General features: G+C 36.7%; 4 protein-coding genes and 1 long non-coding RNA gene across 8 annotated transcripts; 3 read left to right on the top strand and 2 right to left on the bottom strand.

Annotated features, from left to right (window-relative positions):
• The first annotated feature begins 31427 nt into the window (after nucleotides 1–31427).
• LOC127087859 (protein OXIDATIVE STRESS 3 LIKE 1) lies at nucleotides 31428–33110 on the top strand. 2 transcript variants are annotated; one of them, XM_051028782.1, is made up of 3 exons: nucleotides 31428–31843; nucleotides 32114–32582; nucleotides 32988–33110. In XM_051028782.1, exons 1-2 carry the CDS (start codon nucleotides 31614–31616, stop codon nucleotides 32559–32561), a joined length of 678 nt encoding a protein of 225 aa, XP_050884739.1. In that variant the 5' UTR covers nucleotides 31428–31613; the 3' UTR covers nucleotides 32562–32582; nucleotides 32988–33110. The 2 variants fall into 2 exon arrangements, with proteins under 2 accessions (XP_050884739.1, XP_050884738.1); XM_051028781.1 differs by lacking the exon at nucleotides 32988–33110 and having other exon boundaries at nucleotides 31431–31843; nucleotides 32114–32641.
• Nucleotides 33111–33221: 111 nt separating this feature from the next.
• On the bottom strand, nucleotides 33222–69049 carry LOC127087858 (myosin-15). Of its 2 annotated transcripts, none has more exons than XM_051028779.1 (38): nucleotides 68725–69049; nucleotides 68477–68626; nucleotides 67693–67838; nucleotides 67420–67576; nucleotides 67265–67323; nucleotides 66309–66465; nucleotides 65999–66148; nucleotides 65760–65896; nucleotides 59241–59387; nucleotides 59040–59141; nucleotides 57537–57594; nucleotides 57306–57407; nucleotides 56216–56253; nucleotides 56003–56129; nucleotides 55746–55919; nucleotides 55491–55622; nucleotides 54970–55079; nucleotides 52516–52576; nucleotides 52219–52396; nucleotides 51709–51914; nucleotides 50939–51058; nucleotides 50749–50847; nucleotides 49821–50042; nucleotides 49166–49305; nucleotides 48863–48974; nucleotides 48292–48339; nucleotides 48113–48202; nucleotides 45155–45325; nucleotides 44811–44963; nucleotides 38291–38467; nucleotides 37617–37754; nucleotides 36024–36094; nucleotides 35788–35887; nucleotides 35575–35631; nucleotides 35430–35486; nucleotides 34363–34443; nucleotides 34200–34282; nucleotides 33222–33767 (listed from the first exon to the last, which is right to left on the bottom strand). In XM_051028779.1, exons 1-38 carry the CDS (start codon nucleotides 68842–68844, stop codon nucleotides 33647–33649), a joined length of 4551 nt encoding a protein of 1516 aa, XP_050884736.1. In that variant the 5' UTR covers nucleotides 68845–69049; the 3' UTR covers nucleotides 33222–33646. The 2 variants fall into 2 exon arrangements, with proteins under 2 accessions (XP_050884736.1, XP_050884737.1); XM_051028780.1 differs by having other exon boundaries at nucleotides 34200–34278; nucleotides 34359–34443.
• LOC127087860 (uncharacterized) lies at nucleotides 43129–44347 on the top strand. The gene is made up of 2 exons (XR_007790065.1): nucleotides 43129–43242; nucleotides 43388–44347. It is a non-coding gene; the product is annotated as an uncharacterized LOC127087860 (long non-coding RNA).
• A 5609-nt stretch (nucleotides 69050–74658) lies between the features above and the next one.
• Nucleotides 74659–84945, bottom strand: LOC127087861 (copper-transporting ATPase PAA2, chloroplastic). 2 transcript variants are annotated; one of them, XM_051028783.1, is made up of 17 exons: nucleotides 84233–84943; nucleotides 84068–84145; nucleotides 83528–83625; nucleotides 83373–83426; nucleotides 83084–83170; nucleotides 82095–82259; nucleotides 81702–81812; nucleotides 81491–81559; nucleotides 80562–80671; nucleotides 79057–79162; nucleotides 78812–78878; nucleotides 78225–78304; nucleotides 77048–77499; nucleotides 76137–76311; nucleotides 75740–75871; nucleotides 75159–75309; nucleotides 74659–74972 (listed from the first exon to the last, which is right to left on the bottom strand). In XM_051028783.1, exons 1-17 carry the CDS (start codon nucleotides 84855–84857, stop codon nucleotides 74878–74880), a joined length of 2655 nt encoding a protein of 884 aa, XP_050884740.1. In that variant the 5' UTR covers nucleotides 84858–84943; the 3' UTR covers nucleotides 74659–74877. The 2 variants fall into 2 exon arrangements, 1 of the variants encoding a protein (XP_050884740.1); XR_007790066.1 differs by lacking the exon at nucleotides 74659–74972 and having other exon boundaries at nucleotides 75158–75309; nucleotides 75740–75867; nucleotides 84233–84945.
• A 51183-nt stretch (nucleotides 84946–136128) lies between these two features.
• Nucleotides 136129–139961, top strand: LOC127078947 (uncharacterized). The gene is made up of 3 exons (XM_051019357.1): nucleotides 136129–136474; nucleotides 138670–138935; nucleotides 139437–139961. The coding sequence occupies exons 1-3, from the start codon at nucleotides 136129–136131 to the stop codon at nucleotides 139959–139961; spliced, it is 1137 nt and encodes a 378-aa protein (XP_050875314.1).
• The last annotated feature ends 4218 nt before the right edge of the window (nucleotides 139962–144179 follow it).

A 144179-nucleotide genomic window follows, 5' to 3' on the forward strand; every position in this document is an offset into this window, starting at 1 on the left:
TGGACGAACGACGTTACTACGCAATCTACCGGATGCTCGACCTTTGGAGACTTACTCGCCTGTAGTAGAAGAAGTAAACGTGTTGCTTTGGGTTTTAGGGTTTGGGATGCTCGAGGGCAAACAGGCAGTCCTTGACGAAGGAACCGCGCTACATGTGGGGATATGAATACAAAACACAAAACATGTATCTCAAAGTAAAATGCCACCAAGGGGCTCAAGCATTGCCTCCTATCGAGGTCTTCCAGCTAAGAAAGCGATAAAGTATGAGAAAGGGAAAAAATTACCACACGGATAAAGATCCGAAGCTATAGCAGTTAAAGGGGCAAGAAACCCTGAAATGTCTCAAGCTGGACCGTCAAAGGAAATCAGTCAACACGAATAATCAGAATAAAACTCCAGGGGGTATCCCACAAATAAAGTGGGAAACCACGTGAGTGTCTCTGCGAAAGCCATGTGAGCCCTCACAAAACTCGACAAAGGGTTAGAGCAGCAGGATGAAATCAAGAGAAAACCATGCCATGGAAACACAAGACAGGTTAGAATAAACAAAATAGGGTAACCCAGAGTTGCCCCTAAATCAAAATGTAACCACATGAATAATTCCATCAAAATTCACAAAAGGCTCACAAAAAAGGTATCAAATTCACCCATAATACCTCATACATTTAGAGCATTCAAATTAAAGGCATAAAGATGATGGATATAGGGCAAACCTGATTGGAGAGCTTGATTGAAATTGAGTTGCACCCGTGAGGTTTACAAGTTGAGTTCCCTTTAGGGTTTGGAGGCTGCTCTGAACTCTGTTAGTTCTTTTCTCGCTATCTTTTTCCTCGGGGTTTTGTTCCAAGGAAACCTCAGAGTATTTTTGCTTCTCTCCCTTTTTCTCAAGTGAATCTCCCAGTGTAACTCCAAGTGTCACTCTTCTACTGAAACTTCTGTATTTATAGACTGATTTTCATGGGTAATGGGCTCAAATGAGGGAGACCCAAGTCCAAAATAATTTGTTATATTTTATTTATTTATTTTATTTATTTATTTAATTAATTAATTAATTAAATATTTCTTTTTCTTTTTTCTTTTTTTTTCGTTTTTTTTTTCGTTTTTTTTTTTTTTTTCAGGAAAAATGAAGGATAAATTTTGGGGTATTACAGCTGCCCCTATTCAATCAACTGGAGACCCGGAAAGAAGATGACAGCTGCTTTCGTGCTTTCGAGGTATCAAGGGATTGAATACAATAAAAGCCCCAAAATTTGCACTGAAGTGAAGTGAAGTAACAATGTCTGTCAGAATCGGCAAAGAGGTGGTCTTGAAAGAAGAATCCGTCTGGTACGGTGAGAGTCAGTCTGAATATCGAAAAAGAATGTTAAACTAGATACCAAAATAAATGGTAACACAGAAATAACCATGGCCTGAATGCCGCTCAGCAGTCTGAATACTGGAAAGGATTTCGATCTGAACATCGGAAAATTGGCCTGAATGCCACAAGTCGCATCGACCTGAACGTCGGAAACTTCTTCGATCTGAACATCGGAAAGACTTGGCTTGAATGCCACAAGTCGCATCGACCTGAACGTCGGAAACTTCTTCGATCTGAACATCGAAAAGACTTTGCCTGAATGCCACTTCGATCTGAATATCGGAAAATTGGCCTAAATGCCACAAGCTGCATCGACCTGAACGTCGGAAGCTTCTTCGATCTGAACATCGGAACACTGGCCTGAATGCCACTTCGGTCTGGATACCGGAAAACTGGCCTGAATGCCACTTCGGTCTGGATACCGGAAAACTGGCATGAATGCCACTTCGGTCTGGATACCAGAAAACTGGCTTGAATGCCACTTCGGTCTGGATATCGGAAAACTGACCTGAATGCCACAAGTTGCATCGACCTGAACGTCGGAAACTTCTTCGATCTGAATATCGGAAAATTGGCCTGAATGCCACTTCGGTCTGGATACCGGAAAACTGGCCTGAATGCCATAAGTTGCATCGACCTGAACGTCGGAAACTTCTTCGATCTGAACATCGGAAAACTTCATGTCTGTCAGCATTGGCAGAAATAGGGAATGATAATAGAGGCGGCGCATGGGCCAATGACATTTGCTGGGGATAACAAAGGTAAGTCATGAACAATCTTCAGTCTGAGTACTGGAAACAACTTCTAGCTTATCACTTGGGATACCGAGAATGTTTTATGCTTACATGCGTATGTTTGAATTTTTCAATGGCGTAATGCTCCATGAAAATGGAAATGCTACGCGATTTGGAAGGATGCAATGCAATATGATTCTACCTGCAGGGATGCGAAATGCTGGGTAGAATGCCAAGCCGAGGCAAGGGGATCTGCTGGGGAAATGATTACCATCCTCTGGGCTCTGGCCAGGCTGCTGGAGATACACACCACAATGAACTCTGTGGGGAGATGACTAGCCATGCGGTGTTCTGGCCATACCGAGACTCTGATCGGGGAAAGAATGGCATTGGAAGCCTGCTGCTGAGGAAAGCTACAATGGTTCTGGCAACCACGGTTTACGAGAGATGACTCAGCAGGGGGAGGAAACACTGATACGGTACAGAGGTTCTGCTTCAAGGAAAGAAACCATGGATCTGGCATTGGGATTATCGATCTGGCATCGAACTCTAAGGAGCAGCCACTTCTGCTGGGAAGATACAGTCTGGCACTGTCAACTCCGCTGGGGATATATAGTCTGGCACTGTCAACTCTACTGGGGAGTGTATATCCTGAAACAAACGCTTGGGGAAGTACAGTGGTGAGAACCTGCTGGGGATTGAAGAATCCAACACTCTGATCAGCTCTGCAGGGATAAGACACCAGATCCGTCTGTTGGCGACTTCACTGGGGAAGATATTCATGATCGTCCGCAGGGGATTTTAATGGAATGCCCCGAGGGTATCTGTTCTGATCGGGGAAAGAATGGCATTGGAAGCCTGCTGCTGAGGAAAGCTACAATGGTTCTGGCAACCACGGTTTGCGAGAGATGACTCAGCAGGGGGAGGAAACACTGATACGGTACCGAGGTTCTGCTTCAAGGAAAGAAACCATGGATCTGGCATTGGGATTATCGATCTGGCATCGAACTCTAAGGAGCAGCCACTTCTACTGGGAAGATACAGTCTGGCACTGTCAACTCCGCTGGGGATATATAGTCTGGCACTGTCAACTCTACTGGGGAGTGTATGTCCTGAAACAAACGCTTGGGGAAGTACAGTGGTGAGAACCTGCTGGGGATTGAAGAATCCAACACTCTGATCAGCTCTGCAGGGATAAGACACCAGATTCATCTGTTGGCGACTTCATTGGGGAAGATATTCACGATCGTCCGCAGGGGATTTTAATGGAATGCCCCGAGGGTATCTGTTCTGATCGGGGAAAGAATGGCATTGGAAGCCTGCTGCTGAGGAAAGCTACAATGGTTCTGGCAACCACGGTTTGCGAGAGATGACTCAGCAGGGGGAGGAAACACTGATACGGTACCGAGGTTCTACTTCAAGGAAAGAAACCATGGATCTGGCATTGGGATTATCGATATGGCATCGAACTCTAAGGAGCAGCCACTTCTGCTGGGAAGATACAGTCTGGCACTGTCAACTCCGCTGGGGATATATAGTCTGGCACTGTCAACTCTACTGGGGAGTGTATGTCCTGAAACAAACGCTTGGGGAAGTACAGTGGTGAGAACCTGCTGGGGATTGAAGAATCCAACACTCTGATCAGCTCTGCAGGGATAAGACACCAGATCCGTCTGTTGGCGACTTCACTGGGGAAGATATTCACGATCGTCCGCAGGGGATTTTAATGGAATGCCCCGAGGGTATCTGTTCTGAATAGACGATCCAAAGCACTTAAAATTTACAGCAATTTTAAATATTTATTAAGCATGTACCTGTAAAGCCCTTATGCGTCATGATGCAATGTTTATCAAAAATTCGGACGTCATTTTTGCAAACAAAACAGTAAAATGAAAATGAAAACAGAGATATACTGAATAACATGATTTTATTGATTGAATGGCCTTTGAATAGGCATTTACATTAAGAAGCAATCCCTGGAAAGAGGTAATCGCACAATAGATAAAAACAGAAATTAATCTAATGGCAATGTGAAATGGATTTCCATTGGGTTTCAATTCTGCTATGACTTGCCCGTCTTCAAGATCCTCCAGATGATCAGCTTTCTGAAAGAGTGATTGGACTATTTCCTATCCTTCAAAAATTTCCAGTCATTGGCACGAGATGAGATTCAGAACTACTCAGAACGCAGTCATTCGCTTAATCCCTAACTTTTGCCTGGATCGCCCTTTTCGGGTTTTCAATCCACCGGGATTCCCATTTTTGCCTAAGTTGCCTTTTCAGGTTTTCAACTTACCGGGTGTACAATCTTTTTTTATTTTTGTCCCTAATTTTTGCCCGAACCTTTTCATTTTCTTGGTTCGCCGGGATGCCCATTTTTTGCCTGGACTATTCTTTTTACTGTCCAGCGGGTCTATTTTATGCGAAGTATTTTTTAACTGCGTCTGAGTTCACAGGGGAAGTGAAGTTTTCACCATCCATAGTTGCAAGCATTAAAGCCCCACCATCAAAAACCTTGGTGACAATATACGATCCATCATAGTTAGGAGTCCACTTGCCCCTGTGATCTGTCTGAGGAGGAAGGATCCTTTTCAACACTAAATCTCCGACTTGGAAACAACGAGGACGCACCTTCTGATCAAAAGCTCTCTTCATCCGACTCTGATACAACTGCCCATGACAAATGGCTGCCATTCGCTTCTCTTCGATAAGACTCAACTCATTGAACCTTGTCCGAATCCATTCAGCTTCATCTAACTTGACATCCAACAGGACTCTTAGAGAAGGAATCTCCACTTCAACAGGTAGGACTGCTTCCATACCATACACCAGGGAGTAAGGGGTTGCCTCGATCGATGTACGTACTGAAGTACGGTACCCATGCAAGGCGAAGGGTAGCATCTCATGCCAATCTCTGTACGTGACGACCATCTTCTGCACAATCTTCTTTATGTTCTTATTTGCCGCCTCAACAGCGCCGTTCATCTTAGGGCGGTAAGGGGAAGAATTGTGATGCTGAATGTTGAAGTTCTGACACAACTCCTTCATCATTTTGTTGTTGAGATTAGAACCATTATCAGTAATGATTCTTTCGGGAATCCCAAAGCGACAAATGATTTCTTTCTTGATGAAACGGGCAACCACATGTCTGGTGACATTCGCGAACGACGCTGCCTCGACCCACTTGGTGAAATAGTCGATGGCAACAAGGATGAAGCGATGCCCATTGGAAGCAGTCGGCTCAATCTTTCCAATCATGTCAATGCCCCACATGGCAAACGGCCACGGCGAAGACATCACATTCAGAGGATTCGGCGGTACATGCACCTTATCAGCATAAATCTAGCATTTATGACACTTCCGAGCATACTTGAAACAATCTGATTCCATGGTCATCCAATAATAACCCGCTCTCAACAATTTCTTAGCCATTGCATGTCCACCGGCATGAGTACCGAAGGAACCTTCATGAACTTCCTGCATTAACATGTCCGCCTCGTGTCTGTCCACACATCTGAGCAAAACCATGTCGAAGTTCCTCTTATACAACACATCGTCTTTGTTCAAGAAGAAACTGCCTGTCAATCTTCTCAAAGTCTTTCTGTCATTGTTGGATGCCCCTGCAGGGTACTCTTGATTCTTCAGAAAGCACTTGATATCGTGATACCAGGGCTTGTCATCGACTACCAGTTCAGCAGCAAACACATACGCGGCCCTGTCAAGGCGCATCACATCGATCCTGGGAGCATGGTTCCAACGAATTACCTTGATCATGGAGGATAGAGTAGCAAGTGCGTCTGCCATCTGGTTCTCATCACGAGGTATATGATACAATTTTACCGTTGTGAAGAAAGTCAAAAGTCTTCTCGTGTAATCTCTGTAGGGGACCAGAGTGGGCTGGAGAGTATTCCAATCACCATTCACTTGATTAATCACCAGAGCTGAATCTCCGAAGATGTCCAGAGTCTTGATTCTCAGATCAATGGCTTGCTCAATGCCCAAGATACAGGCCTCGTACTCAGCTTCATTATTTGTGCACTCAAAAGTCAAACGAGCGGTGAAAGGCATGTGGGCACCCTTCGGAGTAGTAATGACAGCGCCAATTCCACTACCTCTAGCATTAACAGCCCCATCAAACAACAAAGTCCACTTTTCTTTTGGATCAGGTCCCTCCTCAACAACTGGCTCTTCACAGTCTTTCATCTTGAGGAACATGATGTCTTCATCAGGGAATTCAAACTTCATTGGCTCATAATCATCAATCGGTTGCTCGGCAAGGTAGTCTGACAGAATACTCCCTTTGATGGCCTTCTGGGATGTATACTGGATATCATACTCTGTTAAAATCATCTGCCAACGGGCAACACGTCCGGTGAGAGCCGGCTTCTCGAATATGTATTTCACTGGATCCATCTTAGAAATCAACAAGGTAGTATGGTTCAACATATACTGTCTCAGTCGGCGAGCATCCCAGGCCAAAGCACAACAAGTTTTCTCAAGCTGCGAATATTTGATTTCACAGTCGGTAAACTTTTTGCTAAGGTAGTATATGGCATGCTCTTTTCGACCAGACTCGTCATGCTGTCCCAATACACACCCCATCGAGTTCTCAGTCACTGATAGGTACATTATCAGAGGTCTCCCAGGAACTGGAGGTATAAGGATCGGAGGTTTCTGTAGATACTCTTTTATCTTCTCGAAAGCCCTTTGACAATCTTCATTCCACCTGATAGCCTGATCTTTCCTCAGCAATTTGAAAATTGGCTCACACGTGGTTGTTAGGTGAGAGATGAACCTTGCAATGTAGTTCAACCTCCCTAAGAAACTACGGACTTGCTTCTCTGTTCTTGGCTCTGGCATTTCCTGTATCGCTTTTACTTTGTCGGGATCCACCTCAATCCCTTTCCCGCTAACGATAAAACCCAGCAATTTTCCCGATCTCACCCCGAAAGTGCACTTGTTCGGGTTAAGTCTCAGTTTGAATTTCCTCAAACGCTCAAACAGTTTCTGTAAATTCAACAAATGTTCTTCTTCTGTCTGAGATTTGGCAATCATATCGTCCACATAAACCTCGATTTCATGATGAATCATATCATGGAACAGAGTCACCATTGCTCGCTGATATGTTGCTCCGGCATTTTTCAGACCAAACGACATCACCTTGTAGCAAAAGGTGCCCCATGGGGTTATGAAAGTTGTCTTTTCCATGTCTTCTGGTGCCATCTTGATTTGGTTATAGCCAGAAAAGCCATCCATGAAGGAGAATACCGAGAACTGAACTGTATTTTCCACCAAAACGTCGATGTGAGGTAATGGGAAATCATCTTTAGGGCTAGCTCTGTTCAGATCCCGGTAGTCGACACACATCCGTACCTTTCCATCCTTCTTAGGTACTGGGACGATGTTTGCAACCCATGGCGGATAATTGGTGACTGCTAGAAACCCTGCATCCAACTGCTTTTGTACTTCTTCCTTTATCTTGACAGCCATCTCTGGTCTTGTTCTTCTGAGCTTCTGCTTGACCGGAGGACAACCTTCTTTGAGAGGCAAGCGGTGTACTACGATGTCTGTGTCCAGCCCAGGCATGTCCTGATAAGACCAGGCGAAGATGTCAACGTATTCTTGCAGCAACTCAATCAGCCTTTTCTTCACATTGTCTTCTAAAGCAGCCCCTATCTTGATTTCTCTCTTGGCGTCCTCGGTGCCGAGATTAATCACTTCAACAGACTCTTGATGCGGTTGAATGACCCTTTCTTCCTGTTTTAATAACCTGGTAAGTTCTTCAGGGAGTTCACAGTCTTCATCACCCTCTTCTTCAGCTTGAAAGATTGGATTTTCAAAGTCGAAGCGAGCCATAGCAGAACCGTTATCAATAGGATCCGGTGTTGTGCATCTGCATGAGTGATGGTATGTGCTTATGAGTGTGAACAAGAAGTGAAAACTAAACAAAACATTGCCATTTTTTTATTTTGAAAAACTGCAAAAATAGAAAGACAGGGAACGAAATATTTGAATGCAAAAATACATCCTTTATTTATGATAAAAATGCAAGTGTCACATAGATGGGCCCTACAATGAGTCATTACGCCCTGGGCGGAACGTAAGACTTGGATATGCATGAATAAACAAAGAAAATTACTCTTCAAGAAGAGTGACTTGGATAATCTCCTCAGAAGACCAATTGTTGATGACTTCACCCGGGATCCTCGGACGCACCCAGTTGTCAATGTCACAATCACTATCCCCATCTTCATTGTTGACCGCAGAGACCTCACTGGGAATCACAAAATTAACATGAACAACATCTGCGAATTCATCAGTAGCATCTTCAAACCCTTCTTTCTCAACCCCTTCCGCAGACTCTTGGACAGACAGACCCTTAACCTGGAGGATACCTTTGTCGAGCAAGGCCTGAATACCCTGCTGTAGTTTCAAACAACCTCCACTCTGAGTGGCACAATCCAAACAACCCTTCCCACAACCGGGGAAGACATCGGCCTTCAGCAAGTATCCTTTGATATCCAACAATGGAGTCTTCAACTTCAACACATCCTTAATGGACTTGGCTTCTCCCTCTACCAAATTAACGTTCGCACCACCATGCTGGGGCATGGGATTGTTGACGACATTCGGAGCTGGTGTAAGGTCGATGTCATGGCCAGGTGCCCCAGAGTGGAAGCTACACCTAGCGTTGGCGTCGTAACCCACCGGAAGTCTACCAACAGGAGGAGCCAGAGTGCGCAATTGCACAAGTTGTAGTTGTTGAAGACTAGAAAGTAACTGGGCGTACGACATTGGAAGGGTGTCGAAACGCCGGTCCATCATCCTTTGCCTCTGTTGATAAGCGGGTCTGTTACCCGGTTGTTGCTGCTGTTGATACTGAGCTGGTTGACGTTGTGATTGTTGTTGTTGTAGTGGTGCTGCAGCTGGAATGGTCACCCCTGCGGCAGTACCTGTTATGCAAGACATGCTAATGAATATGCAAATGCAATGACATGTTTATCAATTCCAAAGGTATTCTACCCCCTTGATTCCAGTCTCACATTTGATAAACAGTGTAAGAAAAGACTAAGCCGTTGATGAGAACCAAGAAAATTCCAACTAGAATCAAGTGGAAGATATAAACCCCACAGAAATGGATAAACATGTGTGAATGATTATGAATGCAAAATGATGTGATGCAAAATGATGTGAATGCAGTGCAGTGGCATGGGAATCAGGATTGCTGTATCTGCTTGAACATCTGTCAGGTTGCGCTGTCTGGAGAGAAATTAAGAGCACACCAAACAAAGGTCATGGGATGGATCATGTTATCCTTAATATCAACCATCCATTTCGGCGGATTATGGTTTACACCTTATCAACACCCGAGTTTCATTGATATTAAGGATACCTGATCGGATCAACCATGAATCAAGGGTTTGTCGCAAGTCACGAGCATGGAGTTTAGGTTAAGAACCACCCAAAAGGAGTGTACTAAGGTTTAAACCTGCCAAACATGTTCTACAAAAGGTTCCCATAGTCATAATCCCATCTTTCGGATATTATCAGAGGAACGACTACTCGTATTCCAACAATATTCTCAAGAGAGACTCTTATGAGTGTAGTATCGCGTAACAATCATATCAAATCTTACATTTGAACGACTTTCGCACTACGTCCTACGAATAGGCCAAGATGGGTTAGGTAAACTAAGGTCCTTGGCTTCTTAGGTCTATATTGGAACAAGTAATGTCTAACCACAACTTACTTATGTGACATTATTGATCTCAACATGACCTCCACCAAGTGAATGGGCTTGCAAGTCAACTCGCTAAGGAATACTCCACACAAGTTGACAGGACTATGCCATTCTCCTATCTTAAGTACACTCGAGTTCGGGTATAGAACTCATCTCACAAAGATCACCAAGCAGCCATAGCCAACCAACAGATACAACAATGATATGTACACAATGCAATAAGGTAAAGCAGGTAAATAAATAACTGTACAAAAGCATGAACACCCAATAAACAAACAAACTACAAAAGCTAGGAGGGACTCGCTTAGGGAAGATGGACCAGCAAGAGGTCAACTTCTCATGGTCCCCAGCAGAGTCGCCAGCTGTCGCAACCTGAAAAATACAGTGTGCGAAAAAACAACCGGCGAAAGAAAATGACAGAAGAGTCGCCACCGTGCGTTATTTATCCCAAGGGAGGGAAAGGAAACGCTCGAAGTAAACCTGAAAAAAGGAAAGGACAAGACGGGGTCTCGCAACCAAATCTTGGGTTTGGGAGTCGGTTATGCGAAGGGAAGGTATTAGCACCCCTACGCATCCATAGTACTCTACGGGATCCACTTTTGTAGTTTTTGTCTAAAGGGTGTGGGTTTACCTAATGTGTTTATTTACTAAAAAGGTTAAGAGAAATGACTCGCGCGGATGTCGTATCCACTGCATACGTATCTCATCTGAATATGAGAATCAGAGTCTTCGTAGCTCGGCTGACCTATGGGTTAAGGGTTAGTGTGCTCGCTAAGACATCGCGTCTTATGCCTACGTATCTCATCCGGAATGAGAATCAGAGCAAGCCGTAGTTCGGCTAACTACGGGGTTATGGATTGGGTTTTGGACGAACGACGTTACTACGCAATCTACCGGATGCTCGACCTTTGGAGACTTACTCGCCTGTAGTAGAAGAAGTAAACGTGTTGCTTTGGGTTTTAGGGTTTGGGATGCTCGAGGGCAAACAGGCAGTCCTTGACGAAGGAACCGCGTTACATGTGGGGATATGAATACAAAACACAAAACATGTATCTCAAAGTAAAATGCCACCAAGGGGCTCAAGCATTGCCTCCTATCGAGGTCTTCCAGCTAAGAAAGCGATAAAGTATGAGAAAGGGAAAAAAATTACCACACGGATAAAGATCCGAAGCTATAGCAGTTAAAGGGGCAAGAAACCCTGAAATGTCTCCAGCTGGACCGTCAAAGGAAATCAGTCAACACGAATAATCAGAATAAAACTCCAGGGGGTATCCCACAAATAAAGTGGGAAACCACGCGAGTGTCTCTGCGAAAGCCATGTGAGCCCTCACAAAACTCGACAAAGGGTTAGAGCAGCAGGATGAAATCAAGAGAAAACCATGCCATGGAAACACAAGACAGGTTAGAATAAACAAAATAGGGTAACCCAGAGTTGCCCCTAAATCAAAATGTAACCACATGAATAATTCCATCAAAATTCACAAAAGGCTCACAAAAAAGGTATCAAATTCACCCATAATACCTCATACATTTAGAGCATTCAAATTAAAGGCATAAAGATGATGGATATAGGGCAAACCTGATTGGAGAGCTTGATTGAAATTGAGTTGCACCCGTGAGGTTTACAAGTTGAGTTCCCTTCAGGGTTTGGAGGCTGCTCTGAACTCTGTTAGTTCTTCTCTCGCTATCTTTTTCCTCGGGGTTTTGTTCCAAGGAAACCTCAGAGTATTTTTGCTTCTCTCCCTTTTTCTCAAGTGAATCTCCCAGTGTAACTCCAAGTGTCACTCCTCTACTGAAACTTCTGTATTTATAGACTGATTTTCGTGGGTAATGGGCTCAAATGAGGGAGACCCAAGTCCAAAATAATTTGTTATATTTTATTTATTTATTTTATTTATTTATTTATTTAATTAATTAATTAATTAATTAAATAAATTTTTTTCTTTTTTTTTTTTTTTTTTTTTTTTCAGAAAAAATGAAGGAAAAATTTTGGGGTATTACAAGGAGATGAACTCGATGGCAACTAGTCAAGTCTGAGATCTTGTCGAGTTATCAGATGGTGCAAAAGTCATTGGATGCAAATGGGTCTTTAAAGTAAATAAAGACTCACGAGGAAACATCGAGAGATATAAAACGAGACTTGTAGCAAAAGGGTTTACTCAAAAGGAAGGAATTGATTTCACAAATACATTTTCTCTTGTAATAAAGAAAGATTCTCTTCGTACAATTATGGCATTAGTAGCTCACTTTGATTTTGAGCTACATCAAATAGGTGTGAAAATAACATTCCTTAACAGAGATCTAGAGGGAGAGGTTTACATGAAACAACCTGAAGGATTCTCTTCTAGTTATGGTGGGCACTTAGTCTACAAGCATACTAAATCCATTTACAGTTTGAAACACACCTCCTACCAATGGTATCTAAAGTTCAATTATGGCATCACTTCATTCAAATTTGAAGATAACATCATGGATCAATGTATACCAGAAGGTTACTGGGAGTAAGACATGTTTCCATGTTTTAAATATGGATGATATTTTTCTAACAACTAATGATAATGGATTTCTATGTGAAGTGAAACAATTTCTTTTAAATAAATTTGATATGAAAGATTTGGGTGAGGCGTCTTATGTCATTGGCATTAAGATCCATAGGGAAAGAACACGAGGCATTTTAGGTTTGTCTCAAGAAACCTATATCAACAATGTTTTGGATAGATTTTGGATGAAAGATATTGTGAAAGGTGACAAATTCAGTCTGGATCAATGTCTAAAGAATAACCTTGAACGGGAACAAATGAAGAATATTTCATATGATTTTGTTGTAGGAAACCTTATGATCAAGTTTGTATCAAACCTAACATTTCACATGTTATTAAATTATTGAGTAGATATCAAAGTAATTCAGGCATTAACCACTGGAAAGTTGCAAAGAAGGTTATGAGATACCTTCAAGGAACAAAGGAATACATGCTTATGTTCAGACGGGTCGATGAATTGGAGGTGGTTGTGTACTCTTACACTGACTTTGCTGGATGCATAGACTCGAGAAAATCCACTTCAAGATATATTTTTATGCTAGCTAGTGGAGTTATGTCTTGGAGAAGCATCAAGTAGACAATCAATGTTGCTTCTACTATGGAGGTTGAGCTTGTATCGTGTTTTGTATCTAAATGTCATGGTGTTTGGTTGAAGGGTTTCATATCTAGGCTTAGATTTTTCGAATCTATCTCTAGGGCACTAAATTTGTACTGTGACAATTTAGTTATTGTCTTTATGACTAAGAATAACAAAACTGAAAGTCAAAGCAAAAACATCAAAGTAAAATTGAAGGAGAAGAGCGATCCAAAATGCAGCGGAATTTAAAAATTTCTCCTTTAGTGATCCTTAAGAATGGGCATGATCAGTGATAGAATTGTTACCTCTTGTGGCGATTGTAACCTTTGATGTAGATCTACGGAGCGATCACGAATGTTGAACGATGACAACGCCTCTACTCAGTTCACACGAACGGATTCCTTCAATTTCAGTGCTAGCTGCTATGAATGAAGGCTTTGAGTGAGTGAGTGAGAGAGAGAGAGAGAGAGAGAGAGAAACGAAATTGCAACTACACCAATGCTTCTGCACAAGGGTTCTATTTATAGAACCATTTGTATGGGCTGCAAGCTAAAAAACCCACTTAAGTGTATGTGACCCATATCTTATAATATGCCAAAATCACTTAAGTGCGTGGTACCTTACCATATTTCGTATTCTACTTAAGTACACCGTACCTTACGATGTTCTACAATTCATTTAAGTGCACTGTACCTTACGGTATTCCTTAGTTACTCTATCTCTCATCAATCCGTCCTTTTGTGCGTGACCCTGTAGGTTTTTGCGGCATTGGCAATTATATTAAATCCCGTATTTAACATAATAAACAATGAGCGGTATCTAGTAACACATCACTGCTACCCAAGACACGAAAATGTCATGTGATCTGACAAATCTTTTTGTGATAATACTTATGTGTATAATTACCCTTTTACCCTTATGTCTATATTGAACGCATAGACCGTGTCATCCTTGTCCAGTTCAATATTGGGCCCATAGACATTTATCCTGTTACGCAGGATGGGAAAATTCTATCTAGGTCACTCATGTCCCTCAGCATGCTTCGTGGAGTACCCATCAACTGTCTTTATGGTCATCCAGTTACGGACAATGTTTGATCAGCAATAAGGCACTCGACTCTACATCTAGGGTCCATAGTGGTTTCAGGTCGAAGGGTGGTATACACCATTATCACCATGATAATAACTTATGACACTTTGCATAACATTTTATATAGTATTCTCATAGCGGGTCAATCCAGTATAAATATTACTCTTAATATTCATACCTATGTTTAAGACTTGATAACTCCTTATCCATGATCCTTGAGATGTGATCATCGGTCTATATACATAATAGTCTTAATGCTTTAATGTTATCTCACTTCTCAATAAAGCTCGACTACAAATACTTTAAGAATAGTGTCCTTATGTTTAATGTGATCTCATGATTAAGTCACACTTGATACATTAAACGGACTAGCTATTCTAGGGACTTTATTAAATAAATATAATAAAGAAAAAGCATTTTATTATTAATAAATAATTCGATACAAGTACCAAAAGTATTAGCCTCTGGGCTTACACCAACAAAAATATCTTGTCATAAGAAAACGTCTTAAAGATGATAAAGTAGTCATCTAACACTTCAACACTGATTGATGATTGTCGATCCCTTGACTAAAGGCATGCCACTAAATAAATTTAAGGATCATATAGAAATCATGAGACTTGGTTCCATGATGTAACATTTTATTGTATGGCACATTACTTTTCAGAAACTCTTATTCAATTTGATGTTTTCTCGTATGGTTGTGCACATTCATTTAATTTGTTGAGAAATATTACTTGTGTGGACCTAGAATAAACATATGGTTTATTCACTACAGAATAAGTATTATTAGTAAAGAGTTTACTATATAGTAATACATGGAAGGTAATACCCACTTAGAGAGAATCTATTGCCATGATTCATATATTTTATTTATTTTATATTTAGTGCTTCGTTATATGGAACAAGTGGGAGAATGAATGAATATTTCATATTAATATTTTAATATCAATGAATGAAATAATATCTCCATTAATATGATCCATAAGAAACGATTTAGACCATACATAACGTATACACAATAATGGGATTGTGATAATTCTTGTGGATGGATATGGGGTTACAAATACAAACTTTTTCGGGGCCCTAAGCTTACCTCACACATTCATAAACCAATATCATCAAAGAGTGAGAAAATAGCTTATAAAAATCTTGAAACATGTTGTCGGAGTCGGAGTTCGAAACTCGTCAGAAATACAACAATGACTAGAGGTAATTTAATCACTTACGCTTCTGCTTAAGCATTTTCATATTGTTTAGAACATACTTAGTATATAAAAATAATTTTACACCTTTAACACTAGGGGTAGAATTCTTAGTTATCATAGGAGCACTCTTACATCACTCACGGTTGAAGATTTAATATGTGCACAAAATTTATTAAGAACTTTCCCTTTGACCGTGGATTGTGAAGAGGATTTTGAAGACTTAGAGAAGCTCCAACAAGGTATGTGTGTCTATATATATATATATATATATATATATTCAAATTTGTTTTGTTAATGATTCTATTTTATTCAATTGTTCGTTTTGTCAAAAGTTTGTTTATATATTTGATACATTTTTAGAAATGGTTTCGATCCTACAATTAAATAAGGGACTTTTTGATATTAAATTGAATTAATAGATGTGCTTAAAATGAAATGGTATGTTTTTAAATGTTTTTCATTCCTTTTAAATATTTTTGTTTTTTTAAGTATTAACCTCTTCAATTATGATATGTAAGGAGCTCTAATGGAAGATACTTATATATCATGATTTTAGTGGAAGAGTTTAGTGTTGTTGTGACTGAGATTCTAGTAGCAGGAGATGCTTTCTTGTTGTCTTGGGTGAATGTTTTGTGTTTTTATAGTCTAGTATAGGATTAAAGTGTTTATTAGTTGTGTCATGTGATGGATAGTCTAGTTCTGGTCTAAGTGATATTTTTGTGTTGCTACCATAGTGTTGTAATCCATGCACTAATGATATTGTTTGGAACTTCAGTTTGTAATTTGAAATACATATTGTTATTTTGTTATTTGAGTTCTTTTGTTATTTGGTGCTGAAATGGTGTTGTAACTTGTACTGATTGATATTGTTATTTGTTATTTGGTAATGTATAAATGACTAAACATAATGTTATGTTGTCCTCTATATGTGTATGTATCAATAAATAAATATCTTGTAAAAAATTGAACCAACTGAATCAACCAAATCGTGTTTGTTTGATTTGGTTTGGTTCGATTTTATTTCTAAAAATCAATCGAACTAAACTGTACTGCACATTTTTTCATGCGATTCGGATGACTTTTAGTGCTGAAATCACTCAAACTGCACCACAAACACCCCTAGCTATATGTAAGTTTCAGTGTATCGTCTTGAGGCAGTCCTTTACTTTTTGGTCAATTTAAGTACTTTCATTCCATCTAGAGACGATCACTTCCTTTTATGTTGATCTACATACTAGTTTTATATTTGAGGGCATACAAGGAAGAATAACGCACATGACCTAAATATTATCACGATTAAATTTGGACTAAATAAAATCTCATAAAATATTTGGCTTGGTTAAATAGGGCCTCAATTTTTTTATCATAATTAAACTACATTTAACGTACACGAGACCTCCAAAGTTATGAGACGACTCTCCTATATATGAGAAAAAGTTTACCATTTATTTAAATATGAAAAAAATAGGTCTATTATAAATTGATTTAAAATGTGCATAAATGTAAGTTTTTTTTGTTAGGTTTTGTAAATAAAAGTTAATGCAATTTCATAGTTTTTATTGTCTTTAAATGCGGAAATTAAATTTTGGTTTAAATTGAATAAGAATAATTTATTAATTAAATATATTTAATAAATTCGCTATTTCAAATGTACATCGCATGTGTATTTTTTTTTACAATGAGAAAAATGCACGTGTATTTTATTAGTACATTTACAAAAAATTAATATACCTTTAAAATATCATATCGTATATTCAAAAACTTACCGCACCAAAAATATCATAGTACATTTAAACTTAAATTAATAATAAGAACGACATTATTTATAGTCTAGTATATATTGTCATTTCAAGTAAGATAAATGCTAAAACATTTACTTTACCTCAAAAAATATTAAAATACAACATGGTCCATTTCTTTAACATAGAGAAAATATTTTACTTAAAATAAATTGATAGATAATCTTTAAACTATTAAAGTTACGTTGAGAAGGTTTGAGTTTACATCTAACCTCAGGATCAATTTTATTAAGAATAGTTTTATTAGAGTTAGTGTTGATCCCTCATTTTTTAAATTAGCTAATAAATTATTAATTTTTATCATTAGTTTATTTCTTTCATATGTCGAGGCTTTCCTGTGGGGGAGAGTTCCCATCTGCATGCCTATAAGGAATCTCTTATCTCTTTATTTTTTAGTTGTTTGCTCTATTAGAATTATAGATATGTTAGTTTTGGGTCAGAGTAATCATTCTCAATACATTGTTAAATGCAATAGATATATATTTTTCTTGTATTTTGTAAACATTTTTGTTAAACTTTGAAAGGGATTGTTAAGATTCATAGAAGGTTCATGTGAGAGGGTGAATGGTAAAGTTAAAACCTCTTGGATCAATTGGTCTGATATTTGGAAGCCTAGGCAATTGGGTGGCATTGGCATTCACAGTCTTTGTTTAGTAAACCTAGCTCTTCTTGGTAAGTGAAGATGGAGATTACTCGCAAGTGCTTCTAGGCTTTCGCGAGATATCTTAATTGTTAGATATGTGGATCTGGTTGTTTCTTCTCTTATAGGGATAGGTGATGACATTTTTTTATCATGTAATTTTATTAAGCATTTGTATGTGCTTTTGATGATTTTTTTATTTGATGTTTGAGTTCTATGAAGAAATAGGAAGAAATTGAATAAGTGAATAAACAAAGCAAAACGTGAAAAAAGTGAAGAATTATGAAGAAAAAAGTTATTTTCAGTATAATTTACATCATGATGTTTGTCCAGTAATTTGATCATATCTAGAGTTTCCTAACTCTGAATGAGACAAAACATTTTGAAAATGAAGGTTAACAAAGAGATCTAGCTACTGGAATAATCCCGACCACAATGGATTACAATATGGTCGCGATGACTTGCTTTTTTGGCCACATGTTTTCTCTTATTTATAAGAGAAAGAGAGGAGAAAAAGGGGTTACGAATTTTAGAGAGGAAATTGGACGGAAAGAAAAGTGTGGAGCTTAGAAAGTGGAGTTTTCAACCATTGAAGACCTCATTCTTCATTGATTCTCATGTATTGTTCATCTAAACTCATGGTAATTACTTGTATCACAATAAGTTATTATTTTACTCTTGATTAGGGTTTTTTAGACTAAGTTGATTTGATTTGTTGAAATATGTAGTTGAATTTGTACTATATTATTGATTTGATATTCTAGGTTTTATTCAGTTATTCTTGATTGTAATGTTTTTTTTGTGTTGACGAGTATATGAATTGAACTTATGATCATGGCGATTAGTCACTCTAATGTTGTAAACCTGAAATAGGATGATTACTCTAACTTATTAATTGATTTAGGAATAAATAATTATAAGTTTGTGATCAAAAAGTTAACAAGTATTCTCGCATGTTTATACTTTGAATTTGCCTAAGAAAATAGGTAGTTATCATTAATTGGAATAAGTTATACACCAAGGATTTAATTATAACGATAGTGTTAATTTATCATAATTCTAGAAAATCACTACGAGAAAATAGATGTGGTTACCAACAGGAATAATTGGTGGACTCGAAACTAAACCTAATCGCATTCTAATTCGCATATCTTCTATCAATTTTATTAGAGAAAATTAGTTTTTCAAAACAATCTTGAACACCCCCCCCCCCCCCCCCCCCCCCCCAACAGTTACATTTAAAAGCATAATAATAACCTTATTAAATTTGCACCATCTATATGGAGACGAGGGTATATTTTTATTACTTCGACATAATTAGTACACTTGCTAATTTGGCATCAAGTTTTTGGTGTCGTTGCTGGAGGTTGTTTAATAATTTCAATAAGGCAATTTTTGTGCTACTTTTAAAATTTTGTTGCAATTTTAATTTTCTTTTCTTTAGTTAATATTATTGCAATTTTTAGTTTTTGTTACTTTTACTTTTCTACTCTTATTCAGTTATGTTGGTACAATTCTTCTGAGCTATTGTCTATTTGTTTATGTGAGGTTAGAGTTCGATACTAATATCGTTAGATTCAGAGATCGAAAGAACGGCACGAGCAATTTGAAAATCAATAATAAAAGCACAACAAGCTAAAGAGGAACTGGAAGAAGAAATAGAAGAGATGGCTAACCCTATTACTTTTGATATCAAGAAATTATGCTTTCATGTTTAAGAGATAACTCGTTCAATAGTCAAGCTATCAGAGATCCTTAGGAGCATTTGATTAGATTTTATGAGACTTGTTTAATGTGCAAGTCGAGCAATGTGACTAAAGATCAGGGGAAATTATAGGTTATTTGGTTTCTCTCGAATAGATAGGCTGAGAAAATGACTGATTACAATGTTTACCAAACGATACAATTCGGACTTGGAAGGAATTAGAGGACAAGTTTCTATAAAGATTTTTCACAAACGATCAGTTTATAGAGGAAAAAAAATTAGAAATCTCAAATTTCAACCAAGGTGATTCTGAGTCATTGTTGGATGCATGGGAGAGATTCAAGTTATTGCTCTGAAGATGTTCAAATCACAATATGAGCATTATATAACAGATGTGACATTTCACAAGAGGTCTAAAAGCTCAAGTAAGAATGCTTTTGGATGCCTTATATGGTGGTACGTAAAGACTAAGAATGAAGACAAGGTGAAAGATTTGATCAAAGGTATATGTCATAATGAATATCACTCAACAAGTGATAGATGAGTCAAACCACAAGGTGTACTTGAAGTAGATTTGAAAACAGTAATATTATCCTAACTTGAGGTTATTTCGAAACTGTTAGGCGCACCCGCTATTTTTCTGGCCAATGTTAGTCAAGTTCAGGCACTACGGTGTGATTTTTATGGGCAGGGGCATGCTAATGGATGTTGTGTTCCAGAGGGATATACAAGAGAGGAATACTATGTTGGAAATTTTCAAAGAGATAACCCTTATTCCAATACTTATAATGCAGATTGAAATGTTCACTCGAACGTCAAGTGGAGTAACAACCAATGAAATCCTCAAGTTCCTTAAGCACCACAACAAATGAAATCATCACCACTTGAAGAAGCCTTGAATCCTTTTATGAAATCCACTAAATCAAGGTTTTAACAAATAGAGAAAAAATATCAGGAAACCAAGAGTAAGAACATTAAAGCTTCTATGAAAAACTCAAAAACTAAATTGGCCAACTATCTCGACACATAGCAGCGCAACCTAGCTCAATTGGGGGATTCATTGATAATACCGTTGACATACCGAATAATGAGAGTTATCATGTCATTGAGTTGAGAGACATAGTAGTTTCCACAGTAAGAGATCCTAGACTGAGAGAAAAACAAAGGGATAAAAAAGGTGAGAAAATATGTGAAGATACTAGAAGAGAATACATATTTGGTGAACTAATTGACAACAACTCGCCTTTGAGAAGAACCAAGGAGAAAATTATGCACGAAGTAAATCCCGAACTACCTTACTATATGAAACTACCTTATCCTATATTAAATAAAAAGGAATAGTATAAAAAGAAAGATGGTCAGTTGAAGAAGTCCATGGAGAATGTCATCAAGCATCAAGTCAATGTTCTTTGTGGTGAATCTGTAGAAAAAATGTCGGGTTGTTCAAAGTTCAAGAACCTATTAATCAGAATGAGGAAGCCAAATTATGATGAGAAGATAACTTTTACAAAAGAGTGCAGTGCAATTATCCAAAGGAAACTTCTCCTAAAGCTCAAATATCCAGGGTGATTTACAATTCCTTGTACAATTGATAAGTTAAAGATAAAGCGGGCACTTTGTGATTTAGGGGCAAGAATCAACTTGATTCCTCTTTACATGTTGAAGAAGCTTGATTATGGCGATGTTAAGTCAACTCAGATGACCCTCATATTGTCATATCAATCCATCGTTTATCCTTATGGTGTGCTTGAAGATGTATTGGTTAAAGTGCATGGCTTGTTATTCCCAAATGATTTTGTTATTCTCAACATGGAGGAAGATGCAAAAATACTTTTGATTCTTGAAAGACCTTTCTTAGAAACAGGTAGAGTTATGATTAATGTGAAGTTAAGTGAATTGATATTGAGATGTCATGATAAGAAGGTAATTTTTAATGTGTTTGAAGAGATGCATTATCATAATAAAAATACGCAATGTTATCGTATTAATGTAGTTGAAAAAGGAGATCCAAAACCTAAAAATTCCAATATCTGTGAAATGAAAGAGCTTCAACCACATCTGAAGCATGTTTTCGTGAAAAAAACAACTAATACCAACTGACCTAAATTGTAGCTCTTTATCTAGAAAATGTTTAGAAAGAATAAAGGAACATGTATATGGATCACACTTGATTTAAAGGGAAGAAATCTGATTAATTGCATGCATAAGATCAAGTTGGATTTCCAACTAATTGGATACACTTAGACAAGTTTGGAGGAATCACTTGATTAAAGGATCACACTGTCAAGCTAAGGACTATAAATAAGCACTGCATGGGAGGAAACCCACAATTTGGTGTTATTTAGCTTTATTTTATTTTGTTAGTTTTTTTGTTTATGATATCCCTTTTGTGAAGTACATGTGTTTTACTTAATGAATGAGTTTGTGGTTGTTGTTTCTTTCGGTTAATGTGTGTTACCTTGCCAATGAAAATTTGAAAAGCAACATGAAACAAGTCACCAGAAAAGAATGAAATAATAGAGTTGATCATTACGGAAGTTCCAAATGCAGATAGAAAGTGAATGAAGAAAAGAGATAGTCAATGGAATTGTAATCAATCTCGAGATACCTCAGCAAGTAAGGTTTGATTCAAATATTTCATTATTCACTTTTGTTTCTTATGAGAATATCCGTACAGTTGTTGTGTTCTAGAATTTTCTTTATTTATGATTTAGTCTATTGGCCTGATAAATTACACATTTGGGCACTTGTATGTGAAAATTTTGAGCATTTTCAAGTCGACCTATATGAAATGTTTATAACCGTTGTTAAACCCTTTGAGCCTGAGCTCTTTCTTTGATAACATAGCCTAATATGTATCCATTTGACTTGAAAGATTAAATATTTCCATCTTCTTTGGAGTTCGGTTAAAATTTTAATTTTCTTGTCTGATGCAAAATAATAAGTTGGGGGTTGCTCTTGGAAGTTAGCAACGTTTAAGTTTGGAGTTGGGGTACTAGAGAAAAATGGTCAATATAAAAAAATAGATATAGAAAATAAAGAAGTTAAAATGCACTCTTCAAAAATTGTATCCTCTATACTGATTGATCAGATAAAGATGTTTATGAAAGGAACATGGTAACATAAGGAAAACTAGGTATCTAACTCCAAAGGTTTAAATATATTATCCCAAAAATATCCTACCCTAACATAAGTTCCATTACAACCTTGAAAAACCTCAAAAATACGTATTTAGATAAACTTTGATTGACTTTCTTAAACATTTTACAAACTTATGGTAAAACGCTTTTGTATGTTGTGTGATTACCCAGTTCAATTCGAGTGAATAGGTGAAATGAGAAACAGATTGAGTACATGTGAATGTTGGAAGAACTTTTTGGATTTGTTTGGATTGAAGAAGGAAACATAAGTCATGATGAGAAACAAGAAAATGGTGATGCTCATTGGTAAGGGTAAGCATGCTTTTATGTTGAAATTTCCAGTTTAAATGTGAGTTCCTTGAGGACAAGTAACTGATTAAGTTTGAGATTGTGATGACACACTATTATCATGTAATCTTATTAAGCTTTTGCATATGTTTTTGATGATTTTTAATAGTTTATGTTTGAGTTTTATGGAGAAATTGGAAGAAAATGAAGAAGTGAAGAAACAAATTAAAATGTGGAAAAAGTGAAGAATTGTTAAAAAAAAGTCATTTTTAGCATAATTTGCATCATTACGTATGCCTGGTAATTTGATCATGTTTAGAGATTCGTAACTCGGAATAAAACAAAACTTTTTGAAAATGAAAGCTAACAAAGAGATCTAGCTACTGGAAAAATCGTGGTCACGATGTCTTGCATACTACTTATGCATATACATATTACCTCTGCCATTTGAACTTTTCACTTCTTTAAGGGGTTTGGGATGGTGTTTGACTTATATATATATTATCTCGGCTCTTTAAATTTTCCACTTCTTTAAGGGGTTTGGGGAGGATTATATGAGATCTTGCGATGGTTTGACATGCGGAGTTTTGGGATATTTGAAAATTTCATAATGACACTTTTTTTCAAGACTACCTTTAAAAGAGGAAGGCGTAGGAGATGAGAATATTTCTCTTGTCTAGAAATGATATTTTTAGTAGGTCGTCCATTTACTTATTTATTTATTTCTATCGTATTTGTTAATCATATTCTTTGTCTAAGTCAATAATGATTCGAGAGTTTTTATCCAAGATCTTTGAAGTTGTGTTCCTTATTTTCGTATTTTTGAAAGATATCATTCAGTTGATGATGATTCTCATAGTCTGAGTTCTTGTTTGATGCTCTATGTTGATGGTGTTGGTTGTTAGTTATTTTTGTCTTATTTTTCTTTTTTGGTTTATTAAGGATTTTTATGTCTTTATTTAACTTCTTAAGTTTCTTTCAGATTTTTGGTGTATTTTAGACCTCTATTTGGACTCCATATATATATATATATATATATATATATATATATATATATATATATATATATATATATATATATATATATATATTTGTCTTTTAAAAAGAATTGCATAACTTACCATTTGAGAAGTTTTTTTTTAATATCCAATTTTAAAAAAAATAATCCAAAAATACCCTATATTTCAAAAAAATTACATTTTTGACCATTTTTAGCCCTAATTTGGCCTTAGGCGCCATCCTAGTTGGCGCCTATCCTTAAATTTAGGGCAAGTCGCCACTAGGGGTGGCGCCTACCCTTGTTTTTTTTTTAATTAATTTTTTTTAAAAAAATCTTTTTAAAATTATTTTAAATGTATTAATTTATATTTATTATAAATTATATTAATTTATATTAATACATATATATAAATAATGTTATTTACAAGATATATATATATATATATATATATATATATATATATTAATTTTATATATATATATATATTAATTTAATTTATAAGTAATTAATATTATTTATAAATATTTGGAAAAAAAATTAATTTATATACATGTAAATAAATATTTATATACATGTAAATTAATATATATATATATATATATATATATATATATATATATATATATATATATATATGATACACAATATCTTTAAAGATAAAGATATAAAGATAATAAACACAATATATTTTTATTAAAATAATACACAAGACAAATATTATAAAGATATGATTAAAATGCAGTATTAATTTGGGATTTATCACACATTATGCTGTCTCTGGTACGATCCGCACGGGGGAGGTCTAACTACTCGCCTAAACGGCTCACGTGGTGGTGGTGCTTCCCTATTACCACCCCTAGTCCTAACGTGTCCCCTTGTCGTTTGCCGTTGTGGTTGGGTCGAAGTCCCTTCAATGCTGTAGGAAAGGCGGGTGCCTTCTGCGCCCTCAAAGCTTTGTCTCGGTGGGACGAACTGACTCCTGTTGGGTGCGCCCTCGAAATGTGGCCTTTGGTAGTTAAGGGTTGAATCGGGTTGGCTAAAGAACAATGTTTGTTGTGGTGTGTAGTAGTCTTGTTGGTAATCCTCTTGTATACCCGTGTCGGGACTAGGTGGAGGACTGGAAGAGCTCGGGACATCGTCGTGATGGAAGTGTTGGGATTGGTGGATATGGGGGGATTGATATTGTGGTAGGTGTTGGGATTGTTGATGGTGATGGGAATGTTGAGGTTGGTGTTGGTAATCTTCATGGTATTGGGGTTGAGTTTGTGGTATGTAGTGTTGATTTGGTTGGGGGGTGGACATGTGTTTTGGTGGTTGTTGTTGGTAATACGGTGGTGGTGGTTGTTGTTGGTAATAAGGTGGTGGTGGTTGTTGTTGGTAATATGGTGGTGGTGGTTGTTGTTGGTAATATTGTGGTGGTTGTTGTTGTTGGGAATATTGTGGTGGTTGTTATTGTTGGAAATATGGTTGTTGCATCCGGGGATCGTCCAAATAGAACGGGTCAGACATAAATCATTTCTGGATTTATATTTGCTCTATACCAATCCACATATTCCCTTGTCGGCTTCATTTCGTTGGGCGCCACCGGATATTGTAGAACATAATGGGCACGGTCTTTCCACATTTTACGGAACTCCTTTGCAAATTCCTTCCAATTTTGGGCATACCACTGGTGGCTGACTTTTTTAAGATGCCAAGGTTCCAAAGACATTGGGGGGCCTGGGATTTCTTGATGCATTCCGAATTGCAGTTTGACACGGTCACTTTGGTGCATCTCCACAGTGGTGAACCGCATTATAGCCGTTTTTGCTGTCCAAACAGCTGCATCTTCGGGGTTGGGTTGATGTTCCAATCCCAAATATGGCCTCCAAATAAACTGCAAAGAAAAAAGTAAATATGTTATTTATTGAGAATGCTTGATATTAATAAATCAGTTAGAAGATGAGTGATTTAGTGGTAATACATCTTGTGCTCGGAGACGATCCAAGAGTTGACGATAAAATATTATTTTATTTTTCAGGGTAAGACTGTAATCTAGTCCGGTTGTAATGAACCTAAACAAAAAAGATAAATAATATTATTTACAAATATTTATAGAATAAATATACAAAATGAAATAACATTATAAATTTACCTAGTTGCGTAGGGGAAGGAGTAGACGTTAGGATTTTCTGGGGCTAGCCTCGGCAATCTCCACCACCCCCATGTTTGGAGCAAAAAAGCACATCCAGAAAATGTACAGTGGTCATTTTGTGCATTTTTACACAAAGAGCTATATAGGAAAGCCAATACAGCAGAACCTCAACTATACGTGCTTATTCTATCAATGTCCTCGAGCAAACTCAAGTACATAAAGTTTATGCTATTTCCCGTGCCTTCGGGAAATAGCAAGTTCCCAAACAATAACATAATGTAAACCCTTGTTTTTATGATTTTTTCTTGTTCGGACGAATCCTCAGTCAAATTTATAGAGTCGTGGTAGAATTGGAGGCTCGATAGTTTAATACCCTGGCCCCTTGCTTTTGCAGATCCCTCACCCTCGACCAGATCTACGCCCAACATTTGAACACATAGTTCGTTGGGCTGTTGAACATTTCCAGTCACAAGCTTACCATCTATTCGAAGACCCAAAAGCATGTACACGTCCTCTAGTGTGACGGTACATTCACCGATTGGTAGGTGAAAAGTGTGTGTCTCTGGTCTCCAACGTTCACACAAAGCAAGAATAAATTTGACATCAATTGTGGCATTTACGACATGCATAACATGACCGAACCCCGCACGCTCTATGTAAGGTACGCACCATGGGTCTGGATAAGGCATAGGGTGTGAACGTTGACGAAATTTCTTGGGATCCTTTAAAAACAAACAATATAAACAATCATTAGATTGGACTTTTAAAAAATAAATTGTAAACATACGAAAGAGACAATGTTTAAGAAAAACTTACGAATGAGGCAATGTTTGCCCTAGTGCCTCTGTGTTCTTGGCCCATGGTAAAAAGAGACATGATTCCAATGTAGAACGAAGTTTGGTGGATGAGAAGTTTCGTCGGAGTTCTCTGAATAAAAGTGTTAGTGGTTGACGAAAACTTGCAAGAATGACCTTCTATTTATACCCATTTTCAAATAGTATGAATATTCAAATATTATTTTAGTAAAACAGTTTTAGAAAGTTTAAATTAGTTTTTAATTCAATTTAGTTAATCAGGTTGTTTAAAATAAATAATTAAGCTTAAATAAGATTGAATATTATTTTAAACACATAATGGAAAAAGGAGATAGTTTAGCTTTTGAATAACATTGTATTCTGCATATTCTATCAGTCTTTTCGCTATGGAGTTATTCACTTTCAATTTGCACATGAAGACGAAGCTAATGTTGGTGCAAGCAAAGCTAAAGCCGAGACAACATATTTGAAAAGGCATGCGTGGGAATCTTGTAGGCTAGGTGCAGGCTATATGCAGGCTAGGTGGATAGGTTAGCATGCATTGGAATAGAGTAGGTTGCACTTGTCTTGTCTAGGGGAAGGCTTGGTGGTAGTGTTGCATGCAAAGATGCGACACCTGTAAGGCATGCGCGGGAATCTTGCAGACTAGGTGGTGAAGGCATTTGATGGATAGGCATGCGTGAGGAAGGCTTGGTGGATGTGTGAGTATAAGTATTCACACAAATTTTCACAAAGGTATTCACAATATCTCCACATATATCTTCACAATATCTTCACATATATCTTCACAATATCTTCACATATTATGGCATCCTCATCACAATACAAAATCAAAGCTCACGTGAATGGTGAGACTTATGAATGTGATATGTTTGGCTTCCTATTTAGAAACACCGATTGCACTCGTTTTTGTCTAAATAGAGGAGTTGACTTCTCTTATCTGAAAAAAAAGATTGAGTCCAAACTTAGACAACCTGTGTCCCAAATTTTTTATCAACAACCTTTTTTTTCTGAAAATAACTCAGTCAGGTTTTATAAGTCATTGATTCAAAATGACATGGAGGCACAATACATGTTTCGTAACCATGAGTATTCTGGTTACGAATATATAGTGTTGTACATTGTGTTGGAACAATTTCAACCAACTCAGAATATTCAGTCACAGGTTATCGATCCTGTGGATGATGACGAACAAGATGTTGAACACCACGTTGAAGACGATGTGGTTGATGATGCAGAAGACGTGGTTGATGACTTGGTGAACCGTGATTTCGAAGACGAAGACCAAATACAAATACCTATAGCGCAACGCTACTCACCGCCTGCGCATTTCACAACTCTTAACTTGGGCGAGGATGAGCCCTCATCAGATATGTTCTACAACCCATATATGAGGTCTGATGAGGAGTTAAAGAAGGGTGACCAATTTCGGACCAAGGAAGAGTGTCTGTTAGCAATAAAAAACTGGCACTTGAAAAACTGTGTTGACTACGATGTTAACAAATCAAACCCGGAAAGATACGTTATTTTATGCAAAAATCCGGAGTGTGGGTATAGGTTGATGGCATCGTACAAGAAGAAACATAATGCGTGGGTGATAGGGTCCATTTCTCAAGCTCACACTTGCGTCGACACAAACATGGCACAGGATCATCGCAAACTTAGCCATAATATGATCTGCCATTCCATAATACCTCTTGTTGAGGCTGACCCGTCACTCAAGGTCAAAACTATTATCTCCCATTGTGTTGCTGTTTTCAAATATACACCGTCGTACAAAAAGGCTTGGTTAGCGAAAACCAAGGCAATTGAACTGGTATACGGTAATTGGGAGGAATCATACAAACAACTTCCGCGCTACCTGGCTGCACCAAATTTGTATTCACCTGGGACGGTTTCTATAATGGAGACCTTGCCGGCACAATCCCCTGACGGAACTCGTCTAGAAGGTAATGGAATATTCCATAGACTTTTCTGGGCATTTCGTCCCTGCATCATCGGTTTCACATTCTGCAAGCCGCTTATTCAGGTCGATGGAACTTGGTTGTATGGGAAATACAAAGGATCGTTACTGATGGCGGTCGCACAAGATGGAAATTCTTCCTTAAGAATCTCCGAACGCACGTGACTCCACAAGCTGGCATCTGTGTGATTTCTGACAGACACGCTTCTATAGACAGTGCATACAATAATCCAGCAAATGGTTGGCATGACCCCCCGTCTACGCATGTCTACTGCATCAGGCATATTGCTCAAAATTTTGTGCGGGAGTTCAAAGATAATTTCTTGAAGCAAAATTTGATAAACGCGGGGTATGCATTAAACCAACCTGGATTCCAATACTACCGCTGGGAAATAGTGTTGGCAAATTCTGATGCAGGGAGGTGGATCAATAATATTGACAGAGCAAAATGGACTAGGTCATACGACGATGTGGTGAGGTGGGGCCACATGACAACAAATCTTGTGGAATCAATGAACGGCGTCTTTAAGGGCATACGTAACCTCCCGGTAACCGCTTTGTTGAGTGCGACCTACTTTAGGATGGCTACGTTGTTTGTAACAAGAGGCAAGCGCTGACATGAAGAGTTATAGACGAGTCAAGTATATAGTGATGCCTGCATGAAGTTTATGAGGCAGGAATCTGCCAAAGCCAGCAGCCATCGGGTTACGGAATTCGACCGCCATGGCCACATTTTTAGTGTCAAGGAAACAATTGACCACAACCAGGGGCTTCCCAGACAAGAGTATTGGGTCCTAATACCAGACTGTTGGTGCGACTGTGGTCAATTTCAGGCATATCGTATGCCTTGTTCTCATGTCATTGCAGCGTGTTCACACAGCCACTTCGATGCATTGTCGCTAGTGTCTCCCATCTACAAAGTTGCAACATTGCTAAATGTATACGACAATCCCTTTCCGGTGGTAGCATTGGAGGCATATTGGCCAGAGTATGACGGGGAAATTGTTTGACACAACGAATCGATGCGGCGGAATAAAAGTGGTCGCCCAAACAACGGGCGCATTAGAACTGAAATGGACGTCGCAGAGAAAATGCAGAGGAAGTGTAGCATATGTCGACAACTGGGGCATAATAAGAACAAATGTCCATATCGTGGATCTAGTTCCACAACATAGTTTTCATATTCATAACTCTGTGTACCAACGCTATTTATCAATAAAGTTTACTTTTTATTCCAAATAGAAGATGACACTGGAACAACAAACACAAACATGTAACATCACAACAACAATTACTAAAACAAAAACAAATACTGGAACAAGAACAAGTACTAAAACAAGAACAAGTACTAGAACAATAACAAATACAAAAACAACATCACAAACAGCCATTAAAATCTAGGAAATTACAACAGTTAACACTATGTCGTCTGATCCATGCATCATTTGGATGCAATCAATGTCGCTTTCAACTTCAACCCACGAACATACCGTTTCTCCAGTTTCAGATAAGATACTTCTTCTAAGCCTTTGAATCCTTCTGATGACTTCACCGGGTTCGTAATCTCCCTCTAACCAAGACATCAAGGACACTTCTAGTTGGTCCAACGAACGGATGTTCCAAAATTTCATCTCCATTGGGGGTTTCACAGGCGAGAAAATAACATGCCCATCCCTTTTTAAGATTACTGGTTCAGGATCCGGGCGCCTTGATGATGTTCGCTGCCATGATGACGGTCTGGGGGATGCCATGAACTCAACTTGATAGAGAAAGTGATAGGAAATAGTGGTGAAGAAAATGCAAGGAAATAACACTTTATTTATAGGAAAAGATCTAGGTTGTACACCAATGTACTTAACCCTAATTACTGTCGCACTTGATTAATTAGTCTTAGGGGGAATTAGGGTTTGAATTAGGTCATAACTACCAAACTCTAATTATAACCGATCAATAAACCTAATTATAATTGATTAATTAACCCTAACATGATTAACCCTAATTCTCCCAAAAATTTATAAATAATATTAATTACTTATAAATTAAATTTATATATATATATATATATATATATATATATATATATATATATTAATATATATATATATCTTGTAAATAACATTATTTATATATATGTATTAATATAAATTAATATAATTTATAATAAATATAAATTAATACATTTAAAATAATTTAAAAAAGATTTAAAAATAATTAATTAATTAAAAAAAACAAGGGTAGGCGTCACCCCTAGTGACGACTTGCCCTAAATTTAAGGGTAGGCGCCAACTAAGGTGGCGCCTAAGGCCAAATTAGGGCTAAAAATGGCCAAAAATGTAATTTTTTTGAAATATAGGGTATTTTTGGAAAAAAAATTAAAAAATTGGATATTAAAAAAAAACTTCACCATTTGATCCAGTATTCCATATATTTAATTTAAAATCCAATATTCCAGTGATATATAAGGCAGGTTGGCACAACAAATTTCAATTTTGATGATGACATGATATCTTAATTAATCTACAAATTGTGGTTGAGAAGGATATAGGCTGTGAAGTGATACACGTTGAGCTTGGCTCTCACCGGTATCATTCAATTTCATTACATTGATTGATTGCATGGTCCCTCACCAACATTTGGTATATCCGAATCCCTTTATTTCCATTCCTTCAACACTCATATACAATAAGAAAACAAATACAATCTGTCACCAAAAAAAATACAAAATAAATAAGTATATACTAATTTTGTTAATATAACGTACAAATTTTGAATGATAAAGTATTATTAAGTCCACAATATTGTTTTGTCTCTCTGTCCATATCTTTCTTACTCTTTCTCTATAAAGCTAGTGTTTGGTTTCATTTTTTTTATGAGTTGGTCTCAATGGTGGTTCCATTCAGCCTTGTGGATAAAATGAGAACAGAAGACTGGTTGTTGGTAGAGCGTGAAGATGAGGATGACCAGTGTTCATCTTCAACGACTTCGTCCATTGGGAAGGACAGCGATGTTTCAAAATGCAGTGAGATAGACGATGAGAATGAGGTTCAGAGTGCATATAAATATGATGAACCATTCAACATGATGGACTCACTCCATCATCACCTTCCCATCAGGTTCTCTAACTAGCATCCTTGGTATTATGTATGTTTGGATAAGTCCTCATAAAAATTAGTGAAATATTATTTAGTTTAAGAATGAGTTTGAATTTAAGTATGTTTGTATGTTTTATACTCCGAAACTAATCTAACTTTATTTTGTGAAATCTTGTGATCATGCAACTTTTCATTAAATATAGCAGTAAATGAAACAGTGATCGCTACTATAATTTTCTTCAAATTATATAGTTGTGATTTTTGGAGATTTATCATGTTGTTGATTGATAGGAAGGGAATCTCAAAGTTCTACGATGGCAAGTCTAAGTCATTCATGTGTTTAGCAAATGATGTTTCTTCACCATCTGTTAAAGATATTGCAAAACCAGAAAATGCATACACAAGACGGCGTAGAAATCTAATGGCCTTCAATCATGTTTGGGAGAAGAATAGAAATTTCCTTTTGAGAAGTAACAATGGTGGAATTTTTAAGAGAACGTTAAGATTAAATCAAAGTGCTGTGGCTCATGAATTTGCAATGAACTGCAGTGGTAGTTGTTCCAGGGAGGAATCAACTTCAAGCTCATACCATAGATCTCCACCTCGTCGACGAAATCAACTGTCTAGTGCAAGTTCTAGTACAAACTCTTCTATTCACTCTCACTGGCTGATCTCCAATAGTGCTGCAATTGTAATGAATTCCTCCATGAGAAATGAGGCTGAGCATCTATCACGTTAAATTTTTTATCTTATGGAGCATGTAAGCACTAACTCAATAAACACTGATTCTTAATGTCATTGTAATTGTTCTTTTTTGTATTTGGTAAATTTCAGAACTTTAAGAAATTTAATAAAACATTCATGGAGGTTTGTAATGGACAACATCACAGACAAAAAATACGCAGAAATTTGTATTTAGTGAATCACCATATCAACCTTCACATAGCTGACTCCCTTTATAGGGCTCACTAGCTTCTAGATACAGTCAACATATATCTTGACATTTGAGTTGCTCAATTATTTTGAAGATAAAGTTTGTTAATACGCATCATACTTGATGTGAAATTGTACACTTTTGTTGAATTTTTATCCTAACCAGTCCTTAGGAAACTGCTAGTAATAGTGTATTGACCACTGATGTCATAATTAAATTTTGGACGAGCAGTGTGGATAATGGTAATGCCGAAGTCAACATCAGAGAAAAAAGTGTGGCTGGCAGTCCGCCATGTAATTGTGGGCAATAAATTGTGATGCACAATTAAAACAGAGACCATATCCAAAGTCATCAAAGGTTACCTACTTCCAAGTTATCAAACAAAAAGTTTACCACCAGCAAGGCACCGCTGAAGGTTTGAAAAGTTACAATAATATATTAAATTGAAAAAATTTGTAACTCAAATGAAAGAAACTCATTATATACATCCATGAATAATATGTTTAGTTTCTTTAGCCAAAGGCTGTCTGTTTGCAGTTGCATTCCTACAAATCATACAACTAAAAGGCCAATGATACATTTACCTAAGATTAGCTGCATAATAATAGAAGCAGCGAGTGAATCTCCTAGACTGAGTAATCTATTTTTGGATAATTACAAATTGCTGGTTAAACAATGTAATACAGGGGGGGGATAGAATCAACCCATGAGAACCATTTTTTCCATCTCCTTCCGTAATTAATATCATGATTAGCAAACGAAGTGATGAGAGTTGCAGAATATGAGGACAAGCTGTCTGGCGTGCAGGGAAACATTTCTGGCTGGATGAGGTGCCATATTTCATATTGTAAATCAATGAGGGAAACGATCTTGTAATTATAAATCCATTATTACTCATGCAAAACAAGAAACTGGGCACAAGGATATTCAGACAAGAATGCTGGGAGCTCAATATCATCAGTATTCACAGCAGGGATTGCAATATCTATGTCTTCAGCAGAAAAAGGAATACTGCACCAAACATTAATGTTTAAGACCAAGTCTAAGAGATGAAAGCAAATGTAAACTCAATATATTATATGTCCTAAGAGAAAATTTATGGTACATCCATAAAAAATCCTACATGTATGTCAGCAGCAAAACTCAAAAATCCATTGAAGAAAGACTTTGAACAGTTTAGAATAAGTTTCCAAATCTTCTGTTTATAATAGCCTCAAACCAAAAACATAATATTATTCATTAGTACCCTCCTGTCATCATCTCCAGAATAACTCTAACTCTTCCAAACAGAGTGAAGGATTCCACTTCCTACCTTCCCCTCTAAAGCTCTCCCCTTTCTTTCTCTCCTAACTTCCAACTTAAAATATGGCAATCAAAACACTAATAACTTGCTAAAACTAAAAGAAACTGAAAAGAGTCAGATGGGGGGGGGGGAAAGAGTACCTCATGTCGTCATCCATCAAGAAAGAATTTGAGGTCAAACTCTGATTGTCTTTGCTCACAATTTCCCTCATTTGACCAACTACCTGTCCATCATATACAGTTCAAAACTAGATGGAAACCATCATCATAATAGTATTTTAAATAAATTTATAACATCACTTGCCTCGTTGGATACACTCTGGGTTCCATACTTGTCATCCCAATACATAGTACTAATTCGATAGATTTGCCTCACAGTTAATGCCTGTTAAAGAATTGAGGTAGAAACATGTTAGAGGAAAAAGACAATATCTTAGACAATATAAGAGAAAATAAATAGGTTAAAAGATCACTATTGTGCCTAAGGACCAAAGATGCCACCCCCTCTCCCCAAATCTCAGTACAACAGTTCCTCCATTATTCTTTAGGCACAAGAACTACAAATGAAACTCCCTTAATTTAACAAATAAATGAAAAATATGTCTATCTAAATAGTGACATTAACATACAGGTTTTATACCACAAACTTTCCCCACAACTCGCAAAGAATTTTCCCAGTGACCATGTTATAAAGCCAAAAAAATAGTTCAATTTCTCGTGCATCTTCATGATGCGGTGGACATTAAAATTATTTGACATGGGAAAGATATTCAGTATAGATGTGTGATACAAATGATACTGCAACAGATTATATGATATATGAAGCACGGACACCTATAGGAGTAGGCGTGTCGCGGCGTCCAACACATATCGGTGTCCAACACTTGTATGACACCCGTACAACACGTGTCAGAAAAGTTAAAGTGTCGGAAAAGTCAGACAAGTGTCCACTAAAAAATGGTTTTTTTCTTTGTTTCGACACTCTTCAAATCAATGGTTGACACCCGAATGGCACTCATAACACATGTGTCAGACAATTCAGACAAGTCTTTCAAACAAAAATTTGTTTTTTTTCTTTGCTTCAAGACACTTATATACATATTTTGGACAAATCTCACACAAATTAAAAATTGTTAAATGTGTATTTAAGCGATGCTATTAATAAAGAATTAAAGACATTAATTTTGATTGGAATATTTTCAACTTTTTTAATCATAGATGGATAAATAAAGCTGAAATACTCTCTTATACATAGAGGTGTCGGTGTCCTATGTTTTGACATTATCGGTGTTGAAGTGTCCGTGTCGTGTCGTGTCCCGGTATCCGTGTCGGAGTCAGTGCTTCATAGTATATGATACAATGACAACATACCGGACAAAGATCCTGCCTAATTTCTTCCAAAGATTTCTTCCTCTTCTGATGTATTACCTGAATTATTCAAATAACCAAAAGCATAAATATGAGATAGTGATGCTAATTGAGATAATCAAAAGTACAACTAAAGTATTGTTTATACCAGAAACCCAACAGCCTGTCTTATATAATTCAGCTCATGCCAGGATGTTCCTGCATACTACATTTCAGAATTACCTGGTTAAACAACTAAAGTTTATTCTCACTTGGTCAGGTCAATTACATGGATCATGGCACACAACTTAATATTGCTAGAAACACAAATTAAAGCTTAAAATTAAAATCATGAATAATTGCATTAGCAAGCTTAGTTTACCTCTTCATTTGCATTAACTATCCATTTCTCCAGTTCTGCAAGACCAGACTTTACATATTCACCATTTGAGAAAGTACAACATTCACGGCGCAAAAGAAGACTGAAAGAGATAATTGGAAGATTAAAATTATACAGAAAATTTTACTACATAGAATCAACTGAATAAACCAACAGAAGATGTTAGAGACTTGAGGCCACAAAAACCTTGTCTAATAATTATGGGCTTTTACTTTTACCTGTTGAACAGCGTCATATTGATGAAGGAAAAGACCTGTGTAACTAGCTTGCGGATGAAGAAGGATGGTATCTGAGTATGCAGTTTCAGGTAAGAAAAGACGAGGAGAAAAAGAAATTAGTTTTTGCAATGGACTGTACAATTTTAGCCTACAGCTGGTTTACATTTTTCTTAAGAAAACAAAGCTTTGTTACCAAAACTTTCAATAAGTATCACTACAACAGAAAATACAGGAAACCATTGTATTATCATTGAGCCACCATCTTTTGATGTAAATATTGAGAAGTGGAGTTGAAGGATATCACAAAAGATGCGAACAGCCACTCCCAAAATATAATTTTTCCTAGAATACAAATTGTAAATAACCACTGTACGTCAATTACCCAATTTCAGACAACTTTCCTCGACATGATATCACATTGATTAGGATGAAGGGTATAATTTATTTTGTAATTTGGTGTTGAAATAAAGATGAGGTCAATATTAGAATTGACACCCTCCTTCCTCACTCCAGTTAATTGGAATTTACACCTTTACCCCCTAGGTGACCCCTTGAACAGCGGATGAGAATGGTTACAACCCAGACACGATATCTTTTTAACCCAGTCGCTATTACTTAGTTACTGGAAGCTGGCATCTTGCCTGAACTTGCGGTAGTGAAGCTTTAGCACTTTTTCAGCATCTAGCATGTTATCCAGAATTAGCAGGTTGGTCAACATTTGCAAATCCATTATGTATATATAGATGGTCCTTATGTGAGATATAACAATATATTAAAAGCTTCAGCTAGGATATAGAATAATGGCTAATTAGAGTAGTTAAAGTAGTGAAGAGATTTTATAGAAATTAGCTGGTTAGCCGGGGTTGTTATAGGGTTATTTGTATAAATAGGAGGATACAATGAAGAGTTGTTCATTATTGAATATTGAAACCATTGTGAATAGAGTAGTGAATCTATTGTGAAAAGGGAAACCCTTGGAGAAATTTATCTCCTATTTGTTTCTCTCTTTTATTCTTTCTTAATCTGTCAATAACATAGTTCTTTCCTTTGGACTAAATTCCTTGGTTCCTAAGTATAAACTATGGTTTCCTAATCTTTGAAAAAATGGAAAAAAAGTGAAAGCTGCCACTTATTGATCGACAGAAGAGAATGGGTACTGGTCCCTGCAAGAAGCTGAAATTTCAAGGCAAAGTGCAATCAATGATACACTTTTAGCATTTGATTGATGTAACTTTTGTGACTTAAAGGAGGTGTCAGTGAAATATCAGCTACTAGAGGCATAAGATTAGATGTGTTGCTTCTATTGGGTGTTAAAGTAGGTGGTTCTTTTCAGGGGTTTCCCTTAAATATGTTCACAGATTGGTCACTAATGTTTATTGTTTTTTCTACTTTGCTCTTGTTTTCTTTGCGTTTGGGAGGTTCCCTTGTTATCCAGACTCTTTGCAGCTACTTGTCTTAATTAATTTCTTCTTTTACATTGTAAAGGGCCGATCCCAGTCCAAGCACATTATACAAGGAAATTGACCACTAAAAAGGGATGAACACCGATAAAACAAAGTAACAATCAGGTTATTAAAACAATGAAGAACTTACATTATTCACACATAATTGGTTCAAGAGTGAATTCAAAAAATTGATGATGTTGTCCCATTGGCCGCCAGGTGGTTGCTGAGGAAGCCCCCCCGGAGATCTAGATGATTTTCCATTCTGTGCCCGTCCTGTTTTGGGTGCCTAACCAGGATCATAACAGAAGTTTCAATCTTTGTAAATTTCATTTAAAAACTGTGACCAAAGCTTAGACACCAACAAACTAAACAGGTGCAGCAGTTTAGCTAAAAAGGATCAATTGACAGTCATATTCTAAATTAAACAGTGTTTAGAAAAGGACGCTTAAGGTAAAATAACAGAGAATTTCTTCTTCCTTTGAGCTGGCAACTGGCAAGTTAGTTACAGATAGTGGAAGGACTTACATATGAGAGGAAGTATATGAGGTGTGTGAGAGGGAGTATATTCAGTATCATTTTGTACTAGAACCTACGGGTTGAGCAAAGGAAGAATTTCTTCTTCCTTTGAGGAGCTTAATTCCAGGATTATAGGGAATTTATTCTCTGTAATAGTTTATTTTTTCTCATTAATAATACTTTTCTCTTCTCTCTTAAATTGGGTTCCTAACAAATATTGGCACCTTGACACACATATTGTGACTTGGAAATTTAGTCACAAATTACATGAATTCACAAAAATTAGCCAGGAGTAAGAAAGCCCACCTGAAGACATAATGCCAGAAGTGGAGAAAGCTCCTTTTTCAAATTATCACGTATTAGGCCAAAAATCTTCTCTACACAAGCAGTTAGTTGTTGTTTAAAAAGCATAGCTGGATATCTTGCCTCCACATGTGATATACCATCATTATATCCAATTAACTTCAATGGAGACTTCATTGCCTGGAAATGGCATCAAACTAAATAAAAAAGAAGATAAAGAAAGCAGGGACCGGGAGACCCGGGTTATTACTACTGCAATAACATGTAAAATCTTCATAAATAATAACAAAATTACATTTTGTTACAGAAGCAGAGAACAGAAATTTAAAGATTTTTTCCCATCATTGAATTGTGCTTTTACTCTCTTTTTTAATCGTTGTTTCTATCTATGCCTTGATTGGTAATTTTGTTAAAAGGCTTCTTACTTAGTGTAATTATTGTTGTGAACATATGGACGTATTTGTAGTTATTAGGCATATATTTTGTAATTATGTGTAATCTTTTTATCAAGTCTGATGATATTTGTAAATATATAGTGTTAAGAATATTTGTATATAAAATAGTCTCACATCAACTATATCATGTAATTAGTTGTAATCTCTCAATATATAATAAAGTCTCCGTAGTGCTTTTCAAAACATACGGTTTATTCAAATGTCTTTTAGTCTCTTGTATTCCAACATGGTATCCAGAGCCTCCCGAGAGACAACCCTTCGCCGTACTTTACCCGGTTGACCCACTGTTCCGGTGAGAAATTTTTGACAAACCGTATCATAACTCTGGTTTGCCTTCCATACATTGTCGTGACTTATTCCGGCATCAGTATTCAAAATTCTCAAATCACCGCCGCACTGCTGCCACCATCCTCCGTCGTCGCTATTGTTCTCGGCGACCTTCCAACAAACTAACCCTTTCGGCAGAAACGTCTCCTCTGATCCAGCCGTTCCCCACTTTTCACTGGAAAAAACCTTTGCACGCGCCACCTCCGTCTTTGCACGTGGGCCTCACGTGCCGGCACTTGATCCGCACGTGACAACACGTCTGGCGGCCGATCCAGGCAATTTTTCCACCACCCCACTCTCCATAGTGCAACTGTTTCAGATCCAGTCTCAAATTTTATTTTCCAGTTGCGAAAAATTGTGATCCAGTTCAAACAGAGCTTTTTTCACCCGGTTCGCGTGATATTTTCTCTCTTCAGATACTCATGGCTACTCCTCATAATTTTACGCCAAATTACGATGATTGCCTCAGGTGGTATCAGAATTATCAAAACTTAGATTCTACTGCTTCGGTAGCACACACCGGTAATTCATCTGCTTGTCTCTCTCAATCATCTTCTCTTGAACCTTGGGTCCTTAATTCTGATATGTCTGATCATGTTACCGGTAATTAAAAAACATTTTCTTCCCTCTCTACATTTGGTTTCTTACCTACAATAACTTCTGTAAATGGTTCTCAAACACGATCTGAAGGGATTGGTACTCTTAAAATTCTACATTCTCTCTCTGATACTTTTGTCCTTTATGTACCTAATTGTCCATTTAATTTACTTTCAGTCAGTCGTTTAACTTGTTCTCTTGATTGTAGTGTCACCTTCACTAACAATAATGTTATCCTGCAGGATCGAAGTTCAGGTCAGACAATTGGCGTCGGATGTGAGTCTCAACGCCTTTATTACCTCTCAGTGTCATCTCAGACATGCTCAGTCAAAGATTCTTCACTCACTATCCATGCTCAGTTAGGTCATTCCAATCTTTCCAAACTACATAAGATGGTGCCAAATTTATCGAAGGTATCTAATTTACATTGTGAGTCGTGTCAATTAGGAAAGTATATATGGAGCAACCAACTTAGTTTGTTGCTCAAGGCGAGTCATCAAATATGGTGTGTAGGTTATACAGGTCTCTTTATGGTCTTAAGCAATCTCCGAGAGCTTGGTTCGGCAGATTCAGCACTGTAGTACAACAGTTTGGTATGGTCCGTAGTGAAGCCGACCATTATGTTTTTTATCGTCGCTTAGCCCAAGGGTGTATTTATCTTTTTCTGTATGTAGATGATATTGTCATAACTGATAGTGATCAACAGGGTATACTCCAGTTAAAACAACATCTCTCGAATCAATTTTAGACAAAAGATCTTGGTAAACTCCGATATTTCTTAGGTATTGAGGTAGCCAAATCTAAAGATGGTTTGATGATTTCTCAGCGGAAATATGCTATGGATATTTTGGAAGAAACAGGTTTGTTGAATGCTAAACTAGCTAATACTCCTATGGATCCAAGTGTCAAATTACTATCCAATCAGGGAGAACCTTTATCTGACTCAGGAAGATATGGGAGATGGGTTGGAAAGTTGAATTATCTCACAGTCACTCACCCAAACATTTCATTTACAATTAGTGTGGTAAGCCAGTTCTAAAATCCCCCTTGTCAGGAATACATGAATGATGTTATCTGGATTCTGGGATACATCAAATGTGCTCCAGGAAAAGGTCTAGTGTATGAAGATAAAGGACAACTCAGATAGTTGGATACTCTGATGCTAATTGGGCAGGGTCACTCATTGATAGACAATCCACCTCTGGATATTGTGTACTTGTTGGAGAAAATCTTATATCATGAAGAGTAAGAAACAAAACGTAGTTGCAAGATCAAGCGTCGAGGCAGAGTATAGGGTCATTGCAATGGTAACATGTGAATTTATTTGGTTAAAACAGTTGCTTAAGGAACTTCAAATTGAAGAAGCAAGACCAATAACACTTATTTGTGATAATCAAGTTGCATTGCACATTGCTTCAAATTCAGTCTTCCATGAAAGAATCAAACATATTGAGATAGACTGTCACTTTGTTAGAGAGAAGATCGAGCCAGATGACATCGTCACAAGCTTTGTCAACTCTAATGATCAATTGGCAGACGTGTTTACAAAGTCTATGCGAAGCCTCGTAACTAATTATATATGTAACAAGCTTGTTGCATTTGACTTATATGCTCAAGCATGAGGGAGAGTGTTGATATTTGTAAATATATAGTATTAAGAATATTTGTATATAGAATAGTCTCACATCGACTACATAATGTAATTAGTTGTAATCTCTATATATATAATAAAGTCTCTTTAGTGCTTTTCAAAACACACAATTTATTCAAATGTCTATTAGTCTCTTGTATTTCAACAAAATCCATTAATCAGGCTCGTTAACCATAGGATAGTTTACATGAGCATATTTGCATATGTTTACATAATTTATATATTTATTTTAAAAAAAAATTCTACACTTAAATAATAAAAAATTTAAAAGCAAGTCATTGCACCAAAACCTAAAAAATGAGTATAAACAATTAAATAATACAAAAGGTGTTGTTGTTCATATATTGTCTAAAATAATCTGTAAATAAAAATATAAAATTGAAAGAAAAATATATGATCTTTGTTAAGAATGTGTGGTATGACTTAACTCAACCCTACAAAATCGGTTGGTAGAGTGAGGATTGTCCCCACTTATAAATACATGTTCAAGTCATATAGCATCCGATGTGGGATTCTTAACACACTCTCACGCTCAGAACTAGACAATTGGAGCGTGGAAATAAATGATGGGTGGTCCGATAGCAGAAACCATAGTAGGTGGCCCATCCGATCTTAAACCAGACTCTGATACCATGTTAAGAATGTGGGGTACGGCCTAACTCAACATTACAAAACCGGTTGGTAGAGTGAAGATTACCCTCACTTATAAATACATGTTCAAGTCATATATCATCTGATGAAGGACTCTTAACGATCTTCTCCACTTAGTTCATCAACAAGCTTTTCTCTTGGCAGCAATAATAATGTGTAATTTGCGCAAGCTTGTTAATAGAGAAACCTTTGGCCAAAACCAATTTATTAATATAATTTCAAAATTCAGATGTGCCAAGAATGTTGTAATGAGATAATACAATAGTACAAACATATAATTTGAAGACTCACTAGCCCAAATTTATGCACAGAATCCATATCGTACGACCATATTAAGGGAATTAGCATATACAGTAATATTGTAGGAGCTCATTTTACAACGGAAAATGATTGTTAGGTTTGACTAGTGTCCGTGATCAGAGCTGTTTAGAAAAAATTAAGTGGAGTTCAGTTTGTTGTCCAGTGTCCCAGAGGTGATGTAGAATTTTATGTATATAGTAAATTGTAGCAAATTGTTATATTTTCTTTTTTTGTATAGTACTTAATTTTTATAACATACCATACTTAGGGAATTTAAATTTTCTAACTATTAGGGTTTATGTAGAAGTTTCTTATTTAAGGTTTTATTTGTGGGTGATAGATATCTTATATTTTCATCATGTAGAAGTTTCTTATTTAAGGTTTTACTATGAATGAAGGAAATGTGTTGCGATAGCATGTTATCTATTAAGCTCTTTGGTGTACTTGCACTGATCTAGTGGCAGGCCCATGTTGCAATGAGGGTGGGCCCTGACCTAATTGCCCCTCAGTTTTAAAAAATAGTACATGATACCTTGGTTTATTTTAAAGATATTTTGCCCCAATTTTAATATTGAACCTAATGAATGCCCCTGTTTTTGTATATTGTGAATTTTGCCATCCACTACTTCAGGAGCATGGCTCCACCATTTCCCGGATCAAAACTCCCCTCAACGATTTTGTCAGACTTTAAGTTTTGTAATTGATATTAAATTATTAGGAGAGTTAGTGGATAATTATTAGAATTATTATATTATTAATTAAGAGTATATAGATTTTGATATTAAATTATTAGGAGAGTTAGTGGATAATTATTAGAATTATTATATTATTAATTAAGAGTATATAGATTTAGAATAAATAGGGAAAGACATTGAGGGAGTTGATCATCTTTGAATTAGATAGAAAAAGGGATCACTTTGGTATTGGGAGGTGCAGACCCTCGAAGTTCTGCAGTACTATTCTGTAATACAAAGGTATTTTCCCTATTTTCTTTAGTATCAGTTGGTTTCTATCAACTGATATTAGAACAGTTCTGATCCAGAAAGATTCTACCATTGTGCTGGATATTTTGGCATAAATATGACTACAAATTTGATTTCAAGATTTGATGAAAGACAGGTTTATTGGTGGTTGATCTAGGCTGAGCAATATTTTGGGTCAAGAAGAATGAGTGAAGAGATGAAGTTTGAGTGGGTTGTTGCATTTGCATTGAGAGGAGATGCTCTTGATTGGTGGATTTGTTGGAAGGAGAGTCGTCCAAATACTTGTTGGTGGAATTTTGTAAAGGTCATTCTCAAGAAATTTCAACCAGAAGTTTGGGATTGGCTACTGGAGTCTGAAAACGAAACACATGAAATCCAAGGCAGCGATGAAATTCAAGAACCAATAGCATCTCCAACTGAAGAAAAGATTGGTGGTAAAGTTGAAGACTCACAAATCCAACAATACAGTGAAAAAAAAGTTTGTAAAGTGGATATCAAATCTGATTGTGGGCGACAAAGTGAAAAATACATATTCATTAATGACTGCCAGTGAAGCAGAGGTCCAGAGAAGTGACGGAGAGTCGGTTATTTCACCACAGGCAAAAGACTCACTATTATCGGTGTTTGCTACTATTCCTAAGATAAAGTCTAGAAACAAGAAACTTCCACCACCGGTGCCACTGTAGCCACAACAACTAGTCACGAAAAGACTGTCATTAGCAAGGAAATTTCCTATTCAACCTTTATTTTACAAATTATGGGTTCCGGGAGGATACATTTTTCCTACCATGTATTTCTTTCACCTTGAGGACAAGGTGAATCTTTAGGGGAGAGTATTGTTACACTCTTGAGTTTTGTAACTGATATTAAATTATTAAGAGAATTAGTGGATAATTATTAGAATTGTTATATTATTAATTAAGAGTGTTTAGGTTTAGAATAGAGGATGACATTGAGGGAATTGATCATCTTGGAATTGGATAGGAAAAGGGATCATTTTGGCATTGGGAGGTGCAAACCCTCGAAATTCTGCAGTACTATTCTGTAATACAAAGGTATTTCCCCCATTTTCTTTAATATATCAATTGGTTTCTATCAGATTCTTCTACCTTGCTCAAAGGATACTGTATCCAGTACCTTTTTCTGGAAAAAATTATTGAGTAAGATTTCTTTTCTCAAAACAATAATTCGCTCCTGAAAATTTACTAGCCAGAATATTGTACATTGTTTTCCATTGAAACTGAAATAAAACAGGAGAAAATAAACTCGAGTCAATTTGAAATTTTAAAGCTATCTATCTAATATTGTTTTCATGAAACAATACCAAAAAAAAAACTTGGCCTCAATTTTCTAGTCAAAATATCAAGATTTTTCTGTTCAACTTTCATACTAAGTAGTGTTTATCATTATTATCTAGGAAGTTACAACACTCAATTTAACAAGGACTATAATGCAAATGCTTAGACCGAGTCAATAAATATCACAGTTAAGCAACAAAAAAAAATCGTAATGTGTACGTTAAAAAAAATCCAACATCAATATCCAGGAGTATAACTTACATGCCCCATCCGGCTGGTCAAGCCAGATGATCCAGCATAACGTTGAGCAGTGGTAGCTAAGACACCATTTGAACGGACATTTCTCTGTAAAAGGCACACAAGTGCGGAGGTATTGGACAACCAATATGGCAAGACAGTGTCATCATCTCTAACCTGAAGCAGATACCAATAAAACAAATAAATCTCAAATTATAAGAGCATCCTAAAATCGAGATAGAGTACAGCACTATAAATGAACAATTGTTTCCTATGCCAAAACACTTACATAATCAAATTCTAAGTAGAAGAAAAAGAGCATAATAGAATAAAAAGGGTGGTGTGAAAAATACAAGCAAATCACTTACTTTTATGACTTCATTAATTCTATCAATTATGTAATCAAATATGGCTGTGCGCTCAGACTCAAATGCATGCCAATGAAGAAGACATTTGTATATAATACTAGCTGCCACAGGTTTACTCTTTTTGAAACCCAAATCCTCTTTGATACACCTAGTGAGGAATTCATAGTTATCCTGGAAAACATACAGTAACTGTTAGCCAATTGAGACTGACGAAAAATCATTTTGTATTATTAGATCATTAATAATGTGTACCATATCTAATTACCTATACAAGATACTAACCAAATCAATCCCTAAAGGCAATATATTAGAGTCAAATAAATAAATAAAGTACAAAAGAAAATAATAAATACATACAAATCTGTCAAATCCTGAATAATATTTGAAACACATCTCTTAACACACACCCTCAAGTTGAAGCATATACATTACAAGCAACCCAAGGAACCTATAAAGATTTTATAAAGATATCGGCAAGCTGATTCCTAGAACAAACATATATTTTGAGGATGTTAGAGAAAGTTTTTCTCTAAAGATGTGACAATCGAATTCTCTAAGTTTAATAGAAGATTTGATTGGATGAGATGTAAAAAGACTTGGTATTCACACACTTATTCCAAAGGATCAACATCACAAATGTTGTCATGGTTGTTAACATAAAGTTAAAATCTATGGATCATATCGGAGGCTTTTATACCCGTTGGCAATTAGTCCGATAGCGACTCTTTTTCCACATATGAATCATATTAGTGGTGTCGTCTTTTCCTATTGATGGTTATTGTGATGGTGACCTAGGTTGTTTATGTCTCGCACCAACCCAGTTCCCAAACGCACATGTCTCATCTTCATCCTAGATGCACTAGCTGTCAACAGGCTAAATGCTATGCATTTCTAACTGACATTTAATAATAAGGGAAGATGAAAGTGCTATTAATTATTAATTAGGATAATAAACTGCATAAATGTGTGTACCTTAGTTGCAGATTTATTAGTTGCAGATTTATTGGGCTGAGGGTCAGTGCTATTAATTAGGATAATAAGCTGGGTAAATGTATATATGGCAGTTGCAGATATATTGGATCCACACAAACAGTAGTTAAATTGTATTTATATGAGAACTCTCCCAAAAGAGAAGACAAACTTCCGTATCTAAACTTCTGAGTTTGACATGGTATCGGTCAGGTCACAATCCAAAATCTGGTTTGTGTTTTTTAATCATGTCTTTCACCCTTGTCCAAGTTTCTCGATCTTCATTTTTTTGTGGGGTTATTCACTTTTCAATCCAGATCTCCATCTTGTGTTTTCAATATTTTCGGATTCAATGTCAAAGAAAAACATAATGTTTTCATGGTTCGCCTTAATGGCAAAAACTATTCATCTTGGGAATTCCAATTCTGTTTTATATGTCAAAGGAAAAGATTTGTAGGGTTATGTTGAAGACAACTCCTGCCCCTAACAAAGACAAAGATAAGGTTAAACATGACAAATGGGAAGTCAAAGATGCTTAAAGCATGTCATTGATCATCAGTTATGTTGATCCCAATGTTGTTCAGAACCTTTGACCTTATAAGATTGCAGCAACAATGTGGTCTTGAAAAAAATTTATAGTAAGAACAATGCAGTTTGAAGATTCCAACTTGAACCCGACATAGCTAATTTTAAACAAGACAGCTTCTCCATATCTGATCTTTACTCTCAAATGAATCTTTGAGATGAATATATTGATATAGGTTATTGAAATCTGAGTATCGATGGCCTAAGTACAGTACAAGCAGTTCATGATACTACTAAACATTTCCTATGAAATTAAGATCAATTTTCTTGCAAGCTTGAGGGAGAATCTTACAATATAAGAAATATCTCATAATATAATATCTTTGATAATATTTGGTGTTCTTAGTTCATCTTCTAGGATCAATTTCTAATCTTAGAGTATCTTAGACTACCTCCTAAGATTAGATGTCATATTGCTTGTTTTTTTAAATTAATTAATAACCAAATAATACAATATTTACATGTATTATTATTTTTTGGCACACATCACATGACCTACCTATGAAACATGAGAAACACTGGAACACCTTGAATGTGGGACCCACAAACTTTAAGTGGTCCCGACAGAACCAGAAAGGTGAGTCTACCAGAACCTACGCCGACCACATCAGAGGTCTGGAGGGTGGCGCTGGACAGAAGCGGAAACATGTGTGATGGCAAGTGAGATAAGCGGTATACAGAGGCGCTTCAGGGACTAAACTACTCCTGAGAATCTGATAGTGGGATCGTAGTATTGCCAAACGCGGCTTTTGATGTTTCTCTGACGGCAATAACTTTAAATCTTTAACTATTTTGGGACTAGACGAAAGTGTGTTGGACATCCAACATCCAGACTGAAAAATAAACTACTGTTAGCCTTGATGGTGGTTGAACTCAAAGACAAAAGAACTATGATTTCAAACCTTGTCCAGAAAAACAAAAACTATTAATTTATTTCCAACCGATAGGGAACTCCACACTAGAACACGGGAGAGAAAAGAATCAAACCAAGCTCTGGATACCAACTTAGAATTGTGGTTGAGCCTAACACATCCTTATAAAACTGCCTTGTAAGTTGAAGATTGTCTCCACTTATAAACATATATTGAGACCATATTCTTTTCTACGTGATATTCTTTAACAGTTATTATCATGATTTATTTCCTGATTTCCCGGCTTATTTAAGATTGAGAGTCTTATGTCCTTGTAAAAGGGATTAGTGTTTAGCATGCTGTATCAAGTTAGTTATTATCAATAATATTCCAAGTCAATCAATTCTCTCACGTATTTATCTAAATCCTACAAGTTCAACACATAAAGATGAAAACTAAACAAACAAACAAAAATGGGCAGTAACCTAAACACAGCAGAATGTCAAAAACTAAAAGTGTGGGATTTAGAAAAAAAGTGAAACAAGAGTGATGCCTGGTGCCTTTCTGCTGTTAATTTAGATCGACGAGAATCTGACAAGCCACGTGAAAAGGAGGGCATAAGTTTCGTGGGTGTAGGTGATTCCTGCAACAAAATTATAGCAAATGAAAAATAGTTATAGTTACATTTAGTTACCATTTGCAACATAGGAAGCCAAGAAGAAAGCATCTTACATATACTGGGTTTTGCTCAGTGTTGAGGGCTATTGTCCTCGAGAATTTCTGCTTCAGAAATAAAAATAAATAAATTAAACATGTTTTGTAGTAATAAAACTAAATATGTTGCTATGCAATAACTTTGATGCTTTCAGCACACCAAAAGCTTATCAATATATATCAGCTATTTGGGAATAAGAGCACTAAGATACAAATTACTACCTCCGTTTATAATATTATAAGTAGTTTTGACATTTTCACACGTATTAAGAAATTATTGTTGTAAGAAAAAGAGAAATTAAAATATTTTACAAAAATGTCCTTTATTAATGGCATAGGAAAGATAAATTTAAAGAATTGATAAGAGAGGATAATAAATGTTAAAGGGTATATTAGAAAAAATAACATGAATGATTTATTGGTATTGATTAATATATTGGTATTGTAAAACGACTCATAATTTGGTACAAATTTTTTTCTCATAGCGACTTATACTTAAAAAAAAAGGAGGGAGTAATAAGGAATAATGCAAAATAAAGTTTTAATAAACATTTGTTGAAGAGAATGTCATATGCAAGAGGAAACTTACTTCTGATGATGACTTTGTAAAACTAGGACGATTACTCTTAGGAGATACAGTTAATGCTTTCTGACGAAGCACTTGATTTTCATTCTCCAAACTCAATAGCTTTTCTTCAAGACTGCATAAAAATACATGTGGAAAAATTGGCAATAACAAAAAAAAACAATAGCTATTTGAGACAATCAAAGCACATGAACCATAAAAATTTATAACAGTTCAAGAAGATGCAGTACAATCGAAAGAGACAAACATGGCTGGCACTGAGAAACTAAACCAATTTATAAAATAGAACTGAGCAAAAAAATGTACCTTTTCATATTTTGTGCGAGTTCAGAACTCTTTTGTTCAAACTCCCTCATTTTCTGAATGGTTTCATTATGGTCTTTTTGAGCATTCACAAGCTCATGCTCCAAAGCTGTGCTCTTTTTTTCCAAGGCATCCATAGAAGCCTATAAATATCAAACAAGAAATATAACACACCTTGATTTTAATAGAGGAAACAAGCAAACATGAACCTGACATAGGGAATGATAAACATCTAGAAACATAAATTTCTTCAAATGCAACACTAACAAGTTTCCAAGCATGTCATCTGTATGTTATAAATTATCTGTCGAATATTGTCTGGCCATGTAAACAGTTCATGCCATTTAGTCTCTCTACCAACAACCTCATATGCAACTTCTTTAGTATGTCTTATACACCCACAACCACACTTCATTGGTTTCAAATTATATAACATGATTCTGCATAAATATAATTTCATAAAATTTAAAGGATAAGTTCTTCTACACAAACAATCTCAAGATCGAGAATAAGTTTATAAAGTAGAACTCCAGATTTTAAACCACAAAGAACAAAAATCCCACCTTGTAATTTGCATGACAAAATTAGTTGAAATTTGTAAACCATCAAAATTAAACTAACTAGTAGAAACACAGCCATTCAGCATTACTCAAAGTACCTTCATCAGAGCATTTTCCTTTCGCACTTCATTCATTACAACTAGCTCTCTTTCTAAAGCATTTTTTTCCTTTTCTGATAATTGCAATTGATTTTGCAAAATTGCATTCTTATTCGACTCATTAATAGTTGCCAATTTAGCTCCATCTAATTCACAATTCAGAGCTTCCAATGTCTTCTGAAACTTGGAAATCTCAACTTGCTTAGCCTCTTCATTAGAAACCTGAAAACAATGCAGAATACATTATAACAAGTATGAGTCTTACCTGCATAAATCGAACTATTAAGTTTTTAACATAATAAAAAATAACTGATGGGCATGTTGTTGGCCATCTGTTGTAAAACTTGCACGGCAGAGAAATTAGATAGGAGAAAATTAAAAGTATAACCAATAACTACAGCAATATATGAAAATCATGCATGAGGACTATTATTTGTATGAGAAGTTGTATTTTAATTAGAGAGAAGGAACGCCAGAAATCCTCAGAACATAAAGAAAAAAAACTAGACAAATAGTAGTCCTGCAAAAATAGTCTGCGATAGATCTGTCTAATCTTTTTGTATATCGGAAATACTGATCTTCTGATATAGACCATGTATGACTAGCGAAGAGTATAACTCTAACTGAAAGAATTTGTATAGGTAAGAGATTCAACCTTGAAAATATGAGCATACCTTCCAAAAATAAACCACAACATCGCATTAGGACAATCTTCTAATTACGAGATTAAGATTGTCATATCAATATGTTTAGCATAAGCATTATTACATAACATGGGCACTCATACCAACAGTTTCTAATTTAAATCATTTGAATTCCTAAAAAAATAAAGTCATGGAATCAGCATGAGAGAAACTCAATAGAATGTGGGAGGCAACAACAAAATATAATGTGCCAAAACACTTTATATCTTTTTTCTAAGCAATACCCTTAATTTTTTTTCAAGATGCAAACGCCATGTGAGCTCTTCCAATTGTTTCTCAAGTTTAGTCTTGGCTAAACGCAAGGCACCAGCTTCACTAGCCTCCTGAAATAAGTTATTAAAAATGAAAATAAGTTGGAACAACTGTTGATGCATTTTCCCCTTTCAAAATAAGAGAAAGGTAAAAAGACCATACTTGTTTAAGTCTACGAAGCTGTTTTTTAGCTTGTTTACAGCGCCAAAGGCATTGTATTGCCACAATTGAAAATTGATGTTGTTTGAAAGCAGACCGAACCTTGCACATCCTCCAATACGCCTATATGTAAATGTTACATTTATGATAAAATAACATATCAGAATCCACCATACCAACCAAAAATGTGAAGTAATTGAAAGTGGGGTACAATTTATCATGCCCTATCAGAAAGTATGCGTGAGAAATGAAACTTTAAAAACGTAGACTTGAATGGCCTAACTCAACCCTACAAAATCGGTTGGTAGAGTGAGGATTATCCCCACTTATAAACACATGTTCAGGCCATATATATCCGATGTGGGACTTTTAACACACACCCTCGCTCACTGGACTGGACATCTGGAGCGTGAAAATAAATGGTGGATGGTCCGATTGCGGAAACCTCATTGTAGGTGGCTCACCGGATCTTTAAACCAAAGGCTCTGATATCATGTTAAGAAATGTGGTTTGGCCTAATTCAACCCTACAAAACCGGTTGATAGGGTGAGGATTGTCCCCACTTATAAACACATATTCAGGCCATATATTATCCAATGCGGGACTCTTAACACACATGATCAATCATAATTGTGCGCCAATGCATAAGATAGCACTATCCACAATAAGTAAAATAAAAAAATTTATTAAAACGATGACAATGAAGAGGTCATTGCTTTGACATTTTAAAGGTCACACCAACACCATAATACATTCATTTCGTGATAAAACACCTGAATAATAGTAGCAGCTTTGTGTTCTTTTCTATGCAAAAATCTTTGGCGAGTTGTGAAACCGCGGGCATTTGATTGTATGATGATAGCAGAAGAGTACAGTGTCATGTAAACACGCCTCATCAGACTCATACGAATATATTTCTGAATGGACATAGCTGCTGCAGTCTCCCGTTTAAAAGCATATATCCTCCTTGCAAGGCATCCTACAAAAACAAGAACCGATAAAGACCAGCATGTCATTAGTCGAAGTGGAGACTCCAACATTTTACATGTGATATATCTATGATAACATGTATAAGTATAACTGAGTTCAAGAGGTTCTGAAAAGGCTTTACAGCCAAAAGTACAAATCTAGTACTATCCAAAGCAGAAAAGAAGCTATGCATTGTCATATTCTTGACAAAAGAAACTCAAAGGAGATGAAGTGCTACCAAAATATATTTATTGATAACAAGTTTTAAAAGCAAATTATGGAGAATTATATTATTAAACATCAACAACACTGACCCCTGCAGCATGCTTGAAGAGAAACTGCAGCGACTCGAGTTGAGATGAAATCTCTGTGAGCAATAAATGTATGCAGTCGACGCTGAATACATTTTGCAGCATTGTCCAAAACTTCAGCTCGCCTAGAGTCTAAAGTACCAATTTGACCAGCCCTGAGAAACACTTTAGTCCTACCCAGCTGAAATATAAGAAGATAAATCATAAATATAACTATCATAGAGCAATTTGTACTATCACATTCCAAATTTGTTTGGGAACAGCAGTCACACCGCACACATGGTTTAATAAGAAACAAACCTGGAAATTCTCAAGTTTTAGCTTTTGCAATATTTTCTGAGTTGTAGCTCTATCATCATAACTATCAACAAAAATGTTTGAATCAACATTAATGAGAACTGAAAGCGCTGAGCTATTTATTATACAGAAAATAAGAAGCTAGTATTGTTGTACTGACATCATTGTAGGTAAGATGCAAATACAGTCAATTCAAGATAACACAATCCATGCTACAAGAAAAAAAATAAACAAACTAGAACATTTTCCTTTAGTACATTAAAAGGAAAATTGCATTTCAAATAAGGAGATGTAAAGCCTACTTGCTTTGTATCTTTCTCTCTGCTCAGCAAAATCAAACCACCAATCAGATTACAAGAATCCTAATCAATAGCCCAATACATTATGACTAGATCAAGCTAGTTATTTCAACTAAATAATAGGAGAGCTGGCCCATTACCTTGCCCAATTAACTCTTCTTAGAATTTGGATTCGGCCTAACTCAACCTTTGTCAAACTGGTTTGTAAGGTGAAGACTATTCCGCCTTATAAAATCCTTTTCAGGATCCAATACGGGATTCTTACCACACACACTCACACTTGGGACTGGACATTTGAAGTGTAACCCAATATCGGATGACCCGATGGATTTTGAATAGACTCTCATACTATCTTAGAATTTTGGTTGAGCCTAACTCAACCCTTACTAAACCATTTTGGGTTTTGTAAGGTGAGGATTGCCTCCTCTTATAAAATTAGTTTTAGACTTTATTTCATGAAAATATGAGACTCTTAACAACTCTTATAACTACTTTTGGATTTTTATAACCAAATGAACAGGCTAGTGTGGTAAACCAGAAACCAGTGCAAGGTTTTAACTGTTCTATGAAATAAATCAAACTCTCCCTCCCAAAACAACTTAAAAACCAAAAGCAAATACAAGGGTAGTGTGGAGGGTAGAGACTGTATCCCTAAACCCACTGAGATACTCGTACAGCTCCTCCGACTTGAGGACTTGACTTAACAACCCTTAATAAAAAACAATCTTTATTCTCTAATAAACATAGTGTTATAGACTTCACAATATTTTGATGACCTATGTGTAATGTAACCCTTGGTCAAATTACAACTGGCTCAAATTTGATCAAGCCTTTGAGCCTTCAATCTCACCCTTTTACTGCTGAAGTAAACTTTCATAAACATTAATCAATTCAACAACATAAACAATCAAGTCTTATCCCACTGAGTGGGGTCGACTACATGGATCAACTTTCGCCATAATGTTCTATCTAGGACCATGCTTCTATCCAAATCATTAATCTCAAGATATGTCTTAATAATCTCTCTTATAGTCTTTATAGGTCTTCCTCATCCTCTAGCTGTTTGACTTCTCTCCATCTTATCTACTCTCCTTACCACAGAATCTACGGGTCTTCTCTTTACATGCTCAAACCACCTAAGTCTATTTTCCACCATCTTCTACATTAATCAATCCACCAAAAGCCAAATACTTTTACCACTAGATAATGTGTTTCAAGATTTAAAATCATAATCCTAGGAATATTATTTGTGGGAGCATTTTTACCATGAATCTTATTCCTATCGACGTGTTTGGTAAGTAACGTAGTTACCCAAGAATATATTTAAATGAATTAATTAAAAAACAAATAAATATATTAAAATGATGTGAGATGAGAAGTCGTGGTGGGTTATCTCTTATTCCCATAGAAATGAAAGATTACTACTCTTTGTAATGGGAATAAAAAATGAGAAAAGTAGATGTAAATTATATTCCAAAGAATAAAAAGTACTCGAGCATAATTTGTTAAGCTTTGAAACAAACGTTGGAGTTTATGATTCCCAAGATATTCCTAGGAATAAGTTTGCAACGCATAAAAAACACCCCCATATAGTTGGTTTAGGTTATACTTAAATGGATCAAAAGGAGAAACTATGTTCCTTCATAAACTATGTCTAAAGACAAACTATTTGATAAACATCAATCCCATAAAAATTACAGATGCACCGATACAATTTACCAAAACAAACAATAAAATCGTGTCATATTAGAGGGCATTTGTTTCAAGAATTCAAAAATAATTTTCAGGAATAACTTCCTGAGAATATAAATATGAAAATTTAATTCCCAGGTATTTTCTACAAAAATGTTTGGCACATAATTTGATATTCTTAGGAAAATTGATAGTAATACTTTTTTTCAAAAAAGAATATGTAAAACTTCATGGGAATGCACTTTCCCACCTTCTCACATGGGAATAAATCCATTGGAATTATATAAATTATTCTAAGTTATTTCATTCTTGTGAGCCTTTATATCCAGGAATAACTTTTTCTCAAACTTATAACAAACATGTGTGTAGTCATTTTCTAACCATGTATTCCTGGGAACGTGATTCTTAGACTTGAGACAAACACCCCCTTAGAGGGTTAAACTGTTTATAGTTTTAGTATATTCACCTTCCATCTGTAAACTCAGGAGTTATTAATCCAAAGCGATCTACAAACTCTGAGTAAGTCCTTCGAGTTGGGTAACCTGCCAGACTTATCCGAACCGCCTCAAGTACACCCTAAATAAAATTTAGTCCAGGCAAATAAATGTTCAATAAAAATGTGAATCTGCTAGGAGAATATATCAGTGACAAACACAATCTTTATGTCCAAATTATTTACAAGGAATCGGAATAAATCCCACAGCATGTTTTGTATGCATGTAAACATGTCGGTCAGACCATATCAATTTATATTCAAAAAATAAAGAAATTAACAACAGAAATATAAATCAATAAATCAAATTTTGAAAGCCATTAGAAAAAATCCTTCAAATTACTTCATCAAATGGTAAAACCAGAAAAGTAACATACTATTTGTAAAGTAATTAGTAAGAAAACAGTCAGGGAAACAACTTATAATAACTGACAATCTAAGTCTTTCAGAGAATGATAACAGTAAAGGAGCTAAAAAATATCTAAATTACTGACCCCGCAACGTAATTGGTGTAAGACACTTGTGTTCTCAAACTTTTGTGGTAAATTCAAGGAATTTGGCTTGACGCATCGAATGTAATGAGGCTCTGTTGTCTTGAGTGTTTCCATAAGTGATTGAAGTTGTTGCTTTGGTGCCCATCCAACAAAGACAAGAAACAGAAAATATCAGCACCATGAATTCTTATTCTTTAATCTCTTTTCAAATTATCTTAATTTCAATAACACCCAAAAGGTGATAGAAATGTACACCTTAAATCTGGAAGCCACAGAAGAAAACTTGTAGGATGACCTTGAAGATTCCTCCGGTAAAGAAGGAAAAAGACCAGACACAAAAGAGCATTTTGAAGACGATAATACATTACAATGCTCTAGAACTACATAATCGCGATTTTTGTCTAAAAATGTGTCTGTATGGTATGTGACCTACATAAAAATATCGGAAGATATTACATTATGAGATAGATATACTTTGCCAGACAGGAGGATGTGTGGCAACGCTAAATCACCTTTCCAGCATAATGAGAAACAGTAAAATCTGTTTCTGAAAACTTCTCCTTTCCAAACCTAGTGTGGCACAAGAAGTGCTTAAACAACTTGGTTGAGAATGTTTCGTGCGTTGATTTTGGAAACATGCTGAAAGAAGATAAATTCAGGACTGAATATAACTTGCAAGAGTGCAATGTATAAATACACCATTTCATAAAGCAAATAAATTGTACCAAGCTTCATCTAACAGGGCAATTATACCAATGGGCTTCTGCAAAAAGAATGCGACGAGAAACCAATAAGAAACTTAAATCCAGAGAAAAAAAGCTACATCCTCATCAGTATGATGCAAACTCAACTTCAGTTCCAAACGAAGCTACGTGATTTTTTTTTAAATGATATTGGTCAAGTAAACTCTAGATATGCAGGTTTTACTAGCTTATTGTTGAAATTCGAAAGAACCCAATCCAATACTTATCCAAAGCCACCATTCCAAGTAAGTCATATAAATTGAGAGAAATTAAAACAGTAGATATAAAACACAGAATAAGACAACGGTTCTATCCCATTTATCTCAGATAGTGTCACGTGGCTCCAACCCCCTAAAATGCTATTGCGATATAGCTGATAGCGGGATAGCCGCTATTGCAAAGACTAAAAATCAGTGTGCAAAGTCAACATAAATACTCAAAAATAGAAATGTACACCGAAAATCCAGAGAAATAAAACTTTAACAGAGAAAAAAATTAACAGAACTGAAGTAGGAAGAACACATTGTTTGTGAGCAAAAACAAACAGAATGAAGAGCATAACAATTTTTGTGAGCAAAAACATAATAGATTGAAGAACTTAATATTATTCTTTGAAGAGTCCGAATTGACATGTATACCCTTAAAAAGACAGGTTTAAAAAAGGGTTGTGAGGAATTCACCCTGAAACCCTAATAGCGGTTTGGGGCTGCAATAGCGATCGCTACAAACGCTATTGTTGATAGAGGCTCACGGGCCAAAAGGGTTGCACCGAACCCTACCACCACTACATTATTCTGCTATATCACGGTATTGACAACTTAGCAAACGTTCTGATGCTTTGTTGTATGGCTAAGCAATTACCGTTCTGATTTATATCCTCCTTTTTCAATTTCAATAGTCATGACCTACTGTAATAAGTTGACTACAACTCATAATTTGCTGACAATGCTTCAGCCAACAATTCGGGTACATATATTCTAATATGCATAAAACAAGCAATATGTATGAAATGCATACTAGAAACGTGAATTGAGAAAACCTCCAACTAAAGAAGAAATTAAATAAAAACAACCTTTTCAATTAAATCTAAAACATCTTGGTTGTCTATAAACTCAATGTAACTCCATTTAATTTCTTCTTTTCTGTACTCCGCTTGCTCCATCTTGAATACATGCTGGAAAAATGACAAGAGACAAAGAAGCTATAAGAAGATGACGAAGTGAAAACAATATCAAGATTCAGATCAAAACACCAGGGAACTAACTTGGTGAAAGCAATTAACATGCATAACATAATTTCATACCTCATTAAAGTGTTGTTGAAGCTTTTCATTTGCAAAATTGATGCAGAATTGCTCAAAACTGTTGATGAAAATGTTTCCGGGTTGAGAAAGGAAACTACCATAACATAGTTACCAGTTTAAAACTACAACAGCTACCAAAGCTTTTCCCCACTTAGTGGGGTCAGCTACATAGATCAAAGTCAAACAGGACCACATTATGCTATCATAAACCAAGCTTAATAACATATCATCTTAATCCATATCCTTCTTGGTGTTTTGATCCACAATTTTCTTCAATCTTCCTTATCAAGGCTTACGGATCTTCTCCACACATATCCAAACCACCTAATATCTTTTTTTGAAACATAAGTGTTACTCCAATTTTCTCTCATGCATTCATTCCAAATGATATATTGTTATTATGTGAACACTGATGACTCATGCATTATAATATTCTCACTTCTCTAAGACTTCAACACTAAATAAATTTATTTTCTTGTTGGCTCTTTACCGCCAAGCTAACCATTATATAGCAATGTAGCATAATAGGTGTTATAGTTGTAAACTAAGATTTTACATTAAGCTTGAGAGGTGATTTATATCACATTACGCCACAAGTACTTCTTTACCTCATACACCCTGTTTGAATCCTAAAATTGACATCTCCCACTATATTCTCATCATTTTCTATAATGGATCCTAGGGCGTCAAACTGTATGACCAGTGATATGGCTATATGATCCAACTTTTGCCTCTTAGCTAGAACTAGAGGCTTCATACCAAACTTACATAGTTAGATTCCATTACCCCATTTTACATCTATTAATTCAAAATAACAAGGGGTTATAAGGTTGGCTTAGTGAATGGGGTGGGGTAGTTAAGGAGTCTAGTGATAAGGAGATAGAGGGCTCTATCACCGCCCACAGCATAACACTACTATGTACTAACATACTACTCCCTCCGTCTCATAAAAAATGTCTTATTTGAACAATTCACGGTTCTTAAGGAAATGATTAGATGTGTTGGTTTTGATGATAAAACTAATATCATTTACTAGAATACCCCTATTAAATATAGTTAAAAAAGTGGTTGGATAAAGTGAACATTAATAAATAGGGGTATGATAGTGGAAAAAAATAATAAATGTTGCATTGATATTGTAAAAGGACAATTATTTTGAGATAAAGAAAAAATGCAAATGAGACTCTTTTTATGAGATGGAGGGAGTAGCATTTTTCTTTTAAAAATTTCAAAATAACAGCAACAGATAAATAAAATCTAATAGTAGAATACAGAAAAATCTAAGAATAGTATTAATCAAGTGTCATAGTGTTATTTTTTCAATAACTGAAAGTACTATAACTTACACAAACACCAGAGAAATGGAAAGTAGAAATATATGCCTGACCCAAGCACCATGATATTCTAATACGTCAAATACACGGCTAAGTTAACAGTCCACATAACCAAAAGAAAATTCGATCTACAAGAGAAAAAAAAAGTATGTATTTGAAAACATCTTACCTGTTATCCTTAAAAGACTCAAAACCATATATATCCAATATTCCAATTTGCATCCTGGAATTGATATCTTGCCCAACCGCTTTATTAATCTTATCAACAAGCCTGGTAGAACAACAAAAAATAAACAGAACTCTCACCCCAATTTGTGCATGATAAAAAATAATATTAAGTTGAACAATTTGACATTGATAATGAGCATACCAATCAAACAAACGGGCATAGACAGTTTTCGCCATAACATCCCTGCCAGCTACAGCAGCATTACGATCAAGAGCTTTGACAATATTTCCTTCACGGGTTTGTATTGAACGAGTGCATAATGTTGCTTGCAGTAGGTTCAGATCACACCTAAAGAGAGAAAAATAGTAGCCACTTTATTAGGTTTACCAAAGGATGAAAACTTCTGTGAAATTATTATCAGTCATTAAATATCAAGGAGAAAAAACCAAACATCCAACACATTTAGGTATTTTTATCATCTGTACAATACTACAAAAATATTAGGCCCTACCTAATCGCACAAAATCTAATATCTCAAGGGACAACAGAAACCAATGCTAAATTTTCTAAAGCTTGATCTCTTTCATGGTCATATCTGATTCCAAATACCTAATACAACATATCGTAGAAAAGAAAATATACTCAATAATAGTTGGAAATATACTCAATAATAGTTGGAAAATCAAATGGTATTTGATATACATCCTTGGAACTTCTTAGTTATCTATATTCTCTCTATCTATATATATAACTTATAAGGTCTTCTTCATATTCTATATTTGCTCCCCTCTCATTAGCTTCAACCAGTGTCTGCTGCAAGCCATCAACTGGATTAGTCACTAATTGCCATTGTCACTAATACACAACTCTCCATTAAAAGCAATGTCTAGATATTGTGTGTGTGAGAGTGAGAGTGAGAGTGAGAGAGTGAGAGTGAGAGTAATGTCTAGATATTGTGTGTGTGAGAGTGAGAGTAATGTCTAGATATTGTGTGTGTGAGAGTGAGAGAGTGAGAGAGTGAGAGTGAGAGTGAGAGTAATGTCTAGATATTGTGTGTGTGAGAGTGAGAGAGTGAGAGAGTGAGAGTGAGAGTGAGAGTAATGTCTAGATATTGTGTGTGTGAGAGTGAGAGAGTGAGAGTGAGAGTAATGTCTAGATATTGTGTGTGTGAGAGTGAGAGAGAGTGAGTGAGAGTGAGAGAGAGAGAGAGAGTGAGAGAGAGAGAGAGGTCTCCAGCCTTATTTTCCCGCCTAAAATCCCTTTGGTAACTGTAATATAATTGTTGTAAATATTAGATTGTAAATAGTAATTATTTCTATTAGTAATGAGGCCCATTAGTCAAAGCCCATTAGGTCTTCTATTCTCTCTTATTTAAACCACGTAGATGTAACATGTAAGAATCACTTTTTAATATATCAGTAAAATATTTTATAACATGGTATCAAGAGCTCCCGATTTTGGGGGATTCGCTTCCGCCTAAACCCTAGCCGCCTTGTAGCGGAGTTTTTTTTTACTACAGTTTGCAGTTTGTTGTTGTTTTTGGGTGTTTGGGTCATTGTTGTTTTGCGTGCTTCTTGTTTTTGTTCACTCATCTTTGAAACCCTAACCCATCCTGTTTCTTGGTTTGGTTTCTCTCGATTGTCCTTTCAATGGCTGAGATTATTAACGATCAACCACCTCCACCTCCACCTCCACCTCCCACAAATCCACAAGCCCCATTTAATGCTAAGGATTTTGTCGTTCAAAAAGGTTATTGGCTTACCGGCAAAAATTATTTTCAATGGTCTCAGTTCATCAGACACACTCTTAAATGTTGCGACATGCTTGATCATATTGAAGGAAATCCTCCTCTGGTTACTGCTCCTAACTTCCCTTCCTGGGATAAAGATGATTCTGCTATTATTACTTGGCTTTGGAACTCCATATCTCCAGAAATTAGTAGAAATTGCATGTATCTCTCAAGTGCAAAGGCAGTTTTGGAGTATCTTCGTCGCAGTTATTCCATGAAACAAGATATGTCTGCTTGTTATGATTTAAAGAGGAAAATCTTCAACACTAAGCAGGGAAATCTTTCGATCACTGAGTATTTTGGAGTTCTCAATGGTTTTTGGATTGAGTTGGATCAGTATCAGAATTTGAAGATGGAGTGCAGCAAGGATACTGCCACCTTGAATACTGTTGTTGAGCGGGATAGGATCTTTGATTTCCTAGCAGGCCTTAATGCTGAATTTGACCCTATTCGGGTGCAGATTTTGGGTAAGGAAAAATTTCCTGATCTTAATGAAGTTTTTTACACTGTCCGTAGTGAGGAAACCCGTCGTCAAGCTATGCTTCATGAACAGCCCCCGGATGTGTCAGCATTAGTAGCTAGCAAAACAACAAGACAAGGATCACCACCATCATCATCCAAGAATGTTCGTGACAAATTCTATTGTGAGCATTGTAACCGATCAGGGCATACAAAGGATAGGTGTTTCAAACTTCATGGGAGGGAGCAGGTTCTTAGCCGAGGTGGCGGTTCTCGCAACATGCACCAGTATCAGGCACATGTTGCTACACATGTCCAGGATACTGAAAGCTTTGAAAAGAGGGGAACTGATCTTTCCTCCTTCAGTCAGAATGATGTGGAACGGTTGAAATCTATGCTTGACTCCATGAGTAAGCCTTCTGGTTCTGGGTCTCTAGCAGTTACTGGTAAGAGTTTGTGTTCCCGATCTCTTACTGTTTGTGGTAATATTCCTAAGAATGCGTGGATTCTTGACTCTGGTGCTACTAATCATATGACATTTGATTCCACATTATTATGCTCTTATACCACACCTTCGAGTATTCCTTATATCACTGTTGCTGATGGCTCTCATGCTTGTGTTGTTGGCACTGGAAATATTGACTTGCAACCTCCATTCCAGTTGCAATCTGTGCTTCATGTTCCCACACTTTCCCACAATTTAATTTCCATCCATAAGCTTACCCGTGATCTGAATTGTAAAGTTATTTTTTCTATGTCCCATTGTGTTTTTCAGGACCTTACCACGGGGCAGACGATTGGAATTGCTAAGGAAAAGGAAGGGTTATACTACTTCTCTGATGACCATCCAAAGGTGTTGTCCTCCTGTTTCCAGTCTCAGTCTTCCTCTTCAGCCTCACAAATTTGGCTTCAGCACAAGCGTCTCGGTCATCCTCCATTTTATATAATTAAGTCTATGTTCCCGTCGTTGTTCTTACACCATTCTGTTGAGTCTTTTAAGTGTGATGTTTGTCAGTTGGCAAAACACAATCGTGTATCTTTTCCTTCCAGTTTTAATAAAAGTGATGAACCTTTTGATTTGATTCATTCTGATGTTTGGGGACCTGCCCCTACCTCTAATATTTTTGGTGCAAAATGGTTTGTCTCATTTATTGATGATTGTACTCGGGTAACTTGGATTTTCTTGATGAATACTAAATCCGAAGTACCACAAATATTTATCCAATTTTATAATATGGTACAAACGCAATTTGGGAAAGGCATAAAAAGAATTCGTTCTGACAATGGTAAAGAATATGTCAATCATACCTTTTCCAACTTCACTAGTAAACATGGCATTCTCCATGAATTCACATGTGTTGACACCCCACAACAAAACGGTGTCGCAGAAAGAAAAAATCGTCATTTACTTGAAGTTGCTAGATCTCTCCTTTTTCAAATGTCTGTTCCTACCTCTTATTGGGGTGAGGCAATTCTTACTGCTGCCTATCTGATTAACCGGGTCCCATCTCGAGTGTTAGGTAATCAAAGTCCTGCCCAATTTATGCTTTCACGTTTTCCATCTGTTCCTATCTTACACACTCTTGAGTCTCGCATTTTTGGTTGTGTTGCTTTTGTTCATGTTCACAAACAATATCGCAACAAATTGGATCCCCGTGCTATCAGATGTATCTTTCTGGGTTATGCACCCAACAAAAGAGGGTACAAATGTTATCATCCTCCGAGTCGAAAATTCTTTGTCTCCAAAGATGTCACCTTTCATGAAAATGTGTCATATTTCACTCGTTCTCAGTCTCAGGGGGAGAACATAAGTGACTTAGAGTCAGAGTCAGAGTCTGAGTCCGAGTTTCTGATCCTTGGTCCTAGCCTCCCTAGAACACCTATCAGTGTTCCCTCTCTTGAACCCGAGTTGTCACCTAGTTTGAGTTTGAGTCCTAGTTCAACACCTGAATCTGAGCCAGTAAGTGTTCCTGGTCCTTCAAGGCCTTCTGTTTTACAGGAATCAGCACCTCCAGCACCAACTCTAGTGTATCAGAGAAGAAGTAAACCTGACCTTCTCCAGAAACAAATTCAATCGCCTGAACCGGAGGTAAGTACTGAAAATGATTCCTCTAGTGATGATTGTGCCATTTCTGATACTTGTGACACTAATCCAGTTGATTTACCCATTGCTTTGAGGAAGGATAAAAGATCTTGTCCCTCCCTATATCGACACCCTATCTCTCAATATGTCTCCACTAAACATCTTTCCACACAATATCAAAGTTTTGTTGCAGCTGTTGATTCTGTGAAAATCCCATCATCTGTTGAAGAAGCATTGCAAAATAAAAATTGGGTCCAAGCTATGGATGAGGAAATGAGAGCACTTGAAAAAAATGGTACTTGGGAGATTATTGAAAGGAAAAGAGACAAAAGTCCAGTTGGATGCAGATGGATCTATACTGTAAAGTACAAATCCGATGGTACACTTGATCGGTACAAAGCAAGACTAGTGGCAAAAGGTTATACTCAGACGTATGGTATTGATTATGAGGAGACATTTGCCCCAGTGGCAAAGATGAATACTGTTCGAATTTTACTATCTCTTGCTGCTTCATGTGGATGGGAATTGCAACAGTTTGATGTTAAAAATGCGTTCTTGCATGGAGACTTAGAGGAAGAAGTGTATATGGAGATTCCACCAGGTGTTGGCATAACAAATGGAGCTAACAAGGTGTGTAAATTGAAGAAAGCCTTATATGGACTAAAGCAGTCCCCTCGGGCATGGTTTGGAAGATTCACAAAGGCAATGATGTGTTTGGGCTATAAGCAAAGTCAAGGAGACCACACTTTATTTTTTAAACATTCACAAGGAGGAAAACTGACTGTACTTCTTGTTTATGTTGATGATATTATTGTTACAGGAGATGATTTGACTGAGAGACATTTCCTCAAAGAGAAATTATCAGCAGAGTTTGAGATGAAAGACCTTGGGCAACTCAAGTATTTCTTGGGAATTGAGGTAGCCTACTCAAAGCAAGGCATCTTTATTTCTCAAAGGAAGTATGTGCTTGATCTTTTGCAGGAAACTGGCAAACTTGGATGCAAACCTGCAAGTGTTCCCATTGAACAAAATCACAGGATAAGCTTTGAGGAGGAAAGTGACAAAGTTGACAAGGGTCAATATCAGAGATTAGTGGGAAAATTGATTTACTTGGCACACACTAGACCAGATTTGGCATATGCAGTCAGTGTGGTGAGCCAATTCATGCATGATCCGAGGGTGAGACATTTACAGGCTGTAGACCGCATTCTACAATATCTTAAAGCAACTCCAGGGAGAGGACTTTTGTTTAAAAGAGGTGGAAATCTAACTATGGAGACTTACACTGATGCAGATTATGCCGGATCAGTGAGTGACAGAAGATCTACGTCAGGCTATTGTACTTTTCTGTGTGGTAACCTTGTAGCTTGGAAGAGTAAGAAGCAAAGTGTAGTTGCTCGATCAAGCGCCGAGGTAGAATTTAGAGCTATGGCATTAGGAATTTGTGAGCTATTGTGGATGAAACAAATTCTAGAAGACTTAAAGATACAATGTGAAGGTCCTATGACATTGTTTTGTGACAATAAATCGGCTATTAGTATTGCTCATAATCCTGTTCAGCATGACAGGACTAAACACATTGAGATTGACCGACATTTTATCAAAGAGAAGTTGGATAGTGGACTGATAACTACATCTTACGTTCCTTCCGGGCATCAACTGGCAGATGTGTTAACAAAAGGCTTACCAACAGAAAGATTCAGGCAACTTACTTGCAAGCTGGGAATGATAGATATCCATTCACCAGCTTGAGGGGGAGTGTTGTAAATATTAGATTGTAAATAGTAATTATTTCTATTAGTAATGAGGCCCATTAGTCAAAGCCCATTAGGTCTTCTATTCTCTCTTATTTAAAGCACGTAGATGTAACATGTAAGAATCACTTTTTAATATATCAGTAAAATATTTTATAACAATAATCTTCCATATCAGCCCTACATGCTATGACATTTTCATTTTGCAACTATATCCTGTATCGAGAGTATTCAGAAACATGAAATAATATCTCGAGGGTTTTTCTTTGATTTTGCGCATTTGGCTCTCCTACATTAATATTGTTGGAGTATGTCACACAACACTGTCACAAGAAAGATATCACAGTTCTAGCTAGTAGGATATGATACCATGTCAAGAAATATTGGTTTTTTATTTGATCATATATTCCTCGATAAATAAACTTGTTAACCACTATTATTTACAAATTGATTCAGGCTTCGAATTAAATGGAATTCTAAATATATATGAATAGTAGATTGATTCCTATACCTAGTCTTTTTTAATATAATAGGAAATAAATAACGGCAGATACCTTATAAACAACAAGACATTCAAATTCAAATATGATTTATACAAAGTAAATAATGCTCTAAAAATAACATTAACTACCTACTTGAAAAGATTAGCAGCCATCTGCAAATGAAATATTGATTTCTCATCCTTTAATATTGACGAGTCGTGCTCTTTCCCAGGAGAAAATTCAACATTTCCAAGATGTAAAATTGCTGCTAAGGTGCAAAAGATAGCTTCCTGATAATAGAGAGAAAGGATAACTATAAGGGAAGGTTGTAAACAAATTCATGAAAGCATACAATAAAGCAAGAAATGCACTAGTGGGTGACATCATTACACCTGATCCTCGTGACTAATGCCAACAATATCCATTGATCTTCTCGTCTTTATGTATTCTTCGGCACTGCTAACACCATCTAATTCATAAACTTTACTTTGATTCAAATAGTGGAAGTGGCTCGGATGTCCTAACTTATACTTCTCTGCATCCTAAAAATGAGGCATTCCAATTAAGAAAGAAGTACAACAATTAGTACATTGACCGAAACAAAATAAAAACATAATACTGAATTTGCAAAATATAGCATTATGATGCAAAACTAACACCAAAATATATGATCAAATATATACTTCACCAAAGATCAAGTACCCTTTCAGATGCACACAACTGATAAAAGCAGTGATAATTTCTTTCAGGATGTGTAGTCTGCACTACTCGTGATCTTTCCAATAAGTAAGTTCTAATTGCAGCACCAGATATTTTACCCTTTGAATCAAACTGAATTTCAACGAACTTCCCAAAACGGCTGCAATGGAACAAAAATAGGAATAACATGGGTCTATCAGCAATAACAATTTCAGTGGAAGGGTATGTTACATGCTACACTTTAAAAAAATGGTTTCCATTAAGATGTAAAATGTGTTAACTCATAACACGGAGAGGCTGATAAATCCACTGGATAACACTTCAGAAAAACTAAAATTATTTAATAAAACAAGAAAAAAACCTATATAGTATTTTTCAGTTTCACCTACTTAAACATCAAACTTCAAACTTCAAACTTCAACACATATTCCTACTTTCAAAACTTGAATTCAATCCCTAATACACACATACGCAAGGACATTTGTTTTCTATAACAACCCATAATTCTCTTCTAAATTAATTTACATACTTTTAGATTATAAATGGTACAGTCACTAACCATTATACTAGCAAACTTGGACACCTAGAATGGCTGGCAGCCCATAAGATTTTCTTTTAATTGTTACATTATAGTCTTTCCATATATTAACCTTAGTTCAACAGGATCTAATCTATAGGCTCATACTATTGCATCCTTGGTTTTAAAGGAGACAGGAATAAACCATGTTTCCATAACATTCAAATCTGGTTCTAAATGGATCTGATAGAGACAAGAATGAGAATGGGACTATCATAGACATAGTAATGTAAATAGAAAGCTCTAGATGAATAAAAAGGTAAGACCGGATCATAAGTCAGACAAAAGACTCAATATTATTTTTCTTATAATCTAAGAGGTGAGTGAGAAAGAAAAAAAAACTAGAGATTGGTAAAATATGTAAACTAAGAGCTGAGTTAACCTTGAATTGTCATTTCTGACGGTCCTTGCATTGCCAAATGCCTCTAACAGTGGATTCGACTGAGTCAATAAAAAAAGTGAAATTAGCACCCCATATTGATGCATAAATAAAATAAAAATTCAAAGTGAATTAAACACCTAGCAATGATAGCTTACCTCAAGAACTTTTTGTTCAACTGATCTATCATCACAAACAGCACGCCCGCCAACAAAGGTAAGATACTGCATAATTAATTTTGTTGTTTCAGTTTTCCCAGCACCACTTTCACCACTGACCAAAATAGATTGGCTATGACCTTCATTCATCATTGCTCTAAATCATGACCAACAGAAACTTACAAACTTGAAACATGAAATGGCATGTAGTAAATACAACAAAAAAATTAAATACAATGTGAACGGGAACACCAAAACCAAACACACACCAACCTATACGATGCATCAGCAACGGCGAATACGTGTGGACTGAGTTCACCAAATGGAGCTCCCTTATACTGCTCCATCATGTGGTTATTGTACAAATGAGGAAGCTTTGTGAACGGATTAACAGCAATTAAAATGCTCCCAGTATATGTCTAACAAAGACAAAAAGAAAGTCAGAAAAAACTGACAAACTAGTACATAATGCATTTTATGGCATGTCATAAACAGTGCCCACAAAAAAATTAACATAATAAATTCTATACTGTTTGGTAAATTAGGTCAATTTCATTGTATGAAATTACCAAAAAGGAGAAGAAAGTGTTTAGAGTTATTAATTATACACTAGTTTAGGCATTTGTAATGCACACATGAATGTGATAACCCGCAATAAAAGGTCTTCATAAATAAAAGCATTAATTTCCTAAACAAAGAGTGACAATAAAGCATGTTTTCTTGTAGGATACTATTATATGATGACCCGGAGGAATGGTGGCAGAGAGCAATATTTCCATACTAAACAAGATTTTCCATAAAATAACAGTATTCACATGCATAACCTAGTAATGCAAATGCAAGCAAGCTATCATTTCACTAATGTACCAATCGATAACTACAAACACGGCTCACCAAACACCAATTAGAATTTCCCATATTCATAAAGTGCAATAACACAATTCTAGACTCAAGTGCATTTCACCAATAAATAAAGATAGTAAAAGTAGAAAAATAAGCTCAAGTAGAATCTTAATCGGCCATCTAGATACTAAAAATCCCAACACGAAACACTTACATATATATCATTAAGCATGTATCTTCTCCGAATATTGTACAACACCCCTGGTTCATTCAAATAAGCCAGCCTCGTCATATCTTCGACTCCACCGTGCTCATCTTCATCCGCATCCCTAGGAAACAATTTCTCCGGAGCAACAACAACAACCTGCTACAACGCCAGTTACAAAACCATCATTCAATCGAAACAGTAAGAATCAGTCGCAAACGCAAACAGAATAGATAAGGCGGAAACAGAATAATCACCTTGTTGGCGGAATCCGTTTCAACGCGAACTTGCTTTTCGGAAGATTCGAGAACTTCAGCGGGTAACCAAGCAAAGTCCCTGTCAGGAATCCAAACCTTGGAGCCCTTGCGCAAACTCATGATGAATTGCTGAAAATGGAGAAGAAAGCGAGAAGAATGGTTGAAAAGTGAAACCCTAGGCTTATATGTGGCGGAAGAGATGTTAGAGAGAGAAAGAGAGAGAGGAAGAAAACAGAATATAGAGAGAGAGATGGAGTGAGAGTTACGGGTTGAAGTGTTTCCAATGAAATTTGGGTTCCCGCCCTAACGGGTACAACAATGAGTCAAAAAATGGGGAAACTGCTCAATATTTATATCGTATTCGACACGTCACCATCGTACCCACTCTCGATCAATTTTTTCTTATCCTTTTCTGTTTTCCTTTACGGCTTCACTCCACCGTAACAATTTTTGTTTTTTCGGAATCATTAGGGGACAATTAACACTGTAAAAGATAGATTATTACTAGGTTCTAAATTTGAGTACCGCTATTATTTTTGGGAGGTATAAATGCTTTTGAGTGTTTTTTTAAGAATTCTTTAAATGATAGTATCCTTAAGAAAAATGTTAGAAAGACCCTAACTATTAACGCAAATTTGAAATTTGGGTTATTTTATATAAACATAAAACGATGTTATTTTAACAAATTTTCTTTGTGATACTTTGAAAATTTATGTAAAAAGTTATTAAATGTAAAGAGGAGAGTTGGATAGGAATGGCAAGGCAAATCACCATTTATTGTGAAATTAGGGTGAATTATGTATTTGACTTAAGTAGCTTACCTAGTTGATTTATAAATGATAAAGAAATATGTTTAGTCTCTTATTTACATATTTTTTAATTTAAACTTATTATTTTTACTCAAAAATACCACTTGTTTTTAAGTTCTATAAATATCTAATTATCGTTTTGTTCTATTAATTTAATTTCAAAACTCAACTTTGTCTCTCATCTTTAAAAATAATGTCAATAGCATCCATTAAATTAAGTTTGATAGTACAAATCAGTTATTTGTATTCAATATGTTTGGGTGGTGTAATTCAAAACTTTAGTATATGAATTCTAGATGATTCAAATGTTTTAGTTGAATTGTTTTTATTTAAAAATTGAATAAATCATTTTTATATAGAACATATGAGGTATTTGTACTTATATGATTAAATTGTATTTTTCAAATAGTCAACAACATTGAGTAAAAAAATAGCCAACAGCAAAATTTGTATTTTTAAAATAAAACTTATTTTTATTAATCCTTTTAATAATGTTTTTAAAAATTACTAGAAGGATCCTAATTATTAATACAAAATTGTAATTTTACTAATTTAATATAAAAATAAAAATGATGTTATTTTAATTATTTTTCAATTTGAAAATCGATGTGGGAATTTAGTTATTAAATATAAAAAAAAATGGACAAATCAACTGTTTATTGTGAAAATAAGATAAATTATATTTTTTTAATTATAGTTTATTAATATTTTTAATACATTAATGGTTTACACTTATTAAATTCAATTGATATTTATTTCACTCACTCCTTAACAAGTATATATTCAACCACTTATTTTTATTTTAAGTTTTAATTGAGTCTTTTTATTAAATCACTTGTTTTCAGAAAAAACTTATAAATACTTTATTGGTGTTTTTAATCCCTTCACTTAATTTTATTTATTTTTAAGATATAGTTTAGTATCCTAACTCTAGTCAATTTAATTGATTAAATTAAGTTGTTGGTGCAAAATTAGTTATTCCTTTCAAATATAATAATGATATTAAAAGTTAGAGTATTTTAGGTGAGATATTTAGAATAAATTAAATTCAAATTTTTACTCATATTTTCTATATTTTCACGTGATCCTTATCTTATATTTTAACTTAGTTTATAGTCTATAAATTAAATCAATTTCGTCTGCAAATGGAAGCACAATCATACAGAAATAGATCTAAAATTCTACATAAATCCATCTTCATCTTTAAGTTTATTCACTTCGAAGAAATCTTGAAAACCTTCATCCGAACCTTCTACATTGAACAATCTTCATCACAGTCCATTGAAGCATTGCTCAGTATCATTACACATCCAAAACACCTGTAATAAACACCTCAAATCACTTACCATTCAATTCAATTAAGTTTGGATTTGAATTTGGAAAATTTGTACAAATTAGTGTAATAGTGGTAGAATCAAATAGATCATAAGGAGTCTAAAATTATAAAGAAAACTAAATTTGGTACCTGGTCGGAGCTTGATCGGAATATGTATTTGTCGTTGGAATCTTCATTGTTGTTCTTGGTGTTCTTCACTCAGGTATTCTCTAATACCCATGATTATGTGAATTTCTTTGTACCATTGGCTTTATGCACCATCACACATCAATAACCCTAAATCAATTACACAAAAACATGTTAAATTGTAAACATTTTAGATATCTAGGGTTCCATGTTCATAAGTGTTCATGAACACTCAGGAACATGAACCTTGATCTGATGAATCTAATGTGTTTTCAATAAACTAGCATACCAATCCATTCGTAATGTCATGCTAGACATGATTACATGTTTAATTTTACTTGAAACAGTGGTATGTAGCCAGATCGAACTCACCATTTTTTAATATTTGAACCTTCGGATTTGCCAAAATTGTTGATTCATGTGTATTTGGTTGTTGATTTACGCTCGAATTCTATTTGTGATCCCTGATTATTTCGTTTCCAGCTAAGTTTCATGTTGGTTTTGAGTTTTCGCTTGAATGTTCATTTTGTTTAAACCCTATGTACGGGTGTGAGAGAGAGAAAAGATTCATTTTTTTAGATCAAATGAGGTTCATTGATCTCATCTGTTTTTGCCTCATTTTGACTTTGATCTAATAACCATGTGGTCTAATCAGATTCGTCGGATCTTAGCCTTAGGGTGTCCTTGTATAGGGAGTTCCATAATAGTCCTGAAACCAATAGTCTAGGAAACGTGATGAGTGAAAATATTCGGTTGTGGGTTGAAAGGACATGGGTAGGAAAAAGAAAATAATGACTCTGACGTCACCAGAAAAGTTGGAGAAACTGAAAAGTTTTGCTAACATTGGGACACTTAGCACAATGTCAGGGTTACTAAGGCGTCGAAACAAGGTCTCAAAAAATGTCTTTTTCTCATAAGTGTCGAAAATAACATTTTTGGGGGGCAATTTGTTAGCTCATATCTTCGACGCTCATTAAGAATTACCAAAATTAGAAACCATATGTACAGCTACTTTTCGACCAAGAAGTGGTATTCGACCAGCCGGAGATTATTCGACTGGGCAAGGTTAATAAGGATCAGTATGCAGTTGAGATTCCAGAAAAGGGCTCTTAAAGACGGTTGAAAATGATTTTCGATCAAAGATTCAAAATTCAAATAAGGGAGGGAACTTTGCCCTCATCAGAAACCGTTGAGAGCACACGTGGAGCATAGTGGATAAATACGCACATGCAAGGCACCATGTGTCTCGATGTGATTGAAGAACCATCAGAAATGATTATCTCGGTCCAGTATAAATATAGGTCTTAGTGTTAGAAAAGTGTGTGTCAAAGTATATACAAAAAACTGTAAATTTACCAAGTACTCCTGTGAAGAAGAATCGTAAATCACAGAATGTATGTTTGTTTACACCATTGTTAGTTACTTCAAAGCAATATAAATTTATCCTTACTTTTTTTTCCATAAATATACTTCCTTACTTCTTCATTCCAAACACTTTCCTTTTACTTTGTCATTTACAGTTTTAAGATTTCCTTGTTTTTTCCTTGCTTTCAACATTTACTTTACAGTCTTAAGATTCTCTTACTTTCGACATTTACTTTGTCATTTACAAATCCTTTACAATTTCTCTCGTTCATGTCACCATTTTTATTAGTTTTTAAACTCTAATTTTGCGCTTATTGAGCATTCGTTACTATCAAAATTCATTTTTAAAAACAATTAGCACATGTCCTAGGATCAATCTGATCGATCCTGCAAGTAACCAAATTTAGAAATTTGGAAGATCAACGGTTGTTTACCGATTTTCAAGATAAACACTCGTGTTATTGGACGATTGTTCTCCATTGTTGTTGTTATTTATGGGATTCTCCATTCTCTTAACGTATCTCATCACTGGCTTTCTAACGTCTTTTTTGATTATCCTAACACTCCTCAATTTCATGCACACTAAAAAATTTGATAAGTTTCACAAACGAATAACTTATGCAACAAAAAAAATTAAAAAATTCCGCACAAATAGTCTCACTGGACGTGCCAATTTTTTTACTGTGAAATTTAGTAAATTAAAACAAGTTTGATTTCACTTAAGGAATTAAACTCTAAAAGATCTCAGGATATATTGCGCAAAAATCATAAGTTTGAAACATATTGACATTTAAAGTTGAAAGTAAAAGATTTGAAAATAACTTCAAAAAGCAGTAAATGATTTGAAAGTAAATAAATTAATTCATAAAGTGGAACACAAATAGATACATTCTCAAAACACTATTTTCTCACTAAACACTTGGATACTTCGAGTTTTTAGAATTTGTGTAAAATTGCGGACACCTAAAACTACAAGTGAACACTTTTAACCGTCTACAACGGTCGACATAACAAATTACGCCATGTCTTCGTCTTCATGCAATCTTCGCTTTTGATAGGCTTCTACGTGTTCTGTAATAATTGTCTAATCTTATCTGTTTGCGCCTTCGTTGGACCATATGGAGTAACATCATATTGAAAACTTGAAATTTCACTAAGTCAAAAAACTAACAAATATATGGTCTTTAACTGCTTGGAAATTCAACCAAAGTTTGCAACATCTTTCAACAAGACAAATTTGTCAAAATACATGTTCTAATTCCTTGGTCGTAGCTGACCACTTCGACTTAGGTAAAAATCCAAATAACAAATCAAAACTTGTCACTTACAATCAAGGCTTGTGTCGAAAATTTGAGATAACATAAAACCAGATGCAAAAGAAGATCCCCTGAAGCCAACTTATCAGGAGATCTTAGAAGAGGAGGAGACAAGGATTAACCATGTTGTTGATGTGTTGTTGATATGTCATTGTATTGTGACTATTGAGAGAAATGTCATAACTATGAGCAAATTTGAGGAAGGCACTCCTCAAATGGTCACTCTACATGCCATCTTAATTAATACACAATATGTTTTGCAATACAAACGACAAAGAAGGAACATGGGCTTCAAAGTTGTCTTTTAGTTTGTATATTTTGATAATTTGCATTATGGTTTGTCGTAAAGTTGTCTTTTATTTTGTATATTTTGATAATTTGCATTATGGTTTGTCGTGGGATTGATTATGACTTTTTGATATTTTGTATTTGACATTTTGACATTATGGTGTTAGGATATAGACAATAGTTCTTTCATTTTGACTTTATTAATGAATAACAAATATATATGGTTTATTGCGAGATTGATTTATAAATAACTTTTAATGTACAGTTAATTAAAGAATGTCAAAATTCCTCTAATTTACTATCTAAAGTATAAAATATTGTTTCGAGATTAATCCAGAGATTGAAATTCAAAATTGTATTTTCTCATTGTAAGAAAAAACAAAAGAAAAATATACAGGCAAGGTTAATCCAAAGATGGGAATTCAAACCTTTTTTTTTTACAAAAATGAGATTTGATAAAGTAATTTGATGTATAATAAACACGTTGAAGTGATTTGATGTATAAGAAACACGTTTGAATTTTAAATGATTTTGAAACCCGAACAAACCCGAACGACACTAAAAGCATTTTAAATTTTTCTTAGGGTGTATGATCACTATAAGGGAAACACTCTTTTACACCGTACAAATCCATGTTTGAATGAATGGTCACAAGATTCTTATCACTACCTCTCTAAATAAGTAAATACATAAATTTATCGACCAAATCATAAATTTAATAAAAGTAATGAATTTGTAGTTCAAATAGAAGTATTGAATTTATTATCAACTAAGTCTATTTTTCAAATTTATCCTTTATAGGGAAACTTAATTTATCTTTCTATCATGATATTTATTGCTTCTTATAAAAGATGTACAATAATTAGAGGTCTTTTTCTGTTAAACTATAATTAACACGACTGAAAAGATGTCACTACAGCGATCCCTTTCCAGCGGTCTGAGATCCATGAAGCTTTAAAAGCAGTGAGTTGCTAACCACCAAGATGGAGCTCATAGCCATCAGTCCTCCTGTGATTAAAAAATATCAAGGTGATAAACAGAAAATAACCAGTTTTTTCCTATGAAGAAAATACATTTGAAATGCGTTACAGTGGGCGCAGAAAATATATGAAGAAAAATTGCAAGTACAATATAAAAATAGGGCCATATGTGCCTTGCGGATGAAAATAAAACTAGCGGTACAGAGTTGCTCACCTGAAAGTGATGGTGTCATAGCAAAGTCAAATTGGGGAAGTAACACACCAGCAGCAATGGGAATGGCAACAACATTGTAAGCCACTGCCCAAGACAAATTTTGGTAAACTTTTGCCATTGTTGCCTGTGCTAGGTCTAATGCATCAATAACCTGTTCGATAAAAAGTCAGGAAACAAGATTGAAGGAAAGCCATATGGTGGCTGGTGTTCCAAGTATGCAAGTATTAACAGAACCACGAGGGTTTATGTAAAAGTGCCACACTACCATTCCGTTTCATCATCTCTCTACTACTAGAAAGATAACAAACAAAACATGCAATATAAAAACAGTTAGAACTGACTTCATTCACAAAAAAGAAATAAGCATTACATCTTTGTTGCACCAAACAGATGATTGCTTAAGCAGATCAATTGTATCATGGCATAATCTCAAAATAATATGAAAACATTTAGAGTTGCCACGGGCTCACATCACAAGTGCCGGAAATTTTGGGTAATCAAAATTTCACCTTGTCACCCATTTAGCATCAGAATGAAATGAAAGCAAATTAATAATCCCAGACATCATCAGAATGACATACCTGTGAAATTTTGTTGCCCAGAAGTATGATGGAGGCTGCATCTGAGGCAGCATTCTCTTGAGCTTCATTCTGCAGAGCTATCCCAACATCAGCTGCAGCCAAAGAGGGCGCATCATTGATCCCATCACCTACCTTAGAGAAGGAGAGGGAAAAAAATCGTAAAACACCATTTTCCATTCAATATTCATTGCTAGATCCATTCTAAAAAAACTAAAATCCAGTGTGATGCTTATAACAGAAGCATTTTAGGGCGCATCTGCTCCAGTGACCATTGTCATGCATGCTATTCGATTAAGAGCAAGCATAAATGTCATAACCTCAAAAACAAAAAATAGAAAAACTCCAATTATTTAGTGTAAAAAATGCATGGAATGTTTAAAGGCCAGATTCATCATACCATCGCAACACGATGTCCAGCAGCTTTTAGAGATGAAATAAATGCACATTTCTGCTGCGGAGACAAGGATGCTTTGACAAAATCATTTTCAATTCCAACTCTCTCTGCTATTGTTGCAACTGCCTCTTCCCTGTCTCCTGATAAGAGGACCGTTTTAATCCCCTTCTTCTTGAGCCTTGCAATAAAAACAAGAAAATCAGGCAGAAATGCACCCGCCAAGCATTAGAAAAAAAAAACAGAACATACACGATGTTGGTATGAAATCCAGCACAAAGTGGATTTGAATGGTCAAACTTTAGGAAAAAGTCCTAAACCTTATAAGGAAATAATGGTAGTAAGCACAAACTATTTAATACAACACCCATGTCATAAGGAGATATGTAAAACAGATTTGCTAGGTAGCCTAGTTCAATTAAAATATCTAGAAAAACCTATTACAAATTAATAAGGTGATGTGAATGGTAAACTTGGCATGAAGCGATAAAACTTTAAAAACTTTCTGCTATGGGAATGGGCAGTCAGAAAAAATCACATGCACCGATAACAGGAGGGTAGGTACAGAAGTTATTGATAAAAATATTTCCAGTTTAGGGATAACTAGCAGTTTATTAACTCCAAGAGTAGTTACTCATTAACCATATTTTGAACATCATTAACCAACAACCCATTGGGTGGTTCCAAGCTAGTCGAAATATTTTTATCAGCTTTGTTTCTTACCATTTTATCAGGAATTAGCAAATGGGTAAGAAAAAGGTTTATTGTTAGTTTTGAGCTTGATAAGTAAAGGCTACTAAAAAATGCACTGCACCTGTTTCTGAAAAACGGAACCAACTTCACATATGGCCAGAAAGAAGAAGCACCAGTATTACTTCCCTAAAATGAGTTGTATACATAAAGAAAAATATAAGTACCTCATTACAGTGGATTCAGCATCCTCCCGCACATTGTCAGATATGGCAATAGCGCCAATGATGCCTTCTCCTTCACGTCCAACGTAGACAACAGTTTTAGAATACTTCGAAGATGATGCACCCGATGAATGATTCATCAAAGCATGTTCAAGATTCATTAAAGCAGATGGGTTCATTCTAGTCTTGAAGCGTTCACGGACCCATTCTAGAGACCCTATCGCAACCAAACGCCCATCTATTTCTGCCAAGGTTCCAAAACCTGGTTCAACTATCTGTCCTTTTGTGAGTGGAAGGACCAACTCTAATGACTCAGCTTTATTAATAATAGCCTTTGCTATTGGATGAGATGCAGTTTTCTCCACTGCCGCAGCAATCTGAAGAACTTCCGACTCTCCATACTCAATAGAGCATATGGCAGAAACAACTGGTTTTCCTCTGGTAAGGGTTCCTGTCTGAATGTTTGGTGTTAGAAAATCTTTCTCTTTGTTCTTGAGATAAATCATAAATGTTAGTCAATGTTCAAAGTTGGAAGAGCATTCAGAATCAGATTATGTTTTATTAGTTAATTGCGTTCATTTATTATATACACTATAAGCTATATAGTACACTGTACTACAGGATCTTATTTAGATTGAATAAATAATGGCAAACATGAGAGGCAAGTCACTGACTTAAATACTTACGTTCCTTCTCTCAAATTCTGAATGTTATCAATTGTCATTGTTCAAGTCTAAGCATAGCACACAACTCCAATCTTATGAAAAACTATTTTGGATAAATCCAATTGCTGAATTATAACTAATTAGCATGTTGAATATAAACTCCAAATTTTAGAAATTTTAAATGAGAATGAACATGGATCATATTGTCGTTGTTTTCTGTTATTTGAAGAGTATATATTTAAATTGTGATGAAGCAATAAATCATCAAAGGTTAATGTAAAGTTTGCTAATTATGATAGATATGAATATACTGCAAACTTCAAACAGTGCTTTCTTTAAGCAATGCATGCTGCTAAATTCATAAAATAGGTGTAAGATTGAATTTGATTGTCATTCATGTCGAAGTATACTGAACCTATAACAGACATATATACATGGAAGCAGATATATATGTGTGTTCGTGATTGTGTAAAAGGGGAGAGAAACAGATATTAGTCTATGAATATTGAATTTACCTTATCTAGAGCAATATAATTTACACCGGACAAGCGTTCTAGGACATCCCCTCCTCTGATAAGAAGTCCTTTTCTTGCCCCTGGTCATTGCAGAGACGGTTTATGCCTATAGTGTGAAATAGTAAAAAAAAACGGATAGAAGATACTAAAAACATCAAACCAGGATGCCAGGCAGTAATATGGTATATTTTATAAAATAAATTCACAAATTCAAGTGTAGAACTTATGCCTGAATGTAAGACAGCTACGTACTTTATAATTGCAGTAGTTGTGATTCTTGGAAAATATATATTTATAGAACCAGACAATCAAGAATGCTATAAAGTAAAAAAGAAAGAACTAAAAAAATGAAAGAGATAAACAATAAAGCTAAATGGAAAATGAATTGAGAAAATATTACTTAATGCCAAAAAAAATTTCAAGGAAGCGGAAATTGGAAATTTGTAGCATCAGATAAAATTATTCAATATTTGAGCAATGAGCAGGTTTTTCATCATAAGAGTAATGTAATACATCTACTGTATGTGTTCACTGTTCACATAAAACTTATGTAAGTTGACTAAATGCAGGAAGCATAAATAAAGTACCAAGTGAGGTGCCAACTAGGATTGCTGTTGGTGTGGCAAGACCCAGTGCACAAGGACAAGAAACAACCTACAAAAAGGCAAACACTAGTTGTAAATTATTTAACTCGAAACTAAATTATAAACACCAAAAATAGGAGTGCTCCATGCTCAAGAAATAGGGAAGGAAGGAGATACAAACAAGTAGTTTTAATCATGAACCTGAAGCAAAATTACAAGTCAGAGGATCCAAGGTTAGAATTACTCACCAAAACATCTACAGAGAGTTTTAAACTCAAAAGCAGAGGATCTCCTTCCGGGCCCGCAATATCATTGAGCAAAACATCAGGAAATATGTGTGTTCCAAAAAAATACCTAGAGACGAACACAACAAGTTTGTTAAAGTTAATGGGCAACATGAACCAAACATAATGCCTGCTTTATTACTTGATTTTCTTTTATTAATTTGTTCTGTTTTCTGATTTCCTAATTTTATTTTTTTTGGTTTCACGACATATTTTATTTTTATAGGTCAAGAATAACGATTAATAGGATTAATGAGCAACACCTTATTCTTCCAAGTGATTTGATACCAACTAGGGAACGTTCCTGTATATGTTAGCTGGCAGACCTATGAACTAAGGGTCTTCCCTAAAAACGACTTTTGAGGTCTTATTCGGAAGATGAGAGTGAAAGAGATCCAGTCCTATTCGTAAGATGATAATGAAAGAGATCCATTGATCAACTTGAGAAAAAAGGTTGTCCCAGTACCTGATTTTCTTTCCATGGTTTTTTCTCATTAATTTGTACCGTTTCCTTTTTCCTGGTTTCATGTACAAAACTGTGTTTCATTTTTATAGTTTTAAGACAGACTTTATTTGCGTGATTCTAAAATAATGAATAAAATGTATAATCTTCAAAAATTAGAAATAATAATCAAATTTCATCCTTTTTTCTGGGTGTTTGTACTTCTTCAACAATTAGAAATAATAATCAGATTTCATCCTTTTTTCTTCTAAGTAATGTTAGGAACCCAAAAACCGAGTTGCAATAAAATATCAGTTTTAGTAAGCAATATGATAAAATAGGAGAGAATATCTCCTTCAAGGGTTTCCCCTTCACAATAGAGAATACTCTATTCGCAATTTCAAGATTCAAAGATACCCTTTGTATTCTCTTATTTATACACATACTCTATGACAACCTCAACTAACTAACTTCTAAAACAACTCTACGTACTATTTCTACTCTAATATATATTATTCTATATCGTAACAAGTAAGCCTTTTACTTTTCTACATGGAAAATTAATTATACATGATAATCATAAATTTCATAGTAAGATTTTAAGAACCATGGTCAATAACATATGTATGGGCCACAAACTCTTTTTCTTTTGGAGTGTAGGGGATACATAGAGTTGGATTACAACAATATATGTCATAATAAACTAGTACTCCCTCCGTTTTTATATCGCTTTGAATCATTAATGAATCATTAATGCTTTTTTTCCTATTATACCCATAAGTATTTAATAATTCTTTTAATTTATCTTTCTCATACCATTAATGAGGAATAATCTTGTAAAGTCCTTCGTAATTTCTCTCTTTTTATACAACAATCATTACATTTCTTAATCTATGTGAAATGGTCAAAACGACTAATAATAAAAAAAGTTGGGGGCTATATGAAATAAACCACGGCATTTGGGACTATCCCTACATGTCATAACCAGATCAGCTAAAAGAATTTGTATAGAAATATAAGTACTTACCAAAATGCAAATGTTGCTGCTGACAGAGTCATTATGCTAAATACAAATGGCCCTGCTATTGAATCTGCAAGCCTTTGAACAGGTGCTTCACGTGATTGAGCATCCTCAACCTATATTTCACCAGATAAAGCTGTAATATTGTAGAAACTCTCTCAACAAATGCTTGATTCTCATGCCATAAAGTAATGAACTTATCAGCATTGTAATCTCAAAATATTAATAGAATCATCACCATACTGAAAGACATTGGTTCTGAATATAGAGATCAACATAATGAAAATTAAGAAGTTATTTGAATATCATCCTCTAACAATGGTTCAGTGGGTATCTATAGTTAAGGAGAGAAAGAATGAAACACAATGATTTCTTCCCCGGCAATTGGAGAGGCTGGTCTTTACCACCCAAAACTGACTTACCAACTAAGTGCATGTTTGAATTGACGCTTCCAAACTCAATTTCGAGAAGGACCTCCTTTTTACTTATTTGTTGAATGGCCATTGGTATTCACACTGCTGCAGTTTGGAAGGGTGGTAAATGGCAACCTGTTTCCAAAAATTCCCCAACTGCCTCCATCTACCTATTGGCCTCTATTTATAACAACCTAACTAGTAGCCTGAAAGGTTTGCTCTTAACTGAAAAGTCTTAACTAACCTTGGCTGAGTTGATTTCTTGGCTACATTCTTATTTCTCTGGTTGCTAACTTTCCTAATTTGTGGATTGTGGTTGGTTGCTAACACATTCCAGAACGCATGATTTTGAAATTAAATGAATAAAATAAATTATATGCAATGCACTGTTCTATAAAACTACAAAAGCTAAGGATGCAAGAAATTACATTTTTAACTGGGAACGAACACGGAAAAACTAGATTATCTCATTAACACTATATAGTCTAACCACTAAGCCATTACAGAAGATGTGATACTAACCATGCGTACAATCTTAGATATCATTGTGTTGGAGCCAGTCGAAGAAGATTCAATTCTTAAAGGACCATCCTGAAATAGATATTTGTTGGCAAATGCAATAGATTAATGATTGCCCTCCAAATCAAAGGGAAAAAAATCAAAACATCAGATGCGCCCCAGCTGTAAAGTTAGTGAGAGATCATAAAATACAAGATTGATTTCAAAATCTTACCCAGTTTATAGTTCCTGCTGAAACTGTGAGGCCTTCCTCCTTAAATACAGGAAGTGATTCTCCTGTAAGCATGGATTCGTCCACAACGCTTCTTCCTGCAACAACCCTTCCCTGCCCAGAATTTTATAATGTTAGCAAGCAATACCATGTGAACCAACGATTCATCATATATTCCATCTCAAATCGTGAAGGGATGCCTCATGTTCAGCGTGTAAACAATTGTATAACTGTTTTCTAAGCCAATGCTATTATTATAGGTGGTGGAATATTGGGCCCACTTTAGGTACTTCAGATGCTTTTAAAGTTTAAACCTAAACTCGGGTATCACACATATAACATGACTATAAATATATTAACATAAACAGAATTTCACCAACAATCTGAAAGGCTCACATCTATAGGAATAGTTTCACCAGGCAACACCAACACTGAGTCTCCTACTCGAATATCATCAGTTGGAACTTCCACACAAATTGCATCAGAGGTAAGCACGCTGTCAGTAGATTGGGAACCTTCTGATGATGTAATGACAAGTCTTGACTGAGTAGATATTAGTGACTGGAAAAACATACACCCCAATCATTAAACCAACTTATAAATATGACTCATCAAAAAACAATGCTACTCTTTAAATTCAAACTATAACATGATGCTTAATGCTCATATAAGCCATTTTTCCTTTAACCAATGCTCCAGTTCTTGGATTACTAATTTTTCTAAGAAATAATATACTAGCTCTTATTTCTTAGATTACCTTTAGCCAATGTTCCAGTTCTTGGATTACGACCTTTAACCAACTTTTCTTGGATTACTAATTTCCTTTAACCAAAGTTCCGTTCTTGGATTACGACCTTTAAATTCAAACTATAAATGAAATTTGAAATGAGATTGGATTTTGAAGTGGAACACCATCACAATCTCTTATTTATGCTGCGACTTCCAAAGGTCGTATAATCATCAAAAGGGAACATATTATCAGATCAGTCTATCCTAACAATATTGGAGCAGTTAGGCTTCCAAAGATTCAAGCGTCATCAACCACTAATGATATACTATCAAACATTGCCTACGAAATGTGTAATAATTTGTTCGAGATCACAAATTATCAGATGTAGAAGTCCACACAGGTAAAAAAAATGAAGGAACATAATCTAACATAAATCACAAATAAAAAGAAGTTTTACATTTAGGAAAAGAGATCAAACATGATTTTCAAAAAACAGATTTTTGAATTAAAATAAGAATGCCAAAAGATGGAAGAAGATTTTTAAAATGGTCCAGCAAGGACTAAGAATAGAGAAGGGAACAATTTTCTTGAAAACTTATTTTCCTGGAATATCATCAAAATTCAAACAAAAGAGATGAATCACATTGCAACTTACAAGTAATTCATTCATATCACTAGACGCCTGAATCCTTGCTTTTTCTTCCAGAGAACGTCCTAGAAGCACGAAACCAAGAAGCATGACCTGCATGCTAAAAGACAAAATCCATATATGAGGAGCTTATTATCAACATGAATGTTAGAAATGCGAATAAAGAAGTCAAGGTTATTATATCTAAGCAAGCAAAAATCCCTTGCAATGTTGAGTAGTAGTTTGCTCTTGCTTGGCTTAAAAAACAAATTTTCAAATGAAAAATATTGAGACATTTGAAAGTAAAGAAAGTCACCGGTTCATCAAAGAATGATGCATCCCATGCCAGTTCGGGGTTCAATAGTGAGATCTATAGTAGAGATGAAGTTCAAATTAACAGCACATAAAAAAAACAGAAATTTAGATGTCTTATAGCTTAATGAAACACTCAAATCCCAGAGAAAACCTCACCGAGCTGATGATGAAAGCAGCTATTGAACCAAATCCCACGAGAGAGTTCATATTTGGCGACCCTTTCTTGAAAGCATTTAGACCATCAAAGAGCAACTCTGCAACATTCTCGCGAGTCCAGTGCAGTTAGAAAATCGTAACACTGTGATTAACTCCAAAATATAAAGGAATATACCCCAGAACTGGCAAGACTACAATTTGAAACAAAATTTTCTTCAAATTTACAAATACATTCATAATTTAAAGAGATCTCAGTAAACGTGTGCCTTACAAAACCAAAAATAGCAACTATAACTATCTAAAGAAAGTAAGTCCCAAAATAACTGACTTATTTAACCAATTCACCGATTACAAAAAAAGTGTATAAATGAAGAGATATAATAATAATTTAACTAAAATAACTTTATAAAGATGTATCGATGTTTTCACATTTACCATAAATGCATAATAAAAGATATTGAATTTGAAGTGCTGCAAATAGTATCAATAGATGATATAATTCTAAACAAGTAATTAAACAAGAGAGGGATACAAACTAACCTCTTCCAGGTCCCAATAAAGCGCCCAAAGCTAAACCACCTTTCACATATGAATTATGAAGAAATTCCATAACCGGTCCTACAAAACGAAAAGCAAGTTAAATTGAAGTAAATTTGCAGCTGAATAAAGAATAGCTAATATTTGCATAGTTGGTTTGAACATTACCATGAGCAATATGAATCCCAAAAGAATGAAAAATATGCGACGCATGCGATCCACAGCACAGTGCGACCAAAGTCCAAGCGAAAGCGACGCGGTTACGGCTCTTGGCGAGAAGTTCCTCCTTCTTCTTCACCAATTCCTTCCACTTTCTAACATTTTCCGCCACTCCCAACCCTGATTCCCTCTTCTTAGTCGGAAACCCGCATTGGCTCAATCGCAGAGCAAGACTCTCAGCAACGCTCGCGTGTTCCTCTTCGAGGCGTCTAAGCTTAACAGCTGCGGTTTCAGTCAACATATTGACCACGACGGAGTCTACTCGGTCGTCAGCGGAGAGAATGGTTTTGACTCGGGAGACGCAGCCGCCGCACATCATTCCAGTGACATCGAGTAGAACCGGCGAGTCTTTGATTTGCGGCTGGCGTTGAAGAAGAGGCGATTCCGATGAGCGAATTTCAGTGCTGATAGAGTTCGAGACGGAGAAATATGGGCGGGAAATTTGTCGGCGGTTGAGGTGGCGGGAGCGACGTAGTTTTGAGGGTAGAAGAGAAATGAAGTGGCGATGGTGATTGAGATTGAGAGAGAGGTTAGCTGGGGAGGAGAGGGAAAAGCTTAGCAGATGAGTCGCCATTATCGGGGGTTGAAAACGTGAACCACTAAAATTGTCATGTTATATAATGTTGTGATATTCTCTGTGTTAAAGGTCATCGTTAGGGGATGGGTAATCTGGTATAGAGCCGTACTAATCAGGGGACTTTTTTTCTTTTTTAAAAATAATATTTCCTTATTTTTTTAGTTCTTACACATGTAAATCATTTTTTTTAAGGCCAAAAAGGAAACTGTTATTAAAATACTCCTTCAGTACCAATTTATAAAAGAAAAACAAAAAAAAACTTATTTGTTTTACAAATTATTATAAATAAAAAATATCAATTTTACTTTATCTAATTATTTATTCTAAAATATTTATTTTTTAAAAATAAATTTGTATTTAATTTGGTTTCCCTCTTCTTTTTTTTAAACAACCATCAATTAAAATTATTTTTATATTTTTTTATAAAACATAATTTACAAAATGTAAAAATTTAAATTTAATTAATAAATGTGAAATATTGGACTTGTTTGATTCACTTTTTAAAAACTGTTTTTTTCTTTTCAAAAACTTAGAAACTAAAAAAATTGTTTGGTTTATTTTTTTAAAATTGTTTTGTAAAACTGTTTCAATTTTGATTGTTTTTAAAATTAAAAAACCAAAACTACTAAATTGTGTTTTGATTTTCACTTTTCAATATTTTTATGCATATTTTAAAAATACAAAAACACAGAAAAAACAACCAATTTTCATTAATGGCAATATTGTAAATTACTAACTTAATTTTTTTTTACAACAAAACACAATTATATTGATTTGTTTCATCTATAGTTAACTTACACTATTACAATAGATCTGAATAAATTATTTCAATTTTTCTTCTATATATTACATGCATTATTAAATTATATAATAATATAATATAGTATTAATATTAAGTTGACAATAGTAACACTTAAAAATTTGAATTAATTTTTAAATTTGTTTCAATTACACAATTATAAATTTTTATTTTAATTTAATAATTATTAATCTGTTCATATAAATAAAAATACTATTTTAGCTGACATAAAATTTAAAAGTATATAAACTCTATTTTAAAAAATAGGTCTCACGTATTGTTAATTAATTTTTTTTCAAAAATAATATTTAGGTTAATCATAATTTTGATATACTTTTTAATATTTAGTGGTTATTTCTAAATACTTATGTTAGTTTGATTTCATATGTATGCTTCAGATATTAATATACGCTATAAAATTTTGATAACTTTTTGACTCTAAAAAGGAATTAAATCATAAGAAGTTTCTATCTCGATTTTATTTAATAATAAAATTTACACTTGTATATTTAAATATGAGTCATTAAAAATTTAATTATTATTTATTAAAATTCTTTTTCATTTTATATTAGTTAAAAAAGTAATTTTTAAAAATTGAGTTATCATTTTTCATTTTCTCATTTTTAAAACTGTTTTTAAAAATAATTTACCAAACAAATATTTCTACTTTCTCATTTTTAAAACAGTTTTGAAAAGTTATGTTACCAAATAAATTTTTTAATAGTTCTCTTCTTAAAAATACTTTTTCAAAACAATTTTATAAAACATATTTTAAAAAGTGAAAAACAAAACTGATTCAAACGGGCTCTAACTTTTTCTTATAAAAATTGGTATGGAGTTATATGTCATGACAAAAGTTAAGTCATAAGAATAGTATACACCATTACATATTACCACTAAACAAATATAGTGTTAATAATTCAATCATAAAATTTAAGCTCCACCTTGACCAAAATCCAATCAAATAAAAATCCTGCGACCGAGTGGAAATCTCCGAAAGAAGAGTCGACACCGCTCCTTCACCTAAGCACAGAGATATTCCAAAAATAGTCTTAACGAAAGAGAAAATTAAAATTGCTTATCGCTCAGATGCCAAAATAAAAACAGTGTCAACATAGAATTATACCAAAATCGTTGCTACTATTCGAATATACAAAGAATCGTCCAACGGCCCTATCGACAAAATAGATAAACAACATAATCACAATACTGGAATTATCACTCTTTATTACCCTTTAGACTCAAAATTGTAAATAACACGACCTCCTCGCCTTGCAACCGATCAAATTAGCACTGTCACAACTGAAACAATTAGAACTGACTAACATCCACGAGAACACAACAAATAGACCTGGTCATTTTGTCATTGATATTTTCCAAATTAACGCTAGTCCTAGCCATTACAATGTGAATCAGTACTTATATTTTCAATCATCAACGATACCAATGTAAGCTTTATATGACATATACCATTGTCATGTTTCACCTTTTATCAGAAGCAATCTACCTGAACACATGCTTCAAACACGCAATGCAAGGAATATGTCTACCACGAAAGGTCCTTAAGGTTTTAATACACCCCCCTCCCCTTCTTTCCCCTTCCCCCTTCATCTATAGGCCTACACACCTTATCACATTTAACCTGATAAGTTTTCCGCTCTTCCTCACTCCCACACCATAAAAACTATTTAAATAATTATTCGAGTTTAGAGATGATATTTGACGGAGCCTTGAAGAAAGAGAGAAAATAAAGTGAAAGTGCCAATAAAATTGACTTTATAATGACCACATGACCACCAATCAATAACTACTTGTTCTTACACATCGACAGTCTATATCTCACGGTATGTATAATAGACTGCCACATGACCACCAATCAATAACTACTTGTTCTTACACATCGACAGTCTATATCTCACGGTATGTATAATAGACTGCCACATAACTTTTCTTCTTAAATTAGCATCAATCAATAACCCAAGGTAAGTGAACGTTAAGGAACTTAATTTGCAATTTAACACATTTGTCACTTCTTATAGCCAGTGCTGAGGAATAATCATCTGAACCAATAAACTCTTGTGGAAGTTAACCTTGAGGCTCGACATGATTTCAACATGTAAATCATTTTTACATTTTGATCACTTATAGTCTATTTGGGAGTTGGTTTTGGAAGAGAATGGACCAGTTTGTTTTACCTTTAAAAAAATGGATTTTCTCTTTGTATTTTTTAAAATGGATTTTACAAAAATGTTTTTCAAAATATTATAATTTTTTATAAATTTGTTTTTTATAAATTAAAAGACTAATTTTGATATACTATAACATAAACTTATATTATTGAAGATCAAAGTATAATCAAAATCACAGTTTTTTCAAAAAGTTTTATTTCAAAAATGATTTTTATGAAAAACTATTTGAAATAGCTTCAAAATTAAGTGATTTTTAAAAAATTTGATATCAAAAAAAATTTGATAAAATGATGAAATACCTAACATAACATTTTAAGAATAACTATTCAAATCAAATTTTCATTTGAAACTTTTATGAAAAGTTTATTTGTAATTTTTTTTTACATCAGAATATGTTACACTATAAAAATCATTTTTAAAAAGAGATTAATTTTTATGCACTGTCAGTGTAAAAGGTTTTACACTGTCAATGCATCACAATCATCCGTTTGTATTATTTTTTAAGTGGTTAAAATAAGAGTCAAACATTTTAAATAAATCAATGGTTCTGATTAACTGACAATGTAAAAAATCTTTACACTTTCAGTGTATATCAATTAAATTCTTTTAAAAAAAGGTAAAATAAATGGGTCAATATTTTAAAGGGTTGCATTTATATTTTGAAACGTATTTGATATTTTAAAAAAAAATAAAAACAATATATTACATTAGCATATAAAATCATATTGTTTCTTAAAAAATTTAAAAATATCAAACACATTTCAAGATATAGATGTAATCCTTCAAAGTTTTCCCCTTCAAAACCCTAAAAAAACTCTCAATTAGATCAACATTTTTATTTTGGGTTTCAGTACTTACCGTTTTAAAAAACTTTGGTTTTATACATGTTATTTGAACACTTGAGCTTTGTTTGAGAGTTTGGAGGGGAAGAGATAAGAGGGTTTAAAAAAATAGAATGATTGAGTGAAAAGAATAAACGGATTTAGGTAGGAACGATTTTGAATGATATTTTCTAATTCAAAAACCAAAATCCCCCTAATTCGGGGAACTAAAATATTGTCTTGAATAAGGGGTTTTGATAGTTTTTTAGGGTTTTGACAAATTTTTCAAATATAATTTATGTGTTTATAGTCGTACTTGTCAAAATGTATGTGTGTGTGTGTGTGTGTGTGTGTGTGTGTGTGTGTTTCCTCTGTAAAAGGCAAGGATACTTAGAGACTTTAGTATGTATATTACATTGTATGATGGTTATGGTTTGCCCAAGGTGGCGAGAAGTCCTGCATGGTAGTGTTTTACAGTGGTTTTGAGGTCTTTCTCACGTGAGGTGAGAGACTCTGTTATTGAATGGTGTACTTAGGTATAAGCATGTGTGGGGTGTGATCTATATAGGATAGGTATTTATATAGGCCTTTTGGGACTAGGGTTCTCTTGGAAGTAGGTCATCGTCCACCTAGTCAATAATGGATCGTTGAATCCTTATTTCCAAAGGGGGTCTGTCCAAGAAACGTATTATTACACGTTTCTCAGGATCGGGTGATAGGAAAGTCTTAGGGTAAGACAATACCTTCCTTGGGGTGACATATTATCGTTGCCTCTCTTGGGGGAAGCCTATAGTCGCCTCCCAAGCCAAGTCCTTTTACATATATGATAATACAGTCCCTCAAGCATGAGGCATTTGGTAGATGACAAAATGTGTTTAAACTGCAACACAAAAGAGTATCTTGAGGCCCTGTATTTTTTGAGAACGTACTACCTCATACGAGGTTATGTAGCCCGGTTGATGAGACCATAAATCCTTCAGGCGAGACATCAAGCCTCCCAGACAGGACTTCTATCAAGCCCTCATACAAGACTAATGATTAAGTCTCTTAAGCTAGACTTCGGCCATGTATCTTACGCATGATTTTTATGTTTGTTCCCACCCGAGGAAACATTAAGTCCCACGAGTGAGAGTTTAATTAGCCTAGGATATCTAAGTCCTTTAGGCGATGTTATATGTAGTCCGTTTGATGAGACTGTAAGTCTCTCATGCGATGCATTGGGCCTCTCGGGAGAGACTTCTATCAGGCCCTCGAACAAGACTTTAAGTCTCTTAGGCGATGTTATATGTTTGTTCTTAGTTATGAAATGAGTAAAAAATGTCATGATTAATTATGAGTTATGATAGAAATTGATGAGCATGAGTTTTTGTGTAATATTTTGTTGTTATGATTGGGAGATTGGACGAGGCACCAAAGATCTATGATACATCTAATGGTGAAGTTTATGGAAGCGATTATGCTTCATTCTTCGGAAGTATGCTGGTATGTGGTTTTTGTGTATAAGGAATCATTAGGTGAAGTCATAGTGCCTTGGATTGCCTAGTTGGTAATTTAGACGTGGGGAGGATGCACATCTAAAAGTAGGAAGGCGGGTGAAACCGTAAGACCATGCCCTTGAGGATGTGAGACTCAAAAGTAGAAAGGAGGGGAAATCGTAAAACCATGCCCTTGAGGGCACGGATTAGTTGATCGCTAGATACCGATGCAATTAAGCCAAAATCGTGACTCGTGTCTGTAGCAGGGTATTCGTTACCATTAGAGATATTGACTAAATCCAAGGTAAACCGTACAAGTCGAGTCACCACCGCACTTCTATTTATCCAAAGGAATGGTTAGAAAGCGAACAAAAACCTAAAAGTTTTATCGAATCAAAATCTAGTAAAAATGTCAGAGATCTGGATAAGGGGGTTGGTTTTGCAATGGGAAGGTTTTAAGCACCCAAAACATCCTAGGTACTCCTAGGGAGCCCTTTTCATATTTGTTGTAAGGTTGGTATTTTGTGAAAATTTGTTTGTGCAAACATGATTGAAGAGATGAGAAAAGAATATACAAGTTATTTACATTTTGTGTTTGGATGGATGAACCCATTGCCTACGTACCATCTTAAAAAAGATTAGGATCAAAACCTCGTAGTTTGGGGTAAAAATCTCAAAATGAGTTGGTGAATTGATTGGTCCAAAAGCCTTAAGGTCTTTTGTTATCTGTAACACCTCAAAATTTGCCCTCCTCTTCTTGAGACTAGTTTGGGGCATTTCATTTCATGTTTTAGAGCATTAGGCATTGCATTTTGCATCTCATATGAAAATGAGAAGGTCATCCTCCAAAGTCTTTTCAAAGATGGGGAAGTTAGGTGATTCAAGCCTGAGGGTCTCTATGAATTGATCATCAACCATCTGAGGGTATGGGCTTCATTTAGGGTTTCTTGATTCTTCAAAGGTTTTGAGCATCATCTTATCTGCAAGGACATATCACCGTCATCATGGTTCTATCATCTTCAAGGGTTTCAGAGTTTATCCTCAAGTTCCTCTGGATTAGGGTTGTGACACCCTAATCAATGCAGTTCTTCCAGCTAGGGTTTCTCAAAGAGATGAGGTATTTTCTTGGGATGAGGATCACATGATTATTATAAGGAGCGTACATGAGCTAGGGTTTCATTTTGAAGCAATTTCACCCAGTGGTAGAGGCTCAAATTGATCAAGACATTTCAAGGTCATCTGAGGACCAAAAGTCAACTGTGCAGTCAACTGAGGGCTATGAGGTGGGGAAATGAGTTGAGACACCTCAATCATGTTCAAATGGGGTCTATTAATCATTCTAAACATCCATCTTGAAGATTCAAAGGTCATGGCAAAAGTTACTAAAAATGGAAAATGACCTATAATTCAAAGCTTTCAAATTTGGCAAGTTTTTGGTCCACTTTCAACTTGACTTGTAAATATCAAATCAGTTTCAAATGGATTTTTGGTGAACATGAAGGTTGTAGATCTTTGTCTCCCCTTTTCAAAAAGCTCTAATTCATGTCCATATGATGAGTGGTTGAGGAGTTATGGTCATTTGATCACAAAGTGTGCATGGAAATTCAAAATGGCATAACTTTTGATATAATGCTTTAAATTGGTTCATTCTTTTTGCAAAATGCTTCTCATGTTCAAGGCATCTTAAAGTGACATTATTTGACTCAATTGTGCAAAGGAATCATGGTCAAAATTCACATTATTTCACACATGTACAAAATGAAGCAAATCTTCACCCTTCATTTTTGGCTTAAGATGCAAGCAAAATAATCTTCAAATCATGACCATTGGTTGCTCTTGAGTGAATTCCAATCCTAGCATGGAGCTGATCATGTGTATTATGGCCATGGGAGCTTAATTTGCATTTTTGCAATTGGCATGGAATCTCACTAATCATGATTAGTGGATGGAAAAGATGATTAGCATTGTCATTAGCAAGGAATATAAATAGTGAAACCCTAATCATGCTTCACTGATCAAGAATCATCCATTATTTGGTGCCATACCTCAAGAATTCGAGCAGTTCATGTGCATTATCATGATGATGGAATTTGGAAATTGAGGCGTATTCAAGAGGTTTCAGCCATTCATTTTTGCTTAAAGCTTCAAAGGAAGTGTATAGGAGTTGATCTGGAGCAGCTGAGCCTGTGAGAATGCGTGTACAGAGAACTCCATTTCCAGGTGATGCTATTTTCGCTCTCTCCTTTTGCTGCTTTTTGGTTATAGAATGGAAGATCGTGATGCATAGGTTATGGATATATGATTAGATTTGAGTTTGAGTGAGAATTGAGGACGTGGTGTTGACTGAAAGTTTGGATCTCAAAAATTATTGTCTTCGATTTGCAAAATCTAGGAGGAATTAGGAAAATCTAAGTCGATATTTGGAATCAGCGTTGAAAGACGAGTGGAATGATGTAGGTTTGGGAAATTTCTGAAAATTGCATGGTGGCGCCGCCGTGGGAGCCACCATGTGTCTCGTCGGGGAAGACGACCGGAGCGGAGCTCCGGCGTCTGTGTATTTTAGGGTTTGGCTGACGTGTGTGCCGTGTAGTGTGAGGCGTGGCAGTTTGATTGAACGAGTTTCCCTTGACCAAGGCCATGCAAGCGTGGACTGATGACTGGGTGGCTGACTGGTTTAATGAAACGCTGCGTTTCATTAGTTCAAATGTGGACCGTTGATTCACAAAGCACGCCAGATCCTATGGCTGGTGATTTTTCTGGATTTATTCAAATTATTTTATTTCCCTCCATTTCCATTTCATAATTCAATTATTTTGTTCATTTTGTTTAATTCATAAAAAATACAAAAATTGTCCAATTGAGTCCCAATTTTTTTCACAGTTTTGTATTTGTGCCTACTTTTTTATGGTGTTGAATTCAAGAATTTTTTATGTCTGGATTTTTATATGTGAGTTTTTGAAGCAACATTGTGCCAAATTGACTTAGTGCATTCAATGCATTGTGAAATCCTCAATTTTGAGCTTTTTGATCCAATTTTTTGCATACATGACATGAATTATTGGTCACTGGTTTGGATTTTTTCTCACATGTTATCATCATTTTTGACACATGGAGAAAAATGTGACAATTTGTGTCACATTTTTGACATTGAATTGGTGCATTTTTGTTCACATAGCATTTGCATCATTCTGGACTTGATCTTTTGCATGTTGTACATTCATGGCATAAGGAAATTATACAAAAAATCCCAAAGTCATTGTATGCATTTTTGATTTGATATGAATTTTCTAAGTTGGAAGTTCATTTTGTGCATATTTTTGGTCATTCCATTACATAGACCAGTTGAGATACTTGATTATTGATTTGATGCTGGTCCTTTTGAGGACATTGGAGGGGGTGTTTGAATGTGTGATGTGCAAAAGGATGGGTCCTGGATTGGTCATTTAGTTAGGTTTTGAGTCTTGTACATAAACTAACTTTGTTTTGTTGTTTCAGGTGGATACTCATCATTGATGATTGGGTTTGTTCTCACCTTGTGAGATACAAATGCATTGAGTTCTGACCTATTTTTGTTTTGTAGGGTTTTGATTGATGTGGTGAGCTCATGAGCTTGTTTGAGTGTTAGGGCGCTTATGCATTGAATTGTGTAACTGTTAGAGGGTTTCACTGTTTGTCTTCTGGTTTTATGATTGAAGTACTAATGGTTTAGTCTTTGTATAGGTACCTTAGTTGCTTGCTTGCTTTAGCTCTTGCTTGAGCTTTGGATTGTGGTTGACACACCACTCAGGTAGTTAGCTTCTTACTTTATGTAGTCTGGAGTCCTGTCACCTTTTTGGCAGGTATTTTTGTTGGCAAGTCCTCCTTCAGAGGCTCTGTTTGTGTTTGTTTAAGATTATGCCCAAAGACCTCCAAGAAGAGGCATGTGTTACTTGATAAGACCTCCAAGAGAAGAGGCAATTGACGGATAAAATGGATTAGTAGCCAATCCTCTGTTATTCAGTGTGTCGTTCTTTATGCTCGCACTACGTGCTGATGCTTCTGAACATGTGCCCCAGATCTTTTGTCCAGAGTCTGTCAAGTGGAAAAGGATCCCACTTTCTGGATCCCCACGCTTTCTGTGTCATGAGCTCACCCTGGCCAGGGTTAAGAGCTATGAGGTCCCATCCTCATTACCATTTTGATTTGCTCACTCTGACGTTCAATGTCAGTGGTTAAGAGCCCATTTGATTACCCTTACAGTTTAACTTGTTTGTCGAGGTTGACATGACGCCTCTTGACTAAAGCCCACCCATTGTTTGAGCCTCTTGTATGGATATAGTGTGTGATGCTTGTTCACTTGTGTTGGTGTTTATTTGCTTTCCTCTTCTCATCTCCTTTCCTGTAGGAGTCGTACGATTAACTTCTGAGGAAGTTGAACGTATGGAGAGTTTAGACTTGAATTGACTCGCTTCCTGTGTGAGTTAAGTTCTTGTTAGAGACCTCGGCTTAGGGATATTTGATTGCATGACAACTATTAGGCTCGAGTTTCAGTCTCCCTATTAGTTTGTTGTTTCCCTGGTCTCTGGCTAGGAGAGTGCTTTACCCCTAGTAAGGGGAACTACGTCGCCCTGATTCTCATACCAGATGAGATACGTAGGCAGGAGGTTGAGGACAATCTCTCCGGGCACTTTTTTTTTGTTTTGTTTTTTTGTGTGTTCACCCTTTTTTGTTAAGTCTGTGTTTGTTCATCCTTTTCTTTGTTTTCGCGTGTGTTCACCCTTATTCTCGACTTGTGTTTACCGTTTCGAGTCTTTGTTTCCGGCATCAGCTGGCGTTGGTGTGAGTACCCGTTTAATCAGCGTGTGTGTGTTGTATGTTCATACCTTGGGGGATTTCTTCTGTTGTTACTTGGGGGTTCATTTGGGGTTCATCTCGGGGTTCATTTGTGAGGATTGTTATTCATTTGGGGTTCATCTTGAGGTTCATTTATGATGATTGTTATCATTTAGGGTTCATCTCGGGGTTCATTTGTGATGATTGTTATCATTTGGGGTTCATTCGGGGTTCATTTGTGATGATTGTTATTCATTCGGGGTTCATATTCGGGGTTCATTTGTGATGATTGTTATTCAGTTGGGGTTCATATTCGGGGTTCATTTGCGATGATTGTTATTAATCGGGGTTCATATTGGGGTTTACCTTTTAGGGTTCATTTGTGGTGATTGGTTATACATATTGGGGGTTTATTCTGGATATTCGGTTATTTTGTTGGGGTTCGTTCTGATAACCTTTTCCTTTGGTGTTCGCTGGTTAGCGTTTGCTATTGTTAGGAGTCGGGTGTAAGTCCATGTATTGGCATTCTGTTTCCTGTTTGTTATTGTTAGGAGTCGGGTGTAAGTCCGTGTATTGGCATTCTGTTTCCTGTTGGTTATTGTTAGGAGTCGGGTGTAAGTCCATGTATTGGCATTCTGTTTCCTTTTTGTTATTGTCAGGAGTCGGGTGTAAGTCCATGTATTGGCATTCTGTTTCCTTTTGTTTGGTTATTGTCAGGAGTCGGGTGTAAGTCCATGTATTGGCATTTTGTTTCCTTTTAGGTGTTTCTTTTGACGTCTCATCGTCCCTTCTTGGTGTCTTGTTTCATCGTGCGTTAGCCGAGCTACGAGTGCTCTGATTCTCCTCTGGATAGAGAAGATACGTAGGCATAAGACGCGATGTCTTAGCGAGCATGTCTCCTTTTCCCGAACTAAGTTGACTCTGATGTTTGTTTCTGACAAACTACGTAGGCCCAGGATGCGACATCCTGCCGAGTCCACTTCCTCCGTTTTCTTTCTCTTCCCCACCTGTTTATTGTTCCAGTTTGTGCAATTTCTTTGAGCAGTTTAGCAGCAACCCTTTCTTTTCCTTTGAGCTATCTTTTGAGCGTGGATCCCGTCGAGTACGACAGACGTGAGGGGTGCTAATACCTTCCCCTTGCGTAACCGACTCCCGTACCTTGCAATCTCTGGTCGTAAGACCGTTCCTTTCCCTTTCTTAGGTTAGTCCTGCGCTCCCTTTCCGTCATAGGACGAATAGCGTCGGTGGCGGCTCCGTATTTTCCCCGCCGGTTGTTTTTCGCGTTGCGACAGTTGGCGACTCTGCTGGGGACTGAAGTTGACCTCTTGCTGGTCCATCTTCCCTAAGCGAGTCAATCCTAGTGCTCTTTAGCATAATTTTTAGGGTAGTTTGGGTTGCTTTTTACTGCTTTATTTATTGCATTTGTGATTATTATACTGTGATTATATGTATATTTGCATATATGTTTGCATGCATCATGTTATCACTGTGCTGGATTCTGGGCAGGTGTGGTTCCTCTGATTTGGGGGTGGGTGTTCTGAGTGGGGCTAAAACCCAAAGCCCGAGTATACACCTAGGATTAGCGTGGTCTCATGTTTCCTCACATGTTAGGTCAACATGTTGTTGCGACGTGACATACCACAGCCGGACGAGGTTCTTTTGAGAGAGCTCTTCCTGGTGGAGTTTCCACTATGGTTAGGTTACCTCTTTTGAGCTGTTGACTTCGGTGACCGTTCTTTCCCAGATTTTTGGTTTAGATGGTCTTATGAGAGCTGCCCGGCACACCCGAAAGGGCAAACCCGTTGAGTATCTTGTCTGATTGTCGAGACCGATTATCCGCCTTAGGATGACCTTATTAGAATCCACCTGTGAGGGGAGGGGTTTGGTTCCTACAGGTACAGGTTCTGCTGGTGACTCTTTGATGGTGACTTTGGTTCGGTTCGTGATCTAGGTTCTATTTATAAGTGGGATTTATGGATATTTATTTCTGACACGCCGGAGTTTTGTCTATGGTATGTATCAGCGGGTTCCGTTTATTTTGGAGTCCCCTGGGTTGGATTTGGGGTTACTTGTTCAGATGATCTTGTTGTTGTCCGTTCAGTGATTTTCCTGTGATGATGGTGATGTATTCTCCGGTTCCGTTTATTTTGGAGTCCCCTAGGTTGGATTTGTGGTTACTTGTTAAGATGATCTTGTTGTTGTCCGTTCGGTGATTTTCCTGTGATGATGGTGATGTATTCTTCGGTTCCGTTTATTTCGGATCCCCCGAGTTGGATTTGTGGTTACTTAGTCCCTTGGATGGTTGTGATCAGTTCTGAGACCGGAGTTCAGTACAGTTGGTGTTCAGATGTCTTGGAGGATGGCACTATGAATTGCATTCATGCATCTGCATCATTCCCATTTTGCATTTAGCCGCATCTAACTCATGTTTATCCATATGCAGGGTACATTCTGGATTGAGATTCTGGTTGAGAGACATCCTCACAACTTTCTGTTCTGTACGGCAAAGCCAGATGATTTATGTCAGAATGTTGCTGTCGAATTATTATCCGTCTCAATGAAGCCAGGATCGAAGGACAGAATGTTCCTCATACGGATAGACATTGAATTCATGCATGAATCATAATAACTTGTCTTCTATTTTGCAGGTGTCGGTTTCTAACGTGTCTGATTTCCAGGAATCATTGCTCGCGCACACAGAATCACCCATCTGCACGTAACTCGTCTGCACAGATACTTTACCAGACGCAACAAACCCAAACTGATGGATTCATCCAACGCTGAGATTCTCGAGCTGAAAGAGAAGATGAGTGAGTTGATCAACGCCATGCAAGGGTTCGCCCTGGGGCAGAAAGCACTCGTCGAGAAGGTGGAGAATGCCATTTTTGCCGAAAGAGAGAAGAAGCCGTTCATTGCCTCTTATAAACAGGCTGTGGAGGTGGTGAAAAGTGGAGAGGCCCCAGGTTGGGGAAAAGTGGTAGATATTACGGTGAAGGAGGATAAGTTTGGGATTGGTTATCAGTCAGGCCAAGGCTCATCTGGACAAAATAAAGGTTGTCGCCAACCGTTCACGTTCACCAGTGTTGGAATGCTAGATCTAGGTCGTATCTGTGTCATGGGTGAAGAGACTGACAGTGACTGCGAGCTCGACTCGTGGATAAAACCGTGCGTACCAGGAATGGAGATCCAGAACTGGAAAGCCGAAAAGATCATCACTGTCACTCTGCGTGAAGAGTAATATTTCTGTTTGACAATTCTGTTTGCATGAAATCCATACGTTTTGCCCGAAACGTAATGGTTCATTGTAAGGGCCACCTCATGTGTTTCATTTTGCATTATTTACATCATTAATAAACGAATGTTTTTCGCATTAAAAGCGGTGTTCTCTGTTTTTCATTTATTTTTGCAGTTTAAAAAAAACACAATAAAAATGGCAATGTTTATTTTCATTTTTCATCCTTTTAATTTGTCTCGTTCCGACTCTGAAGCAATGCATGAATCAACATTCATGCAGATGCGATTATTCTCCGGATCTCATTGATGACAATCCTGTTACACCCCTATATGACTTCGACAACCCGATCTATCATGCCAAAGAAGAAGGCGAAGAAGATTGTGAACTGCCAGAAGAGTTAGCCAGGTTGTTGAAACAAGAGGAGAAGGTGATTCAACCGCACGAGGAGCAAGTTGAGATTGTTAATCTGGGTACCGAGGAGGTCAGAAAGGAAGTAAAAGTTGGGGCCGCTTTGGAGACGAACGTCAAGAGCAGAATGGTAGCACTATTGAAAGAGTATGTTGATATCTTCGCCTGGTCTTATCAAGATATGCCAGGGTTGGATACCAATATTGTTGTACACAAGTTGCCATTGAGAGAAGATTGTCCTCCAGTGAAGCAGAAGTTGCACAGAACTCGACCCGAGATGGCCATGAAAATCAAAGAGGAGGTACAAAAGCAGTTGGATGCTGGTTTCCTAGCTGTCACTAATTATCCGCCTTGGGTCGCGAACATTGTGCCGATACCGAAGAAGGATGGAAAGGTGAGGATGTGTGTGGACTACCGGGATTTGAACAGAGCTAGCCCGAAAGATGATTTCCCGTTACCTCACATCGATGTGTTGGTAGATAATACAGCTTAATTCTCGGTGTTTTCCTTCATGGATGGCTTTTCTGGCTATAATCAAATTAAAATGTCGCCAGATGATATGGAGAAAACGACGTTCATCACACCATGGGGCACTTTTTGTTATAAGGTGATGTCATTCGGTCTCAAGAACGCCTGTGCCACGTATCAAAGAGCTATGGTGACCTTGTTTCATGATATGATTCATCATGAGATCGAATGCTATGTTGATGACATGATAGCAAAGTCACAAATAGAAGAGGGGCATCTGGTAGACTTGGCCAAGTTGTTTGACCGGTTAAGACAATTCAAATTGAGGTTGAATCCGAATAAGTGCACTTTTGGAGTGCGGTCCGGCAAGTTGTTGGGGTTTATTGTAAGTGAAAGGGAAATCGAGGTTGATCCTGCTAAAGTAAAAGCGATACAAGAAATGCCTGAACCGAGAACAAAAAAAGAGGTTTGTGGTTTCTTAGGTAGATTGAACTACATTTCGCGGTTCATATCTCATCTAGCAGCCACGTGTGAACCCATATTCAAGTTGTTGAGAAAAGATCAAACGGTCAGGTGGAATGATGATTGCCAAGTGGCATTTGAAAAAATAAAAGAATATTTGCAGGACCCTCCGATTCTGATGCCTCCTATGGAGGGGCGACCGTTAATCCTGTACTTGACAGTCCTCGAGGGGTCTATGGGGTGTGTATTGGGGCATCATGACGAGTCTGGTCGAAAAGAGCATGCAATTTATTACCTTAGCAAAAAGTTTACCGACTGTGAAACAAGATATTCACTGCTCGAGAAAACTTGCTGCGCTTTGGCATGGGCTGCTCGCCGAATGAGACAGTATATGCTGGTTCATACCACTTTGTTGATTTCCAAGATGGATCCGATCAAGTATATATTTGAGAAGCCAACATTGACCGGACGGGTTGCGAGATGGCAAATGATTTTGACTGAATACGATATCCAGTACACTTCTCAAAAGGCAATAAATGGGAGTGTATTGTCTGATTACCTCACCCAGCAACCCATTGAGGATTATCAACCGATGAAATTTGAGTTCCCTGATGAGGACATCATGTTTCTCAAATTGAAAGATTGTGAGGAACCTATCCCGGAGGAGGGGCCTGACCCTGAATCCGAATGGATTCTGATGTTTGATGGGGCTGTTAACGTGAATGGTAGCGGAGTTGGTGCTGTTTTGGTTACGCCGAAGGGATCCCATATTCCTTTTGCTGCCCGACTAACATTTGAATGCACCAACAATGTGGCTGAATACGAAGCTTGTATCTTGGGTGTCGAAGAGGCGATTGATTTGCGAATCAAGAACCTTGTTATTTATGGAGATTCAGCTTTGGTTGTGAACCAGGTTAACGGGAAATGGTATACGCATCAATCCCACTTAATTCCATACCGGGATTATACGAGGAGATTGTTGACGTTCTTCACCAAGGTGGAATTACACCATGTGCCGAGGGAAGAAAATCTTTTAGCAGATGCCTTGGCTACTCTGGCCGCTTTGATTAAAGTGCAGTGGTGGAATCAAGTTCCTAATGTTGAGGTGGGACGGCTGGATAGACCGGCTTATGTGTTTGTTGTCGAAACAGTGCCTGGTGATGAAAAACCGTGGTATTATGACATCAAGCGGTATCTGGAGACCCAAGAGTATCCCGAGGGAGCGTCTAAGAAGGACCGAAAGCCTCTCAGGAGGTTGGCCATGGCGTTCTATATGAACAAAGATGGGGTTTTGTACAAGAGGAATTTTGATTGGGTTTTGCTCAGATGTGTCGATGACAAAGAAGCAAGCCAATTGATGAAAGAGGTGCACAGGGGATCGTTTGGTACCCACGCCAGCGGGAATGCGATGGTGAAAAAGTTGCTAAGGGCTGGATATTACTGGATGATAATGGAGGCTCAGTGTTTCAACTTCGTGCGGAAATGTCATAAATGCCAGATTTATGCTGACAAGGTGCACGTGCCTCCAAATCTGTTTAGTTTGATGTCGTCTCCGTGGCCGTTTGCTATGTGGGGCATTGATATGATCGGAAAGATCGAGTCTACGGCTTCGAATGGGCACCGGTTCATATTAGTGGCTATTGATTACTTCACCAAGTGGGTGGAAGCGGCGTCTTATGCAAACGTGACGAAACAGGTCGTGGCCAGGTTCCTGAAGAGAGACATCATTTGCAGATATGGGGTTCCCGAAAGAATCATCACTGATAATGGTTCTAATCTCAACAACAAGATGATGGTAGAACTGTGTCGGGAGTTCAAGATCGAGCATCACAATTCTTCTCCTTATCGTCCAAAGATGAATGGGGCGGTCGAGGCGGCTAATAAGAATATTAAGAAGATTGTACAAAAAATGGTCGTGACCTATAAGGATTGGCACGAGATGTTGCCGTTTGCATTGCATGGGTATCGAACCTCAGTGCGTACATCTACTGGGGCAACGCCTTTCTCGCTTGTGTATGGGATGAAAGTTGTGCTACCAATTGAGGTCCAAACTCCGTCATTGAGAGTATTGATGGATGTGAAATTGGAGGAGGCTGAATGGGTAAGGACTCGGTATGAAGAGTTGAGCCTGATTGAGGAAAAGAGGCTGGCGGCCATTTGTCATGGGCAGTTGTACCAGCAGCGAATGAAGCGTGCTTTTGAACGAAAGGTGCGACCTCGTGTGTACCATGTGGGAGATATGGTGTTGAAAAGGATCCTTCCTCCTTAGAACGATCGTCGGGGCAAGTGGACACCCAATTATGAAGGTCCATTCGTGGTCAAAAAGGTTTTCTCTGGCGGAGCCTTGTTGTTGACGACCATGGATGGTGAGGATTTTCCATCCCCTGTGAATGCGGACACAGTTAAAAAATACTTCGTATAAGAGACCCGTTGGACGGAAAGAATAAAATAGTCCAGGCAAAAACGGGCATCCCGTCGAACCAAAAAAATGAAAATGAAAAAGGTTCGGGAAAAAATTAGGGATAAAAAGGAAAAAATTGTACACCCGGCAGGTCGAAAACCCCACAAGGGCGGCCTGGGCAAAAAAGGGTATCCCGGTGGACTGAAAACCCGAAAGGACGGTCCAGGCAAAAGAGGGAGTGAAACGAACAACTGCATCTAGCATGGTCGTTTGTACTTTAGATATGACAATGGATAATCTGAAAGCGGAGATCGGTCGGAAGCGTCTTGTTTCGGAAGGCAGAAAGCGCGAAGAGTCTTGAGGACATATGGGTTGTAACCGGGTTGGAACTTGATGAGATCACGGGTTCACATTGCCATTAGGATAGATTTTCCTTTTGTGCGCAATTACCTCTTTTCAGGGATTGCTTCCTGTGTACTGCTCAGTTACGAGCCATCTTTTTCAATCAATAAAATGCATATTCAGTCAAATAATTTTGTTTTTGTTTTCATTACCGCTTTGATTGCAAAAACATCCGTTTATCTTGATAAGAATCTTTGCATTTTGAGATGTAGGGGTCTCTTCCAATGCATGTTTAGAGGATTGAAACATGAAATCTTATTCGGAAGGTTGAGTGACCTGGGTGTCGAAATTTTGGCGCGCCTGGGGCATGTTTTATCTGACGATCTCTTTTGCAGGTGCTGTTGGTTATTTTCACTCACTTGCATGTGGTGGTGCGAAGCGTTTCTCTTTGACAAAAGATTCCTTTGAGGTCCAATCAGGGATGAGGAATTGAAGAATGGCGTAGAGACGACGAAAGAATTATGACGATCCTAGAGGGTTAATCAAGAAGACTCTTAAAAGTCTGAAGACTGGAGAGTTGGCACGAATCTAAGGAGGTTGATTTTCTTGAAGTAGGGAGAAGTCGAGAATACAAGGTGAATCGGAAAAGACCGGATGAGTATGGGAGCTCTCAAAAGTGGAAAATTGACACTGTGGTTAGATGGTGAATACCGGTGTTCGACGAGTTGATGGGTGTTCCGTGTCAAGTATTCTGTATCTCCCCAGCGGGTTCGAGGTCGGTGTTTCCTCAGCAGTCAGGCCTGAAGGTTGCTGTTCCCCCGGCAGGGGTGTGCGCTGGTAGTTTTTCCCTAGTAAAGTCGCCAAGCAGATCAAGTTCAGTGGAGGTCATCCCCAGTGAGGGTTACTCTTTTCTCGACATCAGTAATATCCCAAGTAGGGTTGGAGATTGGAGCGATATCGAGTTCCTCAACAGAGTTGCTCGTGCCGTCCCCTGAGGGGGATACTTTTTATGCATTCATCATTCAGATTAGCATAGCATATTGCATAACTAATTGCGTAGCATTTCCATGGTTATGGAGCATTACGCTGTAAAACTCGTGCATCGGCATTGCAAGCATAAGCTAGTCTCGAGCCGTGGTTACTGTTTGAGGGTTGGTTTAGCTGGTTGGTGAAAATGTTACTCTGAGGAGTTTGGCATCGTGATTTTGAATCAACAGTATTCCCCAGTAGCGCGATATTGGAGGAAGAGATTCCGTCGTGCGGAGATGGAAATGAAGAAAATAGCATGTCACACGATCAGCGCGGAGATTGGGGTCCACCAGGAGAAAAGGAAGTGCTAGGCATTTTCTGGAGAACGGGGTTCAACTGGAGATGGAGATTGGAGTTGAAGATTGTATCCGGGATGAGGTCCTCAGGATTTTCTTCTGATCATGTGTCACCTTAGACTTTGACGAGGCCAACAGAAGTCGTTATGGGTGTCTTCAAGGGAAGAAATGCACATGTTACCTTCCTTTTATGAAGGTGTACCCTCTGATATGTCGCCATCAGAGTGGTGGTTGGTGTTATTTCCGACGTTGCCAACGGAATTATCACAGAAGAATGGAGAAAGGGGTTCAAATGGAGAAAAGGAGATACGAGGTGTCTTCTGGAGAATGGGGTTCACAACGACGATCGAGAGTTATCGTCAGGCGACTGGGGTTCAAATGGAGAACGGGGTTCATTGTTTGGCAGCAAGGGTGACATGAAGTTGTCGGGGTTCAAATGCGGTGATCAGGGATCATCCGCGCGAGAGAAGATATTTGTGTAGGGGTCCAAGAAAAAATCAAGAAGTTTTTGGGGTTCAAGAAAAGCAAAAAAATAATAATAATTCCCAGCGGAGCGCGAATTGTTCGTTTGTTCTTGGTATTCAATCACTCTTCACCCTGATCATCTGAAAGCCGAGGCTGTTCATATCGACAGGTTCACAGTGGATTGAATAAGGGCAGCATCGAAGAAGTTTCCGACGTACCGGTCGATGTAACTTGTGGCATTTAGGCCAGGTTTCAGGTATTCAGACCGAAGTGACATTCAGGCCAATTTTCCGATGTTCAGATCGAAGAAGTTCCCGACATTCAGGTCGATGCAACTTGTGACATTCATGTCAGGTTTAAGGTATTTAGACCGAAGTGACATTCAGGCCAATTTTCCGATGTTCAGATCGAAGAAGTTCCCGACATTCAGGTCGATGCAAGTTATGGCATTCAGGCCAATTTTTTCAGGTATTCAGACCGAAGTGGCATTCAGGCCAGTCTCTCAGTGTTCAGACCGATATTAATAATCTCATATCGTTTGATGCTCAGATTGAAATCATTTCAAGTATTCAGACTGATGAGCGGCATTCAGACCATGGTTATTCCTGTGTACCATTTATTTTGGTATCCCGGTTAACATTCTTTTTCGGTATTCAGACTGACTCTCACTGTACCAGACGGATTCTTCTTTCGAGACCACCTCTTTGCCGATTCTGACAGGCATTGTTACTTCACTTCACTCCAGTGCAAATTTTCAGGCTTTTATTGTATTCAATCCCTTGATACCTCGAAAGTGCGAAAGCCGCTGCTATCTTCTTTTCGGGTCTCCAGTGGATTGAATAGGGGCAGCTGTAACACCTCAAAATTTGTCCTCCTCTTCTTGAGACTAGTTTGGGGCATTGCATTTCATGTTTTAGGGCATTAGGCATTGCATTTTGCATCTCATATGAAAATGAGAAGGTCATCCTCCAAAGTCTTTTCAAAGATGGGGAAGTTAGGTGATTCAAGCCTGAGGGTCTCTATGAATTGATCATCAACCATCTGAGGGTATGGGCTTCAATTAGGGTTTCTTGATTCTTCAAAGGTTTTGAGCATCATCTTATCTGCAAGGACATATCACCATCATCATGGTTCTATCATCTTTAAGGGTTTCAGAGTTTATCCTCAAGTTCCTCTGGATTAGGGTTGTGACCTCTGGTCAACCCTAATCAATGCAGTTCTTCCAGCTAGGGTTTCTCGAAGAGATGAGGTATTTTCTTGGGATGAGGATCACATGATTATTATAAGGAGCGTACATGAGCTAGGGTTTCATTTTGAAGCAATTTCACCCAGTGGTAGAGGCTCAAATTGATCAAGACATTTCAAGGTCATCTGAGGACCAAAAGTCAACTGTGCAGTCAACTGAGGGCTATGAGGTGGGGAAATGAGTTGAGACACCTCAATCATGTTCAAATGGGGTCTATTAATCATTCTAAACATCCATCTTGAAGATTCAAAGGTCATGGCAAAAGTTACTAAAAATGGAAAATGACCTATAATTCAAAGCTTCCAAATTTGGCAAGTTTTTGGTCCACTTTCAACTTGACTTGTAAATATTAAAGAAGTTTCAAATGGATTTTTGGTGAACATGAAGGTTGTAAATCTCTGTCTCCCCTTTTCAAAAAGCCCTAATTCATGTCCATATGATGAGTGGTTGAGGAGTTATGGTCATTTGATCACAAAGTGTGCATGGAAATTCAAAATGGCATAACTTTTGATATAATGCTTTAAATTGGTTCATTCTTTTTGCAAAATGCTTCTCATGTTCAAGGCATCTTAAAGTGACATTATTTGACTCAATTGTGCAAAGGAATCATGGTCAAAATTCACATTATTTCACACATGTACAAAATGAAGCAAATCTTCACCATTCATTTTTGGCTTAAGATGCAAGCAAAATAATCTTCAAATCATGACCATTGGTTGCTCTTGAGTGAATTCCAATCCTAGCATGGAGCTGATCACGTGTATTATGGCCATGGGAGCTTAATTTGCATTTTTGCAATTGGCATAGAATCTCACTAATCATGATTAGTGGATGGAAAAGATGATTAGCATTGTCATTAGCAAGGAATATAAATAGTGAAACCCTAATCATAACTGCCATAATTAACCATTTCAGATCTAGAATTCAAGAGTCTCTCCAAAATTTCTCTCTCTTTGAATTTGATTTTTTTCCACACAAACCTCAAAGATTATCACATATTCTTGATCCTCATGCTTCACTGATCAAGAATCGTCCATTATTTGGTGCCATACCTCAAGAATTCGAGCAGTTCATGTGCATTATCATGATGATGGAATTTGGAAATTGAGGCATATTCAAGAGGTTTCAGCCATTCATTTTTGCTTAAAGCTTCAAAGGGAGTGTATAGGAGTTGATCTGGAGCAGCTGAGCCTGTGAGAACGCGTGTACAGAGAACTCCATTTCCAGGTGATGCTATTTTCGCTCTCTCCTTTTGCTGGTTTTTGGTTATAGAATGGAAGATCGTGATGCATATGTTATGGATATATGATTAGATTTGAGTTTGAGTGAGAATTGAGGAGGTGGTGTTGACTGAAAGTTTGGATCTCAAAACTTATTATCCTCGATTTGCAAAATCTAGGAGGAATTAGGAAAATCTAAGTTGATATTTGGAATCAGCGTTGAAAGACGAGTGGAATGATGTAGGTTTGGGAAATTTCTGAAAATTGCATGGTGGCGCCGCCGTGGGAGCCACCATGTGTCTCGTCGGGGAAGACGACCGGAGCGGAGCTCCGGCGTCTGTGTATTTTAGGGTTTGGCTGACATGTGTGCCATGTAGTGTGAGGCGTGGCAGTTTGATTGGACGAGTTTCCCTTGACCAAGGCCATGCAAGCGTGGACTGATGACTGGGTGGCTGACTGGTTTAATGAAACACTACGTTTCATTAGTTCAAATATGGACAGTTGATTCACAAAGCGCACCAGATCCTATGGCTGGTGATTTTTCTGGATTTATTCAAATTATTTTATTTCCCTCCATTTCCATTTCATAATTCAATTATTTTGTTCATTTTTTTTAATTCATAAAAAATACAAAAATTGTCCAATTGAGTCCCAATTTTTTTTCACAGTTTTGTATTTGTGCCTACTTTTTTATGGTGTTGAATTCAAGAAATTTTGATGTCTGGATTTTTATATGTCAATTTTTGAAGCAACATTGTGCCAAATTGACTTAGTGCATTCAATGCATTGTGAAATCCTCAATTTTGAGCTTTTTGATCCAATTTTTTTGCATACATGACATTCATACATGACATGAACTATTGGTCACTGGTTTGGATTTTTTCTCACATGTTATTATCATTTTTGACACATGGAGAAAAATGTGACAATTTGTGTCACATTTTTGACATTGAATTGGTGCATTTTTGTTCACATAGCATTTGCATCATTCTGGACTTGATCTTTTGCATGTTGTACATTCATGGCATAAGGAAATTATAGAAAAATACCAAAGTCATTGCATGCATTTCTGATTTAATATGAATTTTCTAAGTTGGAAGTTCATTTTGTGCATATTTTTGGTCATTCCATTACATAGACCAGTTGAGATACTTGATTATTGATTTGATGCTGGTCCTTTTGAGGACATTGGAGGGGGTGTTTGAATGTGTGATGTGCAAAAGGATGGGTCCTGGATTGGTCATTTGGTTAGGTTTTGAGTCTTGTACATAAACTAACTTTGTTTTGTTGTTTCAGGTGGATACTCATCATTGATGATTGGGTTTGTTCTCACCTTGTGAGATACAAATGGATTAAGTTCTGAACTATTTTTGTTTTGTAGGGTTTTGATTGATGTGGTGAGCTCATGAGCTTGTTTGAGTGCTAGGGCACTTATGCATTGAATTGTGTAACTGTTAGAGGGTTTCACTGTTTGTCTTCTGGTTTTATGATTGAAGTACTAATGGTTTAGTCTTTGTACAGGTACCTTAGTTGCTTGCTTGCTTTAGCTCTTGCTTGAGCTTTGGTTTGTGGTTGACACACGACTCAGGTAGTTAGCTTCTTACTTCATGTAGTCTGGAGTCCTGTCACCTTTTTGGCAGGCATTTTGATGGCAAGTCCTCCTTCGGAGGCTCTGTTTGTGTTTGTTTAAGATTGTGCCCAAAGACCTCCAAGAAGAGGCATGTGTTACTTGATAAGACCTCCAAGAGAAGAGGCAATTGACGGATAAAAGGGATTAGTAGTCAATCCCCCTTTATTCAGTGTGTCGTTCTTTATGCTCGCACTACGTGCTGATGCTTCTGAACATGTGCCCCAAATCTTTTGTCCAGATTCTGTCAAGTGGAAAAGGATCCCACTTTCTGGATCCCCACGCTTTCTGTGTCATGAGCTCACCTTGGTCGGGGTTAAGAGCTATGAGGTCCCATCCTCATTACCATTTTGATTTGCTCACCCTGACGTTCAATGTGAGTGGTTAAGAGCCCGTTTGATTACCCTTATAGTTTGGCTTGTCTGTCGAGGTTGACATGACGCCTCTTGACTAAAGCCCACCCATTGTTTGAGCCTCTTGTATGGATATAGTGTGTGATGCTTGTTCACTTGTGTTGGTGTTTATTTTCTTTCCTCTTCTCATCTCCTTTCCTATAGGAGTCGTACGATTAACTTCTGAGGAAGTTGAACGTATGGAGAGTTTAGACTTGAATTGACTCGCTTCCTGTGTGAGTTAAGTTCTTGTTAGAGACCTCGGCTTAGGGATATTTGATTGCATGACAACTATTAGGCTCGAGTTTCAGTCTCCCTATTAGTTTGTTGTTTCCCTGGTCTCTGGTTAAGAGAGTGCTTTACCCCTGGTAAGGGGAACTACGTCGCCCTGATTCTCATACCAGATGAGATACGTAGGCAGGAGGTTGAGGACAATCTCTCCGGGCACCTTTTTGTTTGTTTTGTTTTTGTGTGTGTTCACCCTTTTTTGTTGAGTCTCTGTTTGTTCATCTTTTTCTTTGTTTTCGCGTGTGTTCACCCTTATTCTCGACTTGTGTTTACCGTTTCGAGTCTTTGTTTCCGGAATCAGCTGGTGTTGGTGTGAGTACCCGTTTGTTCAGCGTGTGTGTGTGTTGTATGTTCATACCTTGGGGGATTTCTTCTGTTGTTACTTGGGGGTTCATTTGGGGTTCATCTCGGGGTTCATTTGTGAGGATTATTATTCATTTGGGGTTCATCTTGGGGTTCATTTATGACGATTGTTATCATTTGGGGTTCATCTCGGGGTTCATTTGTGATGATTGTTATCATTTGGGGTTCATTCGGGGTTCATTTGTGATGATTGTTATTCATTCGGGGTTCATATTCGGGGTTCATTTGTGATGATTGTTATTCAGTTGGGGTTCATATTCGGGGTTCATTTGTGATGATTGTTATTACTCGGGGTTCATATTGGGGTTTACCTTTTGGGGTTCATTTGTGGTGATTGGTTATACATATTGGGGGTTTATTCTGGATATTCGGTTATTTTGTTGGGGTTCGTTCTGATAACCTTTTCCCTTGGTGTTTGCTGGTTAGCGTTTGCTATTGTTAGGAGTCGGGTGTAAGTCCATGTATTGACATTCTATTTCCTGTTTGTTATTGTTAGGAGTCGGGTGTAAGTCCATGTATTGGCATTCTGTTTCCTGTTGGTTATTGTTGGGAGTCAGGTGTAAGTCCATGTATTGGCATTCTGTTTCCTTTTTGTTATTGTTAGGAGTCGGGTGTAAGTCCATGTATTGGCATTCTGTTTCCTTTTGTTTGGTTATTGTCAGGAGTCGGGTGTAAGTCCATGTCTTGGCATTCTGTTTCCTTTTGGGTGTTTCTTTTGACGTCTCAGCGTCCCTTTTTGGTGTCTTATTTCAGCGTGCGTTAGCCGAGCTACGAGTGCTCTGATTCTCCTCTGGATAGAGAAGATACGTAAGCATAAGACGCGATGTCTTAGCGAGCATGTCCCCTTTTCCCGAACTACGTTGACTCTGATGTTTGTTTCTGACAAACTACGTAGACCCAGGATGCGACATCCTGCCGAGTCCATTTCCTCCGTTTTCTTTCTCTTCCCTATCCGTTTATTGTTCCAGTTTGTGCAATTTCTTTGAGCAGTTTAGCAGCAACCCTTTCTTTTCCTTTGAGCTATCTTTTGAGCGTGGATCCCGTCGAGTACGGCGGACGTGAGGGGTGTTAATACCTTCCCCTTGCGTAACCGACTCCCGTACCTTGCAATCTCTATCGTAAGACCGTTCCTTTCCCTTTCTTAGGTTAGTCATGCGCTCCCTTTTCGTCATAGGATGAATAGCGTCGGTGGCGGCTCTGTATTTTCCCTGCCGGTTGTTTTTCGCGTTGCGACATTATTCAAGGGAGAAAACTCAACCTAAAACCACAAATCCACCATGTGAGGATAGCTTCAACATGCTAGTGAGATGTTAACCTTATAATAAGCATGGAAGACTCATTGTCCATCACTAAGGATATAGGTGAGTATTATATCTACCTCAAGGATAACTCAAACCTAATAGCTAAAGGTTATGATAAATTTTGATTAAGAAAAATGGCCATTGAAACCACAAAAAAAACATTTGAATGGGTTATATTTACCAATGAAAAGTATATACAAAATATGGTCAAAGTTGACTTAGAAGTTCAATTCCAAAATAAGTGTTATGAAAAAAAAGTTTGAAAATCAAAAGCATAAGGCTTAGGTTTCTAATGTTGGAAAAGAAGTGTTAAATGTTTGCACAAAAGTTTTGGCTTGGGTTAGAGTGGAGGGAAGAAGAAGAATGACTAAAGTCCTAATCACACAAGAGATAAGGGATAAGACACAAGACCACAAATGGAGTTCCTCTCTTGAGATCATATGGATGATCCAAGTAGCTCTCATCCTTTGGAATATGCAAGCAAAATAATAGTAAGCTCAAGCAATCAATATAATCAAACAAGCTTCTTAGAAGATCCCCAATGGCTCTTAGATCTCTCTCTCTCTTAGAAGCTCATGGCAATGGTTCCTCACTTAGGCTCAATGTTGGAATCCGTAGCACAAGAACACACACATTAAAAAGTTCTATCAAACAAATCAAGAATGAACAAGAAGGAGTTTAGAAATTGGTCCTTTCAAAGTTCTCTTTAGCACTTATAGCATTCTAAAGGCCCAATGCCTAGTTGCTCTTTGACTTTTATAGCATTCTAAAGGCCCAATGCCTAGTTGCTCTTTGACTTTTATAGCACTCTAAAGGCCCAATGCCTAGTTGCTCTTTGATTCCAAGTTTGCATAGGGGAAGTCCTAAAGTCTAGGTCCATTTGTCCATTTCTTTGTATTTGGTCCACAACAATCAAAACAAAACACAAGCACAATGATATATACACAATTATGTGCTCAAGTGAGCAAAAGGCAAATTGCATTAACATAAACATGTGCTCAAATGAGCAAAGGGAAAACAAATGAATAATATGTACAAGAATAGTAAATTGCATAAAAGTAAAGTGCAAGAAGTAAATGTTAATGGTTAATGGTTAATGTTAGTAGTTAGTGTGCCATAAGGCAAATTTAGCGCTATGTTAAGCAATCGTAATTGGACTTATGTAGAAGTCACAACTATCTGAGGTCGATCAATAATAATGTAGGCAACAACACAAGTTAGAGGTCTTAATTAGTGAATCAAATTCCAACAACTTGCCATGCCAAAAAGAAGATGAGAAATGATCTTGTATTGATTTAGGTCCTTTGCATGATTTAGGAAGCAATCTATCCTTAATGCAAAGCCATTCACTTGATCCATGATCAAGATGAATTAAATTTGAATCAAGGAAGATTAAACCTCCCTAATCAATGCTAACCATCAACCTTTAACTCATTGATCAAAAGAAGAAAAGAAGAAGAAGAAGAAGAAGATGAAGAATATTAAAGTGCATTTAATGGAAATGGTATGTACTAATCAACAAATGTTGACCAAAGATAGGGAAGATCAAGGTCAAACAATAGAAAACAGAAGCAAGAAGAAGATTGGAGGTCAAGAAACAAGTCAAATATTTTTGGCATTTTTAATATTTAAAATAAAATTTAAATTAAAATAATAAAGAAAGGTCAAACTTCAAATTCACTTCAAATCAACTTTGAAAAGTCCAAGTGAATTATCCCAAGTTCAACAAGGTCAAACAAAGTTTGAAAAAAAATTCCAGCATTTTTAAAAGTCAGAAACTATTTTAAATCAATTAAAAATGCATAAAAATAACCTAATTGAACTAAAATCTCAAATAAATCTCAAATCAATTAATAAATTGATGAGAATATTTTTCATAGATCTATCATCATTCAAAGAGGTTGGAAAAATATTTTTGTATTTTTTGAATATCAAAAACTATTTAAAATGAATTAAAAATGACCAGAAAAGAGAAAATTCATGAAAAATATCAAATGATAAAATAAAAAAAATATTAAAAATCATTTTCAGAAACTAGAAATTAAAAGATAAATAATGCAATTGGTCCCATAATATTTGGACCAATAATGAGAGAGATATGAATTTTAGAAATAAAATGGAATTAAGAAAATAAAATGGATTAATTCAGAAATAACAAAAATCCACACGCGTTGGATTGAACTTCATTAAATGACGTGGAGGATCTAATGGCAATGCAATGAGCGCGCACCATGAACCTCAGTCAAATGAATAACACAAATAATAATAAAAAGTCATAACAACCAATGGATCTTATCAGATCTTGAAGCATGATCCAACGGTCAACATTAAAACTGGCAAATGGACGGTGGATAGTGCCACCGTCTTCTCCAGCTAGCTCCGGTGAGGGTTCAAATTTGCATGGGATAAAAAGTTAACCAAAATGCACGATCCAGGTACCAAACGAAAGATGGAGTGATGTACATGACTCTTGTACCAACCAAATTCACTCTAGATTCCTATTGAGAGAGAAATCAGTGGTTGAATTTTAATGGTGTTCAACTGAACTTGCTTGATTTCAAAAATTCAAAGCTCAATAGTGTTGCCTCTATGCAGAGGACTTCAGATTACACAATAACAAAGCAAATGGAACAATATATGAGCTGATTCGAAGCAAAATGCAGTTGAGGAAAACCTTTGAATTGTGAGGAATTGAGTCAAGATCCTTGGGTTCTTTTGCAAACAAAAAGCTCTATGGATCAAGGTGAAGAGGTCTAGGAACTTTTAGATCTAAGAAAATAGTCGAGGAAACTGAATTCTAGATCTGAAATTTTGAGAGAAAAGAGAGAGTTCCTTTGGTGTGGGTGTGAGATTTCAGTTGCACAGCATGTAAGGCGCCTTAAGGTTGAAGAATTGAAGAGCACTGGCCTTGTATTTATAGATGAAGGGAGCTGCAAGCATCATCAAAATCGTGTGCATGGGAGAAGAGGGCCTCCATGCATGGGCCTGTACAGGCGCATGGAGGGCCCAATTCTGATTGGAATTGCAAGCTATACATCACCAAATATGAATTGAACGTGCAAATTGTGTATTAATGGATCATGCATGGCAATTGGAATGATTTTCATAAAATGCACTATTTCATTGAAGCCTTCGAAAATGCCATGTACAAAATCAAAATGCAACCTTATGAGTAATGGTTGGAAAGCTTATTGTATAAGGAACGAATGTCATGTTGATCAAAACTTCATTTGGGCCTCGGAAATTAATGAAAACTGAACTTGAAGTGTAGGGTGCAAAACATGCATATGTGAAATTTCCAAAATTGGCCAATGTTCAAGCCCTTCTGTTTCAATGATGCAAGCTCCAAATGACAAAATCTTCAACATTAAAGTTGTAGATATTTTAAATTTAACCAATTTGGACTTAAATTTTGCATCATTTGGATTTTTGATGAAGAAGTTATGGGCACTTGAAGTTGGACTTTTTCACATTTCAATGCATTTGGTCCAAAGTGACCTATAATGTTTTGCATTATCACATGTATTTCTTTTGAGATTTTGCAATTTTTCTCAACATAACATTTGAAGTAGACACATTAATATTTCCAATTCATTAAGTTTCACCTTAAAATCATGAAAAATGAAGGAGTTATGTCCTAGGGAAGTTGACCTAAAATTAGGGTTTTAGTCAAAATGAGCTATAATGTATTGGAATGGATGATGACCTTCCAAGCTTCAAATAAAATTTTGATGAACATGAAAGTTGTTCATATTGTCCTTAAGAACATTTTTTTTGGGATAATCTCCATTTGGCCAAAACATAAAATGTTAGGTCTCAGTGCATTTCAAAATAGTCAGATGAATTGACTGATCAACTTCTCAAGTCCAAAACTCATATCTTGATGAATTGATGATTGAGGACACTCAAATAAGTTCAAATATGCATGAAATTGATGAATTAAGTAACTTAACTTGATTGCATTTGACCATGGGTTGAGGTTGCTTCATGAGCAAGGCACAGTTGATGAACAAATGAATTAGGGTTTCCTTGGGAAACAAACCTCAAGCCTCTTGATTTGCTTTGATCAAAATGATGAATTGAGATACTTGGGAGGCATATTTGATGGATGAGAACTTTGGAAACCATTGCCATGTTTGCTTTCATCTCCTCTTGACCATATCATTGCACATAGGGTCTCCTAGAAGCTTTTAACCTTGTGACTGCTCAAGCTACAAACAAAAGATATTAGTGACATATTTTTGTGCTTTTGGTTAGTGGATAAGATGAGAAAAGCAATAATATACAATTCAAGCATGCTTTGTGATCTCAAACCAAATCTCAAGAGATCCCACCCAAAAGGCAAGGGGAACCAAGATGCTTGTGATCCTTGAGGCTATGCAATTGCAATGTTATGATGCCATGAGGGATCTTAGGGTCAAAATTAGGGTCTTACAGATGCCCCTATTTAAGATCATTCTAGCCAGAGAAGTGAAGGTTAAAATATTCGTCTCAACGAGGTAGAATGGGCTTAAATAATAACAAAGAGACGAATTTTGGTCCCTAAGAGACCTCATGATGCAAATGTATATATGCAAAAGGTAATACTCTGTGGGGATATGTGTCCACAAAGAGAAAAGAAATAAGGAGAAACTGACAATCCATATGAGTAATACGCTCAATGGGACAGAGACTCTGGGACTCTTATGGGGATAAGAAAGGAGATAAATTGCGTGAGCAGGTCACGACTTAGAACTTGTTGAGACACGGGAGGGATTCCATGAAAATAAATCAATGGAAGGACTCGAGATGACTCAAAGAGGCATGTATTGGGGAATATGCGAATACAACAAAATTATTCACAAAGGATACTTCGGATGAAAATCCGGACTCAGATGGGGAAAATCCACTAAGGGACTCCACTGAGGAGTGTCCAAACAAGACTCCCCTGGGGAAACACCAGGGCGAGGTATTATCGGTTACTGGGTAATAAGCTCAAGGAGACATGTGATCAAGACACCGGTATAAGGGTGAGAGAACAACACGCTCGGGGAGAATGAATATCTAAGACCGGTATAAGGGTGAGAGATATCAAACATCCAAAACCATCTGAGGAGGACCTAAAAGGTATATCTCGACTCAGGAAATCTGACTCCACAGGGGACAAAAGTCATAATAGGGAGCAGAAGGAACACCAGGGATACCGGTTACTGGGCATATAATAGGTGACCGACCAAGCGTGAATTGGGGAATATTTCCAAAACACTCATCGTCTAAAAGAGGGCTAAAAAGCAAACTCGATTACAGGACAGATATTCGATTCCACAAAAGGGGATACGAATCTTACTCGACTGAGGAAGAGCAACAGACTTCGACCAAAGAGCGCATGAGATATATTATCTATTATCGTCAGAACATAGATAACACACTCATATGGAAGATTATCCACAACCGGTTACTGGGCTAATAAAGGATATATCGACCGAAAGAAAAAAAGGCATCGGGATACCAAATACTAGGTATAAAATGATGACCGATCACAAGGGAGAAACAATCATTACCGACAAAAGGTAAATGAAAGATGAACCGCTGGGCATACATTGACAAAGACAATGATCCGGGAGATATACCACCGATTACTGGGAGATATACTCAAAAAGGGTGAAAGATTATTAATATCGAATATTGGGTAAAGATAACCGTCAAAGGGGGGATTACGTCTACCAGTATTGGTAGAGAACCACGGAAGAGTAACCGTCATTGGTTAGGATGAACAAAAAAGGTTAACCCTGCAAGGGGATAAAACAGGGTTTACAACTACCGGTATAAGGGTAGAAAACCACAGACTCTGCCGGGAAAAAATGAATAATTACTGGTTACTGAGCAATCATTCATTTAAACCACGGGGAAGTGCTAGGAAAAACGCAAAAAGCCAATCTAGGAACAAACTAGAGAGGCACGATTAAACAAGACTCATCCTTATGAGGATATAACACAGGGGAAACTCCATCCCAATATATATGTTGGGAGGAAACAGAAACAACCATCATCCACGGGGACATAACTTAGTGGGGAATATTGAAGGAAGGATAAACACTTTCTGCTTTTGGGGCTGACTCTACGTGGGGAGATCAGACACAAACATCTGCTTGGGGAAATATTACCAACTAGCAGGAGATAATGATCAAATATATATGACAAAGAATGCAATATGAATATCTTAATGTTCAAATTATATGCATATATGCGTGGTTTATGTATGATGCATGCTAACAAAACAGACATGTCTAACACAAACAAGTCCACTGATCGATGGACAAACATCCGGTACTACATCTCAAGAGAGAAAGCCAGGCCCCGTGGAGAACATCCAGTCTGATGGGGGCAAGAGATACCAAGAAACACAGATCTCTGTAGGAGAATGAGCATTAGTCATTCCGGCTAGGGACAGGATCACACAGATAAAATCCGCCGCAGAAGCAACTCTATTGGGGAGATTATCAAAGGGGAGGATGGATCTTTGTAGGGAACAACCACCAATCAGAAGCTTCCAAGGTCACCACCCTATATTGCACTACCGAAGAGATCACATATGCTAAGGAGGCAAGATTACTACTCTGCTGAAGGAAAGAGAGATGAATATCTTTACCCACCACTCTACTCTGGAGGAAAACCACAAAAGGCTCCGGAGGAAGAGGATACAAGCATGTTGGGAATACGAACAAATGTCTTACCCTGTTGGGAATCATACCATCTTTGGGAGAGCACTGAAGACATCCCGAGGATCCTTTCATCATTGTGAATGTTCACTTTGTTTAAAAACAAGTTATGGAAAAATTTATTTATTTAAGCAATGATATTTCTCAATTAAAACATGCAAAACATTTGTTGAATAAAAATAAATAAGAGTGCAAATAATTGGATAAAGGCTCAAATTTATTTGATGGAATGGTAGTCTGCAAATGGCGAGACTCCATGGATCTTTACAAATTTGAAATTGGTGATATATATTGGAAAAGGATTACATTGAACATAATGACCATTTCTCCACCAACTCTGAATCCGATGTATTTGAAGCTTCAGTTGACGATGACTGAGCGAGAATCTCTGACAGATGACAGTTTGTAGAATAAAGTCTTGTCAGGATGCAGATACTTGCCAAATCCCTAATTTTTTCCTAGATTTCCCCAGGGTGAGGTACTCAATCTAGCGGGATACATATTCATTTTTCATTGTCTCTAACTTTTGCTTGGATCGCCCTTTCGGGTTTTTAATCCACCGAGACGCTCATTTTTGCCTAAGCCGCCCTTTCGGGTTTTCAACTTAACGAGCTATTCTGTTTTTATTTTAGGCGAAGTATTTCTTGACTGCATCTGAATTCACAGGACGAGTGAAATCCTCCCCATCCATAGTTGTAAGTATCAAAGCACCGCCTGAAAAGGCTCTCTTAACAACATATGGGCCTTCATAGTTTGGAGTCCACTTGCCCCTGGAATCGGGCGCGAAAGACAAAACTTTCTTGAGCACAAGGTCCCTTTCTCGGAACACACGAGGCTTGACGTTTTTATCAAAGGCTTTCTTCATCCTTTGCTGATATAACTGACCATGGCACATGGCAGTTAATCTCTTCTCTTCTATCAAATTCAATTGGTCATAACGACTCTGAACCCATTCAGTATCAGTCAACTTGGCTTTCATCAAGACTCTCATTGATGGGATCTCCACCTCTACTGGGAGCACAACCTCCATGCCGTAAACAAGAGAGAAAGGGGTTGCCCCTGTTGAAGTGCGGACAGATGTACGATATCCATGCAAAGCAAATGGAAGTATCTCATGCCAATCTTTGTACGTAACAACCATCTTCTGGATAATCTTCTTGATATTCTTATTAGCAGCTTCAACGGCCCCGTTCTTCTTGGGTCTGTAAGGAGAAGAATTATGATGTGCTATCTTGAACTCGCTACACAGCTCTTTCATCATTTTGTTGTTCAAGTAGATCCATTGTCAGTAATGATCTTATCTGGCACACCATAATGGCATATTAGTTGATTATTGATAAACTTCACAACCACCTGCCTGGTCACATTGGCATATGACGCCGCTTCAACCCACTTGGTGAAGTAATCGATTGCTACGAGAATAAATCTGCGACCGTTGGATGCTTTCGGCTCTATCATGCCAATCATGTCAATTCCCCTCATAGAGAAGGGACATGGTGATGAAATCACATTCATAAGTGTGGGGGGAATATGAATCTTATCCGCGTAAATCTGACACTTATGGCATTTCTTCACATATTTGCAGCAGTCAGACTTTATTGTCAGCCAATAGTAGCCTGCTCTCAACATCTTTCTAGCCATGGCATGTCCATTGGAATGAGTACCAAATGAACCCTCATGGACCTCAGTCATTAACAGGTCTGCTTCGTGTCTATTCACGCATCTGAGCAGAACCATGTCGAAATTCCTTTTATAAAGCACATCGCCATTGAGGTAGAAATTGCCTGACAATCTCCTCAAAGTCTTTCTATCTTTCACAGATGCCCCAGGCGGGTAAATCTGGCTTTGAAGAAAACACTTGATATCATAATACCACAACTTATCATCTTGCACTTCCTCTACTGCAAATACATGAGCTAGCCTGTCCAAACGCATCACAATAATATTGGGAACTTCATTCCAAAGTCTTACCACAATCATCGAAGCAAGTGTAGCAAGAGCGTCTGCCATCCGATTCTCATCTCGAGGAATATGGTGGAAGTCAACCTCAGTAAAGAATGTTGAAATCATCCTCGCATAATCTCTATATGGGATGAGGCCAGGCTGATTCGTCTCCCATTCACCCTTAATCTGATTAACAACAGGGGTCGAATCACCATAAACATCAAGATGTTTGATCCTAAGATCAATACACTCTTCCAATCCCATAATACAGGCCTCATACTCAGCCATATTATTCGTGCATTTGAAAGTTAGCCTTGCTGTAAAAGGAAAAGGTGTGCCCTGAGGAGTAATAATCACTGCCCCAATACCATTTCCATATTGATTCACAACGCCATCAAACACCATGCTCCATCGGGAACCAGGTTCTGGCCCTTCATCGAGCGTAGGCTCATCATAATCTTTCATTTTCAAATACAAAATCTCCTCATCCGGGAAGTCATACTGAACTGACTGATAATCCTCAATTGGTTGATGTGCCAAGTGGTCAGCCAAGATACTACCTTTAATCGCCTTATGAGCTCGATACTCAATATCATACTCAAACAACAACATCTGCCAACGGGAAATCCTCCCAGTTAAAGCAGGCTTCTCGAAGATATACTTGATTGGATCCATTTTGGATATCAACCAAGTTGTATGATTTAACATATACTGGCGTAAGCGCCTAGCAGCCCAAGCTAAAGCACAATATGTTTTCTCAAGCATCGAGTATCGAGACTCACAATTAGTGAACTTCTTACTCATGTAGTAGATATCATACTCTTTCTTCCCCGACTCATCTTGTTGACCAAGGACACAACCCAATGAGTCTTCAAGAACTGTCAAATACATAATCAAAGGTTTCCCTTCCACAGGTGAAGACAAAATCGGAGGCTCGGACAAATACTCTTTAATACTCTCAAAGGCCTTTTGGCAATCCTCGGTCCAATCATGAGACTGATCTTTCCGGAGGAGCTTGAATATCGGCGCACATGTGGCAGTCATGTGGGATATGAATATGGAAATATAATTCAAACGGCCAAGAAAACCTCGGACTTGCTTCTCAGTTTTGGGCGCAGGCATCTCTTGTATTGCTTTGACCTTTGCAGAATCAACCTCAATACCTCTTTCGCTGACAATAAAGCTTAATAACTTGCCGGAACGGACTCTAAATGTACACTTGTTCGAGTTCAGATGAAGCTTATACTTCCTCAAACGCTAAAAAATCTTCAACAAGTGCTCAACATGTTCAACTTCCGTTCTCGACTTTGCAATCATATCATCAACATATACCTCGATCTCCTTGTGCATCATATCATGAAATAAGGTAGTCATAGCTCGTTGATACGTGGCTCCAGCGTTCTTCAAACCGAAGGGCATCACTCGATAACATAATGTTCCCCAAGGTGTGATGAATGTTGTTTTCTCCATATCCTCGGGTGCCATCTTGATTTGGTTATATCCGGAAAATCCGTCCATAAACGAGAAAACTTTGAATTTAGTTGTATTATCTACCAATATATCAATATGTGGTAGAGGGAAATCATCTTTCGGACTAGCTTTATTCAAGTCTCTATAGTCCACACACATTCGGACTTTTCCATCTTTCTTAGGTATGAGCACAATATTGGCCACCCATTGAGGATATGTAGAAGTCACCAGAAACCCCGCATCAATTTGCTTTTGAACTTCCTCTTTGATCTTCACTGCCATATCAGGATGAGTTCTTCTGAGCTTCTGCTTCACAGGCACGCACTCAGGCTTCAAAGGCAGGAAATGTTGCACGATATTTGTATCCAGACCAGGCATGTCTTCATACGACCAAGCAAAGACGTCGATATATTCTCGTAGCAACTCAATTAACCCCTTCTTAATAGATTCTTCCAGGAGTGCCCCAATCTTCACTTCTCGCACACAGTCTTCAAACCCCAAGTTGACTGTTTCCAAATTCTCAAGATGCGGCTGAATGATCTTCTCCTCATGCTCAAGTAGACGGGTAATCTCGTCAGGAATCTCTTCAACATCATCTTCTTCTGCCTCAAATACAGGGAATTCAAAGTTGGGAGATGGTGTCAGATCATTATGTTCAATGAGTTTGATCAACCTGCATAATGATTTTGGATATAAAAGAGATTTTAAAATTCAAACAAGGCAAATCTTTATGCAGATGGAAAGATTGATTTTATTCTTATTTTTAGGGTTTTATGTGATCACCAATTTCATGCAAAAGCGAAAAGGGAAGATAATTGGAAAAACAAACATTTAACATGAATTTATTGAATGAAAATATCATTGTATTTATGAGCCAATAATGTCATCACTCCTCCTTTTGGCATGGGAGAAGGGTTTTTAACCACAATGAACATTACTTTGACTTATGGATAACTGTTGGAATATCCACAGCGACCCAATTATTGCAGATCCCTCCAGGGATGATGAAGTTGCCAGAATCCTCTGCCTCCTCTTCCAAAATAGCAGCAGCCTCTTCATCTTGACTGGTGTGGATGAATCCACCACTCTTGAACAACCCTTGCTTGTTGAAGATACCGGAATAATACCCTATGCCAGCCCGGGATTTGTTGTCTTCTAGCTTAATCATTTGCCCCAATCCAGCAGTTGCACCACGCTCAATGGCCAACTTAGCATCTTTATAGGACGCAAATGAAGAAGCTCATTTCTTAATAGGTTCAGCAATAGATAAAGCTTGGAACGACGTTCCAACTTCATCCTCAGCATCTATATAAGAGAAGGAAGACAAATGGCTAACTAGGAGAGCCTTTTCTCCCCCTACCACCACTAGCTTCTTGTTTTTCACAAACTTCAGTTTCTGGTGTAGGTTGGATGTCACGGCGCCTGCCTCGTGAATCCATGGTCTGCCCAATAGGTAGCTATACGATGGGTGAATGTCCATAACCTGGAAGGTAATATGGAAATCACTTGGTCCAATTTTGACTGGGAGATCAACCTCTCCAATCACAGTTTTATGCGATCCATCGAAAGCTTTCACCACCACTCCACTCTGTCTCATGGGAGGCCCCTGATATGACAATTTTGCAAGAGTGGACTTTGGCAACACATTCAATGATGACCCAGTGTCCACCAGCACATTGGACATGGCATCATCTTTGCAGCTCATAGATATGTGTAATGCCAAGTTGTGGTCTCTTCCCTCCTCGGGGAGATCAGCATCACAAAAACTCAAATTGTTACAAGCGGTGATGTTTGCAACAATACTGTCAAACTGCTCTATGGTGACGTCATGATCTACATACGCCACGTCCAACACCTTCTACAGAGCTTCTCGGTGTGGTTCTGAATTCATCATCAAGGATAGTACAGAGATCTTGGATGGCGTCTGTAGAAGTTGATCTACCACATTGTACTCACTTCTTTTGATGAGCCTCAGCATCTCATCACAGTCTTCTTTCGCATTGCCACTCGGACCAGTAGAGACATAAGTTTTCAACGTAGAGGCAGGTTTGGCGACAAGTGTCGGATTCGGAGCATTCACGGTATTCCAAACCGGGCGTTCAACATAATCAGTAGTGTCAGTCCTTCGAACATCAGCTTGAGGTTTTGGCGGAGATGAGAAGACATGGCTACTACGGGTCAGACCGCTGACATCGGCAGTATTAACAACAGATGAAAAGGGCAGGGGCACCTCTTTCCCATTCTCCAATGCTACAACATTATAGCGATAGGGGACCGCCTTCTCAGAAGAATATGGCATAGGGCCAACTAGTTTAATGGTTAAAGTAGGAGAAGTCTTTTGCTTGCTACCATCATACTTGATGATAACAGGCTCAGGGATCCGAAATACTGGAGAAATTACATTGACTTCATCAGCAACTTCATCAACATTTATGTTTTGAAGTATCTCAATAACTCCTTCATCCAGCATTTCTTGAACATCTTTGCGCACTCGGCGACATCCTCTTTGGTTAACAAAACAAACTCGGCATCTATCGTGGTCGTGCTCGTAATGTCTGTACTCACACAGCAATCTATGCATCTCGACCAACAATTGTCGAATATGGATGACATATTTGACTTTGTATTTACCAAGGCAACCCTGGACCATGTTGACAGATTTCCCATGCTCGGGCAATGGGTTCTTCTTTACATTAGGACCTACGTCCTTGAAACACAGAATACCACATTTCACAAGGTCTTGAACCTTGGTCTTTAGTGGGTAGCAATTTTCCACGTCATGTCCGGGAGCGCCAGAATGATAAACACAATGCAATTCTGACTTATACCACCACTGGGGGTTGGTAGGTATAGCTGATGTGTCTCGTGGAGTAATCAACTTCCTCTCTATCAAGGAGGGATACAATTCTGCATATGTCATCGGAATAGGATCGAAGGTGACCCTCTTCCTCTCGTAACTTGTATTGGCTTAATTACTATTTCGAGTCTGGTAGGCCTGCTGTTGAGGACGGTGCTGTTGTTGTTGATATTGCGGCTGTGGTTGTTGCTGATTATGGTTGTGATGCTGATACTGTTGATTATCTCTGGAAATAGGTGCTATGTGAGCCACCTGATGCTGGTTACTGGCAGGACGCACGGTCTTCCTCCTTACTGAGGATTTTCTTGGTTTAACATGGGAGGTCACGGCATGTGCCTCGCCATCTTTCTTCTTTCCAAACGTCCCATAACGTTTGGCAGAAGAGCCTTCTTCTCTGGTCAGGCGCCCTTCCCTGACTCCTTCTTCCAGACGCATCCCCATATTCACCATCTCGGTGAAGTCATAAGGAGCGCTGGCAATCATCCGCTCGTAATAAAAAGAACCCAAGGTCTTCAGAAAGATCTTGGTCATCTCTTTCTCCTCCAGCGGGGGCATAATCTGTGCTGCTAGCTCTCGCCACCTCTGGGCGTATTCTTTGAAAGTTTCATTTTCCTTCTAGGACATAGCTCTCAATTGATCCCTATCAGGAGCCATATCCACGTTATACTTATACTGCTTGATGAAGGCCTCGCCAAGGTCGTTGAAGGATCGGATGTTCACACTGTCTAAGCCCATGTACCAACGTAGGGCAGCACCGGACAAACTGTCCTGAAAGTAGTGGATGAGCAATTGGTCATTGTCGGTCTGAGTCGACATCTTCCTAGCATACATGACCAGGTGGCTGAGAGGGCAAGTATTTCCCTTGTACTTTTCAAAGTCAGGAACTTTGAATTTTACAGGGATCTTCACATTAGGGACCAGACAGAGTTCAGCAGCAGACTTGTCGAAAAGATCTTTTCCTCGAAGAGTTTTCAATTCCTTACGGAGCTCAAGAAATTGATCGTTCATTGTGTCCATGTTTTCATAGACATATGGGCCCTCAGACGGCTCAGAATGATAGATGGTATCGTCTACTCTGGGCATAGTATGCACGACAAGAGGAGGAACAGCTAGGACCGGGCTAGATGCCGGTAGAGAAGCAAAAGTGGGTGCAGGACCCTCAGGCATGAGGTTAGGAGGCATCCCCCATGGAAACCCGACTGGCATGGCTGTTGGAGTGAAGTATACGCTGGCCGCAGGTACAGTTGAAGAGACAATTTCGGAGATGACTGTCCTCTGGGGAGGAGTTGAAGGTGTCGGAGACGACTAGCTCTGGGCAGCCATGAATGACTCCATCAGGGAAGTCAATCTGGCTACTTCCTCCTTAAGCTCACGGTTCTCTTATTCCAAATGATCCATCAGTCTTGATTTGTTGGCTCTGGTGTAGTACCGGTGAGTCAGCTTGTCTTTAAAATAAATGAAGAACACAGAGTTAGACCATAGACCAAGAAACCTGGAGCAAAACCTGCTTATGCACATGATGCATGCAATGCTTGTGCATATGATTTATTTTTATATCGGAGGAACTTTAGAGTTCTATTTGCAAATATTGGAAATGTTAATCATTTAGTCATATACGGAAATATCTCATCAATAATATATGGAAAATATTTTTACACCAAAGAAGTACAGTATTGGTAACCAAATACAATACAAGAGAGAAGGAAAATGATCATCCTATGGATCCCTAGAAACAATCATCTAAAGCTCGGGAGATTGGAAGATAAGATGCATGAAGCCTCTTCACCTCCTCCTCGTAGGCTGCCTCCATGTCTGCCTTCTCTTTGGTGAGTCGATCGTACTTCCTTTTCCAAAACTTGGAAGACTGAGGAAGTAGAGAAGTCCATGCATCACCGGGATCATCAATGACCCGGTGCTCGAGCAACTCTATCAAAGCATCCTTCTCCTTGATCTGCTGAAGCAACTCCTCTCGTTCGCGGATCCAGGCACATGAACGGTCTTCGTCTCTCAACTCCTCTACTCCTTGGTCAGGGAGGGTTGAAGGCCCAGCCACAACCAAAGGTGTAGGTCTTGGATATTCGTAAGGCATGAGGTATTCGGAAGCTTTCCTCCTAACCCAAGATGTATAAGGCTCCAAAGCGATACAATTCTTCGAACCTAGCTCCTTTCTTCCTTTCCTATGGATCTTACGCCAAGCGTGGACCATCCTGCCCTTCAAGCCTTGGGGATATTTACCCTCCTGGAAGAATACTCCCTCTAACAGAATGTTATTGGGTTTATCCTTTAGGGGGAACCCAAGCTGACGACGTGCTAAAACGGGGTTGTAGTTAATTCCACCACATGTACCAAGAAGAGGCACATTGGAGAATTCACCACAAGAGTCGATAATCTGCACACCATCATATACACGGTTGTACCAAGAGATATCATCATTGGTGAGAGACATGAGTCTCGTGGACCACCGTAGACATCCTTTGTTCTCCTTGAAGGTGACCGTCCGAGGCAAGTGCGAAATAAACCACTTGTACAACAGAGGCAAACAACACACAATGGTACCTCCACCCTTTGCATTCCTCATATGCAAAGAAAAGTAAGTATCACCCAACAGAGTCGGAACGGGATTAAGAGTAGAGAAATCCTAATAGCGTTCACATCCACAAACTTGTCGATGTTGGGGAACAACACTAACCCATAGATGAGAAGTACAAATATGGCCTCTAAGGCGTCCTCATTCATGGCCTTCCCATACGTAGTAGCTTGAGCAATGAGGAACTCAGAAGGGAGACCTTGAATTCCACCTTTGGTAGTCATATGAGCACCAACCAGAGATTCATCTATACGCAACATATCAGTTATCTCTTGAGAAGTAGGAACACTCTCTAAGCTACTGAACGACAACTGGTCTAGAATAGGTATACCCACAAGGTAGGCATACTCCTCAAGCGTGGGCAAAAGCTAAAAATCCGGGAATGTGAAGCAACGGTACAAGGGATCATAAAACTGCACCAATACACTCATCAATCTTTCGTCCACCTGAGTAGTCAGAACAGATAGAAGCTTCCCAAAACGAGCCTTGAAACCCAATGGATCTAATACATAGGATGTCAAATTCCTTAGCTCTTTCAAGTCGGGTTGTCTGAAACTGTACTTCTTTGTATTCCTTCTTTGTCTTTCCATGTCTAAAAATTTGCAAATAGACCTCTTAAGTTCCTTGAAAATTTTCTCATTATTGATGATATGGATGCAAATGGGTGCATGAATGCATGAATGCAACAATCACACTCAAGGATCAAGCAAAGCACACCAAACAAAGGTCATGGGATGGATCATGTCCTCCTTAATATCAATCATCCATTTTGGTGGATTATGGTTTACACCTTATCAACACCCAAGTTCCATTGATATTAAGGATACAAGAACAGATCAACCATGAATCAAGGGTTTGTTGCAACTCACGAGCATGGAGTCTCGGTTAAGAACCACCCAAAGGGAGTGTACTAGGGTTTAAACCTGCCAAACATGTTCTACAAGAGGTTCCCATAGTCATCATCCCATCTTTCGGATATTATCGGAGAAACGACTACTCGTATTCCAAAAATATTCTCAAGAGAGACTCTTATGAGTGTAGTATCGCGTAACAATCGTATCAAATATTACACTTGAACGACTTTCGCACCACATCCTAAGAATAGGCCAGGATGGACTTGATAAACTAAGGTCCTTGGCTTCTAAGGTCTATATTGGAAAGAGTAATGCCTAACCACAACTACTTGTGTGACATTATTGATCCCAACATGACCTCCACCAAGTGAATGGGCTTGCAAGTCAACTTGCTAAGGAATAACTCCACATAAGTCAACAAGACTATGCCATTCTCCTATCCTAAGTGCACTCGAGTTCGGGTATAGAACTCATCACACAAAGATCACCAAGCATACCAGGAATTAATATTCAAGCAATTCAATCATTACATACAATACAGTAATCCCAAATTGCACAAAAAATATGTCACAAGATAATATACAATACAATGCAACAAAAAATGAAAAGTAGGCAAAATTCACTAGGCAAATGTCCCCAGTAGAGTCGCCATTTTTCTGTAGCGGGGTATTCGTTACCATTAGAGATATTGACTAAATCCAAGGTAAACCATACAAGTCGAGTCACCACCGCACTTCTATTTATCCAAAGGAATGGTTAGAAAGCGAACAAAAACCTAAAAGCTTTATCGAATCAAAAACTAGTAAAAATGTCAGAGATCTGGGTAAGGGGGTTGGTTTTGCAATGGGAAGGTTTTAAGCACCCAAAACATCCTAGGTACTCCTACGGAGCCCTTTTCATCTTTGTTGTAAGGTTGGTATTTTTTGAAAATTTGTTTGTGCAAACATGATTGAAGAGATGAGAAAAAAATATACAAGTTATTTACATTTTGTGTTTGGATGGATGAACCCATTGCCTACGTACCATCTTAAAAAAGATTAGGATCAAAACCTCGTAGTTCGGGGTAAAAATATCAAAATGAGTTGGTGAATTGATTGGTCCAAAAGCCTTAACGTTTTTTGTTATCCAAGGGAGAAAACTCAACCTAAAACCACAAATCCATCATGTGAGGATAGCTTCAACATGCTAGTGAGGTGTTAACCTTATAATAAGCATGGAAGACTCATTGTCCATCACTAAGGATATAGGTGAGTATTACATCTACCTCAAGGATAACTCAAACCTAATAGCTAAAGGTTATGAAAAAATTTGATTAAGAAAAATGGCCACTGAAACCACAAAAAAAACATTTGAATGGGTTATATTTACCAATGAAAAGTATATACAAAATATGGTCAAAGTTGACTTAGAAGTTTAATTCCAAAATAAGTGTTATGAAAAAAAAGTTTGAAAATCAAAAGCATAAGGCTTAGGTTTCTAATGTTGGAAAAGAAGTGTTAAATGTTTGCACAAAAGTTTTGGCTTGGGTTAGAGTGGAGGGAAGAAGAAGAATGGCTAAAGTCCTAATCACACAAGAGATAAGGGATAAGAAACAAGACCACAAATGGAGTTCCTCTCTTGAGATCATATGGATGATCCAAGTAGCTCTCATCCTTTGGAATATGCAAGCAAAATAATAGTAAGCTCAAGCAATCAATATAATCAAACAAGCTTCTTAGAAGATCCCCAATGGCTCTTAGATCTCTCTCTCTCTTAAAAGCTCATGGCAATGGTTCCTCACTTAGGCTCAATGTTGGAATCCGTAGCACAAGAACACACACATTAAAAAGTTCTATCAAACAAATCAAGAATGAACAAGAAGGAGTTTAGAAATTGGTCCTTTCAAAGTTCTTTTTAGCACTTATAGCATTCTAAAGGCCCAATGCCTAGTTGCTCTTTGACTTTTATAGCACTCTAAAGGCCCAATGCCTAGTTGCTCTTTGATTCCAAGTTTGCATAGGGGAAGTCCTAAAGTCTAGGTCCATTTGTCCATTTCTTTGTATTTGGTCCACAACAATCAAAACAAAACACAAGCACAATGATATATACACAATTATGTGCTCAAGTGAGCAAAAGGCAAATTGCATTAACATAAACATGTGCTCAAATGAGCAAAGGGAAAACAAATGAATAATATGTACAAGAATAGTAAATTGCATAAAAGTAAAGTGCAAGAAGTAAATGTTAATGGTTAATGGTTAATGTTAGTAGTTAGTGTGCCATAAGGCAAATTTAGCGCTATGTTAAGCAATCGTAATTGGACTTATGTAGAAGTCACAACTATCTGAGGTCGGTCAATAATAATGTAGGCAACAACACAAGTTAGAGGTCTTGATTAGTGAATCAAATTCCAACAACTTGCCATGCCAAAAAGAAGATGAGAAATGATCTTGTATTGATTTAGGTCCTTTTCATGATTTAGGAAGCAATATATCCTTAATGCAAAGCCATTCACTTGATCCACGATCAAGATGAATTAAATTTGAATCAAGGAAGATTAAACCTCCCTAATCAATGCTAACCATCAACCTTTAACTCATTGATCAAAAGAAGAAAAGAAGAAGAAGAAGATGATGAAGAATATTAAAGTGCATTTAATGGAAATGGTATGTACTAATCAACAAATGTTGACCAAAGATAGGGAAGATCAATGTCAAACAATAGAAAACAGAAGCAAGATGAAGATTGGAGGTCAAGAAACAAGTCAAATATTTTTGGCTTTTTTAATATTTAAAATAAAATTTGAATTAAAATAATAAAGAAGGGTCAAACTTCAAATTCACTTCAAATCAACTTTGAAAAGTCCAAGTGAATTATCCCAAGTTCAACAAGGTCAAACAAAGTTTGACAAAAAATTCCAGCATTTTTAAAAGTCAGAAACTATTTTAAATCAATTAAAAATGCATAAAAATAACCTAATTGAACTAAAATCTCAAATAAATCTCAAATCAATTAATAAATTGATGATAATATTTTTCATAGATCTATCATCATTCAAAGAGGTTGGAAAAATAATTTTGTATTTTTTGAATATAAAAAACTATTTAAAATGAATTAAAAATGACCAAAAAAGAGAAAATTCATGAAAAATATCAAATGATAAAATAAAAAATATTAAAAATCATTTTTAGAAACTAGAAATTAAAAGAGAAATAATTCAATTGATCCCATAATTTTTGAACCAATAATGAGAGAGATATGAATTTTAGAAATAAAATGGAATTAAGAAAATAAAATGGATTAATTCAGAAATAAAAAAAATCCACACGCGTTGGATTGAACTTCATTAAATGACGTGGAGGATCTAATGGCAATGGAATGAGCGCGCACCATGAACCTCAGTCAAATGAATAACACAAATAATAATAAAAGGTCATAACATCCAATGGATCTGATCAGATCTGGAAGCATGATCCAACGACCTACATTAAAACTGGCAAATGGACGGTGGCCAGCGCCACCGTCTTCTCCGGCTAGCTCCGGTGAGGGTTCAAATTTGCAGGGGATAAAAAGTTAACCAAATTGCACGATCCAGGTACCAAACGAAAGGTGGAGTGATCCAACCAAATTCAATCTAGATTCCTATTGAGAGAGAAATCAGAGGTTGAATTTTAATGGTGTTCAACTGAACTTGCTTGATTTCAAAAATTCAAAGCTCAATAGTGTTGCCTCTATGCAGAGGACTTCAGATCACACAATAACAAAGCAAATGGAACAATATATGAGTTGATTCGAAGCAAAATGTAGTTGAGAAAAACCTTTGAATTGTGAGGAATTGAGTCAAGATCCTTGAGTTCTTTTGCAAACAGAAAGCTCTATGGATCAAGGTGAAGAGGTCTAGGAACTTTTAGATCTAAGAAAACAGTCGAGGAAACTAAATTCTAGATCTGAAATTTTGAGAGAAAAAATAGAGTTCCTTTGGTGTGGGTGTGGGATTTCAGTTGCACAGCATGTAGGGCGCCTTAAGGTTGAAGAATTGAAGAGCATTGGCCTTGTATTTATAGATGGGGGAAGCTGCAAGCATCATCAAAATCGTGTGCATGGGAGAAGAGGGCCTCCATGCATGGGCCTGTACAGGCGCATGGAGGGCCCAATTCTGATTGGAATTGCAAGCTATACATCACCAAATATGAATTGAACGTGCAGATTGTGTATTAATGGATCATGCATGGCAACTGGAATGATTTTCATAAAATGCACTATTTCATTGAAGCCTTCGAAAATACCATGTACAAAATCAAAATGCAACCTTATGAGTAATGGTTGGAAAGCTTATCGTATAAGGAACAAATGTCATTTTGATCAAAACTTCATTTGGGCCTTGGAAATTAATGAAAACTGAACTTGAAGTGTAGGGTGCAAAACATGCATATGTGAAATTTTCAAAATTAGCCAATGTTCAAGCCCTTCTGTTTCAATGATGCAAGCTCCAAATGACCATATTTTCAACATAAAAGTTGTATATATTTTCAAGGCAACCAATTTGGACTTAAATTTTGCATCATTTGGATTTTTGATGAAGAAGTTATGGGCACTTGAAGTTGGACTTTTTCACATTTCAATGCATTTGGTCCAAAGTGACCTATAATGTTTTGCATTATCACATGTACTTCTTTTGAGATTTTGCAATTTTGCTCAACATAACATTTGAATTAGACATATTTTCCAATGCATTAAGTTTCACCTCAAAATCATGAAAATGAAGGAGTTATGTTCTTGGGAAGTTGACCTAAAATTAGGGTTTTAGTCAAAATGACCTATAATGTATTGGAATGGATGATGACCTTACAAGCTTCAAATAAAATTTTGATGAACATGAAAGTTGTTCATATTGTCCTTAAGAACATGTTTTATTTTGGGATCATCTCCATTTTTCCAACACATAAAAAGTCAGGTCTCAGTGCATTTCAAAATAGTCAGATGAATTGACTGATCAACTTCTCAAGTCCAAAACTCATATCTTGATGAACTGATATTTGAGGACACTCAAATAAGTTCAAATATGCATGAAATTTATGAATTAAGGAACTTCCCTTGATTGCATTTGACCATGGGTTGAGGTTGCTTCATGAGCAAGGCACAGTTGATGAACATATGAATTAGGGTTTCCTTGGGAAACAAACCTCAAGCCTCTTGATTTGCTTTGATCAAAATGATGAATTGAGATACTTGGGAGGAATATTTGATGGATGAGAACTTTGAAAACCATTTCCATGTTTGCTTTCATCTCCTCTTGACCATATCATTGCACATAGGGTCTTCTAGAAGCTTTTGACCTTGTGACTGCTCAAGCTACAAACAAAAGATGTTAGTGACATATTTTTGTGCTTTTGGTTAGTGGATAAGATGAGAAAAGCAATAATATACAATTCAAGCATGCTTGGTGATCTCAAACCAAATCTCAAGAGATCCCACCCAAAAGGCAAGGGGAACCAAGATGCTTGTGATCCTTTAGGCTATGCAATTGCAATGTTATGATGCCATGAGGGATCTTAGGGTCAAAATTAGGGTCTTACAGTGTTGATCCACCGGGAAAGTGTAACAAGGGAAATATGATTCTCTTGTGTGAGTGAAGTTTTATATGCTTTTATTTTATTTTTTATTGATATGAAGCACCATAAGCTTCAATGTGTTGTGTTTTGTTAAGTACGAATGTATAGTACTTGTGGTTTCTCTATGTACAATGTTTTACCCTATAAAGCTGAGTTAACCCATAAGATGGGGAAATCCACTGGGATTCAATAATCTAATCCCATGTTGTTGTATATATTTTAGGTGGTTCCAGTAAAGATAAGGGTAAAGGCAAGACAGACTAATGATGAATTGGATTGAAGTAGCTGCCTATTTTCGTTGTGTTTTGCTATTATCTTGTTTAAATGTATTTTGGCATGATGTATACATACACTTTTATTGTATTTTGTTCTTACATGTATAAAATTGTCATATTAGACACTTATGTATGACGTTGTACTAGAATTAATATCCTCATGCTATGATTATAAATCTTATAATGTGTCGGGTATTACACTTGGAATGCGGCAAGTTTGAGACATTACTTTAGTTAAGAGAAATTTCAATTTTCAAGAATAAATAAAGAAATTGTATTTTGAAAATATTTAATAAATAATATCCTGTGGTAGCAATCTTTTTCGTTACAAGGGCATGGATTTTTAACGAGGAACCCTTGGCGTTTTAATAAATTGTTTTTTTAGGTATTAACGGAGCTCATTGGTCGGAACCCACTAGAATCTCTAAGTCATTTTAACCCATGACTTTAATAGGGAGCATTGGTCAGAACCCACCAAGCTCTTTGAATCTGTTGTTCCTTTTTGGATTGGCTACATTATACAAAACAACATGGTATGTTCAAGTTGTTTTTATGAAGAAAGGACGCATGTGGGAACAAATGTCCCAGCATGTGTGCAACATTTGGTCCTAGTCAACAAACCAATGTTGTAGCTATTCTGCGCGTTATTTTCTGGTTGTTTCAATCAGATTTATTGCTATATTTTAGCAATGTATTTATGTAGATTTGTTTGATTAATTGGATGTGATCAAATCAAATTTAAATGGAGATTTAAATTTGAATTAAAAACAAATCATATATTTGGTTTGGAGGCTTTTGTGGAACATATCAAAAGCAGAATCCAACTAAATCTTTGGACGTGATATAATGCCCATTGGAAAAGCTCATAATCTGTATTGCTATTTAAAGGGACTAAATTCCATCTTTGAATAGGAGGAACGAGTATTGAAGATTCCTAGTATTAAGGTTTTATTCGAGTCTTTTGTTTGTGTTGCTTGTACATCATGCTAGGACCCTCTTTTATATCAAAAGACATGGTGTTGGTTTGTTGAGTTGAGTTGTAATTCAACATTCTATAAGTTGTTTATTGAAGGAACAATCACTTGGGCTTCGTGATTTAGATAAAGTGAGATGGGTTCTCATATTTAGGGATAGACCTAAATAGAAAGCAACTAGGATTAGGAATATGCATTGAACAACATGGGATTGTTATTCCTATAAGACTAATTGTATTAATTCAAGATAATGAATTATATTTCTAGGGTAGAGTGCCCCCATACATAAGTGTGGTTTCACCAAATTGGGTTAACAATTATTTGTGTCCTTTTATTGCTTTATGCATTAATCATCTTGTTTATCAATTGTTTATTAATATTGGTGTAAGATGTTGAACACGTTGGCTTAGGCGTATGGTCCAACATCTACCCCTCGTGAACAGAATTACAATTAGCATCAGAGCAGGCATCCAGTTATGTTTGGGTGAGCTCCGGGGAAGATATATTTTCTTCAAATGGATAACATTAAAGATGGAGGTTCAGTCAATAGACCATCTATTTTGGATGACACAAACTATGATTATTGGAAAGCCAATATGGTTGCTTTTCTCAAATCCATGAACAACCAAACATGGAAGGTTATGTGTTAGTTGTAAGTTTACGTGTCGGGTTTTTGTTACCGTATCCACAGGGATTGTAAGATATCACCGCCGTTCGATGGTTGTATTAATTCTAGCTCAATGTAACAATAAGGTTTTGGTTGGTTGTCACGTTATCTTGCATAAAAAGGTAATAAATTGCGGTAAAAGTTATGGTTTGAATAAATGAGAAATATTGCCAAAGTTAGGGTTCAATGATCACTTTGCATGTATTTGTTCGGTCAACAATCTTATAAATTCCTTTAGATGATAAATCATTTCACAAAGTCCTCCCAATATGTTTCTCTCGAACACACATTGTGAGTTTTCCCATTTTGATCCATTGTTTCTCTCGAACACAATCTATCAAAATGACAACTTTTTGGTTCAACCTTATGGTGAACAAAATCATTCATTACTATCTCTAGCTAACAAACAAGATTGGATGAAAACCTAGGTCAAGAGTTGGTAAACATCTCTCGATCATAAACCAACACAAAGAGTTTTAAATAGAAACGAAGTTTTCATCATATATTTACCATTAAAGAGTTTACACACAAAGATCCTTACATTTACACACAAAGCTAGTAATCACCTACATCTAACCTTGACAAATGGATGACTTAGCTACTCATTTTCATGGTAGCTTGGTCGGCAAGTTTCGGAAGAAGGTTGATCAACATCCAAGTCGGATAATCGATGTTGGATGGGAATCCACCTTCTTTTTGTAGAAGATGGTTACAAGATGAAGAGAAATGAAATGTAGGGCATAAAAGATCCTAAGAACAATGCTGGAAAATATCTCTAAGAAAGTACAAAAGTGGAAAAATGCTGTAAAAACTAGGTATGGCACTCAAAAGTGGCACCTGCTACTTATAGAGTAGTACTGGGCTGTCATGCTCGCTAGGCGAGCAGAAAGGCTCGCCTAGCGAGGGTCTAATTGTGGCACACAAGGCACCTGTGCCCAGAGAAACAGGGTCTGTTGAACTGTCATGTTCGCCTAGCGAACAAACCTTCGCCTAGCGAAGGACACGCTCCAACCTTCGCCCCAGCGAGGTTGAGAGGTTTTGCTACTGGAATGCTCGCTGGGGACTCGCTAGAGCTTCGCCTAGCGAGTGAGTGCTGGCTGCGCTTTTCACCAAAACTGAACGAACTCGCTACCACCTTCGCTATCAACTCGCCTGGCGAATTTATTGACATTTTACTGGAGCTTTTCGTTGGGCGCTCGCCTAGCGAGCAGGCTTCGCCACAGCCTTCGCCTAGCGAGCATGCTGATGAATGCATGTTTTCTTTGGTTCCTTTGCCAACTTTCTTGTGTCTTAAATTTCAATTATTTCATGCCTTCTTCCTGCATAATAACACACAAATCAAAGGCACCAAGCTTGTTTATCAATGTAATGCATTTCATCTAAAACAAAGGTGATTTTGACAATTTAGCAAGGAAATAGAGTGAAAGATACCCTTAATTGATGGCTCAAATAAGCACTTTTGGGTATCTAACATTATGGTAAAAGGTTGGAAACACCTTGTTACTATTTCTCAAGATGGTGCATAAAGTTTAAATCCAAAAGTATAATGGACTGATGCAGAAGATAATGAAGCTCTTGGAAACTCCAAGGCTTTAAATGTTATTTTCAACGGTGTTAACAAGAACATACTTAGATTGATCAACACATGCATTGAATCCAAAGATGCATGGTAGATTCTCAAAACTACTCATGAAGGAACGTCCAAGGTTAGAATGTCAAAGTTCCAACTTCTCACCACTATGTTTGAGAATCTAAGAATGAATGAAGATGAATCTATTTATGATTTCAACATCAGACTACGTGACATTGCCAATACTTCCCTTTCATTAGGAAAGAAGATGTCTATGGAAAATTTGGATAGAAAAATCCTAAGATCTCTTCCTAAGAAGTTTAATATGAAGGTCATGACTATTGAAAAGGTCCAAGACCTTGGTAGGATCAAAGTTGATGAACTCATTAGTTCTTTACAAACCTTTGAGATGGCCTTAAATGACATATCTGAAAAGAAGAAAAAAGGCATAACTTTTATGTCAAACACTGAAGAATATGAAGGTCAAAGTAAAGAAAGTTTTTCAGAGGCTATAGCCCTTGTTGGGAGAAAGTTTACCAACTCATTAAATAAACTAGACAAAAAATGGATGACAAATGTCTCAGACAAGGTGTCAAACATCAATCCCCTGAACAAGAGCAAAAATGATTATAAACCTAACAAATCCAAAAGAGCATAATGTTATGAATGTAAAGGGTTTGGTCATATTAAAACTGAATGTCCTACTTTTCTAAAGAAGTATAAAAAGGGATTGTAAGTCACTTTGTATGATTTTGATGATGAAAGTGAAGGAGAAATAGCAAATAAGGTGATGGCTTTCATTGGAAAACATGACTCTTCTAGTGAGTCTAGTAATGAAGATATCTCAGAAGAAGAGCTAGTTGAAACATATAGATATTTTCTCACTTAGTGGATGGAATATTATTTGAGATAAGAGAAACAAAAGAAAACCATGAGTGCCCTACTTGTGGAAAAAAGAGAAGCTTAGCTCATCCATTGTAGGTATTGAAGAGGAAGTCACATTGTTAAAATCAAAACTTAATAATATGACAAAATATGCACGTATGTTGAATAACGATTCTAATATGTTAGATGAGATATTGGAGATTGGGGGGAAGAATTCTATATATTTTGACTATAGTTCCATGAACAAAAAGGTCAAAATTCACACTAAGAATTTGGTTACTCCTAAATAGAAAATTGAGTTTTTGATGAAGGACTACATGTCCCAGCATCCTGCTTAGCATGTGTACCCTCACAACAAAGCCAATAAGAAATCTTCTTGGAGGTGTCACCACTATGGTAGATATGGTCATATAAGACTCTTTTGATATAGATTGTATGGTTATCTTGAGTCTCATAGCCAATTTTGGATATATATAAAGGAAAGGAAAAAAACTCAAGCAAATAAGGTGTGGAAACCCAAAGAAATTGTCACTTGACTTATTACTCATACCTCTCTTAGAGTTTCCTCAAGAGAATATTAGTAGTTTGATAGTGGATGCTTAAGGAACGTGATTGGTGAAAAGAGTTATCTTGAAGATTTGAAACCCTACTCTAACAGTTATGTCACCTTTGGTGATGGATCTAGAGGAAAAATCAAAGGCATATGTAAACTTGTTAGTCCATGGTTTCCTTGTCTTGATGATGTGTTATTGTTAAAAGGACCAACTGCTAACTTGATCAGCATAAGTTAACTATATGATCAAGGTCTGAATGTTAGCTATAACAAGTTTGAATGTATTGTCTCTAGCAAAAATTAGTAGGTGATAATGAAGGGCTCAAAATCCAAAGACAATTTTTATATGTGTATCTCTCAGCCCTCATCCAAGGTTAAGAGAATTGAGGAGATCATATATGAAGATATTCTTAATGATTTTCCTATACTTATGATTGAAGAAGACAAAAAATGTGTAGTGTGCCAAAAAAGCAAGATGTCCCATATAATGCTCTAGCATCTTACCTCCATGAAAGGCATGAATTTACTTCATCTGAATATCATGGAATTCACACGAGTGAAAGGTCTGGGTGGAAGAAATGACATTCTATGTGTAAATAATAATAAAATAAAAATCCTTTATGACTTTGGGTTTGGCATGTCATAAAGGATGTTGGAACATTATGTTCAACATTTGTAGTCTGGAATTAAGATGAGTCTTGTAGGAAGTTTCACCTACTTTCTTGACCTTCAAGTAAAGCTTTTAAGAGATATTTGTACTAAGGCCTTAGAAAATGTTCAGTTTGAATAACTAAATGTTTAATTGGTATTTTCATGTGTGAAATCTTATGAAATTAATTCAAGGGAGGCATGTAAGTCTAAAGGAAAGTTTCTCTCTCCTATGATCATTTTAGCACATAAAATAAGAGAAATATCTTCAAATTCAAATCTCTCTCTCTCAATGTCACTCATTCGTCACACGCAAGAGTAACCTAACCCCCTCTTTCTATTATGCTAGCACATCTTTTTCACTTCATCTATCTTTAAAAAGTTTCAAAATGAGCTAAAAGATTGTTGTTGCTAAAACTGCTGAACTCAAGCTTGATGCAAATTCATATGGGGTCAATATGCTTGGAGATAAAATGGGCGAGAAAGAAACTTCAAAGAAAACTAAGGTTTTTGATTCCAGTGACATTGATGATGAACTTATCCTATTTTTAGACCTAAAACCTCTAAAATGACTACTCTAGTTAATATTTCAAATAGATAAATCAAAGAGTATTGCCATCAAGAAAAGGAAAGCATTTGAAAAAGTTGGTACCTCTGAAAAGGAACCGCACGTGCATGCTCATATTATTATTGAATATATTCCTGTTAATGAGGAAGTTTTGTCTAATCCCATTATGAAAGATATTGATCATACTGGAAAATCTTTTGAGGAACCACACGTGGAACCACGTGTTAAATCACATGTTGATTCACATGTTGAACCAAATGTTGGAAAATTTGTCCCAACATATGGTGAACTACAGGTTGAACCCCCCAGACCAGTTATGGATATTCCTGTTTTTGATACCCGTTTGAATGATACTTCATCTTGAGATTGGATCGATGTTGAAATTCATCATGTATAAAATGAGGTTCAAAGTAAGAATGGGCGTGTCAAACCAACCATTAATACTCATGTTGTTGACTTAAATTTGAATGATAAATATGAGTCAAATGAGTAATTGAGGAATGGGGATCCTCAAAATTAAAAACATAAGGGTCAAGGTAAAACAAATGTAGAAGTTGAAGAGGATGATGAGATTACCATTGCAAAAACAGTGAAGAGGATTATTGAAAGTGTATCCAAGCCTCAAGACAAAGATACTCAATAAATGAAGAAGGATGTGGTGGCTTTAGATAAAGAATTTATTATTATTACTATAATGAATGGTCTTGTTAGATCCATGATTGATAAGGGAAAATAGAAGAAAAAGGAGAAAGAGGTTCTTCACAAAATCTCCATGAAAAACACTAATATGGTGTAGAAGAAAATCCCTCAAGAGAAGCCTGGGAATAAGAGAAGAAAGGTTGAAGTGAAAGTTGTTGAAAAGAAGTATCTTAAGAGAAAACTTGTGCAAACAAGTGACTCTGAGATAGATGTTGAAGTTGATGTCCTAGACATCACACTCTCTTCTAGGAGAAAGATTGGAGGAAAAAGAGTTATAGTCAATATTCCTTCTATCCCCTTGGATAATGTTTCATTCTACTCTGAAGAAAGTGTGCAAAATTGGAAGTATGTGTGTAAAAGAATAGTTGCTTCTAAAAGAGAGCTAAGAAAAGATGTCATTGAATGGCAAGAAATAAAAAATCTTTCAAAGGATGTTGGATTGATGACAATTGTCTCAGATATGGGACCTTGCTATGAAAACATGGTTAAAGAGTTTATTGTGAACCTATCTCCTGAATGCAATGTTGAAGGAAGTCAAGAGTATATGAAGGTTTGTGTTAGAGGGAAATGTGTGAAGTTTTCACCCTTCATTATTGATGCATATATGGGAATAACCAAGTAATCAAAGTCTGAAGAAGTTCTCTCCATGGACAAGATTGTCAAGGAAATCATTGTAGGACAAGTGAAACAATGGCCCAAAAAAGGGTTACTTTCTTGTGGTAAATTGAGCGTGAATTATGTTGTTATGAAGAGTATAGGTGTAGCAAATTGGGCACCCACTAATCACAGTTCCAACATTACTCCTACATTGGCCAAGCTGATTTTTCAAATTAGGACCAAGTCTAAACTGAACCTTGGAGAATATGTGTTTGACCAGGCCATGAAGCATGCTGGTTTATTTGATGTGAAGCTACCAATAAACTTTCCTTGCTTAATCACTCGCATTATCTTTAAGCTACATCTTGAATTTTTTCATCCTCAAGAAACTCCAAGCAAAAAGGTTGGGCCTCTAACCCTTGAAAGGAAGTTATTTGTGGGGACACATGTCCAAGACATTATGGTAAAGCATCATGGTCAAACTGTTGGTGTACGTTTTCCACTTATATCTAAAACCACTAGAAAGGATGTATTACTTGAGCTAATGGAATTCTTAAAAGCTCTGCAAGAGACTATTATTGCAACTACCATCAGGAAGAGAAGTGTGTATGGCTTGATCAAAATGTTGATTAAGGAGAAATATGTTAAAGAAGAAGACAAAGATGACAACGAATAAGAAAAGGAAGAAAATTTTATAGTGATGGTGAAGATGGAAGCTCAGAGTCCTCAAGTGAAGAAGAAGAGTCCAGCTCTGAAAATTGATGTCATCAAGTTGAAGTTGTCTTTTAAGCTTTTGTTGGCCTTTTGTTTTTATGATTATATTTGTGGTTATGTAATAACTTAGTATTATGCTACTTTAATTGTACTCATCTGTGTTTATGGTTTTTGTTGCCACTAACAATGAATGAGTATCTTTTTTGCATCATATAATCTAATTCTTTATACCTTTTCCAAATTATGGCAAAAGGGGGAGTAGTGTGGCAATAGTGTGTTATGGATAAATATTAACTGACTACTAACATGCATGTGGAACATTGTTTAGTGTGTGTGCTACAAGATGTGTACTCACATGCTAGAGCATTTGGCCTAGAATCTAGCCTTTAGGTATGTGTGAGCTTATCTACTAACTATGTGTGCATGCTGACTAATTGTATGCCTGAATGTATGGAGCATTGTGATTAAGTAGCAACCACATTTCATATTTTATGTTTATGCTACTTTTTTTTATTGTTGTTGTTTGCTTTGTGTGCTTGTGTATGGTGTGCTTATTGCTTAACTTATGTTGTATATCTTGTATGTTTTTGAAAGTGTTGTTTTACCAAAATTTTCTAAAGGGGAGATTATTGTTCCTTTTTGGATTGGCTACATTATGCAAAACAACATGGTATGTTAAAGATGTTTTTGTGAAGAAATGACACATGTGGGAACAAATATCCCAGCATGTGTGCAACTTTTTGGCCCTTGTCAACAGGCAAATGTTGTAGCTGTTATGCACGTTATTTTTTGGTTGTTTCAATCAAATTTGATGCAGATTTGTTGCTATATATTTATCAATTCATTTATGTTGTTTTGTTTGATTAAATTGGACGCGGTCAAATCAAATTTAAATGGAGATTTAAATTTGAATTAAAAAAATCATATCTTTTATTTGAGGCTTTTATGGAACAAATCAAAAACATAATCCAACTAAATCCTTTACACTTCTGAATATGATCTAATGCCCATTGGAAAAGCCCAAAATCTGCATTGCTATTTAAATAAACTCAATTCTATATTTTAAGAGGAGGAGCAAGTATTTAAAATTCCTAGTATTACGATTTTATTTTAGCATTTTGTTTGTGCTTCTTGTATATCACACTAGCACCTTCATTCATATCAAAAGGCATAGTGTTGGTTTGTTTTGTTGAGTTGTAATTCAAAATTGAATAAGTTATTTATTAAAGGAACAATCACTTGGTATTAGTGATTGAGAGAAAGTGAGAGGGGTTATCATATTTAGGGGGGACTAAATAAAAAGTCATTAGGATTAGCAAGAGGAATTTAATAACATGGGATTGTTGTTTTTATAAGACTGATTGTACTAATTCAAGATAGTGAATTTCCTTTCTTTGGTAGAGCACCCTCAGACATAGGTGTGGTTTCGCTGAACTGGATTAACAATCTTTGTGTCATCTTATTGTTTTATACATTAATCATCTTATTTATCAATTGTTTATTAATACTGGTGTAGGTTGTTGAACACGCTGGCTTAGGCATATGGTCCAATTCTATCCCCTATGCACATAATTACATAATAGTTTAACCTAAGACTTCCATGGGTAGAACTTGTTGAAATACATTGGGCTCTCTGAGATGTTTAACCCTAGACTTCCATAAAGATCACTGGGCAAAACCCAGTGGGCTCTCCAAGTTGTTTAACCTAAGACTTCCACATCGAGCATTGACTAGAACCCACTGGACTCTCAAAGTCATTTAACCAAAGAATCCCACAAGGAGCATTGGCTGGAACTCACTGGGCTCTCCTAGCAGTTTAACCCAAAACTTCCACAGGGAGCATTACCCATAACCCATTAGGCTCTCAGAGTCTTTTAAACTAAGACTTCCATATTTAGCATTGGCCATAACCCACTGGGCTTTCTATGCCACTCAGTCTAAGATTATCTCTATAATAAAGATAAATGTTTAATAAACACTTAAGGATAGGACTTGAAAGACTCTCTATGATAAAATTAAGCAGCTTTAAAGTTTAGAATCAGAGAAACAGATCTACGAACAATGCATAAAATAAAAATTGAAGAGACAAAAGGCAAAACAATTATGCCTTATATAAGACAAAGTTGAAACATTTAATTAAAATAACAAAAGAGTATCATTATATGAAACCCTCAGGGGGTGGGGCGGGGGCACAAAACAATAAAGGAAAAATCTAGGTCTATGAGGCGGACACCACAATGTTCCCGCCTCTAACCTCCTAATGTTATCCATCTCAAGTGATTTACCATTAACAAAAAGTTCAGTTTCAGTGGAAGCAACAGGCTTAGAAGCTAGCTCTAGGTCAACTTTTCCCATCAGGTAACCAACCACCACCTTGAAACAATCTAACTCATATAAGTCAATATTGGGATAGAGGTAGAGGGCTTGAATTTGTGGTCTTTTAAAACCTTGGTTCATGGACAGGTGGTCACTCACATGTTCTTCTGTAAGGTACTTATTGATCCCCTTGATGACCTTTTGAGTGAAGTTACTTCCTACTTGGACTGAGAGAGTTTCTCGTAGTGTGACTTACAACTAACTTCCATTGACTCCTCCATCTCCTTGAGGGATCTGTGCTCATCTTGGAATAATTTAGTTCTTTTTTGAGCCCCTAGATCCTCTCGTTAATAGAACAAAGCAGAATATGGTTTGTAACTCAAGCTTCCTTCACCCAAGAAAGATCAAACTTTAACTCATCCACCTATTAGTCAAATGAATCAGTGACCTCAAATAATGCTTGCCCCATAATGCAACCCCTTGTGATGAAAGTGCCCACCTGTTAGAGAAGTTTTAGGGCGTCATAGTTTTGGCCTCATTGCCATCTTCGATGGCATGAAGATGATTGGTCAAGTAAATAGGAAATTGGTACGTCTCATCTTCCTTATATATGACTTTCAGGAATTAGGTGTTACCTCTTACTCGGAGGAGTCTATCCTTCCAACCATTATAGTTCGATATGTAAGGGGAAAAGACGACTCATTTGTCATACCCTAATTTTGTCAAAGCATTTTAAACTTGCACGCATCTAACTTTATTTTTCTTTACTTAGAATAAAATTTCAGTTTGAAAGACAAACCAGTTGAATCAATTTCTTAACCGCGCATAAAATTAGTGAACATTTTTTTAGGGTTTGGCTTGCAACTGCCTATTTTATTGATCTATGTTGCGCATAGTTTAACCTAGTGTGCTCAGTTTATTTTCCCCGCCTTCGGGCAGTCACGTTTTGATATGTCTGAGTCTTTTCAACTAGACACCTTTTATTGCAAAATTTGATATTTATCTGTCTGTTTTACGAAAGTATATTTCACGTAGATTATTTCAATGAATTCATTTTACTTTTCACGCATTTTCGCGCCCGATTTTTATTTATTTTAGTTCCTTTTTTGGGTCAAAATATCAAGCAATAATAAATAGAGAAAAATAAATAATCATTTTATTTTTATTACAAAATTGAATTTTATTTCATTTAATTCTTTTAAACTCATTTTAA

Source organism: Lathyrus oleraceus, chromosome 5 (assembly GCF_024323335.1).
Source record: "Lathyrus oleraceus cultivar Zhongwan6 chromosome 5, CAAS_Psat_ZW6_1.0, whole genome shotgun sequence".
Classification (NCBI taxonomy): domain Eukaryota; kingdom Viridiplantae; phylum Streptophyta; class Magnoliopsida; order Fabales; family Fabaceae; genus Lathyrus; species Lathyrus oleraceus.

Excerpts from the sequence above, each read along its gene's own strand:
- LOC127087858 (XM_051028779.1), bottom strand. The coding sequence starts at position 68,844 with ATGAGTTTGCGCAAGGGCTCCAAGGTTTGGATTCCTGACAGGGACTTT. Across the intron at positions 44,964-45,154 it reads GAATTAATGAAGTCATAAAA|GTTAGAGATGATGACACTGT; the intron begins GTAAGTGATTTG and ends TATCTGCTTCAG. Across the intron at positions 36,095-37,616 it reads ACCAATTATGTGTGAATAAT|ATACCATCCTTCTTCATCCG; the intron begins GTAAGTTCTTCA and ends CTGCATACTCAG.
- LOC127078947 (XM_051019357.1), top strand. The coding sequence starts at position 136,129 with ATGTCAAAGTTCCAACTTCTCACCACTATGTTTGAGAATCTAAGAATG. Across the intron at positions 136,475-138,669 it reads TGAAGAATATGAAGGTCAAA|ATAAATCAAAGAGTATTGCC; the intron begins GTAAAGAAAGTT and ends TATTTCAAATAG. Across the intron at positions 138,936-139,436 it reads CAACATATGGTGAACTACAG|AAGAAAATCCCTCAAGAGAA; the intron begins GTTGAACCCCCC and ends AATATGGTGTAG.
- LOC127087861 (XM_051028783.1), bottom strand. The coding sequence starts at position 84,857 with ATGGCGACTCATCTGCTAAGCTTTTCCCTCTCCTCCCCAGCTAACCTC. Across the intron at positions 76,312-77,047 it reads GCTGAATCCACTGTAATGAG|GCTCAAGAAGAAGGGGATTA; the intron begins GTACTTATATTT and ends TTTTATTGCAAG. Across the intron at positions 75,310-75,739 it reads TGGGCAACAAAATTTCACAG|GTTATTGATGCATTAGACCT; the intron begins GTATGTCATTCT and ends TTTATCGAACAG.
- LOC127087859 (XM_051028782.1), top strand. The coding sequence starts at position 31,614 with ATGGTGGTTCCATTCAGCCTTGTGGATAAAATGAGAACAGAAGACTGG. Across the intron at positions 31,844-32,113 it reads CATCATCACCTTCCCATCAG|GAAGGGAATCTCAAAGTTCT; the intron begins GTTCTCTAACTA and ends GTTGATTGATAG.